Here is a 117,085-nt window from a genome sequence, read left to right on the forward strand (position 1 = left end):
ATAAGGGTCCAGTCCTGAAACCAACTTCAACTACATAACTACTGGGTTAACACTTCCGAGGTCCATCCTGTCTAATTTAGATGGGGAAGATCATCATGATACAATGGGAAGTTGATTGTGGCCATTGCATCTTGATCTTCCCTCTTGTCCAATATGAAACATGGTCACAGGCAGTTTAGAGCCTCCATAGTCTTTAAGAACTGGCCTATCCTTAAACAAATGGCTGTGTGAATTCCACAAATGCTGGTGAAGTACCCTCAGCTATGCCCAAATTTAATTGGGTATTCACCAGAGGATTGGTAATGTTTGCAGTCCAAATGCCAAAGTCACATGATATGTGGCAGCCATCCTAACACATTGGGTGCTATTTTATGAGCTTATTCGGACAAGGTTCATAAAATAGCGCCCAAAGCCAACAGAGAATTCCATTCTGCGAGCCTTGCCTGCCCGGATTCCAGGGCGGGCAAGGCGGTAAAATTCTGGCACTTGTTTGTATCCTATTTTTAAAGTAATTGACTGAAAGTTCATAACATGACATACGTGCCTGTTCTGGGCATGACCTTTGCTTTCCATGTATTGATGCACAAGAAACAAATGGCAAATAACTTAAGGAGTTTCTCTGTCATTGGGAATTATTGGGGTAGATTTTGAGCTTGCTTCCCAGGGATAACCCATAATGCAAATATGAGACTTTGGGGCCAATTATATCTGTAGTGCAGGCGTAAACGTGGAGGAAACAGACTGGGTGCCAGTTTTATATCTTGTCCACTGCTGCCCATCTTCTTTGGAAAGTTAAAATAGGCACTAGTGTTTAGTCTGGGCTCAGTAACACAAATGCAGACTAAGAGTTCTAAGTTTAAGTTCAGCACCATACAACAGAAATACATAATTCATTATTTTATACGGTTTACTGTTCATTCATCTGTCGTACAAAAATAGAACTCTTTGTTTGTTCAGAGCCTGAGTCTTGCTCTGCTTAGAGTGTACACTCAGCCCCTCTTTCCAATAGTATAGAATAATGTGATAGCATGTGATGAATTCCATAGGCTGACAGGCATGGTAACGACCCTTTGCTTTGACCCTGGTATCCCACTACCATTCACCCAGATGGTGAGCAAACAAAGGACCCCTCAATGCATGAATTAATTCACAAGCTGGGTGAAGAATCAACCGCCATACCAGAACAGGTAGGCCCAAAGCCCATGTGTTACTGGGGCTCAGGCCTCATATACATCAGACCAGCAAGTTGTAGATGCCAGTTGGGAGTCCACAGGCAGCTCCCAGTGAAGACCATTTAAATGTCAGGCCGATGCCAGTGTCACTAGTGGGTCTTGCAAGAGGGCAAGACCAAGATAGGACTGTGTCAGCAGGGAATGGGTGAGGAATGGCTCAAAGAGCCTGCATTTTAACGCAGTGCCAAGAAGGGAAGTCATGCGCCTCTCAGCTCCAGTTTCAGATCGGCATTTTTCTTCTGGTGGCAGCAATCGCTTTAAGAACCACAGCCGGAATTCTCTGGCCGACCACGCCGGTGGGATTCTCCAGTCCCGCCGGCAGTGCACTCCCGCCCATGGGTTTCCCATCGGCCTGGGGTGACGTCAACAGGAATTCCCATTGACAGCGGTGGGGCCAGAGAATCCCACCGCTAGCAAACAACACTCCACCTCCCGCTAGCGGGAAACACACGGTTGGGAGGCTGAAGGATCTCACCCCACTTCTTAACCCACTTGTAGACCTGGGCCTGAATTTTTGTGCAGACAGAGAGGGGCATCAGCCTAGCCAATATGGCTAGGACTTGCTGAGGCAGCAGGAAGTGCAGACAGAGTCAATGGATGGGAGGTTGGTTTGCGTGATGATTGGGCTACATTCACGACCTTTTGTAGTTTCTTGCGGTCTTGGACAGTGCAGGAGCCATACCAATCTGTGATACAACCAGAAAGAATGCTTTCTATGGTGCATCTGTAAAAGCTGGTGAGAGTCGTAGCTGCCATGCCAAATTTCCTTAGTCTTCTGAGGAAGTAGAAGTGTTGGTGGATAAACTCATTGGAATTGTCAAGCTCATTGGAACTGCCAAGGGAAACGCCAAGGGAACTGTCAAGGAAACTATCAAGGAGCTTACATGCAGGCAAGGCATTTAAATCTCCTGGCCTTTAAATATTTTTTAAAATGATCTACATGTGGTTAAAAAAGCAGTTCTTTCTATTTCATCTATTTGTCAGCATAAGCCTAAACTTTGTCTTTATAGAAACCATAGAAACCCTACAGTGCAGAAGGAGGCCATTCGGCCCATCGAGTCTGCACCGACCACAATCCCACCCAGGCCCTACCCCCACATATTTACCCGCTAATCTACACATCCCAGGACTCTAAGGGGCAATTTTTAACCTGGCCAATCAACCTAACCCGCACATCTTTGGACTGTGGGAGGAAACCGGAGCACCCGGAGGAAACCCACGCAGACACGAGGAGAATGTGCAAACTCCACACAGACAGTGACATGAGCTGGGAATCGAACCCAGGACCCTGGAGCTGTGAAGCAGCAGTGCTAACCACTGTGCTACCGTGCCGCCCAAGGCCTAGTAGGACTAGTATGACTGATTTCACAACCTATCGTTATCACAATGGGGTGTCTGCCAGTTCACAGTTTAATTGACATCTCCAAGTGTTTAACCAAATCTTTGAAGTGGGGTTATGAATACAAATGTTTGTTGTTATAAGGATTTAAGTGCTTGAAAGAATTTAAATGTAGTGAATTAGTTTTTATTAATGAGAGTCATTTTTAAAATAGTGAAGTGATGAATAGACACTTAGAACTTTATTTTTTTTCATCTCAGCATAAGTCCTGAATACTTCCCATGGTGTGAGTTGGCATGGGAAGAAGATGGTGTGTGGGGGCAAGGCTCAGCATGAGTTGGCAATAAGTTGGTATAGTGGCCATGGTGGTTAGTGCAGGGGCATAGGGGTGATGCAGGGCCATGTGGGTTGGTGGAGGGTTATATTTTGGCAGAGCAGGTATGAGGAACAAAGAGAGGTGAGTTGAGGGCATGAGGTGGTATGCGTTGGCATGAATGGGACATCTGGAGTGTGTGGGGTGAGAGGGAATGAGGGCTGTTTTTCATCTCATTTTTCTCACAGTTGCGGCAAAGGGCCGGATCACCGAGGCGAACCTTTCAGCCAGTTCTCCTCCACACCCGACAGTTTCCAAACTGGTTCAAGGGTCATCATGCCTAACTCCCATCACACACTCCCTCAGAACAAAAATTGGAGTGTCTAGGGCTGTTCTTTAGCAGGCAGTTTCACGGAGCCAGGAATTCTTCCGGCTCCCGAACCTGGAGCGAAAATCCAGGCCTAGGTTTTCCTGAACACAACCTGACTCGCTCTGGTTGAGTTCAGGTCAAACTAATTTGGGAGAGGAGGGTTCAATCTGGCATTAGGTCCCTGATGTACATATGTAACAGGGCCGAGTGCCTCATTTGATGCCTAAACCAACATGGCTGGTGACGCACATCTAGCTCAAATGTCTGTGTACACTCTGTGCACTGTATTAGATATGGCGGCACCTGGTTTACATCTGCAGAATGGGTGTGGTTCCATCAACTTTCTAGACTAGCATGTCCACTTCTGAGTGATATGAGTGATCCTGACCCAAGGAAATATTGGCTGCAAAGATCCCAAATATGGCAGGCGTTTGTTGCTGGGACTCGAATAACCGGAAGGGAGAATTTTCTGCTTTTGTATTCCTGGCATGGGAGCGCAAGCTCGGAAATCTTCCATGCGCTCATCTAGACAGGAACGTTTCCTTTGTGGGTCCCAGTGTGAGAGCTTTGTTCCTGGACCACCAAAGCAGAAAACCTCTCCCTTTGCTTGTAGCCTGATGCTGGGGTAACGGCAAACGCTCCCAGTGATCTAATGGCTGTTTATATAAGGATTCTAATTTCATTCTTGTATAAAAATGCATAAATGTTAGCTGAGGTTTTTTTCAAGGATTAAAATATGCACTGGTTGACAGTAAAACTCTATAAATGGCAATGTTGAAAGACCAACTCTTGAAGCAGTAAAGAGGAAAAATAAATTTTCACTTGAGAGAAATGTCTCCTTCATTGTGACAAAACATACGAGTTCAGTATACTTCCTTTTTATTTTTAGTAAAACATGTGGAGTTTGCATGTTCTCCCGTGTCTGCATAGGCTGTCAGACAGAAGGCAGAGAGTTGGGATAAAAGGTTCTTTCTCAGAATGGCAACCGGTGACAAGTGGTGTCCCGCAGGGTTCAGTGTTGGGGCCACAGCTGTTCTCTTTATATATTAACGATCTAGATGACGGGACTGGGAGCATTCTGGCCAAGTTTGCCGATGATACAAAGATAGGTGGAGGGGCAGGTAGTATTGAGGAGGTGGGGAGGCTGCAGAAAGATTTAGACAGTTTAGGAGAGTGGTCCAAGAAGTGGCTGATGAAATTCAACGTGGGCAAGTGCGAGGTCGTACACTTTGGAAAAAAGAATAGAGGCATGGACTATTTTCTAAACGGTGACAACATTCATAATGCTAAAGTGCAAAGGGACTTGGGAGTCCTAGTCCAGGATTCTCTAAAGGTAAACTTGCAGGTTGAGTCCGTAATTAGGAAAGCAAATGTAATGTTGTCATTTATCTCAAGAGGCTTGGAATACAAAAGCAGGGATGTACTTCTGAGGCTTTATAAAGCACTGGTTAGGCCCCATTTGGAGTACTGTGAGCAATTTTGGGCCCCACACCTCAGGAAGGACATACTGGCACTGGAGCGGGTCCAGCGGAGATTCACACGGATGATCCCAGGAATGGTAGGCCTGACATACGATGAACGTCTGAGGATCGTGGGATTATATTCATTGGAGTTTAGGAGGTTGAGGGGAGATCTGATAGAAACTTACAAGATAATGAACGGCTTAGATAGGATGGACGTAGGGAAGTTGTTTCCATTAACAGGGGAGACTAGGACGCGGGGGCACAGCCTTAGAATAAAAGGGAGTCACTTTAGAACAGAGATGAGGAGAAATTTCTTCAGCCAGAGAGTGGTGGGTCTGTGGAATTCATTGCCACAGAGGGCTGTGGAGGCCGAGACGTTGAGCGTCTTCAAGACAGAAATTGATAAATTCTTGATTTCTCGAGGAATTAAGGGCTATGGGGAGAGAGCGGGTAAATGGAGTTGAAATCAACCATGATTGAATGGTGGAGTGGACTCGATGGGCCGAATGGCCTTACTTCCGCTCCTATGTCTTATGGTCTTATGGTCTTATGGTTTCCTCCAAGTGCTCTGGTTTCCTCCCACAGTCCAAAGATGTGCGGATTAGGTCGATTGGCCATGCTAAAAAATTGACCCCCGTGTCAGGGAATTAGCAGGGTAAATATGTGGGGTTACGGGGATAGGGCCTGGGTGGGCTTGTGGTCGGTGCAGACATGATGGGCCAAATGGCCTCCTTCTGCACTGCAGTGATTCTATGATTCTATGAACAGGAGCAGGCAATTCAGCCCCTCAAACCATTCAATGAGATCAAGTCTGATCTTTGTCCTGTTTTAATAATGATATAAAAGCTTTTATTATTAAGATGTCAGTCCATCCACTTAGACTCGGCATTTAAAAAACATGCATACAGGAATATAAAGCTTGAAGACATCAGCAGTAGAACAGTGTGTGCTGTGTTCTGCTCACAGGTCAAATTGAAACTGAGACTGTATCGCATGACACACTTCTCTCTCAGTAATGGAATGCTGCAATCCCTTAAAGGCATATTGTAACAATCTGAACCTTTAACTTCATCCACCTGTCTTGGCTCCATTACCTTTTGTATCCTGGTGCAGCAAAATTCTATTGCTGTCAGCTTTAAAGATATTGATTAGTCTAAAATCTATTGCATTTTTTGTGGAAAAGAATTCCACATTTCTACCACCCTTTGTGTGACAATGTGTTTCATAACTAATCTTCTGTATTACCTGCCTCTGGTTTTACAATTCTGTCCCTTGATCCTAGACCAGGGGTCCCCAGACTGGGTTCCACGGAACCCCGGGCTTGCACAAGAGGCCTCCAGGTGTACCATGGAAGCCTTAGACTGCAGATCATCAACAGTCACAGGACATGCAAAAAGCATGCCTAACACTGTTGATTTCACCGTTTGCCATTCGGAATTCAAAGGAAAACAAAAATCAAATCAGCCAATCTCAGCCCAGCTTCTCTGAGAATTAACAAGTCAGCCTATCAGCAGCCAATTCTCAAGGATGCTGGGCTCTGATTGGACAATATAAATTTAAGAGTTGCTACGTTTCTGGGCAGAAAAGTGTGGCAAGCGGCTAACAGAGCAGCAGCAACATTAGAGGAGGAGGAGGAACATTGGGCGGCGGGGTTGGGGGGTGTGGGGGGTGGGGGACTCATAATTACACTGCCAGCTGCAGGGAACTGCCTCCTAAAGTGGGTACTATTTCCCGCAGTTAATACAAAGGAGCCATTGGGTGGCTTGGCCAGGAGTTAACGTGGGGGATCATGTAACTGGTGAATGTATTTGTGATGATGAGCCTTTCCCTAATTCCTAATATATGCATAGATGTAGCTGGAAAAGACATGTTTACATTGGATTTCTGTGTTCGCACCTATTTCGTGGCAAATAGGGGGCATTGACATTATGAGAATGTTTGGATTTCCCCAATGTTTTTGGTCAAAATCTTTGGGAAACCCTGGCCTAGACTCCCCGCCAGCAGAAAAAAGTTTCTACCCATCTTTTAAATTCCTTTTAAACTCCAAGAACAAAAGCCTAATAATAAGGATAATATAAATTTTAAATTAAAATAGTCCAAGTCGGTGAAAGAAAAGTGCAACCATGTGCAGTTTGCAATTTTCATCTGGAGTTGTGTGAGCTATGATATATCTCTCTCTCAACCTTTCCAGTAAGAAGTTTCACAACACCAGATTAAAGTCCAAAAGCTTTATTTCAAATCATGATCTTTCAGAGTGCTGCTCCTTCATCAGGGAGTGGAGAGTTGGGTTCACAAACACGGCTTATATAGACATAGACATAACTGCAAGATAATGGTTGGAATGCGAGTCTTTTCAGGTAATTAAGTCTTTACAGGTACAGACAATGCCTTGAAGGCCGCCTTGGAGAATGCAGTTGTGTCTTTGTCTATATATGCCGTTTTGGTGAAACCAACCTCTCCACTCATCTGATGAAGGAGCAGCGCTCTGAAAGCTCCTGATTCCAAATAAACCTGTTGGACTTTAACGTGGTGATGTTAGATTTCTTACTGTGCCCACCCCAGTCCAATGCCGGCATCTCCACATCATGTCAACCTTTCCACACACTGACAGTGCATAGGTCAGACTTTCGTCTGTTTCTGCAGCTACTTATTGGGGAGACGATGGTCTAGTGGTATTATTGCTGGATTATTAATCCAGAAACTCAGCTAATGTTCTGGAGACCTGGGTTCAAATCCCTGCCATGGCAGATGGTGGAATTTGAACCAATAAAAAATTAAGAATCTACTGATGACCATGAAACCATTATCAATTGTCGGAAAAACCCATCTGGTTCATTAATGTCCTTTAGGAAAGGAAATCTGCCGTCCTTACCTGGTCTGGCCTTCATGTGACTCCAGAGCCAAAGCAATGTGGTTGACTCTTAACTGCCCTCTGAACAAGAGCAACTAGGGATGGATAATAAATGCTGACCAGCCAGCAACGCCCATGTCCCACAAATGAATAAAAAATAAAAATTGTTCCTGGAACAGGTCCCTTGTCTGTTGCCAGGGGCTTATAGCTTGGAGGGCTTTATGCCACATCAAGCATAGCCACACACACACGCACACAGGCAAACTAAGGGGCAATTTATCATGGCCAATCCATCTAACTTGCATGTCTTTGGACTGTTGGAGGAAACTGGAGCACCCGGAGGAAACCTGCGCAGACGCAAGTATAACTTGCAAACGCCACACAGTCAGACATCCAAGGCTGGAATCAAACCCGGGTGCCTAGCGCTGTGAGGCAGCAGTGCTGTTCCACCGTGCCGCTCACCCTATGATATGCTAGTTATAAAAATGCAGAGGCATCTACTGCTCCAAATGTAACCTTTCCTACTCCTGGTTATCTTATAGCACATGTAGTAGAAATCTTTTGCTGCACCTATTTACCAAACAAGAAATGCAAGTTGTTTACTGAGCTTATTACAGTAAATAGTGGAGTTGTACAAAAATCATGACTCCATAGTTTATATTACTGATGAATAATATTAGTCTTAGTCATTTTGTCAAATCAATGTTTTGGGGTGTTTATTTTAATGTCCCATTTCAATTGCATTTTACTATAACTCTGAGTAAAACCTGAACATGAATTGCCAAAGTAAACATTAATGTCTGCTAAAAGTGTATGTGGTTTCTTGAGATCAGTCGTATAAACAAGACGTTAATTCATACATTGCAAGTGTCACAAGGTTATAGAAATAGTTCAATAATTTATGGACTGCATTTTAACCTCTTGTATAAAATGGGAAAGGTGAATGCTAGTAACTTCTTTCAGCCTTCATAAACACATTTTTACCATAATATCAGAACTCAGCGATAAATAATTAATGACAATGATCCAGGTTGTCTACATTCCGCATGATGTGGAGATGCCGGTGTTGGACTGGGGTGGGCACAGTAAGAAGTCTCACAACACCAGGTTAAAGTCCAATCGGTTTAGTTGGAATCACGAGCTTTCGAAGTGCTGCTCCTTAATCATTCATCAGGTGTGATGAAGGGGCAGTACTCCAAAAGCTCGTGATTCCAAACAAACCTGTTGGACTTTAACCTGGTGTTGTAAGACTTCTTATTATATTCCACATGGTTCTAGTTGTAATCCCATCAGAGTAGTGATGGCTGAGGGCTTCATTGTGATATTGGTAATGCGGCCACACAGAGCAATTCACTTCGTAGAATGACAGTCCGTAGAATTATAGAATCCCTTAGAGTGCAGAAAGGGGCCATTCAGCCCATCGAGTCTGCATCGATTCTCCAAAAGAGCATCTTCCCCAGGCCCACCCCACCCTATCCCCGTACATTTACCATCAATAATCCACCTAACCGACACATCTTTGGTAACTTAGGGGCAATTTAGCACAGCTAATCCACCTAGCCTGCGTATCTTTGGACTGCAGGAGGAAACCAGAGCACTCAGAGAAAACCCACGCCATAGGTGGGTTTTTAAAATCTAATTTTTCCTCCGTTTATCAGAATGTTATTAAGAATAGCTACATGGGTGAGGTGTCAAAGTGGCTACCAACACCCATGGAACTGTACTATAGAGTCATTCAATCGAACAGCACAGACACGGAATATCGACTGATCAACTCCGCACAGTACTTTTCTCTACATGAGCCACTTAGACGAATCACTGCTTGCTACCTATATCCTTTAATATTCCATTTTTCTAAGCTATGATCAAATTCCCTTTTAAAATAATTCATGGAGTCCACTTCAAAAAAGGCTTGTGGAAGAAAATTCCATATTCTAAATACCCGCCTCAGAGAGATGTTTTCTGTAACTTTCCTTTTTTTGTGGTTATCTTAATATGTATCCTCTTGTTAAGTACCGTACTGTAAATCGCTAATCGATCACTAGTCAAAGCCTTTCCCATTCTTGGAATTCTGTATCAGATCACCCCCTCCAGCTTTTCAGCACTACTGAAAAATTCCGAATTTCCTACATATTCCTTCAAAGTTGTAGCCTCGCAAGGGCAAGGTTTAAAGGAGATGTACAGGGAAGATTTTTTACACAGAGGGTGGTGGATGCCTAGAACTCATTGCCGGGAGAGGTAGTGGAAGCGGATACAATAGTGACTTTTAAGGGGAGTCTTGACAAATACATGAGTAGGATGGGAATAGAGGGATATGGTCCCCGGAAGGGTAGGGGGTTTTAGTTGAATCGGGTAGAATGGTCGGTGCAGGCTTGGAGGGCCGAAGGGTCTGTTCCTGTGCTGTAATTTTCTTTGTTCTTTGTTCTTATTCCTGTAAACATCCGAGTGAACCTGCACACACTTGTTCCCCCGCACTTTAACCGGTGCCCCACTAAAAATAAGCATTTTCACGAGATGCTGGGAAAGAAATAGGAGAGGATTCAGTTGGGGAGAAGGAAGCATGCAGAGTACTTCAAACAGCACCTATCACGTAAATCCCTTTTAAAAAAAGATGCCTAACGGGATCAAAGCAAAAATGTAACCAACGTGAGGGTTTGTAGAATAAAATTAACGCTGAACTATAATACCAGGGTATGGGCTTAGTTATTCTTGGAATCTGCCTGCAGGATCCTCAAGACCAGACATGACTGTTGGAAACCTGGCTGGTTGCGCTGCATTTGAAAGACATGAATTCACCACAATGTGTATGCTTAAATGGTGCATTTGGAACAAGATTTGTGACTTAAATTTGAAACAGAAAACTGACAGCCACAAGGAGCTGCTGAAGGAAAATAAAGTTTCTTCGGTTTGGCTGGAAAGCTGGTGACTGAAGTCAGGGTTCTCTATTAGAATGAGGCTGATTCTAGCTGACCGATGTACTATTCTGCCAGACACTCGCCAGCTCTTTGGAGACAGGCTGGACTGCGGCTGTGGCAGCAAAACAGCAGCAGAGGAAAGCCCAACATGTTCCAGGTATGAAGAAAGGCAGGGATGGAGCTGTCTGGCTGGACACCCACCAGAGGCCAATCAATTCAACTAATTGGCCTGTTGGCAACCTCTTTTACTGTGACTCCTGGATTTGACGGGTGTTGGAATGCCCCCCACTCCACCCAGGCCATGTGGCGAGACCAACACCCACATTTAAATTGTCTGTAGGTGACTTCTCAGGAGAGGGCGGGGAGAGGCTTCCTCATGATAATGCCTTGACCAATCAGAGTCAAGCCGCCTGGTTTGAATTTAAACATAAGCTTGGCAGTTAACTGTTTCCTGATGCATTCTCCATGGCAACCCCTCTACCAACCAGAGCCACTTACCAATCAGTCTGCACTCTCTCCTCATGCAATATACATTGTTGTTCCCTTTTTCTTGCGAATCTGTCCTGATGAGTGCAAGAAATAAAGATTTGACAGCATGTCTCTTTTATTCAGAAGGAGATTCATAAACTTGGTTTATCTTTTGTCAAGACTCGATGTTAAAAGGATTTGGTAGGGTAAATGTAGAGGCCTATTTCTTCTGACTGGGGAATCCAGAACAAGAGAGCTTTAATCTTTAAATAAGAAGTAGGCCACTCATGAGTGAAATCCAAAAGTGCAATTTCACACAAAGGGCAGTGAAAATGTGGAATTCTACACCACCCCAATTCCCACTATACCAACATTCCCCTCCCCCCAATTGGCTATTGATGCTGGAGCAATTGAGGGCTTCAAGATCAAGATTGACAGATTTTTATAATGGTATCTAGGGACATGGATCAACGGCAGATAAATCAGGGTGAGCCACAGATCAATCATGATCTAATTGAATAGTACAATAGTTTCCAGAGGCTAAATGTCAGTTAATGAAAATAGAGATGTGAATACCAAATCTTTGTTTCTCTACAATACTACAAATAGCATTCTACAATTTAGTTGAATCTGTAAGAGTCATTCACAAAACAATTGTTCAAAAGAAAGGTAAGTCTGCTTTAGGTAAAGTATTAAGCATGCTTGCTTTGGATTTTAAGGAGATTTCATTTTTGCATTAAAATTTTACGTCTCTATGTTTGAAGTAGTTTCAAAATTTTGTTACCTATAACACACAAGATAGAAACATTGAATCCTACAGTGCAGAAGGAGGCCATTTGGCCCATCGAGTCTGCACTGACCACAATCCCATCCAGGCCCTATCCCCATATACACACACACACACACACACACCAGAAATATAGGTAGTTAGGGGCCAACAACAAAAGGTAAAAGATTATCTGATTAACAACACTTAGATTGTCCTCGAGGCCCAGCCACTTAAACGTTAAAGCTGATTTGGGTTCATTATTTTCTTTGATGCTGTGGGAGGAAACCGGAGCACCCGGAGGAAACCCACACAGACACGGAGAGAATGTGCAAGCTCCACACAGACAGTGACCCAAGCTGGGTCCCTGTCGTTGTGAGGCAGCAGTGCTAACCACTTTTTACATTAATTAAGATAAATCTCTCCTCAACATTAGCCCTTGATTTCTATGCTTTGGTGACAAGCAGATATTGATCTTAATCAAGGCTTACTGGGCATTTTTCAGAATTTGTCATGAAGCTGCCAAGAGGCTATATCCCTTTATTTTTGAAAACTTGATTTTTCAACTTTCAACTGACTGGAAAGATTGCAATTTGACCTGAGACAGGGCAAACTGTTTAAAAATGCAAGGCTAAATCCAAAGTGAAGGTGAGAAACAAATAACTCACCCTCATGAAAATGTGAAGAGAGAGATATTTCCTATAATCCAGACACCCATCGAAACTCATAACTGTCTAAGGAAGAGACATTAAAAATGCAGGGTACTGGACATTGAAATGATGGTAGCCACAAACAGATTCACACAAAACCTCTTAGAAATGCACAACGGCTAAAGTGTTTCAAACCAAAGCTACCCAACCACTAGAGAGAGATGGCAAGTGACACAGGTGGCGTCAAGAAAATCGTCAGCAGAGGAAACAGGTTGCAGCCTGCTCTCTCTTTTAGAATAAGAGATTCACACAGATCAAGAAATCAACTCTACCAGAAACTTACCAGTGGACTGAGATCCAATAATAATTGCAACATCTTCTACGCCTGACTGCATTAAAGAAAATAATGAACCCAAATCAGCTTTAACGTTTAAATGGCTGGGCCTCGAGGACAATCTAAGTGTTGTTAATCAGATAATCTTTTACCTTTTGTTGGCCTCTAACTACTTATATTTCTGGTGTGTGTGTGCGTTTGTGTGCGTGTGTGTCTTTGTGTGTGTGTGTGCATGCATATGTGAGCATGTGTGTATGTGTGTATGTTTGTGTGCGTGTGTGTCTTTGTGTGTGTGCATGCATATGTGAGCATGTGTGTGTGTGTGTGTATGTTTGTGTGCGTGTGTGTCTTTGTGTGTGTGTGTGCATGCATATGTGAGCATGTGTGTATGTGAATGTGCATTTATGTGTATGCATATGTGTATGTATATGTGCGCGTGTGAGTGTGTGTGCATGTGCATGTGTGCACGCATGAGTGTATGCACATGTGTGTGTGTTTGTGTGTGTCCGTGCATGCATGTGCATACGTGTTTGTATGTGTGTGTGCACATGAGTGTGCACACATGTATGTGTGTGTGTGCATGTAGGCCAAATGATTGGCGTCACATTTTTATTATTTTTGTCGGGTTTAGGGGTTGATAAATTTGTTCTTTCTTTAACTTAAGGAAACCTTGTTTGATTGATTCATTATTGCTCACAACTTAAATAGTTACATACATTCTGATTTGGAGCTTGTGAAAAATAAACTTAAAGTTTGTTGTGACCAATTGAGGAGATTAAATAGAGAGGAGCCAGTTCACCCTTCTCACCTGGTCATAAAATGCTAAGAGCAAATGTTTCACAAAGTTCTTACACTCAGTTCCAAGCCAGAGTTTGAATGGTGTGTGCCAGTTATTTCTTGTCAATTCAAGAACTAGCCCTTACATCAGAGATTCAAAATCATTAAATATTCAAAAACAAAATTTGCAAGGAAGCTTATTCATCCTGATGTTCAAAGTGAAGGATTCTTTGAACAATTGCAATAATTAGGCAGATTAAATTTGTTAGTAAGGAGTTTGTATTTTATGGGGTGTTAAATCAAATGATAAGATAATACAGTGAGGGTGATCTTGAGCCTGTGTTAGCTGTGCGCTGGATCGTCGACATGGGTACAAAATCCAGAGAGAATCACTCGTCCCAGGAGCTGCTTGGATCTGTGGTGTCAGGAGGGCATGAGGATTGTCCGGTCTGGCCAACTGATTGCCCTGCCAGTGAAGGGAGATGGCCTGAGTGCATCACGGGGGATAACTGATGGGAGTAAGGTTACTCACGTAAAGCTTGAAACATGACAGCATATCTTGAGTTTTCTCACATTAACATCAGCTTGCAATTACATTCAAGTATCCCAAAGTGCTTGGCATAGGCAAAGCTAATCACAGAATGATTAAAAATTGGGACTGATGGCATGATCCAAGAGGTAAGGATTTTGAAGGAAAGGAGAGTGTAGCAAGAGGGAAGGGTTCAGGGGAAGGATTCCAGAACGGGGTCAGAGACACTTATAGCTTCTGAGGTCACAAGTGGAGTGGTGATTGCAAGATACACAAAGGAAGTTAGAGTTGGCAACCCAGCATTAGGCATTGTCTTTTCCTGATCTTTACAATAGAAACTGAGCATTGCCACAGAAATAGTAAATCTACCTATGGTGTACTCTGAAAAAGGAACTATATTTTCCACTGACCTTATGGGTCACAGTATTGTTTACTATGCTGGTTTGTACAACAGTGAGGAAAATAGGACAACCCAATCAATCTCCCAGTGCCAGTGCCTCCCAGGCCCTAGCGGCTTTTATGCAAGCCAGTGTTACAATTGTCCTTATTCTACAGAGCCTTTAGCTATAGTTTACAAATTGTTTTACAGTGTGAAGACTGTCTTACTGAATGTTATTTCAGGGAGACCATGAATAGGGTCATACATTGTCCAGAAACGGAAAGTGCTGGAAAAACTCAGCAGGTCTGACAGCATCTGTGGAGAGAGAATAGAGCCAATGTTTCGAGTCAGAGCTCCGACAGAGGGTCATCCTGACTCGAAGTATTACTAACAATGTATAATTGTCAATGCTGTATTCAATGAGCTTATAAAAGGACATTAATACATGTTGCATTTTGACATGTTAATGATTGAAAAACATATATGATCATATTGAAGTATATGTTTAATGTGATACCACCAATGTTTAAAAGACAGTTTTCGATCAGATGTTGCCAGACCTGCTTAGTTAATCTAACTTTTCCTGTTTTTATTTCGGATTTCCAGCATCCGCAGTATTTTGCTTTTCTTATGATGAATTATAGAGTTGGAGAGGAGGTGGGGTAGAATGGAAGGTCAGGGATAGGTCGGACCTAAGTCAAAATTGAAAAAATGTAATGGACAAAGACAAAGGGGTGTTGATGGTGGCATTAAGGACCGAGGAAGTGTTAATAGCGGCATAAAGGTAAGATAGCAGAATGTGTTAATAGGAGAACAAAGGTCAGCTGAAGAACAGGGGACATGTGGCCATGTGGGGGAGGGGTGAGATTGTATTGGGGCAAACCAAGGGAACCAAAAAACAAAAAAGGAGTCAAGATGCAGTGAAAAGTTCAGCTTAGACTGTTAACCCTCGGGTGGCTGGGGACCCTAGATCTGTGGTAGCTAAATTAGGAAGCATTTATATAGATAATGTCTGGGTGCGGGTTATATTGTGGCCATATCTGTACATGAGAAGCAAAAGCAGATGAAAGAAAATTAATTTACACTCCTGTGGTAGAGAAAACATTTTGTTACTTTATGGGTAAATTGCCAAGAGTGCCAAACAAGATTTGTATCTGACTATTTTGGGTAAATTTATCAAATAGTTTGTGATAGCTCAATTAATGCATGGTAATTTTCATCTGGTTGTCTTCTAACCATCCAAACAGCCATCTTGGCCACCCATCATTCCAAGCAATCTTGTTGCAAGGTGATTCGCAGTTGGTGGGTAAGTGGATCTAATTTGTATCTCTAGCTTGGGTGCCTTTTGTTTGTGTGATGTGGTGATGTGGTTTTACTGTAGCACTGTGATAGATCCAATGATAGACAGCAATGTCTGCATTTTCACAGTGGCTTGCATCCTATTCCCTGCTGCTCTGCATTTCACTCCCTGCCGGCCTATTCCTCGTCTACATCTGATAGTAATTGGGATAAAATTTAGCATCACGAGTAACCAAATTTTATGGATGCAGGAGCCAACTTCATTGCCCAATCTCTATGTGTCACACAAACATAAAACAAGTCTTTAAAGTATTAGTAGCATCCAACACCAATCAAAAATAAAAGGCAGCCACAATCAAAGTGCATTAACAATAACCAGATCTTTTTCAGTCCACAGAAAAATGAGTAATCAAACCTTGTACAGCTTCTTGGCGTTTTACCTTAGCAAGCAGTCATATGTTCTCAATCACGTAGCATAGTGGCTCATGCTGAAGATCAAACTACAGATTGTAGCCTATGGCATCTTGTAAAGTACCAACTCATGAAAGGAATTTTCCAGAATGTAGTTTGATTTGATTTGATTTGATTTATTATTGTCACGTGTATTACAGTGAAAAGTATTGGTTCTTGCGCTCTATACAGACAAAGCATACTGTACATAGGGAAGGAAAGGAGAGAGTGCAGAATGTAGTGTTACAATGATAGTTCAGGGTGTAGAGAAAGATCAACTTAATGCAAGGTAGGCCCTTTGAAAAGTCTGATGGCAGCAGGGTAGAGCTGTTCTTGAGTCGATTTGTATGTGTCCTCAGATTTTTGTACCTTTTTCCCAACAGAAGAATGTAGAAGAGAGTATGTCCGGGGTGCCAGGGGTCCTTAATTATTATATTAAATTATATTAAATATTAAAATGTCGCTTATTCCTGCCTGAACCAAAAAAGTGTTAGTATACATCGTTTAATTTCCTTGAAACCCTAACCCTAATTCAATGGGGAGCTTTAATTTGCATCTAATCATGTTATGCTTGACCTGGAAACAATTGAAGATTATGCTATTGTTAGGGTGCTGGACCGGAACCCCAAGTTACCTTAGGATGGAAACATTTTTCTATTTTGGCATTAATTTGAGGATAGGATGCTTCACTCCAGAAGTAATCCCACTGACAAATTGAGGATCTTTTATTTAATAATTTTATTTAATAACAGGTTAAATATAACTCCAACAAATGAAACAGTTTAACTATTAACATGGAAATGGAAACAACTTTAATTTCTAACCTATCGCTGTCCAAGTCCAAATATAATGTGGAGATGCCGGCTTTGGACTGGGGTGGGCACAGTAAGAAGTCTCACAACACCAGGTTAAAGTCCAACAGGTTTATTTGGTAGCACAAGCTTTCGGGGTGTCACTCCTTCCTCAGGTGAGTGAAGAGTTGTGTTCACAAACAGAGAGCATTCCAATCAATATCTTGTAAATTGAGTTTGTGTCTATGTCTGCCCTGTTAGCATACAGTTAGCAATCTGTTTGGAAAAGTTAAAGTAAATTAAAACCACAAGTGTCTCACATGCCTGGAAAGTGTTTATGATGAGGGAAACAAATAGCTAGTTGTTTTCTGCATCTGACACGAAGAGTTTTTAACTATTTGCTGATGGTATTATCACCAGGATTTGTTTAGATTGAGAACTGCAACATGTTGAAGTGTTTCCGTAATTGTGCAGCTGTTAGCTTCACACATGGAAGTGAATGGTTACTGTTCATGTTAAAATCTGGGGGGAGATTCTCTGAACCCGCTGTGCCTGGTGCAGTGTGCGCTGATGCTAGCGAATAGCGTGCAGGTCTAAAAATCAGTCTCGCCCCTGGCGCCAGTTTGTGATCAGCCCAGTCCCTTTCCAATGGCAAGAATCAGATTGCACGCGAGGTTGATTAACATGTGATTGACTGGATTTCAATATCATTAGGGAGCTTTTGCACGCATTCATTCCCCCCCTCCCGGCCACACGGGGGGGGGGCACGGAGGCCATGGAATACCCCAGGTGGCCGGGGCCATGGTTGGATGGTGCTCATCGGGCAGTGGCAACCTGGCAGTGCCCACCAGGCACACTGGCAGTGGCCAGCAGGCACCCCGGCAATGGCCACCAGGCATCCCAGCAGTACCATTTGGGCACCACCGGTGTGCTGGGACAGCACCAAGGGGTGGAACCTGGGTGAGGGCTATATTGACGGCGCTGTGTGGCGTGGCCATGCAGAGGTAGATCATGTCCGGGGTTGTGTTGGGGACTATGTTGGGGGGTCAGAGAGGGGGGGACCCATCGTGAGGGAGCCAAAGCCAGCGACCCATGTTGGGGTGGGGGAACAGGCCGCTGATGAGGGGGAGTCCCAACATCTGTGGGGGGGGTGGGGAGGGGGTCTCCCAGTGCACTGTGAGTTTGGGGCACCCCTGTAAAACAGGGTCTGAGCATTCTGAAGCTGGGCTCACTGGCGTGTTTAGGCCCTGCACCCCTCAATACAGTCTCCAAAGAAATGACTGAGTGTGGGACAGTTGCGGTGCAGAGCGATTGGCGCAGATCGCTCATGTTTCTTGCCATTATGACACTGATTCATGTTTTGGGGAAATTCCACCCTTGGGGCAGAATTTTCCCGTCCTGCCCGTGCAAGATTCGTAGCAGGCAGGACGCGGGCCATACAAAGGTCCGTTGACTTTGGGTAGGATTTTCACGTCTTAGGGCGAACGGGGCCGGAAGATCCTGCCCCAGATCTTATCCGTTTATTAGGATCACATGTTTGATGTGTAATAATTTTGTAACTTTATCTTCCTGTGAACACGATGATACATCTTGTAAGTGTTTACTTCTGGCACTGCAGTGTACAGCGCCATTGCTGGAATTTCCCAGGATTTAGATTACATTTCATGAGCGATGAATGTTGCTGAATGTCAGACTTTCAATGAAATGAGACACGATTTAATATGGTCTTTTATCTTTTTGGCAGACAACCACTCCAGAATGAAGTCCCCTTAACTGCTGTCAGGAAGAATGACCTCACATCCAATGTGGATGCTTTTCAGTGGCTGGCACCTTTGCTAACCTCACAATCTCATCACGCGTTACCTTACATTGCCATCTGTGCTGCCAAATATCTCAAACATGTCTCTGGGTACAAGATATAGCTTTGCATTTCTTTCCACCTGGTAGGTATACATTGTGGGCTCTACACGCAGCCCACTTAAACATTCCACAACCCCCTAAAACATGGTAAAATAAAGAACACTTCCATGGTTTCCATTAATAAGGAATACATTCCCAAATAAAATTTGAAGAGCAGAATACTTTTCAAAAAAGACTGAAATTCTCGCATAATGTACTTATATTTAAAAGGTTTATATGATTTCCCATTACTTTCCCTGTTTATTGCCTCATTTCACACACCATCTGACACACATTGGCAACAGTGTGTACCACCACAAGATGCACTGCAGCAACTCATCAGGGTTCCTTCAATAGCACCTTCCAAACCCACAATCTCTACCACCTAGACGGACAAGGGCAGCAGCCACATGGGAATGCCACACCGCTTGTAAGTTCCTCCGCAAACCAGACTCAATCCTGACTTAGAAATAAATATATCACTGTTCCTTCACTGTCTCTCTCTCTCATATTAACTCCCATGTTGCAAATGCATAGACCCCACCAGCCTCCTGCCGAACTTGGTGAGAAGTTATTAGCTGGTCTGCAAGATTTGAGCAGGAGGCTGTAACAGAAACCCCGAGGAATTGAACCTGATTACCGGTGAGTTGTCAGGAAGGGATTGGGTGATCTGAGCAAGGGGAAATGTAAGGTTCGCTTGAAGGATCTAAAGTAACACTCTTATTGCTTCTGGCCCACCCTACTGTGACAGTGGATGATTGTGAAATCGGTCATGCAACGATAATCCAGTAATGAAAACCCTCAGGCCTATGTCAACTCACAGAGTCATAGAAATCATAGAATCGACAGGATAGAAGGAGGCCATTTAAAGTTTATTTATTTATTAGTTACAAGTAGGCTTACATTCACACTGCAGTGAAGTTACTGTGAAAATCCCTTAGTTGCCACATTCCGGCACCTGTTCGGATACACTGAGGGAGAATTTAGCATGGGCAATTCACCTAACCTGCATATCTTTTGGACTGTGGAAGGAAACTGGAGCATCCGGAGGAAATCCATGCAGACACAGGAAAAATGTGCAAACTCCACATAGACAGTCACTCAAGCCGGGAATCGAACCTGGGTCCCTGGCGCTGTGAGCAAGCAGTGCTAACCACTGTGCCACTGTACTGTCCCTATTTGGCCCATCAAGTCTGCACCAACATCAATCCCACCCAGGTCCTATCCCTGCAACACAATATATTTACCCTCCTAATCATCCTGACATTAAGGGGCAATTTATCATGGCCAATCAACCTACCCCACAGATCTTTGGACTCTGGGAGGAAACCGGAGCACCTGGAGGAAACTCACATAGACACGGGGAGAACGTGCAAACTCTACGCAGACAGTGACCCAAACTGGGAATCGAATACGGGTCCTTGGCTCTGTGAGGCAGCAGTGCTAACCACTGTGCCACCGTGCTGCCCCAAAAATAGTGAAATAGCAAGCATTTTTTTCAACACTCCACTCCATTTGTTTAAAAATGTGAAAAGCAAGACGTTTAAAAACCTTGACAGCTTAACAACTCCCTTTGATAGTTGATTTTGACAGTTCCAATGAGTTTGACAGTTAATGAGTTTATGCACTTTTTATACACATCTATGTTTACTTTACAAAGGCCTTCCCCAAAGGACACCTGGCCTCCCCTAAAGGGGTCCCAGGACCATATCCAAAGGGATACCTTGGCTATTGAAAGAAACGCACAAAAGTTCAGACCTACTCTTATCACTACAGGTTTTACGCTCTTAGACTATCAATGCCTGACCTGAGTGGAGGCAACTGATGATTTAAATGGCCAGCTGCCTCCCTGATATGTATGGGCTTGAAAGGCAAACTGCCCCCATTCCCACCCCTGCAAAAATGGGAAGTGCTATGTTTTGGGACTGGGCTTATGATTTCTGAGATCATCTGCCATTTTCACCATGATGGAAAGGGCTTCCGTTGTGATGAAAGTCCAGGTTGCCACCTCACCAAGTTGAGACATTATTGATGAGGGGGTCATGTATTGGTGAAAGCTAGGCTGGAATGCTGGACACCTTTGGCCAGAAAAGCCTAAGTCTGGTCTTCTTGTGCTATAGGCACCGCCGTGGATGTATTTACATGCAGGGAAGAGATGCTTTCTATTACATCATTGTTCTAATCAGTTTGGGCTGCAGGTTTGAGCCTATGGTGATTCTATTCTACTTTTCTGTGATGGATTTGAGGTATTGGTTTTCTGAATGTATGTCCTCGTTTACAGTCTAAATGTTCCCCAAAATGGTTGAAAGTTCAGAGGAAGATCCAGGCCATCTTCTTCCATGTTGTCCAGGATGTATTCAATCAACCTGTCCCTCTCCTTCTGCATACTAAGTTCCTGATAGCAGGCCCAAGAGAGACCATTCCCAATACAACTAGGCTTTTGTAATAAGAACAGAAAATGTTGGAAAATCTCAGCAGGTCTGACAGCAGCTGTGGTGAGAATAGAGCCAACGTTTCGAGTCTGGATGACTCTTCATCAGGCTTTAGTAATAGCTGTTGCGGTTACAACTTGAACTCTTCGCAACCTGCTGAAACTCTGGTGGCACAGTGGTTAGCAGCGCTGCTTCGCAGTGCCAGGGACCTGGGTTCCAGCCTTGGGTGACAGTGTGGAGTTTGAACATTCCCTCCATGTCTGTGTGGGTTTCCTCCGGATGCTCCGGTTTCCTCCTACAGTCCAGGGATGTGCAGGTTAGGTGGATTGGCCATGCTAAATTGCCCCTAGTGTCCCAAAATGTGTAGGTTAGGAGGATTAGTGGGGTAAACTCATCAAATTGTACCTCATCATTCATCGTGACTATTATCGATTGCATTAGATTGGTTCATGTATCTTACCTTGTATCCACTTTGCACTCACCAACCTCCATTGGCTTTCCATTCTATTTCCATTTTAAAATCCATCAGTCTATTTTTCTCCCTTGTCTCTCTCCCTTGTTTCTGCTGCCTCCACCTTCCCAATCTGTACCCCCAGCCTGGTATCCTGGCTGCGGTTTTAAACTTTCATTCCTCCTGTCAGTCCACCATTCCATTGAAGGTGTAGCCTTCACCAGCTTGCCTCCAGAACACTCTCTCTCTCCCTAAACCTTTTCACCTTGCTATCTTTCATCAGACTTTCAAAAGCTCCCCCACCATTCCTAGGTTTACCTGATGCCACCTCGTAGTTCCTTCTCTGTCCATTCATTTATGAATGTCTGTGTGGAGTTTGCACACTCTCCTCGTGTCTGCGTGGGTTTCCTCCGGGTGCTCCAGTTTCCTCCCACAGTCCAAAGATGTGCGGGTTAGGTTGATTGGCCAGGTTAAAAATTGCCCCTTTGAGTCCTGGGATGCGTAGGTTAGAGGGATTAGCGGGTAAAATATGTGGGGGTAGGGCCTGGGTGGGATTGTGGTTGGTGCAGACTCGATGGGCCGAATGGCCTCCTTCTGCACTGTAGGGTTTCTATGATTTCTATGAAGCACCTTCACCAAAGTGTGAAATGTTGCAGCAATCCTGAGTTTGATTTTGAGACTAACCTCCAATGATTGTCCAAAGTTCCACCATTGGTGGACTCAGCCTAGCTCTCTGCAGATTCCCTGATATCCAGAAAGTAAATTTACCTCACTATCACACACAAGGAAGAAATAATACAACATTGCAGCTAATTTCAATTGAGAATATCCTGCCTCTTCAAAACAAAATTAAGAATCGTGCCTGTATCTGTATATAGACTGGAAATCACGTCACATTTGCAAAGATTTCCTTTGCAGTTGGGAGCACCAAATGCCTTAAATCTGCTCCTTACAGTCAACCATCAAACTCACCATCAGCTGCGAATGATAGTGGTGCACTAACACAAGCTCGGAACTTGGCAGATGCTTCCATGTGTGCCTGGCAAATAAAGCCATTGTCATTCTTTGAAATATAATAAATTGTTCCAGATGAATATTTGAAGATTGGCTTCAGGGCTAAACATCTGGATAATCAAAGGCTGAAGAGCGATCCAAATGTTTGGCTTTTCTCAAATTGGTTCAGTTCAGACATTACTGTGCAAATTAATGGAAAGGCTTTCACCCATGACTGTCCATGCGTTATAGGAACATTAAGAACATAGATAAACTTCAGTGCCTTAAGCCTATCGTGGTTATTCTACATTTTAATTCAATTTTTTTGACGTTTATCCATTTTCTTTAATATCCTGACTTCTCAAGGAAATATTTATCTCCCTTTTCGGCATCTCAATTGACTTTACATTTGTGGCATCTGAGGGCAGTGTGCTCTGCATTCTCCTCATCCTTTACAGGAAAAAGTTATTTCTCCATTTGGTTTGAACTGAATCAGACCCCTTGTATTTCATTACTCGACCCTGATCCACCCCTGAAAGCCACAACCAGTGTCAAGCTGGCTGAACCTCAACAGAGCCCTACAAATGACTTTTCACCCTCCCAACCCCATCCCACTTGTACAGTGTCAATTTTAAAATGGACTGGTAAAAGGGGGTGAAAACACAGGGAAATCGCCAGGAGAGTTAATCAGGTCCGATGCTTCAGTTAAATGCAGTGAGGAGCACTTTGGTCAGTTGGATCGGGGTCACAATAGGGTCACAGGAAGAAAATCCCAGCGGCCATTTTTTAGAGATAGATTCCGGGTGGGATTTTCCAGCCCTTCCTGCTAGCGAGATCTTCCGGTCTCAAAAAAGTCAACCTCTAGCCATAGGTTCCATGGTGGCGGGAGGGGCAAGCCATGGAAATTGCCATTGGCTTTGGTGGGACCAGAAGATCCCTCTGGCAGCCAATAGCAAGCTGCCTCCTCCATGGGAAAACCTGTCGGGTGGGGGTGGGGAGGGTGCGGTTGGTGGTGGGGGGCGGGTGGTGGTGGGGGGCTGAGGGGGTGGGGACACGAGCGGGGTGCTGTAAAACTCCGGCCAGCGTATTTTCAATTCAAAAACTACCCATTTTTCCATTAAGCAACATAACATTGTTCTCCCCGGTCCCTTCATGCATTCAGAATAGAGATATCACATTGCAATTGTGGGCGAGAAGCTCACAATCTGGAGTAAAACCCAGACTTGTCAAGTTTCTACTTCACAAAAGCAGGCTAAGGATCACTGAGAGAAAGATCTGGCAGCAACTGTGAAGAGGAAAAGTCAGAGTTAAAGCACAGAAAGCTGGGGGAGGAAGTCGGATCCAGTACTGTTTCCAAGACCTCAGTCCACCTCAGGAGCAGTACGGTGGCACAGTGGTTAGCACTGCTGCCTCACAGCGCCAGGGACCTGGGTTCGATTCCCGGCTTGGTTACTGTCTGTGCAGAGTCAGCACATTCTCCCCGTATCTGCGTGGGTTTCCTCCGGGTGCTTTGGTTTCCTCCCACAGTCTGGAAGACGTGCTGGTTAGGTGCATTGGCCATGCTAAATTCTTCCCCAGTGTACCCGAACAGGCGCTGGAGTGTAGCGACTAGGGGATTTTCACAGTGACTTCATTGCAGTGCTGATGTAAGCCTACTTGTGACAATAATAAAGAAATTTAAAACTTAAATAAACTTAAAATCCTGCTCCTGTCTGTTGTAGCTTCCATTACTTGATTTCTTCAGTTGGATGACAGATGAGTCTGTCATAATGAGGTCCAGGGATTTATACTGAACAGAACCTGACACCTCCTGGACAGGTTTGACAGTTGGAAAACTCCTTTACAGTTCCTTGACATCTGGACAGTTCCTTGACAGCTGGAAGCTCTTTGACAGCACAACAGTTCTGATGAGTTTCTACATTAAAAGGTATTTAATCATGTCCACATTTTACAACCCCAGAGAGTGCCTTACCTCTCAGAAAAGTGCCCTAGAACCCTATTCAAAGTGTTTCCAAATGCCTCCTGCAAGTTCAGATCTCCTCTTACCTGTTCTAATCTCCACACTCCAAATTCCACACCCCTGTCAATCCAGAATTCCTTTTCGGTGGAGGCAGCTGGTAATTTAAATGGTAAGATGCCTTTGTGGATCACGCATGCACAGACCCTGGTCCAACTCCTGTCCTACCACTGCCAAGATGGCAAATGTCAGGTTCAGGGGCTAGACTTAGCAATTGCAGCCATTTCCGCAATTTTCACCACAGCAGAGAGCCGCTCCATTGTGACAAAAATCTGGGCCGAGGTACTTCTTAGGTCGCCTCTCCAATTCAGCCTCTACTAATGTCTAATCCTCTCCCTTCAAGGGATCCTGCATCACATTTAACAATATTATTTTTACTCATATATTTGTATACACCCAAATAACTTGTTAGTTTAATATGTTTTCTGTGAAGTATCTGTGCCAATTTACATTGAACTGTTTATTTAGCCTCTCCTCCCCACTGTCTGTATTGCAAACTGCACATTTTCCCTGATGCTTTCAATTAGTTTATTTTGTATTTGCATGAGTACAAACACAACACAAGAAGTCTGGAAACAATGTGTATATTGACATTAGAAGAAAAATATTAATAATGGAAATCTGCAAAAGCCAAGGAAATGGAAGACATGCAGTGCGTCAATCAGCCCCTAAAAGACAAAGGTGTGGGTAAATTTTCCAGTCCTGTCCACCGCAGGAATCGTCATGGATGGGACAGACAATTTGACGGACCACTTGAAAGGTCTGTCAAATTTGGGCGGGAATTTCCAGTTACGGTTAAGTTTTGGATGTGGCCCTTCACCTGAATTATATTTCAGCCGCTGACAAGACTTGAGCTCAAAATGTTAATCAGTCATTTTCCTTTGAGATCCGAGACAAATTACTATGTATTTATGATGTAATGAGTTAATGCTTGAAAATAGTGCTGGCTAACCGGGGCTAGTGGTGTGGATTTGTGGGGTCAAACCTTGTGAACTCCAAAATAAATAATTGAGCATTGAGTCCGTTTTCAGGTCCTGACCTTGCACTGGCTTTCAGGCAGTCTGCCCAGGAGATATTCCAACAGGTAGCCACTTAAGGCCCAATCAGAGGGCCTACAGTCTTGCAAGCCATCTTGACGCACCTTCTGAAGAGGTTAGAATGCAATAAAGTAAATGGTGGTTACAGCTGCCAGCCCACGCCCAGTGGAAAGCAAGCCCCTCCAACAGATGGCCTGCAAACAGAGCAGTGGCCCACTGACAGCCACGGATCTGGTGGGAACAAAGAATTGGGGTGGGGGCATTAGGCGGGGGTACAGGCAGGTGAGTTTAGGGTGCCTCGCGTGCTCACCATCCCTGCCGCAGGCAAGCTGTCTCCAGACTACTGTCAGGCTTTAACAAAGTGGAAGGCCCGTCCAATCAGCCGACAGCTTGGCGCTGTTGCCAGGCAGGTCACCTGTGCTGGATATAATCATCCTCCTGGAAGATCGTCTGGAGGCAGGAACATGTCAGCCTGCTGACCTAACACTAAAAATCTGGATTTCCTCTCACCTTCAAGCCCACCCCTCAGGACCAAGAGGCCCAGGATAGATTTATTTCAATTAATGTTCACTGAAGGAATGAGAGTGTATAATTAATGGTTTTGCTTCAAGTGATTCTTTAAGTAACTCTCGACTGATAAGGGGATCAGGGATTATGGGGAAAAGGCAAGAGAATGGAGATGAGAAAAATGTCAGCCATGATTGAATGGCAGAGCAGACTCAATGGGCCAAGTGGCCTAATTCTGTTCCTATGTCTTATAGTCTTATGGTTTTATAATGGATTTCGCAAGGCATCTGACAAGGTACCTCATGAAAGATATGTTCTGAAAATTCAGGCATTAATGGGAATAAGGCCAGATAGAAACTTTTCCCCTGATTAGAGGGGTCAATAACCATGGGGCGTAGATTTAAGGTAAGGGGCAGAAGATTTAGAGCGGATTTGAGGAACATCTTTTTCACCCAGGGAGTGGTGGGAATCTGGAACTCACTGCCTGAAAGTGTGGTAGAGACGAGAACCCTCCCAACATTTAAGAAGCATTTAGATGAGTACTTGAAACGCCATAGCATAGAAGACTATGGAACAAATGCTGGAAAATGGGATTAAAATAGATAGGCATTTGGTGCCTGGCACAGACTGAAGGGCCTCTTTTTGTGACTAAAACTCTATGGGCGGAATTTTCCCGTCCCGCACACCACGGGAATGATAGTGGGCGGGACACTGACCATGCAAAGGTCCATTTACCTCGGGCGGGATTTTCCAACCTCGGGGCAAGCGCGGCTGGAAAATCCCAGTCTATGACTCGATGAGATCGTGAGGGGTGAGGTAAGGAAAGGAAGAAGGAAGAGGTTTTTTTGAATGGGTAATTATTTTGACTTTAAGAAAACTTCAGTTTTCTACTGATGAAATAAGAAATGTGATAATGATGTTAAGAACAACCAATCAAAGAGGATGACGGACTGTGAAACAGTGCTGGAAAACATAAGCATGAGGGTCGATAAATACTTCGGATTTGATTTGATTTGATTTATTATTGTCACATGTATTAGTATACAGTGAAAAATGTTGTTTCTTGTGCGGTATAAAGACAAAGCATACCGTATATAGAGAAGAGAAGGACAGGGTGCAGAATGTGGTATTACAGTCATAGCTAGGGTGTAGCAAAACATCAGCTTAATACGTAATATGCTGGGAGCACGGTAGCACAGTGGTTAGCACTGCTGCCTCACAGCGCCAGGGACCTGGGTTCGATTCCCGGCTCGGGTCACTGTCTGTGTGGAGTTTGCATATTCTCCCTGTGTCTGCGTGGGTTTCCTCCGGATGCTCCGATTTCTTCCCACAGTCCAAAGGTGTGTGGGTTAGGTTGATTGGTTATGTTAAATTGCCACTTAGTGTCAGTGGCACTAGCAGGGTAAATATGTGGGGCTATGGGGATAGGGGTTGGGTGGGATTGTGGTCGGTGCAGATTCGATAGGCTGAATGGCCTCCTTTGCACTGTAGGGATTCCATGATATAATAGGTCTATTCAAAAGTCTGATGGCAGCAGGTAAGAAGCTGTTCCTCAGTCAGTTGGTACGTGATCTCAGACTTTTGTATCTTTTTCCCAACGGAAGAAGGTGGAAGAGAGTATGTCCAGGGTGCGTGAAGTCCTTGATTATGCTGGCTGTTTTGCCGAGGCAACAGGAAGTGTAGACAAATTCAATGGATGGGAGACTGGTTTGCATGATTCATTGGGCTACGTTATTGACCTTTTGTAGTTCCTTGCGGTCTTGGACAGAGCAGGAGTCATACCAAGCTGTGATACTGCACTCAAGTGTCATCATAGATTCTGAGCTCAAGTCTCATGAGTGGAGTTTGAATCTTAACACCTCTGATTCAAAGTTGTGAGTGCGACCACTGAACCGAAACTGATAAAAAAGCTTCATTTGTTTTTGCTCAAGTTGTTCTTTCTAATTACAACCTCCCATTTCTGCTGTAATTCAGGATTTAATGTCCTTCATATAACTGGAACCCAGAAATCATGTTGTGACCTCACCACTATATTCCAGCTGTGATTTCAGCACTATATAGTACAAATTCACACCCACTTCCTTGTATTTATATTCAATGACTCTGTGGAATTATGGTTGTTTATTCACCAGTTCAGTGAAATCCCCATGGGTCGTATGGTTAAAGCTGTGGTCCAATAAAATGCTTATTCCACTGGCTTCCAAAATTGAGAGAAGTCATAAAAGGCCAACAAGTCAGATCTGGTAGCACAAATTTTATTCTCAATTCCTGGTATCACTGCAGATCACCTGCATGTTAGACAGGCAAACACATATTGAGAGTTAAAAAGAGGAGGGATTCACCAACGGGTATGATGTTGAACCAGAGGTAGTTATCTGCAATACACGCGCAAGAACATAGTAGTTGTATTTCTCCTGTTTCTTACTTTTCATAGAATCATTGAATCCCTCCAGTGCAGAAGCGGCCATTCAGCCCATCCAGTCTGCCCCAACTCTCTAAAGAGTATCTTACCCAGGCCCTCTCCCCCGCCCTATCCCTGTAACCCCACATATTTCCCCCAAACTACGTATCTACTGAGGAGCAATTTACCATGGCCAATCCACCTAACCTGCACATCTTTGAACTGTGGGAGGGAACCAAAGCACCCGGTGGAAACCCACGCAGACACAGGGGAACATGCAAACTCCGCACAGACAATAAACCAAGGCCGGAATTGAATGCAGGTGCCTGGCGCTGTGAGGCACACTGTGCCATCCTGCCGCTATTGTTGCTGCCCACTGGGTACCTGTTTTTTCTCTTTGCTTTATTTCTTTCTTGTAGATTTTTTTTTCATGCTCTCACTCTTATTCTCTACTCCATAAGAGTCTAAGGATTTAGAGAATTTGAATACAATTCAATCAAAACATAAGACGACTCAAATTTTGTCTTTTAATATGAAATTATATCAATAATATTTTCACTAATACACCAGGCTTGGTAACATACAGTCCTTTCCAGTTAGATTCATTTCATGCACACTCGCCGGAATTCTACCACACTGCTTGCCACGAAAGCTGGCGAGGGGCGGACAACGGAAATGTCCATTGACCTCAGGCGAGAATTTCCGGCCTTGCACAGGCGAGGTGTAAAATCCCGCCCAATATATTACATTAAACGGCTGAGCAAGAATAAAATAGAACATGTGGTGATGAATATTTTTACAGAGACGCATTTCGATATGGAACATTGGCCAGGATGCTATTCGTGTGGTCTCCTGGAAAATTAATCACAGGACACTCCAGGAATTAGCCGTGAAATTTACTGCAGTATCAAACATTGCTCTCCTCATTCTGTACTCCTTCCCTTGTCAACTTTTTTCTTCACTCAGTGGGCTTATGTTCAGATTCGCTGATGGTTAGCCAGATTCTCCGATCTCGCCTGCGACTGGGATCCTCCAGTCCCACTGTAACAAATGGAGATTTGGCTGAGCGCCAAATCCCGCTGGCAGCATTGGCAGGGCGTGCGAGAGAGGAAAATTCCGACTGGTGACTGTCGAAACACGTGAAGGAAGGAAGGAAGTCGGAAATGGGATGTACAAAATTACGTGCGTGATTAAACTAGCAGAGGACAAAGGCCCTGATCACCTCCGCGACTGATTAGGTTAGCAGTTTAAAAACTCTTCTCCCTTGGGCAGAAACTTGAAATAAAAGCAAAATACTGCAGCTGCTGGAAATTGGAAATTAGAACAGGAACTGCTGAACACACAGCGGGTCTGGCAGCATCTACTTCCAGGTTTGAAGAAGAGTCATATTCAGCTGGAAGCACGAAATCTGTTTCTCCATCCACAGATGATACCCGGCATGCTGAGATTCTTCCTGAAACTGGAAATGGTTGAGGGGAGTAGAAAAGAGGGTGACACACCCTAAAAAACAATGCACAGAGAAAAAGGAAAATAAACAGGAGATTTGAACGTGTGGAAAGGGGTGATTCTATTGAAGTATGACACTGGAACCCTCCTGCCGAGGTTTGATTGTACGCTGCTTGTAGATCGGGTGGTTATGTGGATTTTGGGATGACGCGGGTACAAAACGGCATCACGTTTTGGGAGATCGGGAGTTCTCCCGGAGTGCGGGCAGATAAATAGCGGGTGGAATTTTCCCGTCCCGCCTGCCACGTGAATCGTAGCAGGTGGGACACGGACCATGCAAAGGTACGTTGACCTCAGGTGGGAATTTGCACTCTTGGGGCGAGCGTGGCCAGAACCAGCATGTAAGAACTGCTCGGTAACTGTTAATAAACATCTACAGTTGTTAGGCACTGGTCGCCAGTTATTGTAACCCAATACTTCGACACTGCTGATTGCACCGTTACATTGAAACAAAGGCAAGGCAAGAAACGAGGACTAAGTCTGCCTATTCTTTCATCCAACAGATTTAACGTCATTTAACTGCAGTGACCGGGCTGCTTATTGCACCAAAGCCATTAATATTTTCCATCACTCCCGGGAAACTTTGTAGAAAGTCAATCTCTAATGTAAGATCCTCTCGCTCCCTGGACAGCAAAGAAACAGCAACACTTACACCATACGGAAATGTAGAGAAAGAGAGAGAGAAATGAGCAACTGCCAATAAATGGAAGGAGCAGATCTCAGGGAGACAGTGAAAAATATTTTTAAAGCTGGGAGGGAGCTGAGACATCTAGCAGGCAGGAAGCATGCGAAAGGGAGAATAAATGATTAAACTGAAATAATTTTCACAGTTGTAATAGATTTTCCATACATCTTCTGATTTATTTATAACCACAGAAAGAATAATGCATCATATAAAAGACTGTTTTTAATGTCCATAAATTCTCCACTGCTTCTCCACTCTCTGTCTGTAATTGAAGCTTACTTGAGTGACTGTGGGTGAGTGTCAGAAAGGAAAAGATAAAGCTGTGATGCTTTTTTTAAGGGGACCCAGGTTCGAATCCCGCCACAGCAGCTGATGGAATTTGAATTCAATAAAAAAAGTCTGAAATTAAGAATTTACTGATGACCATGAAACCATTGTCGATTGTCGGAAAAGCCCATCTAATGTCCTTTAGGGAAGGAAACCTGCCGTCCTTACCTGGTCTGGCCTACATGTGACTCCAGGGCCACAGCAATGTGGTTGACTCTCAACTGCCCTTTGAAATAATCTAGCAAGCCACTCAGTTTTAAGGGCAACTAGGGATGGGCAATAAATGCTGGCCCAGCCAGTGACTCCCATGTCCCACAAATGAATAAAAAAGACTAACACATGGCCTAAATTAAGTCAGCAGTTTTCCTCTATTATTCCATTATTGATTGTGTGTTCCCATTTTGGGTATGGCACCGATTATGAGTCAGTTGTAAAGAAAACATGGTTATACAGTACATGCCAGTGAGTAGGCACCATCTCAATGAGGGCATTTATTTGAAAGAAACATTTTCTTAGGCAGTAATTCATCCACTGTACATCGACAGTGTTTATCTTCTAACAGCTGGATAGAAGGAACTTTGTGCTTTCTAAGGGTGTTCCCATTAAGAGGTTTTCACCGTTAGAATGGAGATTAAAATGGAAAAAAGGTTAAATATGGCCCACTGACAATTTATAAACTACGAAGCTGTTTCCCATTAGTAACAATGACAAACTATCGTTTAATTTTTTTAAATATTTGGCGTGTGTACGTACTGTAGGATCGCAAAAAACATAAGGGGCCTGAGAAAGAACTGAGAGGTGAAAGGCCCATGTTGCATAAGGGCGAGTGTTATGTCTATTTATGTGTTGCTTCGTCCTTGTGGTCTATGACACCATGTTGTGCCCCCACAGACATTCCTTTGATGACCAGTGCAGGAAATATTATCTTCCTCATGTCTGAAAACTTTGCCAGTTATAATTGACCAACGCCAAAGGATCCAAACAAAGCAGAAGAAATGGGACTGTTGCTTACTGTCCTCCAGGCGGAGGCCCCCATTTCTGTCTCTCTCACTTCGTGACCAGTTGAATTTGAGACAATGCGGGTGATTTTCCAACCCTGTGCGCTCAGGCACAAATCACACTGGGGCCACATGGATTTGGAGAATTGCAGGCGGGGGGGGGGTGCCGAATGCTGGTGAGAACCCCCTTTGGGATTCTCCCAGCCCCTGCGCCCAGAAGTAATCTAGGTTCCCACCCAGTGAGGGTGGGAACCAGATTCGCATATTCATTTAAATATGGGGAGGTGATGGCCTAATGGTATTATCGCTTGACTATTAATCCAGAAATTCAACTAATGTTCTGGGGACCTGGGTTCGAATCCCGCCACCACAAATGGTGGAATTGGAATTCAATAAAAAAAATCTGGAATTAAGAATCTACTGATGACCATGAAACCTTTGTGATTGTTGGAAAAACCCATCTGGTTCACTAAATTCCTTTGGGGAAGGAAATCTGCCGTCCTTACCTGGCCTGGCCTACATGAGACTCCAGAGCCACAGCAATGTGGTTGAATCTCAACTGCCCTCAGGTAACTAGGGATGGACAATAAATGCTGGCCAACCAGCGACACCCATGTCCCACAAATAAATTGAAAAAAAGTCAGCTTCAAGTAGGCACCATCTCAATGAGGGCATTTATTTGAAAGAAGCATTTTCTTAGGCAGTAATTCATCCACAATACATCTCCGAGCCTCGGACACAGCGGGATCCAACACGAATCACGACTGGCGCATTGTGTGGCGCATGCTGGAAGCCACCAAAAGTATTCTGGCTGACATTTTTTAAGCTTTGCGCTTCCAAAGCACCAGGATCAGTGGAATCTATCCTTTAGGTCTCCTCACCTCCTTCCAAGAGCACCCAGTAGGGAATTCCCTTTCAGAAAACCATTGGTGCCACAAATGCTGCTGAGTGTTTTCAACGCCCTTCCAAATATTTGTCATTACCTAGAAACAAACTCTTTTCACAACGGCATAGAATCATAGAAATCTTACAGTGCACAAGGAGGCCATTCAGCCCATTGAGTCTGCACTGACCCTCCATCCAGGCCCACCAACCCATCCTTTCCTGTAACCCGTATAATGCATATAACCCATCTAACCTACACATCTTTTTGGAGACTAAGAGACAACTTACCGTGGCTAATCCATGTAACCTGCACACCTTTGGACATCTTTGCACCTTTTGCAAATAGTGTGCAGGCTAACACATTCTCCCCAAAACCCCACCAAATGAACCTGTAAATCAAATTGACCATTTGTTTGAGGCAGGTGCTTCTAACAATGCCACATTCTGCCCACTGAGAGAGAAGGGTGCCTTATTACATTAAGTGCCCGCGTCGGATTCCAGTTACAGGGAAGTACCCTTATGATAGCCTGAAAGCAAGAGATGGGTGCAACCAATGTCCAAGAATTATCATCGAACTCCATGACTGATTACAGTTACGATGATTGACATCAAGGAGGAAGTAAATTCACTGAGGCTGAAAATGCATGGTCAGGAAGGACAACGTGGCTTTAGAATATATGAAACAGGAAGTGGGAAGGTCTAAACAAGAATGGAAGGAACTGAAGAAACAGTTGAAAATTCCTCCAACCAGGAGTAAGTTGTTTCAAATCTTATCGAAGCTTGAGGTTCAATGAGCGAATAAATTGCTGGGTTTTACGGATGCCACCATCATAGGCATGATCATAGAATCATACAGTGCAGAAGGAGGCCATTCAGTGTCACAAGTAGGCTTACATTAACACTGCAATGAAGTTACTGTGAAAATTCCCAAGTCACCACACTCCGGCGCCTGTGCGGGTACACTGAGGGAGAATTTAGCATGACCAATGCACCTAACCAGCATGTCTTTTGGACTGTGGGAGGAAACCAGAGCACCCGGAGGAAACCCACGCAGACACAGGGAGAACGTGCAGACTCCACACAGACAGTGACCCAAGCCAGGAATCGAACCCGAGTCCCTGGCGCCATGAGGCGGCAGTGCTAACCACTGTGCCACTGACTTAACTGTCAGACAAGCTGGAAATTCTTCAAATAATTTTAGGAATTATCCTAAGGTGACTCAAAGCCATACTTTCTGTAAAAGGATTGCCTTTGCACACTATCAGGAGGGGAAGTATGGAGCTACACATGATGTTGGCCTTTATATTAGTGGAGGGATTTTCCAAATCAACTCTCATAATACAGGACAGGATGTTTGGTAAATGCAGCAGGATTAGGAGAAACAAGTGACTTTGGACCTTCCCTACCTGAAAAAGTTGATATTTTTACTTTCATGTGTACTCAATTCTCTCAGTTGTAATTGGACTGCAATAGTTCTCACTTCAAATGCAAGGAAGTATCTCATACTTTAACATTTCTTTCCCCACAAAAATTATTTATACAATTGTGTTACTGAAATAATTGTAACATCAGAGTGTTTCTGTAGTATAGTGGCTATTACGTCCATCTAACACACAAAAGGTCCTTGGTTTGAAATCATGGGCAGCACGTGGCACAGTGGTTAGCACTACTGCCTCACAGCGCCAGGGACCCGGGTTCAATTCCAGCCTCAGGTGACTGCTCGTGTGGAGTTTGCACATTCTCCTCGTGCCAGCGTGGGTTTCCTCCAGGTGCCCCAGTTTCCTCCCACAGTCCAAAGATGTGCAGCTGAAGGGATTGGCTATACTAAGTTGCCCATTAGTGTCCAGGGATGTGTTGGTTGGGTTGATTAGCCCTGGCTAATGTGCGGGGTTTTGGGGACAGGGCAGCGGAGAGGGCCTGGGTGGGATGATGTTCTGGGGAATCGGTGCAGACTCGATGAGCTAAATGGGCTCCTTCTGCACCATTAGGGATTCTGTGGTTCTAACTCTCAATAGATTTGACTGGGTGTAGGTAGATCAAGTCAGCTAGGTTTTTGTTATTTAAATCATCCCATAAAATTGTGTTTTATTAGCGAGAATGATTTATGATTATATGATACTTTTAACAGAATGAAACAACCTAAGGCACAACTCAGGAATGTCCATCAATATCTTATTATTAATATTATTCATAGGCATGATCATAGTATCATAGAATCTCACTTTACAGAAGGAGGCCATTCAGTCCATTGAATCTGCACTGACTACAATCACACCCAGGCCCTATCTCCATAACCCCCTGCATTTACCCGAGCTAATCCTCCCTGACACTTAAGGGACAAATTAGCATGACCAATCCACCAACTCACACATCCCTGGGCTGTGGAAGGAAACCGGAGCACCCGGAGGAAACCCACGCAGCCACGGGGAGAATGTGCAAACTCCTCTCAGACTGTGACCCGAGGCCGGAATTGAACCCGGGTCCCTGACGCTGTGAGGCAGCAGTGCTGACAACTGTGCCACCGTGCCGGCCATCATGTCAATTTTTTTTGATACCACTTCAACTGTGTTACAGGAAGAAATTGTGAAAGATAGTGACAGGGTTAATGTTTAGTTAAAAAAATTCATTTGGATTATTCTGGCACTTTTTTCTGTCCTCAGAAAGCCCTAGTGCACGGCCAAAATGTGAGATTCTGCCCACAAAGGTACATTCCTTCAAAGGACATTTTGACTTTAAATATAGTGTAGAAGTACGTCTGGAGTTCTTTTGTCAACAAGCACAGCATCTCCTTAATTGCAGTATTTGAGATATGAAGGCCTGTTAAGACATCTGTTTATATTTATGTCTAGTGCCTCAGGGATCTCATACAACTGTTTGTTCACTTCCCCAGCCTCCGCTTCCAGTCCTTGACCTATTTAATGATGATTGAACTCTGCCCATTCCCGTTGTATTTTACCTCCTCGAGTTGCCCCTCGCAGATGGGACTTTCCTTCTGTGTGAATGTATGTATACAAATCGTAGAGTCAGGCAGTGCAGAAGGAGGTGAAATTAAAAGGAAGTGGGCTGGGAAAGAATTCAAGCAGTCAGCTAGGTCACGTTGTTGTGAAGTTCAGCATTTTGACTCCTCGCCAATTGATCTGAGCCACAGTGGATCAATGTAGGCTTCATGCGGTCAAAATAGAGATGGGTGGACATAAGGCATTACAGTCTTTCAAAGTAAGACATGTCTCAGCTCCAGCTGCTACCTGGTGAGACTGGTAAGAGCCAGTGAGTGTTTAACATTACTGGGAAAGTGCTCTCAGTGCCTGAAAAGACCCATCCTCTTAACATATCATTGAAGGAGACATAATGGGTGGGATTTTACGGCCTCGGTCATCCCGAAACTATAAATTCCCGCCCGAGGTCAACGGACATTCCCATTGTCCGCCCTTTGCCCGTTCCGATTCCCGTGGGCAGCACGGTGGCACAGTGGTTAGCACTGCTGCCTCACAGCGCCAGGGACCTGGCTTCAATTCTGGCCTTGGGTCACTGTCTATGTGGAGTTTACACTTTCTCCCCGCATCTGTGCGGGTTTCCTCTAGGTTCTCCGGTTTCCTGCCACAGTTCAAAAGACGTGCGGGTTAGGTGGATTGGCCATGCTAAATTGACCCTAGTGTCATTAGCACGGTAAATATGTGAGGTTGCGGGAATAGGGCCTGGTGGGATTGTGGTCGGTGCAGGCTTGATGGGCTGAATGACCTGCTTCTGAACTGTAGGGAGTCTATGATTCTATGAATTAAGCCTGGATGGGATTGTGGTCGGTACAGACCCGCTGGGCCAAATGGCCTCCTTCTGTACTATAGGGCCTCTATGATTTTATGATATGACCAATGAGCAGGAAATGGAAACAACAAGAACATTTGCCTGCCATCCTCAATTGCTGCTATTTGACTTTCCTGGAATCCTGCCCCACTGTGGAGATGATATACGGTAGTTAGGAAAAATATTTATAATGAAAAAATAAATGAAATAAAGTTACTCATGGACAGTTTCACATTGCTCTTAATACTAAGTAGAGAGCTGGCACTGATCACCAAGAACGCCGATTTGAAAATGAGAATCAATTAAACTTGTATAATACAGTCATAAAAGGATGGTACACAGTTGTAACAAAATGCAAAGAATTGCATATCATACACTTATGGCTCCTTCTAATGAAGTGGCGCTATTCTATGTTTTAATGCTATGCACTCTGAGATTGAATTTCAAGCTATCTTGTTTATTTCCATCATCACACTGCCCTGAGTTCCTGGTCCCAATGGTGCTTGAACTCCAAATTGGTTCCTAAAAGGAAAGAGTGTTGACTGACGCTGGTCACAGGACGGCGTCCACAGAGGTTTGAAGCAAATCAGCTGTCTGCCAGGGAGAGGAAGCAGCTCATGGAATTTCATATCCCCACAAAACTTCCACTTCCAGGAACATTGTGGATTCTTCATTCTAACCACTGCCTCCATTAGTTCTTGCACAGATAGAAACTGTTTCATGGGCACTGGCTCATGAGAAAATGATAAGACAATCAGTTCATTATGTTAAAAAAACTCTGTAGATATGGTGTACTTGGATTTCCAAAAGGCATTGAAAAGGTGCCACACCAAAGGTTACTACACAAAATAAGAGCCCATGGCATGGTGGGGTGGGATGGGGGGGAGGGCGGGATGCGGGGAGGAGGGTTGGGGGAACATATTAGCATGGATAAAGAATTAGTTAGCTCGCAGAAAGTAGAGAATAGGGATAAATGGGTCATTTTCACATTGGCAAGTGGAGTGTCACAGGGACCAGTGCTGGCTCCTCAACTATTTGCAATCCACACCAATGACTTGGGTGAAAGGACTGAATGTATTGTTGTTCAATTTGCTGATGGTGCAAAGAAAGGGAGGTGGGTAAGTTCTGAGGAGGACATTAGAAGTCCGCAAAGGGATATAGAAACTTGAGTGAGTGGGCAAAAAATTGGCAGATGGAGCATAATGTGGGGAAGTGTGAACTTGTCCATTTTGGCAGGAAGAATAGAAAAGCAGCATAATATTTACATGGAGTGAGTTTGTAGAATTCTGAGATACATAGGGATTTGGGTATTCTGGTACATGAATCACAAGAAGTACAAGTACAACAAGTGATTAGGAAGGCAAATGAAATGTTGGTGTATATTACAAAGTAAATGCAATATAGAAGTCAGTTACAGTTTTACAGGGTCTTGGTGAGACAACATCTGGAGTACTGCATGACTTTGGTCTCCTTGCTTAATAAAGGATGTAATTGCATTTGAAGCAGTTCAGAGAAGGTTCACTTAACTGATTCCTGGGAGGAAGGGGCTGTCTTGCAAGGAAAGGTTGGATATGTCGGGCATGTATCCATTGTTGTTTAGAATCCCAGAGAATCACAGAATTGTTACGGCGCAGAAGGAGGCCATTTGGCCCATCGTGTCTGAACCTGCTCTCCAAATGAACATCACGACTTAATGAGATGTGATTTTATTGAAACATATAGGATCCTGAGAGGACTTGACAAGATGAATACTGAGAGGATGCTTCCCCTCATATTTAGCGATTCATGTACCAGGACACCCAGATCCCTCTACATCAGAGTCCTGCAATCTCTCTCCATGTAAACTTCTTCCTGCCAAAATAGACAAGTTTACATTCCCTTTTATGTAAGAGACCTTAACTAGAGGACATAGTTTAACAATAAGCCCTCTCTCACTTAAGATGGAGATGAGAAAGAAAGTTCTACTCTGGGAGAGTTGCTGGTCTGTGAAACTCTCTTCCCCAGACAGCAGTGGAGGATGGGTCATTAAGTACTTATTAAGCTCAGTTAGACAGACTCTTGATTGACCAGGGAGTCAGAGGTTACATGGAGTAGTCTGGAAAGTAGAGTCGAGTCCATGATCAGATCAGCCATGATGTTATCAAATGGTGGAGCAGGCTCAAAGGGCCGAAAGGCCTACTCCAGCTCCTAATTTGTATATTCATAAATATGTAAATGATAGGGGAAAGATGATTATTCCAGTTACTAGTCCAGTTTTCACTTGTATTAAATTGTGAGTCACTTATTTTAAACTTGCTATGATTACGCTCTTTACCACATTAAGAACCTTCCAATATTGGTAGGAAAATGGGGAATGATCTTATTGAATGGCGGAGCAGGTTCGAGGGGCCAAATGGCCTACTCCTGCTCCTAGTTCTTATGTTCTTATGATCTTAAGCTGTTGAAGAGAATGGATTTCCCAATGCTTCTTTACATTGAGAATCTGATATTCATCCGAAGACTACTTCCAAGCGGAATTGAGTGGATGAAATCTACAAGTCAACAGGGTGAGCTGAAATCTGTGATTAAAGCAATTAATATTGTCTTCTGGGCTCCGCGTGTCCAATTCTCACAGCAGATGTGATACGTTCTCACATGATATGATCACAACTGTACCTAAAGGAGCAGTGTACAGATGGAAATTGGCAGTTCTCAAGATGGATGGCATGCCTAGAGTATGCCTAGCGGCTAGAAATAAAGATGCTTCCCTCAGCTTACTTGTGAATGCGGACAGGATGAGGAGAGTTATTCCCAACCATTGGAGGAAGAAATTGTTGTGTATTGTGGTATTGACGCTAGGAAGCACAGAGGGTTAAAATTAATGGAGCTTTATTTACAAGGTATGTTCACTATCGGCTACTTCTTCACTCTGGCAGTTTCCCGTACACCATCACTTCTGGTAATGACATGCATATATTAATACAGTTCTTACTGCAGCTACTAAGACTCAATATAAATACAGAACAGAAACCTGCTGTTTTTACCAAAGCAGTGTGGTAGGAGGCAGCTCAGGAGATGAGTAGCAGGAACATTGGATGCAATGTAGGAAGTAGCTAAATGACTTAACCAGACTAGGAAAAGTGAGCAATCTGCAAATTCAACTGCATCCTGTGGTTTACACCCCCGTTCCCTTGCACCCTGTCTTTCCAAGCACACTCCATCACATCACTTCTCAAACCCACTCAACTTCCAACAGCACCAAGCCTTCACTTTCCATACACTTCATCACCTCCGTCCACTGTTACCACTCAGCCCAATCCTTATGCAATGTGACGCAACATCTCATCATCTCCCCGAATGTGCTGTACCTGTCAGGTAAATACCCAACATTCCCTCACTCAGGGTTTGTTTGTGTACCCCTCGTGCAGGGCAAGAATGCACAACAAAAGGAAGAGAAAGAGAAAAAGGTGGCACAGTGGCACAGGGACCCAGGTTTCATTCCGGCCTCGGGTCATTGTCTGTGTGGAGTTTGCATGTTCTCCTCATATCTGCGTTGGTTTCTTCCTGGTGTTCTGGTTTCCTCCCACTCTCCAAAGATGTGCAGGTTAGGTTGATTGGCCGTGATAAATTGCCCCTTAGTGTCAGGGGACTGGGAGGGTAAATATGTGGGGTTACGGGGATAGAACCCGGGTGGGATTGTTGTCAGTGCAGGCTTGATGGGCCAAATGGCCTCCTTCTGCACTGTTGATTCGATGATTCTCTGAAACAGGCATGTAGGTGGGCCACTACAAACAGCGCAGCTAGGATAACCTGGAGATAAATGCTTCATCTGCATCCCTCTCAACAGGAGATGAAGAAATAGGGTACCCATTAACAGCTGTGTCATAGAGTCATAGGGCAGGATTTTCCTGCCTGAGGTCAACAGTCCTTTGCATGGCCCATGTCCGGCCTGCTACGATTCCCATGGCAGGCGGGACGGGAAAATTCTATCCGTAGAGTCATACAGTGCACAAAAGTCCTTCGGCCCACCGAGTCTGCACTGACAATAACTACCACTAAAGTCATGCTAATCCCATTTTCCTGCACTTGTCCCATATCCTTGAATATTATGATATTTCAAGTGCTCATCCAAATATTTTTTAAAGGTTGTAAGGTTTTCAGCCTCTACTACATTCCCAACCAGTGCATTCCAGATTCCCACCACTTTCTCAGTGATTTATTTCTCAAATTCCCTCTAATTCTCCAGCCCCTTACCCTAAAATTATTCACCACTCGTGGTTGGTCTGTCAAAAAAGGGGAACAGCTGCTTCCTATTCAACCTGTCCAAACCCCTCATAAATTTATACACCTCAAACATGGCCCCCCTCAGCCTTCTTTGCTCTAGAGAATACAATTCAAGCCTATCCAGTCTCTCCTTATAGCTCAAATGCTCCATCCCAGGCAACATCTTGATGAATCTCCTCTGTACCCCCTCTAGTGCAAGTACATCCTTCCTCTAGTGAGGTGACCAGAGCTGCACATGGTACTCCAGCTGTGGCCTAACCAACGCTCTTTCACAATAACTTCATTGCAATGTTAATGTAAGCCTGCTTGTGACTAATAAATAAACTCTACTTTCCTTTACTTTGCTCTGTACAGCTCCAACATTACCTCCTCACTCTTATACTCTATGCCATGACTGATAAAAGCAAGTGACCCATATACCTTCTTAACTATCCTATTCACCTGCTCTGCCTCCTGAGTTATATTTATTTCTGGAACAGTTATGCTGACTTTCTTTTATGAACGACTGAAGAATGAGAAGACAGAGTTTGATGATTCCTTCTGAGGATGCACTGTCACAGGACTCACAGACACTGCCACAAGTTCTCAGACTTCAGTCGCGTACAATTGGGTTTATACCTGATAATTCGCATCTCAGGGTGATCAGCAGCAGACATAGGTAACGCCTCTTCTGACCCCCTTCTCTCCTGCACACCACTCCTTCCTATGCGACACCATCCTGTGCACCTCCTCATGTGTGCAGATTACACCACAGCACGTCACCTGTACCGTGGATGATGATAGCCTTCTTCTTCTGTTGTGCTGTCAAACACGGACATTTTAGAAGCTCCGCATTAACTGTAGTAATAAGTAAACATGCACCTACACTGATTAAAGCAGTGGTTCTCAGAGTGTGACCTGCAACGGTCCTTCAGGTTGTCCACAGGTTGGTCCAAATACGAATCATTAATGTGCAACATCATGGCCAAGGTCAATACACCACAACACGCCACCGTACCATGGATGATGAGAGCCTTCCTCTTCTGTCATGCCGTCAAACTCGGGCATTGCTACCCAGCAAGGCAGAATCCTCAACCCTATCACTCATGTGACATCACATAACCAGAACAGCTCCCACATGTTCAGCATGAGTCATCATCAGCATAAGCAACAATAATATCGTTTTATAAACAATGTTTATGTTCCTGTTAATTTTGTTTGATTAATACACATGCAAAACAAGTATTAATCTGTCAGAGGAGGATTATAGCACAAAAATAAATGTTTCAAATAGATGTTTGTTCCAATGGTATCATATTTTGAAAATCTCTGAGTTTTGGTGCAGGCATGAATTATTAATTTACTTATGACATTTAATTTTAAAAAAACACACATGAATTTATTACATTCCCGTTAATTCTAATGAGATTTGTTTAGTGGTGTGAGGTGAAAGCAGGAAGGATATGTCCAGTGGGTGGTCTGCTGTGGTCTTTTGACTCAGCTAAGTGGTCTGAGGATAACAAGGTTTGCAAACCACTGAAATAAAGCCCCAGCCTTGGCAAGAAAGTTAGTAGCAAGCACACAATTTTGTCTCCACTACACCAGGAAATGGACACGTTTGTGATTCCAAAAAAAATCGACATTTTAACAACCAACCCAGCCCCATCCAAGCTGTTCTTGGGGAGGGTTAAAGTTATCCACTGCTGGTCTCCAGATAATCTGCACTGTGCTTTCAGCCTTTGAATACGACAGCACAGAAAAACCCGAGCACAGCTCTATCCAGCAGGGAAGACAAGTACTTGACAACTTTCAGTTCAGTATCAGAGACTCGCAACCATCTGCGTCAGACATAAGTGCACTGGGGAGCATTTCATTGGCTCACAAGAGTTGCAATCTGAGCTGCAGCGAGCTTGAATGTCGCTGCTTTTCGAGGGCTTCACTGTAGCTCAGAGGCAGTATCACAATTTGAGGGGTATCTTGTAGTCGAGCGTCTTGTCAAATTAAAATTTTTTTGAAAATACAAGCTAAGTGCAGGCCAGCTGTTTCTGCGCAATGGTAACATCACTATGCCAATAGGCCTCACAACTGGGTCAGGACAGTAAGTTTACACAAGAGCTTACAATGTGCCTCTTCTCTCTGTCCTGGAGAACAGCCAGCCCGAAAACAGAACACATCTGTTAAGGTGAAAGTCGAGCTATATTCTGGGAAGAAAGGCTTAGTGCACTGGTATCTGTACAGACAAGGATGTCTCAAAGTTCGTATAAATAATGATTGGGCTCCATGGATCTGAATTGTCTCTTTTAAGGACTCTGTTGTTGTATCCCTTTGATGCTTTTCCAATCGTTTTTCAAACGCTCACACTGCTGCTTTCACCTTATTTTCTGCTGCCTTTCCTCTTCTTTCCATAGGGTTAACACAAGAGCGGGCAGAATGCAAACAGTTGAGTCAGTCATAGCACATTTTAACCTCATTACATAGACTACTAATTGTTGGATAAAATGTTGTTTTAAACAACTTAGGGTGGAATTGGCCCGCCCGAGTTAATATTAGCATCTGTTTGTTACTCTTGCTGGAACAGCTAATTTGGCATTAGCCCTACTTTCACTGGCATAATCATTCATTTCGCATCATTAGTCACAGGTTCTGTGCATTAGTAACAAGTAATAAATTGCTGAAGTAAGCTAATTAATAAAATCTGTGCCTGACGACTAGAACCCAACATTATTGGCATATTTTCCCCTTTGCTTCAGTTTCAACACATCTCAGTTGCATTAATAAGCAGCACATTCATAGACTTGCTAAATTCAGATCCATGGAGCCCAATCATTATATTCATAGACTTGCAAAGAGGATAACTGGGACTTTTGAGGCGAAAGTAAATGAATACTTAATTTATCCTTTGTCATACAATGTTGATACTTAGGCCGGAATTATAGTGTGCCGCCGCCACAGGAAATCGGTGCGGGCGAAGGCAGACATGGAGATGTCCGTTGACCTCGGGTGGGATTTTACGGTTTTGGGGGAAGCGAGGCCGTAAAATAGAATCCCTACAGTGCAGAAGCAGGCCATTCGACCCATCGAGTCTGCACCGACTACAATCCCGCTCAGTCCCTATTCCCGTAAACCCACATATTTACTCTGCTAACCCCCTGACACTAACTAGGGTCAATTTATCATGGCCAATCAACCTAACCTGCACATCTTTGGACTGTGGGAGGTGGGACCGGGGCACCCGGAGGAAACCCACGCAGACATGGGGAGAATGTGCAAACTCCACACAGACCTGAGGCCGGAATTGAACCCAGGTCCCTGGCGCTGTGAGGCAGCAATGCTAACGACTGTGCCACAATGCCGCCTTTAATCTCAGAACTGCTGCCTGTCTTGAGTTGAATGTGTTAATGCTTCCATTTCCAGAGCAATTTGGAACTCATTGCCACTTTAGGTTTTATAATTTTTAAATAATATATGTTTTTCCTAAAACTAGCTTTATATTGTATTGTCTAGTGTAGGTCATTAAAAAGGATTGTTGCTCCATTAATTATATGTAATTCTGTCAAAGATCCTGGCATGATTCGCTTCTTTTCTCTGGTCAGAAAGAACACAATGTATTCCCCTCCTGACATAAGGAGCATCAGTTAATTCCCTTATACACCAATGGATGACAGACTGGGAGATGGTGCCTGCTCTAGCCTGGAAATAACCCATCAGGAAATTCATGATCATGGTCACAGCTGTCCTTATGCTGTGCTGAAGTCTGAGAAAGGTGAGCACCTCCTTCTTACAATGTACACATTGCAGCTTAGCTGGAGGTAAAGAGAAATGCTGCCAGATGACCATGGGTGTATATTGCCTCCTGCTTAGGCCCTTTCTCCCCCTCCTCCACCACGCTCTGTGAGCGGCCTGTCCTCTAATGCACTACCTCTGCTCAATCTTTTTTAAAAATTCTTTCATGGGATGTGAGTGTTGCTGACAAGACTATCATTTATATCCACCTACAATTGTTCATGAGAAACTGGCGGTGTGAAGTCTTGAACACTGCAGCCTGTGTGGTGTCAGCATTCCCACAGCGCCATTTGGGAGGGAATTCCAGGATTTTGATCAAGTGACAGTGAAGGAACAATAAGAAGTCTCACAACACCAGGTTAAAGTTCATCAGGTTTATTTGGTAACACGAGCTTTTGGAGCACTGCTCCTTCATCACGCGAGTGGAAAGTTGGGTTCACAAACAGGGCATATATAGACACAGACTCAATCAGGATGGTGTGTGGTGCTTGAAGGAGAACTGGTGGGTGGTTTTGATACATCTACCGCCCTTGCTGGTGGAGATAACACATATGGAAGAGCATTTAAACACACACTTGAAGCACTAGTCTAGTGCTCTTTGATAACTGCCCTGTCCATCAGGAGAGATTCTCCTTCAGCACTGCAATAGGTGAGTAGTTTTGTGAGGGAGAACCAGACCAGTTAGGACTTTATAGAAATTTCTCGTATTATACTGACCAACATGGACATGAAACTTGAGCCAGCGTTTCGAGTCTTGATGACCCTTCATCAGAGCTCTGACAAAGGTTCATCTAGACTCAAAATGTTGGCTCTATTCTCTCTCCACAGATGCCGTTAGACCTGCTGAGATTTTCCAGCATTTTCTGTTTTTGTTTCAGATTCCAGCATCCGCAGTATCTTGCTTTTATCTATGGGCATGAAACCTTCTGGGGCCAGGGCTTTTTGGTCCATCATCCATCTTGTACTCTACACAGTTCCTTTTGCTGTCCGAGAGTGGCTTCTTAAAAACAGATGTCTCCAACCATGCTGCATTTTTCTCCTAGTACAGATCTTTAATTTGATCATTTTTATTGAACCAATCTTGGTAGTTTCTTTCTGTGTTCCCAGAACATCACTGGCAGCTTTCAGAACTGTCCTTTTTGAAGGTTGACTATGCCACTTCAACATGATCCCCTGAGTTTCATTCGGAGGACAGCTGTTCCTCAAGTCTGAAGCTGAATTGTTTGCAACACTCTACACACAATCCAGTTGCCACACATCTAGCTTTCTTGCGACTCTAGTGCATGTTGGTCTTCACAGCGCCAGGGACCCAGGTTCGATTCCCGGCTCGGGTCACTGTCTGTGCGGAGTTTGCACGTTCTCCCCGTCTCTGTGTGGTTTTCCTTCGGGTGCTCCAGTTTCCTCCCACAGTCCGAATGACATGATGGTTAGGTGCATTGGCCATACTAAATTCTCCCTCAGTGTACCCGAACAGGCGCCGGAGTGTGGGGACTAGGGGATTTTCACAGTAACTTCACTGCAGTGTTAATGTAAGCCTATTGTGAATAAACTTGTACTTTAATAAAATTCATCTTGGAGAAGATCATCCAGTTGTCTGTAGAAAACCCTGTTCCTCTCATAACTCTGCTGATAGTAACATCTATCATGTCGCTCTGCATGTTGATGACAAAGTCAATCTGATGCTAGTGTTGATATCTTGAGTGAATCCAAGTGTTTCTGTACTTTGTCTTCTGCCTGAAGATACTGTTGGTGATTAACACATTCCAGTGCGTGCAAAGGTTCAGCAGAAGTATTCCATTGTATTTCCCCAGGACACCATCCCAAGCTTGATTGTCAGCTCCTAGCCTTGCATTAAGGTCTCTCATCACAATGAGTTTGTCCTCCTGTGGAGTACATGCAATTTCTCTGTCCAAGTCACCATAGCCATGATGTGGAAATGCCGGCATTGGACTGGGGTGAGCACAGTAAGAAGTGTCACAACACCAGGTTAAAGTCCAACTGGTTTATTTGGAATCACGAGCTTTCGGAGCACTGTTCGTTCATCAGGTGAGTGGACCATTCCATTCACCAGATGAACGAGCAGCGCTCCGAAAGCTTGTGATTCCAAATAAACCTGTTGGACTTTAACTTCGTGTTGTGACACTTCTTACAGAAGTCACCGTAGAATTTGTCCTTAATATCCCCAGGACGGTCCATCGTTGGTGCGTATGCAGGGATGATTCATCCGTGCTTGTTGTTCACAAGAGGAAGCCGTAGAGTCATGAAGCGATCATTATGGAGAGCATCCAAATTATTTTCAATGTCAGACTTGATAGCAAAGCTGACACCTGTTTCTCACCTCTCACTCTTGGCCTTGCCTATCTGGAAGAATTTCTGCTGATAGCTCTGTTAGTGGTGTTTCCTCAGCTTAAAACAGCAATGTCAATATTGCTTCCTGATGGTTTCCTAGAATAGTTCTTCACTGGGGTCAGGAGCTGTCATATTTATTAAGTACTTTAAGATTTGTGCATTCCAAGAAGTTAAGTAGAATTCTTATTTCTTCTTCTTTTACTCCCTCCCGCAATATGTCTAGTGTGTGGATAAACACATAAAGGAGTGCAGCTCAGGATATTTCAAGGTGTGTGTGAATTGTTAGTGAGGTTTGCACACAAGAAGCACCCATGCCTGAGCCGGTTACAGTGGAGGTGGATATGTTTGGCCAGCTCCATGTCTCGATCTTACACATCTGTTCCTGTTGGCTTGGCAAGTCAAGACAACTGGAGATATGGATCAGCTGACCTGCAGCACCTTCTGTGGTCGGGAATGAACTTTACAGCTGTCCTCACAGCTATGCAGCCATGCTTTCAGTACAGTAAGGGAATATCATTTCCTTTGTTACGTCCATCAAAGCAGCTTTTATGCGCACTTGAGGAAGGATAGGGGAAATTGGCATTTTCACTCACCTACGGGCACCAGCCCACAGACCACCTTCACCTGGTTCAGCCTGCGGACCAATGCAATTACAACACACCTACCTGAAGCCACCAATGAGAGCTGGGTGAGTGTCAAAGACCAGGTGGGGTGTTAGCCGTCCAACTAGGAAATAGGATACAGCTGATTCCTGCAAAATAGGCTAACCTTGCCATACATCCCATGCACATTCTGGACAGGACATACTGGAGCAATTTGCACTCTCTCTGTTAGATAGATCCTAGTGTTATTACTCCACTGGACTATCTTGGCAAGAGGCTGGTGTAATCTGCCTTTAAGGGAAAGCAGGCGTGCAATTACTGAAAGGGAAGTGCGTCATGTGATGCTGTCTCAGTTTCACTTTGGTCTGTGAACAGAACACAGCAAACACAGCTCTGTCACTGGTGTCTTCAAGCTTAATACCCATGCATATCTGTTCTCATGTGGCTAATTTAAATAAATGAACCCACAATAGAGGTGGGGGGTTGAGGGGCGGGGGGTGGGGTGTGGGGGGGGGTGGGGTGGGGTGGGGGGGGGGGGGTGCGGAATCTTACCAAAAAGATTTTATGTGCCAAATGAGCTTGAAAATGGGAGATAAATGCACACCATAGCATACAAGGCTACGAACCAAGTGCTGGAATATGTGATTAGAATAGATAAGTGCTTGATGGCCAGTGCAGACACGATGGGCCAAAAGGTCTCTAGCTGTGCTCTATGACTCTATGAAGATAAGAAACATAGCCTTATACCTGCATGTGTGGTGAATCTAACTGGCTGAAGATTGGGATCTGTGATGCTCAGGGAACTCAGGGAGAGGTGATGATGGATCATCCACCCGGCACCTCTGGCTGAAGATGGTTGCAAAAGCTTGAGCCTTCTCTCTCTTACACAGCAGGCTAAAGGGTATGGTCGCTACAACATAGATGACTGAGGACAGGTGTTCCGACCTTGAAGTCAGAATCTCCGTGTGCATCAGCACATTCTGTCAGCCACATCAACTTGAAAGAACTCTGAAAACCTCAAAGCATTCCTACACAATCAGATAGAGGCAACACAAATCAATCGGTAACTATGACAACAATAACTTGTATCCCAAAGCTTCACAGGGATGTTAAAAAGCAGAATCTGTCACTGAACCGCATAAGGCAACACTGGGGCATGAGACAATACGAAGGCATAAGGCAACACTACGGCATAAGGCAATACTAGGGCATAAGGCAATACTAGGGCATAAGGCAACTCTAGGGCATAAGGCAATATTAGGGCATAAGGCAATACTAGGGCATAGGGCAACACTAGGGCACAAGGCAACACTAGGGCATAAGGCAACTCAAGGGCATAAGGCAATATTAGGGCATAAGGCAACACTAGAGCATAAGGCAACACTAGGGTTTAAGGCAACACTAAGGCATAAGGCAATACGAGGGCATAAGGCAACACTAGGGCATAAGGCAACACTAGGGCATAAGGCAATTCTAGGGCATAGGGCAACACTAGGGTTTAAGGCAACACTAAGGCAAAAGGCAATACGAGGGCAGATGGCAACACTGGGGCATAAGGCAACACTGGGGCATAAGGCAACACTAGGGCATAAGGCAACACTAGGGCATAAGGCAACACTAGGGCATAAGGCAACACTAGGGCATAAGGCAACACTGGGGCATAAGGCAACACTGGGGCATAAGGCAACACTGGGGCAGATGGCCAAAAATTTAGTTAAAGAATCAGGTTCTAAGGTGAACCTTGAAGAGAAAAATGAGGTAACAAGAGGAGAGGCTAAGGGAGAAAATTTCAGAGCTCAGAGCCTCAGCATCTGAAGGCACAGCCACCAATGGGAGTGGCTAATAATGGTTAGCAATGCTGCCTCACAATGCACATTCTCCCCGTGTCTGCATGGGTTTCCTCTGGATGCTCCAGTTTTCTCCCACAAGTCCGAAAGACCTGCTGGTTAGGTGCATTGGCCATGCTAAATTCTCCCTCAGTGTACCCGAACAGGCACCGACTAGGGGGTTTTCACAGCAACATCATTGCAGTGTTAATGTAAGTCTGCTCGTGACACTAATAAATAAACAATGGTAGAGAATGGAACAATAATTGTGCTGCATTGTGTATCATTGCCTGGGTGGTAAATGTGGCCAGTTGCTTTGTAACTACACCCATAAGAACTTCAGAAGCCACAGACCATACAAACACACTGTAGGATCCCTAATTCAGTCTTAAAGCTGGTGGCAATGTCTCGGCCAAGGATGCCTATGAAACCAACCTCGCGCAGACTGTCTGATCACACAGTGAAACCTGCAAGGATTTAAATCTTGTCTATCAGATGGGTAACGGAGAATGTTGTAGCCTCTCCTGGTTATGGGTGAAACCTAATAGGGTGGTGAGAGCATTTATTTGCTATTTAAACAGCGGCCCACTCGGTTGGTGAGAATTTGTGTTTCTTTTTTGCTTTGAAAACATGAGTCACTGTTCAGTGGATAAAGAGTACACAGGCAGAAACTGTGCATACAGCGTGTGTGTTTAAACGCTGCCCACACTCCACCAGGCCACCGCAGCATCATGTGGGGCTCAGTATCGTCTAGTGTTGCTCACGTTTATTTTTCTAATCCCAACAATTTCAACTTTTTATTCTTCACCATTACAACCCAGGCCTTCATGTGCCTCCTCCAGCCAGGAAGGTTGGTAAATAAACGTCAGCCACCACCATTGATTGCTGACACAGTGCTATTCCTTGTTTGACCAGGAAATTTCTCAGATTCAAGTCAGAGTAACTGAGCTTATCATATTTTTATTCCAACATTGCAAAGCATGAGTACGCTGCCACAAGACACCATCCAAGGTAAGACTACGTATTTGTTTTAATCCAGGATTCAGAGCTCTTTAACAAATATCTCTTTACCCAAGGGGGTGGCACAGTGGTTAGCACTGCTGCCTCACTGCGCCAGGGACCTGGGTTCGATTCCAGCCTTGGGTCGCTGTCTGTGTGGAGTTTGCGCGTTCTCCCCGTGTCTGCATGGGTTTCTTCCGGGTGCTCCGGTTTCCTCCCAGACTCCAAAGATGTGCGGGTTATGTTGCTTGGCCATGCTGAATTGCCCCTTAGTGTGCTGGGATGAGTGAGTTACGGGGATTGGTGGGATAAATACATGGGGTTACAGGAATAAGACGTGTTGCTCTGTAAGAGAGTCAGTGCTGACTCAATGGGCTGAATTGTAGGGATTCTATGAAATAGTTCTGAACTTAACTCTGTTTCTCTACCCACAGATGCTGCCGGTAGTTCCAACGCTTTCTGTTTTTTTTATTTCAGATTTCCAGCCTCTGCAGTATTTTGCTTTTAAATCACTCTCAGCCAATCACGGGTTTGCAGCAGATAATGTGGGCTTTCATCTCAATCCCCGGATTGGGGGAGTGCCAGATTATAGGATGTGCCAAAAATCACACAAGACCAATAAAATGAGGCCTCGAGTGCCTACTCTGGAAGTTCAATGAAGTGTTAAGAATCAGATGAAAGTAATTGAAACAAAGTAGACTCCTGATACATTGCACAAACCTCTCCCCTTCAAGTAACATCACCATTAGCAATATGCTGATTCTTCATCTAATTATGTTTGCATGCAAGGCTACTGATTGTCAGTAATTTCATAGAATCATAGAATCCTTACAACGCACAAGGAGGCCATTCGGCCCATCAAGCCTGCACCGACAACAATCCCACCCAGGACCTATCCCCGTAACCCCATGTATTTACCTGCCAGTTTCTCTGACGCTAAGGGGTAATTTAGCATGGCCAATCAATCTAACCCACATATCTTTGGAGTGTGGGAGGAAATTCATACAGACACGGGGTGAACGTGCAAACTCCACACAGGCATTCACCCAAGGCCAGGATTAAACCCAGGTGCTAACCACTGTGCCAGCGTGCCGGCCAAAACAATGGCACCCAACATGGGTGATCTGTTGCAGCACCGTGAGCTGTGATGATGAGCTATATAAATCCAAAAGATTTTTTACACTAACTTTAAAGGGTGTTGATTTTTTCACAGTGACCAAATTTGGTGACTGCACTGGAAAACCGATTATTTTTTTAAAATTCAAAGTAAATCCTCATCAATAGAAAAGAATAAGTAAGATCAGGTTGAGAAGAAGCAAGTTTTCCCCTCTCCTCCTGATTCCGAGGTCCAGGCGTTGAGATGGCAATGCAAGAATATTTAACACATGCGGAGATTCCCAGCTCCATTTATTTCAGGTCAGTGAGTTAGGCCTCGACACAAACTTAAGAACATAAGAACATAAGAACTAGGAGCAAGAGCAGGCCATCTGGCCTCTCAAGTCTGCTCTGCCATTTAATAAGATCATGGCTGATCTTTTCATGGACTCAGCTCCACTTACCCGCCCGCTCACCATAACCCTTAATTCCTTTACTGTGAAAAGATTTATCTACCCTTGCCTTAAAAACATTCTGCTGCTTCACTGGGCAGGGAATTTCACAGATTCACAACCGTTTGTGTGAAGAAGTTCCTCCTCAACTCAGTCCTAAATCTGTTCCCCCTTATTTTGAGGCCATGCCCCCTAGTTCTTGTCTCACCCGCCAGTGGAAACAACTTCTCTGCTTCTATCTTATCTATTCCCTTCATAATCTTATATGTTTCTATCAGATCTCCCCCTATTTTTCTGAATTCCAATAAGTATAATCTCAATCTACTCAGTCTTTCCTCATAAATAGGGGAGGTGATGGCCCAGTGATATTATCGCTAGACTATTAATCCAGAAACTCAGCTAATGTTCTGGGGACCCGGGTTCGAATCCCACCACGGCAGATGGTGGAATTTGCATTCAATTAAAAATATCTGGAATTAAGAATCTACTGATGACCATGAAACCATGTCGATTATCGGAAAAACCCATCTGGTTCACTAATGTCCTTCAGGGAAGGAAATCTGCCATCCTTACCTGGTCAGGCCTACATGTGACTCCATATCCACAGCAATGTGGTTGACTCTCAACTGCCCTCCAAGGGCAACTAGGGATGGGCAATAAATGCTGGCCAGCCTGCGACGCCCGTGTCCCACAAATGAATTTTTAAAAAATAAGCCAACCCTCTCAACTCCAGAATCAACCAAGTGAATCTCCTCTGCACCCCTTCCAGTGCCCCTCCAAACATTGGAGAGAAAAGAAGTTTGGACAGGCGAACATTCATGGTATGATTACAGGACCGTCTATGCGTGCAATACCTGTTAACCATTTTGAATGTATATTTTTCAGCTTTTAAAGGCTGAAGTTGCTGACAAAAATAATGGGGTAGATTTTATGAGTGGGTGGATTATTCACTCTTGTCCGAAAGATCCGTCAGCACAATGCTGACCATAGACTCTCAGAGGCTTTTTCCCAGGGTGGAAATGGCTGCTACAAGAGGACACACGTTTAAGGTGCTGGGGGGTAGGTACAGGGGAGATGTTAGGAGGAAGTTTTTCACACAGAGGGTGGTGGGCGAGTGGAATCGGCTGCCCTCAGTGATGGTGAAGGCAAACTCAATAGGGTCCTTTAAGAGACTCCTGGATGAGTACATGGCACTTAATAGGATGGAGGGTTATAGGTAGGTCTAAAAGGTAGGGATATGTTCGGCACAACTTGTGGGGCCGAAGGGCCTGTTTTGTGCTGTCGTTTTTCTATGTTTTTCTATGTTTCTAAGCCAACAATTGCCTTGGCGATAATATACTGGGAACAGCCTGACCTGATTTAAACTGGGGCTGCTGATCCCAACTAGGAAGAAGACCATACGATATAGGGATAGAATTAGGCCATTTGGCCCATCAAGCCTGCTCCGCCAGGAAGTCCCATCTTAAGAGTGTTGGAGGCCAATCTGATTGGCTGGCATCTTTGTAGACTCAGCAGCACTACTCAGGATTGAGTAGTGGCCATTGCTGGGACTACAAGCAACTCCCAGAGAAGGTAGTGTCATGGATTTCAGTTAAAACCAGGTATTTTGGTCAGGTCTTCCTGGCAGAAGCCAGTGAGTATGAGGGGGAGAGGTTTGCAGAGAGAAGTATGCTCTGGTGCCATTGCCTCTGATGGACACCAGTCTGTACAGAGAAAGCTGCCTGGTCGCCCACCTTGATTCTGCCCAGAAGAAGAAGAAAATTGTTTGGGCCAGTATTCTTGGGGGAGGCAATGGCCTTGTGGTATTATCGCTAGACTATTAACCCAGGCACTCAGCTAATGTTATGGGGACCTGGGTTCGAATCCCGCCATGGCAGCTGGTGGAATTTGCATTCAATGAAACATATTTGGAATTAAGAATCTACTGATGACCATGAAACAATTGTGGATTGTCGGAAAAACCCATCTGGTTCACTAATGTCCTTTAGGGAAGGAAATCTGCCGCCCTTTTCTGGTCAGGCCTACGTGTGACTCCAGAGACACAGCAATGTGGTTGATTCTCAATTGCCCTTGGGGTACTAGGGATGGGCAATAAATGTTTGCCAGCCAGCAACGCCCATGTCCCACAAATAAAAAAAAGTTACTTCCCCGTTTTACTGGTGCTCTATTTTAAAATATACAAGACCAGTTCAGACCAGTATTCTCATTTCCCCATTTTACTGTTTATTTTCACTTCAGGGGCCTTCCCCAGCCACGTGTTATAGCAGTGGTGATAGAAATAGGCTCTGAAGTGGGCATCAAATAGCCATTTAAGGGCCTCAGCAGGCCTAAGCGTGGGCACTTTACCCACCCACAGTAACATGGTGGTGGGCAGGAAGGTGATGGGAAGGTCACACATTGTATTTTACGCCTTCCCCCCTTCCCCCCGCCCTTCAAATATGCCAATGAGGCAGGGTCGAATAACTAAAAGGATTGGCCTATGCTATGCAGAAACTGCACTCAGATAAAAAAGTGGTAGATGTTCTGCTCCCAACCCTTTGACAAATGTTACACCACTAATGCTCAAATCAGCAATTAAGAAGCCCAGGGAGCAGTGAGTTCATAAGTTCATAAGTTCATAAGAGATAGGAGCAGAATTAGGCCAATCAGCCCATTGAGTCTGTTCCGCCGTTCGATCATGGCTGATATGCTCCTCATCCCCATTTTGCTGCCTTCTCCCCATAACCCTTCAACCCATTACCAATTAAAAATCTGTCTAACTTCTCCTTCAATTTATTCACTGTCCCTGCATCCACCACACTTTGGGGTAGCGAATTCCATAGATTCACAACCCTTTGGGAGAAGTAGCTTCTCCTCAACTCTGTTTTAAATTTGCTACAGTAAGAATTGCTACCCCTTATCCTAAGACTATGACCTCTCGTCCTAGAATGCCCCACAAGAGGAAGCATCCACTCCACATCTACTTTATCCATACATTTTATCATCTCGTATATCTCAATTTGATCTCCCCTCATTCTTTTAAATTTCAGGTAGTATAGGCCGAAACTTATTTGGACTTATTTCAAAATTCTCACCTTCTCTCCATCTGCTTTCCAGGTGTGAGAATACTCTGCCTGTGGTTGGCACTTGATGCCAAATCCGAGATGAGGAAATCATTGCTGGGAGTTTTCTATAGGCCGCCCAATAGTAACAGGAAGGTGGAGGAGCAGATAGGGAAATAGATCCTGGAGAGTTGCAATAATAGCAGAGTTGTTGTGATGGGAGACTTTAATTTCCCAAACATAGATTGAAATGTCCCTCGGGTAAGGGGATTGGATGGGGAGGAGTTCGTTAGGTGTATTCAGGAGGGTTTCCTGACACAGCATGTGGACAAGCCTACAAGAGGAGAGGCTGTACTTGATCTGATACTGACCAATGAACCTGGACAGGTGTCAGATCTCTCAGTGGGAGAGCATCTTGGGGATAGCGATCATAACTCTATCTCCTTTATGCTTGCATTGGAAAAAGAGAGGATTAGGCAAGCTAGGAAAGCGTTTATATGGAGTAAGGGGAAATATGAAGACATAAGGCAGCAAATTAGAGGAGTAAATTGGAAGGAGGTATTCTCGGGGAGATGTACTGAAGAGAGGTGGCAGTTTTTCAAGGAATGTCTGTCTAGGGTTCTACAGGACAACATTCCGAGCAGACGGGGAGGAGTTGGTAGGTTAAAGGAACCATGGTGCACAAAAGCTGTGCGGGACCTAGTCGAGAAGAAAAGGAAAGCATACAAAAGGTTCAGAGAGCTTTGCGAAGATAGGGATCGAGATGAGTATACGGCTTGTAGGAAGGGACAAAAGAAGGAAATTAGGAGAGCCAGAAGGGGTCACGAGAAGGCCTTGGCAGGTAGGATTAAGGAAAACCCTAAGGCGTTCTATAAATATGTGAAGAGTAAAAGGATGAGACGTGAAGGAATAGGGCCTATAAAAGGCGAAGGCGGGAAAATCTGTACGGAACCAGTAGAAATAGCAGAGGTGCTTAATGAGTATTTTGCCTCGGTTTTCACAGAGAAGAAGGACATGGGTGGATGTACTGTGGGCTTGCGGTAGACTGAAAAGATTGAGTATGTGAACTTTAACAAAGTGCTGGAATCTTTGAATGGCATCAAGATAGATAAGTCGCCGGGTCCGGATGGGATGTATCCCAGGTTACTGTGGGAGGCGAGGGAAGAGATTGCAGAGCCTCTGGCAATGATCTTTGCATCGTCGATGGAGACGGGGGAGGTGCCGGAGGATTGGAGGATTGCGGATGTGGTTCCTATTTTCAAGAAAGGGAATAGGGATAACCCAGGAAATTACCGACCGGTGAGTCTAACCTCAGTGGTTGGTAAGCTGATGGAGAAGATCCTGAGGGACAAGATTTATGAGCATTTAGAGAGGTTTAGTATGCTCAAGAATACTCAGCATGGCTTTGTCAAAGGCAGATTGTGCCTTACGATCCTGGTGGAGTTCTTCAAAAATGTGACTAAACACATTGATGAAGGGAAAGCAGTAGATGTGTGGTTTATATGGATTTTAGCAAGGCGTTCGATAAGGTCCCCCATGCAAGGCTTCTAGAAAAAGTGAGAGGGCATGGGATCCAAGGGGCTGCTGCCATGTGGATCCAGAACTGGCTTGCCCAAAGGAGGCAGAGAGTGGGTATAGATGGGTCTTTTTCTAAATGGAGGTCGGTCACCAGTGGTGTGCCCCAGGGATCTGTTCTGGGACTCTTGCTGTTTGTCATTTTCAGAAATGACCTGGATGAGGAAGTGGAGGGATGGGGTTGGTAAGTTTGCCGACAACATGAAGGTTGGTGGGGTTGTGGATAGTCTGGAGGGATGTCAGAAGTTATAGAGGGACATAGATAGAATGCAAGACTGGGCGGAGAAGTGGCAGATGGACTTCAACCCAGATAAATGCGTAGTGGTCCATTTTGGCAGGTCAAATGGGATGAAGGAATACAATATAAAGGGAAAGACTCTTAGTACTGTCGAGGATCAGAAGGACCTTGGGGTCCGGGTCCATAGGACTCCAAAATCGGCCCCGCAGGTGGAGGAGGTGGTTAAGAAGGCATATGGTGTGCTGGCCTTTATCAATCGAGGGATTGAGTTTAGGAGTCCGGGGATAATGATGCAGCTATATAAGACCCTCGTCAGACCCCACTTGGAGTACTGTGCTCAGTTCTGGTCGCCTCATTACAGGAAGGATGTGGAAAAGATTGAAAGGGTGCAGAGGAGATTTACAAGGATGTTGCCTGGATTGAGCGGCATGCCTTATGAGGATAGGCTGAGGGAGCTTGGTCTTTTCTCCTTGGAGAGACATAGGATGAGAGGAGACCTGATAGAGGTATATCAGATGTTGAGAGGCATAGATCGGGTGGACTCTCAGAGGCTTTTTCCCAGGGTGGAAATGGCTGCTACGAGAGGACACATGTTTAAGGTGCTGGGGGGTAGGTACAGGGGAAATGTTAGGGGGAAGTTTTTCACACAGAGGGTGGTGGATGAGTGGAATCGGCTGCCGTCAGTGATGGTGGAGGCAAACTCAATAGGGCCTTTTAAGAGACTCCTGGATGAGTACATGGGACATAATAGGATGGAGGGTTATAGGTAGGCCTAAAAGGTACGGATATGTTCGGCACAACTTCTGGGGCCGAAGGGCCTGTTTTGTGCTGTAGTTTTTCTATGTTTCTATCATCACTTGGAAAGCTTTGAGCCTGAGTTTGACCGATTCGGGCCACACTACATTGGGTACAACTACCAGCTTGTTAGGTATCACACGTATCGAATGACTTCTATTTCTTAGACCTTCTGAAACTCGTCTGAAACTTCTGGAGTTGGCAAAGAAAGTGACCGGCTCACCACAAGTTCAGACTTAAAGGGTTGAAGCAAATTGAGCTTCTGCTGTTGGAGTGACTAATGAGTAGACAATGCAAACTTTATCAAACGTCAAAAATGTAGCAGTAGTCTTTCCCAATTCCAGTCCTGGTTTTAATGTGACAATATGAGCCACATCATGTTATCTTGAGGCGGCAGCACTGAAGCATACAACTCAGACCAACAGCTCTATTCTCCACACAAACCTCCTTCCATCCCACATGAACATCTTCCCACCATTCTTAATTGTTTTACTCCATATTGTGAATAATATTTTGGGAAAACAAAATATGTTGTGGAAAAACCAAAATTATCAAATAATGTTGAAATCGCCATTCATTATTTTGTGGCTAAAATGATTTTGGGAGGTCCTAAATGGGACCCAAGACCTATTAGAGGCGGCACAGTGGCACAGTAGTTAGCACTGCTGCCTCACACTGCCAGGGACCTGAGTTCAATTCCAGCCTCATGTCTGTGTGGAGTTTGTACATTCTTCCCGTGTCTGCGTGGTTTTCCTCTGGGTGCTCCACTTTCCTCCCACAGTCCAAAGATGCGTGGGTTAGGTTGATTGGCCATGATAAATTGCCCCTTACTGTCAGGGGGATTAGCAGGTTAAGTACGTGGGGTTATAGGGATAGGGGCTGGGTGGGATTGTTGTCAGTGCAGGCTCGATGGGCAAAATGGCCTCCTTCTGCACTATAGGAATTCTATAGGTGGGATTTTATGACCTCACTCGTTCCGAAACCGTAAAATCCCACCCGAGGTCAACAGATCTTCCCATTGCCTGCCCCTCACCCGCTCCAATTCCCATGGCAAGCGGGGCGGTAAAATTCCAGCCTCTAATGCCATGACCAGCAGATTGGTCTGATTCAATTCAAATTCAAATTAAAACCAATGTATTTAAGCTAAATCTCTCACACTGAGAAAGTCTGCTCAACTATTCAACTCACCACTGAGATTAATTTTAAAAATCAGTTGAACTTTACACAGTCTGGCTTTGGATTTGCTTCCATTGAACCAGCTGAATTTAAGCAAATTTGTTTTTTTATAGTTGCTGTGTGGTTGCTCCCCTTGTGGGAGTGTCAAGGATGAGAGGGCCTAATCTTAGAATAAGGGGTCGCCCATTTAAAACAGAGATGAGGAGGAATTTCTTCTCCCAGAGGGTAGTGAATCTATGGAATTCTTTACTGCAGAGACCTGTACATATAGGCTAGGCCTATCGGCTACAATAACAGTTTGGTTTCAGAATTGATCACTGCACAAATGTTTTAAAAAGTTTATGTATTAGTGTCACAAGTAGGTTTATATTAATAACACTGCAATGAAGTTACTGTGAAAATCCCCGAGTCGCCTGTTCGGGAACACTGAGGGAGGATTTAGCATGGCCAATGCACCTAACCAGCACATCTTTCAGAGGAAACCAGAGCACACGAAGGAAACCTACGCAGACACAGGGAGAATGTGCAAACTCCACACAGACAGTGATCCAAGTCGGGAATTGAACCTAGGTCCCTGGCGCTGTGAGGCAGCTGTGCTAACCACTGTGCCACCGTGCCACCCTCATCAGGGAATTGAGAGGCTGCCTTGTGCTGGGTTCCAGGTCTCTGACTCACTTAAGTTATTCCATGTTGCTCTCAACCTAATATCTTCCAAATAGAAGTTAAAGCCCTCAAGCGGCTAATTGATCACCAAACTCCTCTCCATCCCAATGAAAGGAGCACCCTATGAAACTTGAGGCTGATGACTGCTGCCCTCCATGGAAATTGAACCCAGGTCCCTGGTGCTGTGAAGCAGCAGTGCTAACCACTGTGCTACCATGCCGCCCTTTTTATTACCCATTTATTACCCAGTCCTCATTATCCTTCGGAAGGTGGTGAGTCCTCTATTCGCAATGCTGCAGTTGTGTGATAAAAGTGCTATTAGCAAGTGTGGTAAACCACTGTTAGCTTATTGCCTGTGTGTGTGACATGCCTGGACATGCCCCTGTCGGTCCTGCCCGGGACTCCTCCCCCTCCCTGGTCCAGGTATAAAGGTGACTGCTCCCCACCCCCTGCCTCAGTCTCTGGACCAGTTCATCGGCATGGGTGTGCTCCAAGTCTTTTGCTAATAAAAGCCTATTTGTTCTTGCATACAAACTAGTCTTTGCTTTATTGATGGTGCTTCAGCGAGGGAGTTCAGGGATTATGACTCAGCGACAGTGAAGGAATGGTGTTAACCACTGTCCCAGCATAATGTTGATTGCATCAGAACTTTAGAAACCTGAGTAAGAAAATTAGGATGTGAGGAATATTTGCTTTTTGAGAATAAGTTCATTCTCAATATGTGGTGACTGCCTTGGTGAAACTTGATATATTGGAGTGACTTGCGAGAACACTGAGGAGAATAATAAAGAGTCGACCTGGTTAGCATGGGACATGATTCACATACAGGTCAAACCAGGTAAGGACAGCAGGTTCCTGAAGGACATTGCTAAACCAGTTTGGGGTTTGGAACAACCAATAGCCTCAAAGAGCTGAAATAAATCATAAAATTTAATTACTGGTTGAAGAAAAAAAATAAACATTCACTTCTGCCATTGACAATATAAATGATAATTTATTTCAAGTTTCTATGTTTGGTAAAAATGGTTACAAATACATTTGTTAAATAAGGAACATGCAGAAAATTTCCATTATTTATCCATTTGTTGTCCCAAGATAACAATAAAGTATTCAAATTCTTCCATAGAAAGTAATCGCACAAGTAATAACAGGTTGAGGTAGCATAGAGCCCAACACTAACCAGTATCCTTCAGAATAGAAACGTTGCAGACGCAAAGGTACGCTGCTTCTTGTTACTTTCATCTGTTAATTTATATAAAGCGTACTTCGTACAATTGTACTTCCAATTTGAATATTTTGATAAATTAAATGAGAGTTTAGTTCTTGCAGCATGTTCACGGACACAGTATGAATTGCTTAAAATATTTGCAATATACCAATTAAATCATAGCCTTTTTAAACTGTGGAAAAATGTAATCAATGTAATTGCAATAGGCTGACATATCTAAACTTCCTGATATATCTAAACTTCCTGATATATCTAAACTTCCTGATATATCTAAACTTCCTGATATATCTAAACTTCCTCCTTGAAGGATGGAGATTTCTAATTAAAGTGGTTCCTTTAATGAAACAATGGCAATCGCATCAGAAGAATCATAGAATTCCCACAGTGGAGAAGGAGGCCATTTGGCCCATCGCGCCTGCACCGCCAACAATCCCACCCAGGCCCTATCCCCATAACCCCATGGATTTACTCTGCTAATCTCCCTGACACTAAGGGGCAATTTACCATGGCCAATCCACCTAACCTGCACATCTTTGGACTGTGGGAGAAAACCGGAGCACCCGGAGGAAACCCACGCAGATACGGGGAGAAATGTGCAAATTCCACGCAGTCACCCGAAGCCAAAATCGAATGCGCTGTGAGACAGCAGCATTAACCACTGTGCCACCCAAATTGAATTGAAACAAGCCTTAACATAGGGCAGCGAAAAGGTACCGTCCACTAAGTTGCACTGAGGACAGATCCTGCAGCAATGCCAGAAGCATCAGAACATTTAATAGAGGAGGAAATAATGCAACAAATTTGGTGATAACTGCCAAATTCAATTGGGGAAGTGGTAAATTTATAGGTGAATAAACATATGCCCAGCGCCATGCTTAATATTGTCTCTCTTAGGACAGATATTGTTGATATTAGTGACTGCAGCGTGGTCCAAATGGTCGGCAGAATTATCCCTAAGTGGAAAAACTCAAGTTAAACAATGTTAGGAATGTATTATAATAAAACCAACTATGTTCTATAGAAAGATCATGTTGATCCGAAACATTAACTCTGTCTCTCCACAGATGCTGCAAGACCTGCTGTGTTTATACAGCATTTTCTGTTTTTATTTCAAATTTCTGCAGTATTTTGCTTTTATTAGTTAAGAATGTATTTTCTTGGCCCAAATTATTCTCTGGAATTGTGCACTTTCCTGAAGTACATTTGGGCTGCTTAGTCAAGGCTCCCGTTTTCTTGGGCAACAGGTACTGATAATGGAGGGTGGTTGTACCACAGTCACTGGGAGAGGAGGAAGTGTTGGCTGGTGCCTGGGAGTGGGGAATCATAGAATCCCTACAGTGCATAAGGAGGCCATTTGGCCCATTGAATCTGCACCGACCACAATCACACCGAGACCCTATTCCTGTCATCCTTCATAGTTATCCTGCTAATTCCCTGACACTTGAGTCAATTTAGCATGGCCAATCCACCTAACCTTTGGGAGGTAACCGGGGCACCCGGAGGGAACCCACGCAGACATGGGGAGAATGTGCAAACTCCTCACAGACAATGACCCGAGGCCGGAACCGAACCCAGGTCCCTGGCGCTGTGAGGCAGCTGTGCTTACCACTGTGCCACCATGCCGGCAGTCGGATGATTTGCAATCCTGGGATGTACCATACTTTTCCCCACATTCTCAGAGCGCTGGAGCCTTCCCTTTTTGCAAGATCATTCATACTTTTGCTCCTCCACTGCTGTTCTGTTGTAACCATTTATACTTCCTTCAGGACCAACGATTGTTTCACTATCTATTGCATCACCTTCCACCATCAACCCTTTTGTCATTTAATCACTCATGTCTCCATCCTACCCCTTCCCCCTGCCAACCCCAATTTCCCCCGGATCTCTGTTTGCTTACTCATTTCTAATATCATCCAGTTCTAATGAAAGGTCTCAATGTGAAATGCTAACTCTGTTTCTCTCTCCACAGATGCTGCCAGCATTGCTGAGTGTTTACCAGCATTCTCTGTTTTTATTTCAGATTTCCAGCATCTGCAGTATTTTAGTTGTGTTCTCATTCTATCGACTGTTTTGTACAAAGAGGGATGAGCTTCAGTGAGCCTTTCCTCAGCCTGGGCTTTTTTTTACGTATTCTTACAGCATAACTGGGCGTAACTCCCCCATTGCAAGTTTGGTGATGGGGAGATATTTAATCAGGTGGCAGGATGGCTGGTGCGGACCGTCCTTCCCCCCACCTTTCCACCTCCCTCCCATTTGGGCTATGGCGGAAGTTTTGAGGACAGTCATCCTGCCTCGCTACCAATAGACATCCATAAGTAGCGAATGAACTCCCATTTAAGGGCCTCATCTCACCACCGCAGGTATTAACCCAGCAGCGGACAGGGATTCACCATGTGGGAAGCATGACCAGCAAACCCCTACCAGGTTGCTTACGCCTCCCAGCGAGGGTCCCACATTCAAAGTCACTCAGTGCATGATTAAGGGACCAGGCATCGGAAAGGAGTGGGGGGCCCAGTGACAGTCACCCTATTTTCCCCTCTCCCCTCTCCTGCCATGACTCACCTCTGGCCAAGGATCCAGTGATGATTCACAGCCTCAAACAGGTGCCATAATGACAACAGCCATTGCCTCCCCAGTTGTGGCACCATTTAATAGAACTGCTGGCCTCTGATTGGCTGGCAGCGGCCATTCAATACAGCTGCTGGCCTCTGATTGACTGGCAGCTGCCACTCAATAGAACTGCTGGCCTCTGATTGGCTGGCAGCTGCCACTCAATAGAACTGCTGGCCTCTAATTGGCTGGCAGCTGCCACTCAATAGAGCTGCTGGCCACTGATTGGCTGGCAGCTGCCATTCATAGAATCATAGAATCCCTACAGTTCAGAAGGAGGCCATTTGGCCCATCCGGTCTGCACTGACAACAATTCCACCCAGTCCCTATCCCCTTAACCCTACATATTTACCCTGCAAATCCCCCTGACATTGAAGAGCAATTTAGCATAGCCAATCCACCTAACCCGCACACCTTTGGACTTTGGGAGGAAACAGGAGTACTTGGAAGAAACCCACACAGGCATGGGGGGGAACGTGCAAACTCCACACAGAGAGTCACCCGAGGCCAGAATCGAACCTAGGTCCTTGGTGCTGTGAGGCAGCAGCGCTAACCACTGTGGCACCATGCCGCTCCTCTGCTGGCCTCTGGTTGGTTGACAGCTGCCCTTTAATAGAACTGGTCTGATTGGCAGGCTGCTCTCCACCAGTTGGATTTTATTCCCTGGGACCTTCCCTAAAAGAGGAGACATGGAGCTCTTTATGGCTCTTCAGCTGAGAGCCAAGATCCCCATCACCTCCACTAGATTCTGCCCATCATGTACAAATGATGCAGGGCCTCACTTTTAAGTGCACTGCGAACTTAGACTTTGTCTGCTTAAACAGCATTAACAAACAAGTATCGGTAAATTTAAAAAACAAAGACATAGGGTCATTCTGAAAAGTATTTTCCAGCAATAATTTCTGGGTGAGTTCAACTTAAATCATCCGCTCAGCATCTACGAGCTAGCAGATGTGTAGATATCCAATATATTCAGAGTACCCCTTCATTTCACACTCAATCCATTAAAGATCATTCATTCAAAGTGTGGCTGGATTTTATTGGTGTGGGAATTTCAATAAATATTTGGAATTAGAACTAGAGGAATTATTATTAAATGGTCATAACTCTTCACACTTTAAACATGGCTTTTGTTTGGAAGTAAATCATGATGAGCTGTGGAAATTTAGTTTACATTAGCTTTAGGAAACATGGAGAAATTTCTGTCAAATTTTCTTCATATTTTAGAAGTTTTTTCCAAACTTTTGCAGGGAATTCTGGGAAGTAATCTGGCATGCAGTTAGAAAGGAAACCAGTTTTTAAAAGTTTCAAAGTTTATTTATTCATGTCACATGTAGGCTTACATTAACACTGCAATGTAATTACTGTGAAAATCCCCGAGGCGCCACACTCCAGCACCTGTTCAGGTACGCTGAGGGAGAATTTAGCATGGCCAATGTACCTAACCAACACGTCTTACAGACTGTGGGAGGAAACCGGAGCACCCGGAGGAAACCCACGCAGACACAGGGAGAACATGTAAACTCCACACAAACAGTGACCCAAACCGAGAATCGAAATCGGGTCCCTGGAGCTGTGAGGCAGCAGCGCTAACCACTGTGCCACCGTGCTGCCCAATTTCAACCAATTTCAAACTAATGCAATGTTATTTTTTAAAAGTTACAAAATAAATAAATGTATGTAAAATATTTCAGCTTATAGACCCTTTCTGCTTGTAGAAATCTATTTATCACATTGAATCACAGCTTAATATTTGAAAGCCGTGCACTGTTGTAACATTACATTGAATGTTTGCAGAGGCTTTGGTGATGGAGCATCTCAGGAACAGTTGAGCACCAAAATACAGTGTCCACAAAGTGATGGGTCATAGTTCCCACCATCGTGGCTCTGTGCAGATGCCCCACAGGTGGGTGAAAAACGAGAGGGAAAAAGCTCCTTATGTACTCCTGCGCACCTCACGCTTGTTGCAATTCAGCCAATGGTAACATGCTGTGAAGGTCAGCTGCCCAGCTGACCTGGTTGACAATGTAACCAATGGGCAACATGCTGTGGTGGTCAGCTGACCCGGTACAAATAGGAAGCAGAGGGGCACTTGTGGCCCAGGGCGTGGATTAAATGGTGATGCACTGAAGTTTCTTTATTAAAGTTTATTTATTAGTCGCAAGTAGGCTTACATTAACACTGCAATGAAATTAATATGAAAATCCTCTAGTCGCCACACTCCGGCGCCTGTTCGGGTACATTGAGGGAGAATTTAGCATGGTCAATGCACCTAACCAGCACGTCTTTTGGACGGTGGGAGGAAACCGGAGCACCCGGAGGAAACCCAAACAGACACAGGGAGAACGTGCAGACTCCACACAGACAGTCACCCTAGCCGGGAATCAAACCCGGGTCCCTGGCTAGCCAGTGCTAACCACTGTGCAACCACGCTGCCTCTAATAAATCTTTATGATGTTGTTGCTTTTTGTTTATTATTGCTTGCTACTGGAGAATCCTTACTGCCAGATGAACAACAGTGGCTATTCCAGAGCTGTTTTAGGTTCTTTGGCCAGAGTTGGTATACATCCCAGAGATTGAGAAGGGATTTTTTGTTTACGATGAGGGATTTACAGTGAGGAAAAAAATACTTTACAGCTCTCTGTCAGGTAGTAATGTACAGAGAGAACCATATCGAAAATGACTATGTTAGAAGGCTGTGCACAATGACAAGGATTTGATGAGATAAACATGGCAGAGGACATTATGTAACCAGATGTCCTAAACTCCTTTCCAAGCACAGTTTAGTTTTATAATATACACTGTTTCATTTTTGTTTAGCCTCGAGAGCTTTCTTTTCAGTTTGAATCTTCCGCTGTCACTGCAGCCAAGAAACATTTCCATCCAATTCCATCTCATGACAGGGAGAGGTTTAGAAATTCTCAACCAAGATTCGATAGGGTCAGCTGACAGATTTTACAATGAAATAATGTACTCTATTTTATAATGCATTAAAAAATAGCTCATGAGGGTTGTAAGTCTACATAATTTTATATATATTTATGAAAAAAATACACAAAGTAATGCCATAGCACAAATCAAAGTCGTTGAGCAGCTCCCCTCACCCCTGTTGCCCGACACAGCACAATAAATTATATTCAATGGTATCATCGGAATTTGCACATGCAAATATTAATTCTGGAAACATCTTCCAGATCTCTGATGGTTTACAGGTATGCAATGGAGAGAATTTTTTAAAATGAGAAAACTACACTGGTGAATCCAATGCACTATTTTTAAAATTCATTTCTGGGACATGGGCATCGCTGGCTGGCCAGCATTTATTGCCCATCCCTAGTTGCCCGAGGGTTGTTGAGTGTTAACCACATTGCTGTGGCTTTGGAGTCACATGTAAGCCAGGCCTGGTAAGGATGGCAGATTTCCTTCCCCAGAGGACATTAGTGAACCAGATGGGATTTTCCGACAATGGTTTCATGGTCATCAGTAGATTCTTAATTCCAGATATTTTTTATTGAATTCAAATTTCACCATCTGCCGTGGCAGGATTCAAACCCAGGTCCTCAGAACATTAGCTGAGTTTCTGGATTAATAGTCTAGCAATAATACCACTAGACCATCACCTCTCCAAATCGATCATTCATTTAATATGGATTATTCATTTAATATGTCTTATGCTTGTCACCACATTATCATTGTGTGTTTTCCCATGGATTACTGATCTGATGGAGGATTTGGTTTTACAATAACGTTCCTCCCAGCTCCCCCTCTCTCCTAACCTTCCAACCGTAACAATAGTTTTGGTAATGCACGTGAACTGAGTAAGGGTGTCAATTTCACATAATTCTTAGCAGGGGAAACGGTACGGTGGAGTCATGTGGTCTAAATAACTGGGCAAACTGCATCCAAAGGATAAGTAATAAATTTCTAACAAGCGCCGAGGGTAGTTCAATAAATTGGAAATTCTGACAGTATTGTTGTGAAAAGAATAGTTTCGCTTAGATAGTTCTGATGAAAGGTCACAGACCTATATACCGAATTTGATCACCTCGCCCGCCCCAGAATTGGGACAGGCGAGGCTCGCAGAATGGCATCCTCGGGCAGGATCTTACGAGCCTCGGGCGGGCGAGGCGGTGGAATTCCGGCAATAATGTTAACCCTTTGCTCTCTCCACAGATGTAGCCAAGCTTGCTGAGTTTTTCCAGCATTTTCTGCTTATATTTCAGATTTCCAGCATCTGCAGCATTTTGCTTTTATACGGTTTCACTTAAGGTTTGGTTTACCTTTCAATCAAGTTTATTTGTGGAATATTAGACAAACAAGGGTGCAATGTGGTCCTCAATTAATCTGAGGCAGTATTTACACAAGTGGCACAGCCACAAGACATTACAAACCCTAAGGTAATGAGGCATCACCTGTACATCTGTGTAACTCATTCCTTGCCCACTGTATTTTGTATAAAAGATACAAATTCCTTCCTCTGGTCTCAAGTCATGTACCATGGCTGTGATATTACAAGTGTAATATGACCTTGTGGTCGGCAAGCCCAAGACTGAGCCTGTGGACATCTGACGGGTTGGGACACATTCTGATATAAGTACGGATTGCAAGGATATAATTTCTGAGTTCAAAGAATGAGAATGGAGCTTACATACATTAGAATCTAACAGTTACATGATGCAATAACCTTTAACACAATTGGTTATCCAGATCATTCAAGCCAAATGCAATGCGAATAACTTCTGAGGTGAAACTCAGGCACCAAGTATCTTCAAAGGAAAAGTCACCATTGTTTTGCTTTGCAAATGGAACTAGCATTGCTAACATTTTAGCAGAATAACCTGGATGTCCAGTAATATTTACCAGCCTTCATACCCTGTGCACTTCCAGCCAAAGGAAAAGCTACCATGAAGTCCTGAAGGCTTTCCCTTTAACTGTTCTCCAGAACTTGTGTCACAATATGTACACACAGCCAATTTGCAGTGAAGTAAGCAAACATAAAAGAAACACACAACCCCTAATTCCAATAGATTGCACTGAAATATATATCAAACTAAGAGTAAATACTTAACTATATTAATATCGAGCCATTTAACTTATAGACTTACCAGCACTGCTGTAAATAACTATATTTCTGCCTTTAAACAAAATATTAAATTTATTATGTACAAAAATGATAGGAATGTTCAAACCAGAGTCCATTATTTTTGGCAGATGAGATGCAAGATATGTAGTCTGAGAGTATTGTTTAATTCTTCTTGTGATGAGGATGGTCACTATTATCAAGTGTGCACAGTTTCTGTTAATATTTCTTGTGTTCATGCTTCTTGCCCTTGGAAATCAGTCTGGCAAACCCAGAAGAGTTCTGTCACGATTAACTTCACATTCATGCCACAGCAAATATTCTGAAAGCTTTCCCATCAGGAGGATTTTTTATACTGGAAGAGAACAAACAACAGAGATGGTCAATGTCAAATTTATTTATTTATTAGTGTCACAAATAGGCTTGCATTAACACTGCAATGAAGTTACTGTGACAATTCCCTAGCCACCACACTCCAACGCCTGTTCAGGTACACTGAGGGAGAATTTAGCACGGCCAATGCATCTAACCAGCACGTCTTCCGGACATGTGGGAGGAAACCGGAGGAAACCCGCGCAGACACGGGAAGAACATGCAGACTCCGCACAGACAGTCACCCAAGCCAGGGATTGAACCCAGAACCCTGGCACTGCGAGGCAGCAGTGCTAACCACTGTGCCACCGTATTATAGCATCATGTGCATTGTCTCTATGGATGTGATATAGCACCTCAGTAACTTCACAGTGAAGTTGGAGTGAAGTCCCATTTATACACTTACAGGGAGTTTCCAACATAATTCCATGGAGGTGCAGGGAAAAAGTTCCAAAATAATTCACGGCCAAAAAAAATCAAAAGTTTATTTATTCCCATTAACTTCACACTATCTATTAGTCCATTTCATTTCTTTAACAAAGACAGCATGGGTTTGTTATGGGAAAACCATGTTCAACTGATTGAGTTATTTTGATGAAGCAACAGACAGGATTTTAAAATAATATTCATAATGGGATGAGGTTGTCACTGACAAGGCCAGCATTTATTACCCATCCCTAATTGCCCTTTCTCAACCCTTTGGCTTCTTGAATCCAACTGACTGTCTTGTAAGGCCAACTTAGAGGGCAGTGAAGAGTTGCATTGGATCTGGAGTCACATGTAGGCCAAACCAGATAAGGATTGCAGATTTTGTTCCCTAAAGGACGTCAGTGAACTAGCTGGGTTTTAATGACAACCCGATAGCTTCACGGTTACTGGTACTGAGACTAGCTTTTTATTCCACATTTATTTAATTAGCTGAATTTAAATCCTCATATCTCCAAAGCATTAATCCAGGTCTCTGGATTACTAACCGAATAACATAACCCCAATGCTACTGTACTCCCAAGGGGTGACAAAGTGCCACATAACAGGTTTGTCAGCATGATTAAAGCCCCTGGAATAAAAATGACAGTGGCAGAATACACTGAGTGACAAGAAACTGGGGCTGTTCTCCTTAAAGGAGTTAGGGAAGATGGAGAGGACATTTGAGAGAGATGTTCAAAATCAGGAGGGGTCTAGCTGGAGTAGATGAGGAGAAACTGTTTCCTTTGGCAGCAGGGTCAAGATCCATAGGACACTGATTTAATGTGATTGACAAAAAAAACAGGGATGACATGAGGAAACAAATCTTTCCGGTAACAATTGGTTAATATCTGGAAGGCACAGGCTGACTGCAATGGATGCGGATACAAACGTGGCTTTCAAAAAGGGAATTGGACAATTAATTCAAGAAACAAAAAAATTGCAAGGCGACGGGGAAAAGGTGGGGGAGCAGCATGGTGGCACAGTGGTTAGCACTGCTGCCTCACAGTACCAGGGACCTGGGTTCAATTCCCGGCTTGGCTCACTGCCTGTGTGAAGTTTGCACATTCTCCCCATCTCTGCAGAGAGATTTGGACAGGCTGAGTGAGTGGGCGAGGATATGGCAAATGGAGTATAACGTTGATAAATGCGAGGTTATACACTTTGGAGGAAATAATAACAAATGGGATTACTATCTCAATGGAAACAAATTAAAACATGCTACCGTGCAAAGGGACCTGGGGGTCCTTGTGCATGAGACGCAAAAGCCCAGTCTGCAGGTACAACAGGTGATCAAGAAGGCAAATGGGATGTTGGCCTATATCGCGAGGGAGATAGAATATAAAAGCAGGGATGTCTTGATGCAACTGTACAGGGCATTGGTGAGGCCGCAGCTGGAATACTGTGTGCAGTATTGGTCCCCTTATATGAGGAAGGATATATTGGCATTGGAGGTAGTGCAGAGAAGGTTCACCAGGTTGATACCGGAGATGAGGGGTTTGGATTATGAGGAGAGGCTGAGGAGATTGGGTTTGTACTCGTTGGAGTTTAGAAGGATGAGGGGGGATCTTATGGAGACTTATAAGATAATGCGGGGGCTGGATAGGGTGGAGGCAGAGAGATTCTTTCCACTTAGTAAGGAAGTTAAAACTAGAGGACACAGCCTCAAAATAAAGGGGGGTCGGTTTAAGACAGAGTTGAGGAGGAACTTCTTCTCCCAGAGGGTGGTGAATCTCTGGAATTCTCTGCCCACTGAGGTGGTGGAGGCTACCTCGCTGAATATGTTTAAAGCGCGGATGGATGGATTCCTGATCGGTAAGGGAATTAAGGGTTATGGGGATCAGGCGGGTAAGTGGTACTGATCCACGTCAGATCAGCCATGATCTTATTGAATGGTAGGGCAGGCTCGAGGGGCTAGATGGCCTACTCCTGCTCCTATTTCTTACGTTCTTATGTTCTTATGTCTGCGTGGGTTTCCTCCTTGTGCTCCGGTTTCCTCCCACAGTCCAAAGATGTGCGGGTTAGATGGATTGGCATGTTAAATTGCCTGTTAGTGTCAGGGGGACTAGCTAGGGTAAATGCATTGGGGATAGGGCCTGGGTGGGATTGTGGTCATGCAGACTCCTTCTGCACTGTAGGTATTCTATGATTCTAAGGTGAGTTGCTCCTGCAGGGAGCTAGCACAGACATGACTGGCCAAATGGTCTCCTTCAGGGCTGAAATCATTCTGTGTAAAGAATATTTCTCCTCAAATATTTCTTCTCACCTCAGCCTGCTTCAGCTGAGCAATGTAAACAGCCACCCACCATCACCTCTGGACAGTCAAACATGTAACAAGATGTAATGGACAATTTCTCTTCTTTCTATTCTGAAGGTTACCTTTCCGACTGAATTCCATTTTTGGAGATTCCTGTGTATCGGTTCTTCTTCTCCACAGGCTTCACATCTACGAGACCCCCAATGTGGTTCTTAATCACACCGGCGTGTACCGCTGTTCGACAGATACTGGATCTCTAGAAGAGCAGCAGAAAAAATGATTTGAATCCTTCAGTGCTTTGTACAGCTCAAATCTTGGCAAGATTTGCAGTTAGAAATTCTATCTATATATGGCAATGATAAAACAAGCTTTCGTAATAGAGTGCGGAAAGAAATGTTCTTGGTCGCATTTGCCTCTGATATATCCATCTAACTATTAAATGAGACAGGAAGACTTTTATTAGTTTTCATATAAAAGTAACGGTGTTCATTTTTGTTAACCTCATTTCCAGTTTTCTTTTTCTAGCATACTATTCTGCCATTTATCCTCTCAAATCAGTCTGCAGCCCAGTTTAGAAGGAAAGGCCACTGTTGTTCTTTGAAAACGTGGCTAGCAGAATGAGGGGGAGTAAAAGGAAACTGATTAAATCGAAAGGTGCCAGTTATCTGATCATTGACAAAAAGATTCAGATTGACATCGCGTCACTTGGTCATCTGTTTCCATCACCATTGAGCTGAAGTGATCAATGCTTTTACTGATTATTGATGGATTCTATTGTGCTAGACCTGGCTCAATCAATCTAAGCCATCCTTCCTAGACTGCTGCCATTTTCTCTTCAGACCATTGCAACAATTCTCCTGCTGCAAGTGCAAACAGCACAGCTTATAAAATTCTAACAGGGTTAGACAGGGTAGATTCAGAAAGAATGTTCCCGATGGTGGGGGAGTCCAGAACTAGGGGGGGTCATAGTTTGAGGATAAGGGGTAAACCTTTCAGGACTGAGGTGAGGAGAAATGTCTTCACCCAGAGAGTGGTGAATCTGTGGAATTCACTACCACAGAAAGTAGTTGAGGGCAAAACATTGTGTGATTTCAAGAAGAAATTAGATTTAACTCTTGGAGCGAAAGGGATCAAGGGATATGGGGAGAAGGGGGGGATCGAAGGGGGGGAAATCAGGATATTGAATTTGACGATCAGCCATGATCATAATGAATGGCAGAGCAGGCTGGAAGGGTCGAATGGCCTACTCCTGCTTCTAGTTTCTATGTAACTCATTCCTACAAAGCTCATCTCCAAACTCCATGGCCTGGGCCTCGGCTCCTGCCTCTGCGACTGGATCCTGAACTTCCTAACCCACAGACCACAATCAGTAAGGATAGGCAACAACACCTCCTCCATGATCATCCTCAACAGTGGTGCCCCACAAGGCTGTGTTCTCAGCTCCCTGCTATACTTCTTATACACCTATGATTGTGTGGCCAAATTCCCCACCAACTTGACTTTCAGGTTTGCTGACGACACCACCGTAGTGGGTCAGATCTCAAACAATGACAAGACAGAGTACAGGAATGAGATAGAGAATCTGGTGAACTGGTGCGGCAACAATAATCTCTCCCTCAATGTCAATAAAACAAAGGAGATTGTCATCGACTTCAGGAAGCATAAAGGAGAACATGCCCCTGTCTACGTCAAAGAGGATATAGTAGAAAGGGTCAAATTTTTAGGTGTCCAGATCACCAACAACTTATCCTGGTCCCCCCATGCCGACACTATAGTTAAGAAAGCCCACCAACACCTCTAATTTCTCAGAAGACTAAGGAAATTTGGCATGTCAGCTACGGACTCTCACCAACTTTTACAGATGCATCATTGAAAGCATTCTTTTTGGTTGTATCAAAGCTTGGTGTGGCTCCTGCTCTGCCCAAGACTGCAAGAAACTACAAAAGCTCGTGAATGTAGCCCAATCTATCATGCAAACCAGCCTCCCATCCATTGACTCTGTCTACACTTCCCACTGCCTTGGCAAAGCAAACAGCATAATTAAGAACACCACACACCCCCGACATTCTCTCTTCCATTTTCTTCCATCGGGAAATAGATACAAAAGTCTGAGGTCACGTACCAACCGACTCAAGAACAGCTTGTTCCTGCTGCCATCAGACTTTTGAATGGACCTACTTTGTATTAAATTGATCTTTCTCTACACCTACATTCTGCACTCTCCTTTCCTTCTCTATGAACGGTATGCTTTGTCTGTATAGCACACAAGAAACAATACTTTTCACTGTATGCTAATACATGTGACAATAATAAATCAACTCAAATCAAAACTCCCTCCCCAAAAATCAGTACTACATCCCAACTGACTCATGACACCATATGTGTACCATGCAATGTCAAGAACCACAAGAAAGAGCAAATGGCCAAATCAAAGGTACTAACATGGATTGACGATTGGCTGTCAGACAGAAGGCAGAGAGTTGGGATAAAAGGTTCTTTCTCAGAATGGCAACCGGTGACAAATGGTGTCCCGCAGGGTTCAGTGTTGGGGCCACAGCTGTTCTCTTTATATATTAACGATCTAGATGACGGGACTGGGGGCATTCTGGCCAAGTTTGCCGATGATACAAAGATAGGTGGAGGGGCAGGTAGTATTGAGGAGGTGGGGAGGCTGCAGAAAGATTTAGACAGTTTAGGAGAGTGGTCCAAGAAGTGGCTGATGAAATTCAACGTGGGCAAGTGCGAGGTCTTGCACTTTGGAAAAAAGAATAGAGGCATGGACTATTTTCTAAACGGTGACAAAATTCATAATGCTAAAGTGCAAAGGGACTTGGGAGTCCTAGTCCAGGATTCTCTAAAGGTAAACTTGCAGGTTGAGTCCGTAATTAAGAAAGCAAATGTAATGTTGTCATTTATCTCAAGAGGCTTGGAATACAAAAGCAGGGATGTACTTCTGAGGCTTTATAAGGCACTGGTTAGGCCCCATTTGGAGTACTGTGAGCAATTTTGGGCCCCACACCTCAGGAAGGACATACTGGCACTGGAGCAGGTCCAGCGGAGATTCACACGGATGATCCCAGGAATGGTAGGCCTGACATACGATGAACGTCTGAGGATCGTGGGATTATATTCATTGGAGTTTAGGAGGTTGAGGGGAGATCTAATAGAAACTTACAAGATAATGAACGGCTTAGATAGGATGGGCGTAGGGAAGTTGTTTCCATTAGCAGGGGAGACTAGGACGCGGGGGCACAGCCTTAGAATAAAAGGGAGTCACTTTAGAACAGAGATGAGGAGAAATTTCTTCAGCCAGAGAGTGGTAGGTCTGTGGAATTCATTGCCACAGAGGGCTGTGGAGGCCGAGACGTTGAGCGTCTTCAAGACAGAAATTGATAAATTCTTGATTTCTCGAGGAATTAAGGGCTATGGGGAGAGAGCGGGTAAATGGAGTTGAAATCAACCATGATTGAATGGTGGAGTGGACTCGATGGGCCGAATGGCCTTACTTCCGCTCCTATGTCTTATGGTCTTATGGTCTTAAATCTACTATTGCACAGCTCAAACCCTCAGCAGGTAGCTCCTTAAGACTGCACTACCAGGTTACCAGTTCAATTCATTTGTTTAAGCCTCCACTTGTGTATGAATATAATTGTTATACATCTGCAGTCCTTCTGCTGTATACAGCAAACAGTGTGAGTCCAGCTTGAGCTGACTAAGGTTGCTATTAATATACATCTAACCCATTTATATTATGCCTTCCATAAGATTCTTCCCAAAAATGAAACACAATCACAATTAATTTGTTGAAAGGTACTCGCTGTGTACATAACAGCTCACTGATCACACAAGGCAGGAGAAACCAATCACTCACAACTTTACTGTAAGATTGTGGGCTTGGAAATTAGAACTCTTAAAACATATTTTTCTACAAAATCCATAACTAAAGGCTAATCCTGATTTCATCTGATAATCCATAATTCTCCCTCGAAAAAACTGGGAATCCAGACTCTCTGCATTAGCTGATAAAATACCTGAACATGCAGCCAAGTATACATAGAGAAATTGGTTACAGACACATCTCAATTAATTAACCCACCAATAACTGGTAAGACGGACACTGTCGTGAGTCTAGGGAAATCTAGAACCCACCTTGCACCACCCTGACAGTGCCAACCTGTGCCAAGGAGCGGGACCCAGTGGGAGCCTCATGGGGGAGGTGGGCTTTATTCAGATTTGGTTGGGGGCTGGGAGCGGAGGGAGGAGCAGAGGATGCTAGCGATGGCCGTTGGGAGTGGAAGGAGGTGTTGGGGGGTGGGGGGATGCTGGCTTCAACTGTGGGGTTGGGGGGAAGGAGCCCATGTTCTGGGGTGGGGGGAGAAGTGCCGACTCCAATCAGGGGTGGGGAGCCTCTGGGGCCTCCATGGTGGGCTGGGGGGCAGCTTTATTCTTGTTATGATCGGGACACCCCGACCTCTGTGCAGTCAGGATTTGCAGGTGTGTTGGGGCCCCGTCACCCAACATGACGGAGTGAAACACGCCCCCTTGATTTATTTAGGCAGAGTGTTGTAAGATCTGGAGAGAAAACCGATCCAGAAAGCTCCAGGATAATTGTGCAGGATTTGAGGTCTCAGGAGTGGTGTGGGAGCATGTGAATCAAGTGAATGGTGCTAAGGTGAGATGTTGCCACAGAGCAGTGGGAGGCAGAGACCAGAGCCATTGAAAACAATGAGTTTAACTTTGTTAATCTGTGATAATACTGTGCTATTTTGATGTATTTTATGTTTAAGGTGGGGCTGCTGTAAGAGGCAGAAGCAGTGTTTTTTTTACAAGAATCAATTTGTTTGAGAAACATGCTGCAGATGCTAAGAATGCAGGCTAACAACTGATTTTATCTAGGAATGTGTTACTTTTTAGAGTCAATGGACCTTTTGTTTATTTACGTTCTCCTGGGATTTTAGACCAAGTATACAGAGACATGTGAATTTTTGATTAGGTTGATTGACAGGACAGAGTCATGTGATTAAGGAGAGGAGCTAAGCTTGCAGGAAAGCCCTGTTTCATTTTCATGTTAAAGTTTACGAGCAGTTGCTGTCTGGACCTGTTAGAAGAAACAGGTGTCTCTCTGTCTCTCTCTTTCCAGAGTGTTCTGAAAGCTCCAGAACTGTTAACCTAAGACAAGCAAGCATGCCTGTGTTTTGCTAACTAATTATAAAGAGGTGTTTACGTCTTTAAAGAAAATATTGCTTGATTGGAACTCAGTAATAGGTTAGCTGTTAAGAATTGTATCTTGTCATGTTTAAGTATTGTTCAATTGTTAAATGTTAAGCTAATTCATTTGTTATATTTAAACTGAGTTGTTAAATAAAATTTGGTTTAATATAGGTTCCCTGGTTTGTCACTAGAATCACACCTGGCGTGAAACAGCTTATCCTCACATTAATGCCAAAATAGAAACATTCTTGGGGTCTATAATATACCTTAGGGGTCCTGATCTGGTATCCTAACAAATAGGAAAACAGACCCGACAGGCTCCATTCCAGAATTCCGGATGAGGGAGAATTCTGGTTGGCAGCATGCTGGATAACAGAAGTGTTACTGTGTCACAGATTTACTGAACACGATAGAACATTCAAGTTTCCTAACTGTAAAATAATAAACAACATAGTCTTTGGTCAGTGTGACATAGGCCTCCTTGTACTGCAGTGAAAGAACTGGGCGTATCCTTTTAAAAAAAAATGTTATTACACTCAGGCTAGACAACATTAATGTCTCATTGTTCTTTTTCTATCTTGGGCACTGGTGAAGAAGCTGTACTCCATAGTTGGCAGTGCTCTATCTGTCAGCCTCGATTTATTGCCCCTGCGTATAACAAAGCTCTCTGGAGATGTGCAGGAATGCATTTACTCTAGTCATAGTCACACAATGTCTCCACACATTAGCAGGACCTGATCTGTTGAAGAGTCACAAGGATTTATCGAATCCAGGTCTTGCCCTTAAAAATTACATAAAGTTGGTACACTATAACAGATTGTACTTCAACTCAAACTCTTGGCTTAAGTATTTTGCAAAGGGCTGACCCTATGTAGTTTTTAATCTTCAACGGCAATGCTGCCTTAGCCTGGGATTTTTTAAATGATTTATATAAATGTTTCAGTAGATGCTTTTAGAGAGTTTTAGAGTGCCCAAAAGAATGACGTGCATGCAAGTGTAATTACTTTATTATTCATTTATAACACATTTGCTATTGTAGTTAATGAAGTTGATGAAGTTAATGGGTGGAACTTCCCGTCCCGCTCGTCACAGGAATCATAGCGGGCTGGACACGGATCATGCAAACGTCCATTGAGCTTTGCATGGTCCGCTTTGGGGTAAGCATGGCTGGAAAATCCCACCCAGTGTGTTTGCTCACCCTGAAGTCCAGAGAGAAAGATGGTTCAGTAGATAAAATGGAGCCTTACCCCGATTGTGAACAGCCAACACAAAAGTGATTTAGCAACAACAGACTTCCTTCTAAAACTTGCACTTGGAATTTTCCCAATTCTCCCCAAGATCATCCAGATTGTAGGTAAACATATCAACTGCTAATCTAAAAGGTCAAGCCTGCTAAACATGTCCCACCAGTGGACAGCAATTAACACATTTTAGGACTACTTCACCAAAACAGTGGAATATAATTCAGAGGAATGCACAATCAAACATACAATGCTCTTGTCAGACCACACTTTGAGCACTGTGGCCAGTACTGGCCACCGTGACACATGGAAGCCATTGGAGCACTGAAGACTGCAATGGGAAGCGCCACAAGGTTGATCTCTCATTTCATGAGTCTGAGTTATGGAGGAAGACTGGAGATACAATCTGGAGAGGAGATATTTAAAAGATGACCTTATAGAAGCACGTAAAATAGTGAATGGAATAGTTACTAATAAATCCAATAAGGAATCCAGAGTGTAGGAGAATGTGGAATTTGCTACCACAAGGAATTGTTGAGGCAAATTGCATAGATACATGATGGAAAGCTAGATAGGTTTCTGAAGGAGAAAGGAATAGACAATGATTCTGATAAGATGATATGAAGCAGGGTGGGAGAGGCTAGTGTAGAGTCTGAACACCAGCATAAATCAGCTGAACCAAATGGCCTGTCTGTCAGCTGTTGTTTCTATGTAATTCTCTTAGTAATAAAAACAAATCTGGAATTTAAATTTGGACAAGGCTACGCAGATTCACATTGATAAAATGTAAATTAGGAAAAGTTTCCACACACAGAGAATGGTGAATATAGAGAATAACTTTCTGACAGTTAAAATCCCTTGGAGCATTTGGATGATAAAAGGGGAGAACTTTAGGATCTGTCTAGAAGGATGAATTCAAAAGGCCATCCATAAGTGTGAGATGTTCTTATAATCAGCACAAAACTGAGTGAGATGATGAGTTAGTTCATCTAGCAGAACTTTACACCAAAAAGATGTTCATAAGAGGAACTAGTTATGAACATAAACATTATGTTTTCTCATTTATATGTACACCATGCACCAATGGGTAATCATGAAGACATCTAACTTGTGTACTGCAATAACACATCAGAATAGAAAAACCTGTCCATTAACAACACTATTCCAATTCACTTCCTGCATCTAATGGTGCACTAAGATCGACTTTTGTCTGTTTCCTTAGCTAGCAATTGCTAGAACAGGTCACTAGTCTGTCGTCAGGAGCTTATATCTTGAGGGACGTCACTCCACATCAAACATGGCTGACCAGGACTCTCTCCCACTCTTACCGCCAGCCATTGGCGTGTTTGGAAGGATTTGCAGATTGGCATTCTCAACCTGTTTGGTTGTGCCATGAGCACACCTTCCTTGGCCATCAAGTCCTGAGGTGGAACTCGAACCCAGAGCTTCTGGCTCACAGGTAAGAATGCTACGCACTATGCCACAAGACCTCCTTGTGCTTCAATTGGGAAGAAACAATTTTATTGTCATAGGCGGGTATGAGGTCCTTGTGCATGAGACGCAAAAACCCAGTCTGCAGGTGCAACAGGTGGTCAAGAAGGCAAATGGGATGTTGGCCTATATTGCAAGGGGGATAGAATATAAAAGCAGAGATGTCTTGCTGCATCTGTACAGGGCATTGGTGAGGCCGCAGCTGGAATACTATGTGCAGTATTGGTCCCCTTATTTGCGGAAGGATATATTGGCCCTGGAGGGAGTGCAGAGAAGGTTCACCAGGTTGATACCAGAGATGAGGGGTGTTGATTATGAGGAGAGACTGAGTAGATTGGGTTTGTACTCGTTGGAACTTAGAAGGCTGAGGGGGGATCTTATAGAGACCTATAAGATAATGAAGGGGCTGGATCGGGTAGAGGTGGAGAGATTCTTTCCACTTAGAAAGGAAGCTAGAACTAGAGGGCACAGCTTCAAAATAAAGGGGGGTCAGTTTAGGACAGAGTTGAGGAGGAACTTCTTCTCTCAGAGGGTGGAATTCTCTGCCCACTGAAGTGGTGGAGGCTACCTCGTTGAATATGTTTAAATCACGGATAGATGGATTCCTGATCGGTAAGGGAATTAGGGGTTATGGGGATCAGGCGGGTAAGTGGAACTGATCCACTTCAGATCAGCCATGATCTTATTGAATGGCGGGGCAGGCTCGAGGGGCTAGATGGCCTACTCCTGCTCCTATTTCTTATGTTCTTATGTTCTTATGTAAAACTACACAAGATATTCACAGGTAAACTCATCTTTAAAATGTAAGCATTATGCAGAACAAAACCGGAAAAAGTTCATCAGAAGAAACCACAAAAGTTGCTTTGTTAGGCAAATTAGAGTCTAAAATGTAATCTAGTGAATCAGATTAATGCAGGTTAATGTCCTTTTTAATCAAGCATCATTATTTCCGCACTGTTCCTTATCACAAGGCGAATGGTAGGTACAGACATTGACTGATCGCTATTCATACACACTAGCTCCAATTCTTTCTTCATCATTACTATGTTCTTTCTCCTTTATATCAATGCTTATCTTGGCTTAGTCTGTCCATGTGATACTTCTATTGCTTTTCCCCATTACTTCTTTTCCCTTCCAGTTACATTAACTTGCTTTTTGCCTGATAGTCAGACAATATACCCTTCCTCTCCCTTTCAGCTTGTAGCTGTGCCATCTGACATTGCACGTGGTTTTCCCTGGCAAACCACCGCTATTCAATATGTGCCCTACACACAGTAAATCATTCCTTTCGCCTCCTTCTATATCAGTAATGCATTCTGACACATAATTAGGCAATTCTGGCCAAGGCTGATCATTAGGTGGAACACAATGGATTAACTCTGGGAATGTCTATAGTTGTGTGTTTACAGTTGAGTCCCATGCCACCCCAGTTGCCCTCTTAAAGCAAAACTGACCCTGCTGAGAATATCAGGATGTGTGACTATTCATATGAATTCAGCCAATTATTTTATTAATATTCCTGGTTGTCTCACATGCAGTCAATATGACGGAACAGAGGCTAAAAGGGATATATGTCACTTTTGAACTAAAATGGACTCTGAATTCTAGGTTCTAACTTGACTGATTCTAAATTTAGAGCCATCAAAGAAGAATCCATAAAAATTGCTTAGTTAAGTAAATTAAAGAGTCTCAAATATAATCTAATCAATCAACTTTTACCATTAATGTTGCAAAAAGGAATTGTTAAAAACATCTGCTGGGGAGATTAAAGGAATTCAGATAAAAGTTCATTAAACTATTATTAAATCAAAGCATATTAGCATTCCTGCCTAAATAAATACTCATTGAATTCTGAATTTGTAACGTCCGTGATTAGACAGACATGACAAATTGGTGATTAAGAAGGCCTATGGGTATGCTTGCCTTCATCAGCCAGGGCATTGAGTACAAGAGTTGGCAAATCATGTTGCAGCTATATAAAACCTTGGTTAGGCCGCATTTGAAGTATTGCGTGCAGTTCTGGTCACCACACTATCAGAAGGACATGGAAGGTTTGGAGAGGGTGCAAAGAAGGTTCACCAGGATGTTGCTTGGTCTCGAGGGTGTTGGCTGTGAGGAGAGGGTGAATAAACTAGGATTGTTTTCACTGGAAAGACGGAGGCTGAGGGGAGACCTGATAGAGGGCTACAAAATTATGAGAGGCATAGACAGGGTGGAGAGTCAGAGGCTTTTTCCCCAGGGTGGAAGTGTCAATTACAAGGGGGCACAGGTTCAAGATGAGAGGGGGAAAGTTTAAGCAAGATGTGCGGGGGATGTTTTTCACGCAGAGTGGTGGGTGTCTGAATGCGCTGCCAGAGGAGGTGATGGAGGCAGGCACATTAGCAACATTTAAGAGGCATCTGGATGGGCACATGAGTAGGGAGGGAATAGAGGGATACAGACCGAGTAAGGGCAGAAGGTTTTTTATTTGTTTAGTTAGGGCGTCATGATCAGCACAGGCTTGAAGGGCCAAATGGCCTGTTTCTATGCTGTACTTTTCTTTGTTCTTTGTTTGTCTATTTCGACTCTGAAGGGCTTTAATGATAATCAGCCTGTTCTCTAACGAGTTTTCTCTGGCTTTGATCCTCATACAGTCCAGTGATGCAATTCCTGTAAGAGATCTTTAGCACAGACACTTCACATTATATGGAAGGAGACACTTATTGATTTGGATCATATAAATTGTATCAGTCTGTCAGTAATAGTTATCTAGTCTGTTGTGGATGCAGCTATTAATGAAAAATATATGTTTCATGGCTTCAATGTTTTTTTACTGTGAAATATGATGCTAGCAGCAAACGAGGAACAAAAGGATTTAGAAAACAGAACATCTGCTAGAATGAACCAGTACCAAAAACACAATTGGTCATCGCACAGGAAACAAAACTGAGAAAGTGAATAAAGTAACCGCAACGGAAAGCTCCTTCACTGGCTTTCTCTTTTCTGGTTGCTGTTATCCAGCTTTTAGAAACACTGTTCTGACATTAATGAAAGCACAGTACAGAATGAAAAACAGAATACTCTGTGAACCTTCCGGAGAGGTGAACAAATGTTCTTTTCTCATGGGATGTTACATTGGATTAGCGTCAGACATTGTGAGCACAAGCTGCACAACCCATCCCACAAAAGTGGCTTCTACACTCCATGCTACTGCTTGATCCAAGCACTTACACTTCTAGATAATGTGTAACAACGGCATCAAGTAAAATATACTTACATCAGAATAAATCTTGTTGCCGATGACCCGCGCCCAAAAGGGAAACTCTTCCAAACAGTTCGGTGGGCAGTTAATTCTAAGGATCAAATAAATTAGTCTGTAACTTGGGAAATGCACAATAAAACATTATTATCGGAGTTACGCAGAGATTAATCAATACAATCTTACAGCTACAATGACATAAAAATTCTTCCATTTAAATACAGGTGCGCAGTTTCAAATCCGGTTTTTACCAAGAGCTTAACGAGTGGAAAGATGCGGCACGGTGGCACACTGGTTAGCACTGCTGCCTCACAGCAGTCACAGAATTGATCAGGACGGCCTCAACTGGGATCTTGGGTTCATGTCACACTATCTGTAACTCCCACAACTTGCCTGGACTTGCAAAGTCTCACTGGCTGTCCTGTCTGGAGACAATACACATCTCTTTAACCTGTGCTAATGCTCTCTCCACTCACATTGTCTGTACCTTTAAGACTTGATTAGCTGTAAATACTCGCATTCCAATCATTATTCATTATTCTGTAAATTGAGTTTGTGTCTTTATATGCCCTGTTTGTGAACAGAACTCCCACTCGCCTGACGAAGGAGCAGCGCTCCGAAAGCTAGTGGCGTTTGCTACCAAATAAACCTGTTGGACTTTAACCTGGTGTTGTTAGACTCCTTACTGTGCCTCACAGCACCAGGGACCAGGGTTCGATTCCCGGCTTGGGTCACTGTCTGTGTGGAGTTTGCACGTTCTGCCCATGTCTGCGTAGGTTTCCTCCGGGTGCTCCGGTTTCCTCCCAGAGTCCGAAAGACATAGTGCTTAGGTGGATTGGTCATGCTAAATTCTCCCTCTACCCGAACAGGCGCCAGAGTGTGGCGATTAGGGGATTTTCACAGTAACTTAATTACAGTGTTAATGTGAGCCTACTTGTGACACTAATAAATAAACTTTAGGTGACACAGAAGAAACAACAGCAAGTGACAGGTGGAAACGAGGTCAAGATAAAGTAAATTACATTAAGGAGTTGTAAAAGGGTTCATGCCTGTTTAACTTTGTATTAAGCTTCAGCTTTATCCTTGTGGTTTAGCTTCACAGTAACACGGTGAAGCAAAGTATAACTGAGTGATTAATATTACTTTCTTGCATTGATCTGGCACCCTTAGGGTTCTTGATTAATGGAAACACAATGGATGTCCAGCCTTTTAGTGAAAGATTAGTCGAGGCGAGCCAAACTTTGATAAAATAGATATGTTTTGGAATTCTTTGAAAGAGGAAGAAGTGGAGTGAGCAGGGATCCAGGGAAGGAGTTCCGAAGATTGAGATTGTGGAGCACCATCACCAAATGTAAGACAAAGGGATAGAGACACAAACAAAAAAAGGAATCAGTCCATTGAAGAGTGTAGGATGGGCAGCATGGTGGCACAGAGGTTAGCACGGCTACCTCACAGCACCAGGGGCCCAGGTTCAATTCGGACCTGGGTGACTGCGTGGAGTTTGCACATTCTCCCCGTGTCTGCATGGGTTTCTTCCGGGTGCTCTAATTTGCTCCCACAGTCCAAAGATGTGCAGGTTAGAGGGATTAATGGAGTAAATATGTGGGGTTACAGGGATTTGATTTGACTTACTATTGTCACATTTATTGGTATACAGTGAAAAATATTGTTTCTTGTGCACTCTACAGACAAAGCATACCATACATAGGGAAGGAAAGGAGAGAGTGGAGAATGTAGTGTTACAGTCATAGCTAGGGTGCAGAGAAAGATCAGTTTAATGTGAGGTAGGTCCATTCAAGAGACTAATGGCAGCTGGGAAGAAGCTGTTTTTGAGTCAGTTGGTACGTGATCTCAGACTTTTGTATCTTTTTCCCAATGGAAGGAGGTGGAAGAGAGAATGTCCGGGGTGCGTGGGGTCCTTGATTATGCTGGCTATTTTTCCGAGGCAGCGGGAAGTGTAAACAGAGTCAATGGATGGGAGGCTGGTTTGAGTGATGGACTGGGCTCCACTCATGACCCAATGATGTTTTGCATAATATTTCTCCATAATAATCTGCAATGTTTATCTGAATTGTTGGAGAAGAATGACAGATAGGCATTGTACCTGTCTTACCTGGGACAATGAGTGACTGGTTTGCTGAATGGACACAGTTCAGCCACCGTTGCATAGCAGTCAACTGTCTGAGCTGGTAAAACAAGATCATATAATTACGTTCAGTACAACGACACCACTCAAAGTGAAAGTAATACGCAATAAACTAAAACTTCTTGAACCATATGAAAATTTGAAGAAATGAACTTACTAGTCACTGCGGATACACTGAATCCATTTGCTGACTTGAACTTGCTGTAAATAAAATCATATGAATTAAATTGCAGATCAGTGATGGACTTTGAATGACAATCATCATCATCCCTAATGTCATGATTTCTACCCCTCAATTAATCAGCTATCATGTACCATATTGGAACACAACCAAAAATCAAACTGTGGAATCCAGTTTTGACTACTATAGCCTGAATTTTGCCTTCTTGGCCAATGAAGTGTTATTGCCAAGAAAATCGCAGTTGGCTAATACCAAACAGATTAATTGCACACACATGTAAGCTATCTTCATATCTTCCTCTGAGAGTGATTGCGAGTGAGTGAATGAGCGAGAGAAAAGGGCTTGTAAACCTGCAACAAAAGGGTCCCTAAGCCAGGCACCCTTGGCTTATTGATATTTGCCAGTTTTATTAGCCTTTATAATTAGTGATTAATCAACTCAGTGGCCACATGCCTAGAGGGGCTCTATATAATTACTTGAAATTTCCATGGAGGTCTCCAGCTGGAGGTCAGCACAATTGCCCAAAAAGCAGTGTTAAATGGCTAAAAACAACCATTGATCCAGCTTTTCCAGAGCTCTGGCCAATCTCCTGATAACTTTATGGCAAGAGATGGTGAGTTCCTCCGTTTAGTGCCATGTTGCACCACAGTTTTTTTTTCTCATAACTCAGGTTGATGAGAACTAGATCAAGGCGCACGCACTTTTATCGTTCCAGTCTAGACTGCATACATTGCCATCCAATAAATTAATATACTGTGTAAAGCAATTACATAAAAGTCACTGCACAAAGACTGGTCATTCAATTCACCATTTCTATGTTGGTGTTTATCCTCCTGGGCTTACAAAATCTCACTAACTGTCCTGTCTGGAGACAATACACATCTCTCTAACCTGTGCTTAACGCTCTCTCCACTCACATTGTCTGTACCTTTGAGACTTGATTACCTGTAAAGACTCGCATTCCAACCATTATTTTGTAAATTGAGTTTGTGTCTTTACATGCCCTGTTTGTGAACAGAACTCCCACTCACCTGACGAAGGGGCAGCAAGCGCTCCGAAAGCTAGTGGATTTTGCTACCAAATAAACCTGTTGGACCTTAACCTGGTGTTGTGAGACTTCTTACTGTGTTTATCCTCTACACAGTAGCAATAATCATTTTATTTTAGAATTGTAATTTTAGTCTTTAGTTTCATGAAGATTAAAAAGCCCAGCTAACCCCGGTTGATTTATACATAACTGTTAAGAATTTTGCCGCAGCATCAAAATTAAATCAGTAAAGACTCGAATACTTCTACCCATATATTGGAAGCTCTTACCTCAGAGACTGGACACCATTTCGAGAAGATTTGACAAAAAATGGGATCTTTCCCTTTCGAGTCATATCCACCAGCCCACCTTCTTCATTACTGATAATCCCTTGGTGCATTGCAGCCCGGCAAATGCTGGATTGCTATTAATAGACAAGAGAAATGTTTTGTCCATCTGCCGCACTGCCAGCCAAAATACCAGAAAAACAATAGGCCACTAAAAGTCCAAGATGGTTCCAATAAACTCCACTGGAAACCCGATGGAATGCTACAAACCCAGCCAGGACTCTCAGATTCTCCAGAATGGTCTAATCGGAACACAGCCACTGCCTGTCCTTAAATGGTCATCATGGAAGATGGGAACACCAGCCAATAAGTGTTCCCACACCATCACCTTCTGATGGGAGGCTGCATTATGTCCGACCCCCCTGCAGAAGTGGGGTCCGCCTGGAGTTCCAGGCCTGAGTTGAGGAACAACTCAATTTTTCAAACAGACATTTAAAAGTAGTTCTATGACGAGGAAGGATGTAGGGTTGGGGTGGCAGCCAAGATTTCTGTGTCTCTTAGGAACTCCAGGGGTATGGAGATTGGCATCATCAGCAACCCCCCACCACACCAAGCTGATTCCACATGCCACCTTCATTGAATGTGGAGCAAGAAAATAGTACCTCAGGTGCTCCTTATCTCCCCCCCCCCCCCCAACCCCCACTTCCCCCTCTCCCCCACTTCCCACCAAAGGCCTGCATCTCCTGGCCCTATCTATAACCCTTGGTGAGGTCAGCCGACAGGAGTAGCCACATCCCAGAAACCTTTGTGGATCGTCAAGGGAATGATAAGCTGAGAGGCGTTCGAGCTCTTACCGTTTCATAATAAAGTGTTCCAATTACTTTAGCCTTTGAGAATCCGCAATTCCTTGGGCACTTATACCTAAACAACAACAAGAACTCTATTAGTCAATATTTCTGCGCTTGCTGCTTAACACCTGAACATCAGCAGGTCACAGAGCATTTTGAAGATAAATTTTAACAAGCAAATTGATCAAAATAAATGTTTAAAACATTTACTCATATTAAGTGCTCTCACTGCCAGTTTAAAAGTATGTTTTTTTCTGGCCTTCATTGCTGCTATATGTCGAACCATTAACATAATGGATCAAATGTCAAGTTTTGACATTCAGCTCTGCAGTACCTTTAATGGCAACACCACTACTGCCAATTTTCTTTTCAAAGGCTTAGTACCAACGTAACAAAAGCAGAACTGTCACAACATTGTGGGAAAACACTAGATATGTTGAACTCGTGTTATACAGCCAGATATAAACTTGAAAACTTCTGAAATAAGAACAGTAAATGCTGGAAAAAAGACTCAGCATGTCTGCTGGCATTTATGTGTCAGTGCACTGGAAATACAAGAATATTAGACACAAATACAGATGTAGGAATCAACAACGATACCTGTTGCACGGTGTCCCTTTGCATTTATCTCTCATTTTACTTTCACACTTGATGATTTGAGCTGGAAAATTGGAAGACAGTCACGTGTTATTCAAACAATCCAAAAGCAGAGTAATTTAAGTCAAATCGAAAAGGAAACAGTGAGCATATGAACATTGAGATGCGATGGTAAATCTATGTAAAATCTTAGTAAAACCATAATTGTTGAATTGTGTTTTGGACTTATCACGAAAGATGCTGAGGCAATCGAGAGAGTACAACACATAATCATAGAAACATAGAAGGTTGAAGCAGGAGGAGGCCTTCGAGCCTACTCCACCATTCATCACGATCGTCCAACAATAGCCTAATCCTGCTTTCTCCCCATGACTTTTGATCCCGTTCGTCCCAAGTGCTATATCCAGCTGCTGTTTTGAATACATTCAATGTTTTGGCATCAACTACTTCCTGTGGTAATGAATTCCACAGGCTCGCCACTCTATGGGTGAAGAAATGTCTCCTCATCTCCATCCTAAATGATCTACCCTGTATCCTCAGATTGTGACCCCTGGTTCTGGAAACCCCCACCATCAGGAACATCCTCCTGCATCTACCCTGTCTAGTCCTGAGAATGCCTAGTCTGAGAAAACACAAATAGAAAGAAAGATTAGAAAAATCGCGGCAGTTTTCATTAAGAGAGATTATAGATGATTTTATAAAGGTGTTTGAAATTATGAACAGATGAGGACGGATACATAAAAATATGTCTTTAGTTCAGTTGCAAGGTCTAAATTAAGGGGACATGGATAGAAGATGAAATCACAGAATAGGTACAGCACAAAAGGAGACCATTCAACCCGTCTTGTCTGCTCTTTCTCTCCAGGAGCGATTCACTTAGTGACGTTCCCCAACTTCAATGGGGTGAGAAGGCAATTGAGTCGAGTGAGTTGGAATTAAATGTTGACAGAAAAGACTGGCTGAACAATAGACCACCTTCATAGAAAAAGTACTGCAGCCAATGTCAAGATATGTTTCCTTGAAAGGGATAGGTAGGAAAATAAATCTAGAGCACACTGGATGACGAGAGAGCTGGAGGTGAAGATGAAAAGGAAGATGAGTGAGGACAATAGATGTCAGTAGAAAATACAATGGACAATCAGGCTGAATACAAAAGAACCAGGCAAGAAGTGAAAAAACTAATAAGAAAAGCAAGGAGAGAGCATGAAAAGAGACAGGCAGCAAACATAAAAGGCAACCCAACATCTTCTATAAGCATATAAATAATAAAAAGATGGTAAGAGAAAGAGTAGGGCCGACAGGGGATAAAACGGGGACTTGCACGTGGAGGTGGGAGAAAAGCGGAGGTATTAAATGAATATATTTAATTTATCTTGAGATGCTATCAAGGCCATGATGAGAGAGGAGGTAACGGGTACACTAGAAAAATTTACAATTGAGAAGGAGTAGGTGTTAGAACGGCTATCTTTATTTAAAATTGATAGGGTACCAGGACCACATGAGATGCATCCAAAACTACTGAGGGAAGTGAGAGTGAAAGTTGAAGAGGTGCTAGTGATAATTGTCCAGTCTTCCTTATGCACAGGGGTGGTGCCAGAGGACCGGAGAATTGTGAATGTTATCAACCATTGTTCAAAGAGGGGTGCAAGATAGACCAATCAGTTTGAATTCTGGATAATTCTGGAAACTATTTCAGGACAAAATCAATAGTCACTTAAACAAGTGCAGAATAATTAAGGAAAGCCAGGATAGATTAATTAATGGAAAATCATGTTTAATTTGCTGGAGTTTTTGAGTTTAGTGTAGTTTATTTATTAGTGTAGGCTTACATTAACACTGCAATAAAGCTACTGTGAAAATCCCCTAGTCGCCACACTCCAGCACCTGTTCAAGAACACTGAGGGAGAATTTAGCATGGCCAATGCACCTAACCAGCACTTTCGGACTGTGGGAGGAAACCGGAGCACTCGGAGGAAGCTCACGCAGATACGGGGGGAGAACGTGCAGACTCCGCACAGACAGTGACCCAAGCCGGGAATCAAATCTGGGTCCCTGGCATTGTGAGGCAGCAATGCTAACCCACTGTGCCACCAGGGGGAGGTGATAACTGAGAAGGTTAAGGACAATGCTATTGATGTGGTATATATGGATTTTCAAAGGCATTTGATACAGTGCCATACAACAGATTTGTGAGCAAAATTCTAGCTCATGGAATAAAAGGGAAAGTAGGCATCTGGATAAGAAATTCGCTGTGTGACAGGAAACAGGCAGTAGTGAAAAAGTGTCATTTTTCAGGTTGGAGGAAGGGTTGTTGTGGAGTTCCCCAGGGGTCAGTGCTAGGATCCTTGCTCTTCCTGATATATATTAATGACCTGTGGGGGGAATTCCCCAACCGTTCACATTGGCGGAATTCTCTGGTCCGTCTGGCAGTGCACCCTTTCTCGTGGGTTTTGCAGTGGTGTGGGGTGGCATCAATGGGAAATCCCATTGTCAGCGGCAGGACCAGAGACTCCCACCACCACGAAAAGCCCACCACCCCCCACCGCCGAGAAACAAGCAGCTGGGAGGCCAGAGAATTCCCCTTGTGTGGTTCAGAGCATGATTTCAAAATTTGCAGATGTTATAAAGATTGGAAATATTGTCAACTGTGATGAGGATAGTCTCAAACTTCAGAAGGACATAGACATGTTGGGCAGACAAGTGGCAGATGAAGTTCAACGTAGATAGGTGTGAAGTGATTCATTTTGGTAGGAAGAATATGGAGAGGAAATATAAAATAAAGGGAGAAACTCTAAAGTACAGGAACAGAGGGACCTCCGTGTATATGTATGTAAGTCATCATATGACTTCATTTTGATGTCCTCTGGGTTCTCAATTTTTTAACTAATGGTAAGAGTTTTTCCTTATCTACCCTGTCCAGACCCCTTATGATTTCGAACACTGCTATCAAATCTCTTAACCATCTCTAGAAGGAGAACAAGGAGAACACTCCCAACTTCTCCAACCTACCCACATGACTAAACTGAAATAAGAGATTTAGGACAGAGAGCAAGAGAAAATGCTTCTCCACAGTTAGAATTAACTCCTGGCATCATTACTAATGGGAGCAGAGTCCATGTCAATATTTAAGAATAAATAAGGTAAGTGGTTGACTGGGAATAAACAGATATGTGAACATGGTGGGCACATGAATTTGGGACTACTGCTCACATGGAAGATAAGCACGTGCCAAGATCAATCATGCTGATAAGATCGTGGCCAGAATATCCCAGTCATTCAGCGGGATTTTTCGGTCCCGCTGCAGTGAACAGAGATTCTCTGTCCTTGCTTGCAACGGCATCGGGGTGTGAATAGCTGAAAAATTACAGCCAATGTGTTTTATTTTAGGAATAACATGGAACAAAACCCATTCTGAAAAATGCAGCGGCCCACTGAGAGAAATTAGAATCACAGAATTCCTACGTGCAGAAGGAGGCCATTCGGCCTTTCAAGTTTGCACCGACTCTCCGACAGAGCACTTTTATCAAGGCCCTATCCCCGTAATCCCATATATTTCCCACCCCGCCCCCCCACCCCACCCCCACTGCCCCGCCAACCTACACATCATAGGATAACACTAAGGGCCAATTTAGCATGGCTAATCCACCTAACCTGCACATCTTTGGAGCGTGGGAGTAAACCAGAGCACCTGGAGGAAACCCACGCAGACATAGGGAGAATGTAAAAACTCCACACACACACACACACACACACACACAGTCACCCAAGGCCGGGTCATTGATGTTGTGAGGCAGCAGTGTTAACTACTGTGCTACCGTGCCGCCCATAAAATTCGACCTGTCTTCCTATGGGCGCTGTTTGATTGATTCAGTCAATCTGAAAAGAGGCTGCTTATAAGGACAACATAGGCAATTTTTAACTCGCACAACCAGCTGGAGTAAACTGCTCACCCATTACAGCATGAAATCAACAGAATAAAAAGTGGGCAGCTTACACTCATGGGCGGGAAATGAAAAGTTTGTTTGTACTATTTCCAATTTGTTACTGCCCCACTCACATCGATAAATGATGCAGTTCGATCAGGCAAACCATCAGGGTGCTGCTGATTGCTGAACCTTGCAACATGTACAGCTGCTGGCTGAGGTGGCATCTTCAGCTTAAGACTGAAGGATATAATTATGGCGCATTTTGTGCACTGTCAGATGGGAAGGCAATTTGTAAACAAAAAGCCTCTCTCAAGGCACTCCATCTGTTTTGGCTGCAGGCAGTAGGAGTGTGAAGGGAGCACTGTCTTTCATTACATTAACCAAATTATATGTTTTGCTTTGTGCAACTAACTGAACCTCACATAAATTATTATATTTGACCAAAATAAGCATTTTGTTCCATAGCATTCTTTTTCTTTTGATCTGTAAACAAATCCACTGTGAGCATTCTAAAGTGTACTTTTACTGTACAATATATTACATTAATGCACACAAAATTCCACATAATCCCATCTTTTATATAGCAAATAAAATATATTTAGATTGAAAATATCTTTAAGAACAGTAGTTTGCTTCTGAACAGGCTAAAAAATATAATTAAACAAATTTATACAATAATTATGCTAACCCAAATGTTAACCTTAAAGAAGCTCTGTCTATTTTAATATCAGGAAAATATGTAAAACCTAGTCAAATGTCTCTGTTATTTGTTATGGATCTTGTTGCGTTCTGCACTGTGCAGAGAAGGGTGGTGTTATGTCAGGTTTTTTCCTAGGTTCACTTGCAACATTCTGTAGTTGAACCACCCTACACACTGAGTAGCTGTTGTCTAGTCAGGGAAAGGGAGATAGATGATGGGTTTAAAGTTTATTTATTAGTCACAAGTAAGACTTTCACAGTAACGTCATTGCAGTGTTAATGTTAGTCATAAGTAAGACTTACATTAACACTTCAATGAAGTTACTGTGAAATTCCCCTAGTTGCCACAGTCCAGCGCCTGTTTGGGTCAATACACCTAACCAGCACATCTTTCAGAATGTGGGAAGAAACTGGAGCACCCAGAGGAAACCCACACAGAGAGAACATGCAAACTCCACACAGACAGTGACCCAAGTCTGGAATTGAACTCTGGACCCTGACACTGTGAAGCAGCAGTGCTAACCACTGTACCACCATGCCGCCAGGCTGAAGAGGCAGGCACAGTCTTATTCTGAGCAGTCTGGGACTCATCAAGCCATCACATTCAAAGCCAAGTTCCCTGTTTTCAACAGTGAGCAAAGTAAGTGAATCTATTCCACCCAGCAATGCCAATGGATTCCAGCCAGTCTAATACTCTCTGCAGAACTCCCTGCTTCTGCTTGAAAGCATGGCATTATTTGAATTACACAACGCCTAAACTGACCTGTCCCCAGACCAGGGGTTCCCAAACTGCAGGTCGCCACCCTCAGTGGCGGTCACAGAGATGACGTTTGAGGTCACAAGCTTCCCCCTCATCTGAGATATGGAGAGGAGACTCTGGTGGGACAGATCTGGATTCATTGGCAGCTTGGTGCCAATCAACAAGGAGCAGCTGGTGAATCCAAGACACTCTTTATCCTCAGAAAACACTTTTAGCAGCGAGTGCCAAAGAAGCCCAGGATGTCTGGGCACCAGCCTGGTGCAGGCAGAAGAGGAAATCATAGAAATGAGAAGCAGGAGTAGGCCATTTGACCCTTCAAACCTACTCTGCCATTCATTTTGATCATGGCTGATCATCGAATTCAATATCTGATCTCCCTTCCCCCCATATTCCTTGATCCCTTCAGCCCTTTTGAGCTATATCTAATTTCTTCTTGAAATCACACAATGTTTTGGCCTCAACTATGTTCTGTGGCAGTGAATTCCACACATTCACCACTCTCTGGGTGAAGAAATTTCTCCTCACCTCAGTTCTAAAAGGTTTACCCCTTATCCTCAAACTATGACGTCGAGTTCTGGACTCCCCCACCATAGGAAACGTTCTTGATGAACCTACCCTGCCTAATCCTGTTAGAATTTAATAAGTTTCTATGAGATCCCCTCTCACTCTTCTAAACTCCAGTGAATATAATCCTAACCGACTTAGTCTCTCCTCATATGACAGACCTGCCATCTCAGCAGTCAGCCTAGTAAAGTGTGTGGGAAAAGCCAAGATGTCATGGTCCCTCACATAGGGGACAAAGAGTCTGGTTACAGTATGCCTGTGTTTGGTGGGGTTTGTGTGAGTGTGTGTGTGAGGAGGCGCAGAGAGGGGCTAATTAATGTGTGGGGAGAGGGGCTGATGATTACTGTATGTGGGGGGGGGGGGGAGAGGCTGATTACTGTGTGTGGGGGGAGGGGTGATTACTATGTGGGGGAGAGGGGCCGATTACTGTGTGTGGGGGTGGGGGGAGGGGCTGATTACTGTGTGTGAGGAGGGGAGGGGCCGATTACTGTGTGTGGGGGTGGGGGAGAGGGGCTGATTAATGTGTGTGGGGGTGGGGAAAGGGGCTGATTACTGTGTGTGGGGGTGGGGGAGAGGGGCTGATTACTGTGTGTGTGGGGGGGGAGAGGGGCTGATTACTGTGTGTGGGGGTGGGGGAGAGGGGCTGATTACTGTGTGTGAGGAGGGGAGGGGCCGATTACTGTGTGTGGGGGTGGGGGAGAGGGGCTGATTAATGTGTGTGGGGGTGGGGAAAGGGGCTGATTACTGTGTGTGGGGGTGGGGAAAGGGGCTGATTACTGTGTGTGGGGGAGAGGGGCTGATTAATGTGTGTGGGGGTGGGGAAAGGGGCTGATTACTGTGTGTGGGGGTGGGGGAGAGGGGTTGATTACCGTGTGTGTGGGGGGGGAGAGGGGCTGATTACTGTGTGTGGGGGTGGGGAAAGGGGCTGATTAGTGTCTGTCGGGGGGTGAAGGAAGAGGATCTGATTACTATTTTTTTCCTAATGATTCTTTAAATGTACTTGATATCTCCCCAAGGTTGGAGGTGCTGTGATGAAGCTGGGTTCATCTCTTCTTTTGTACAATCTGTTTTACGGAGAATTTATATTTGTTACATCCATAAGCAGTGTTTTTTAAAGTTTCCTCGTGTTAGATCAGCTTCCCCGGAGATTCACTAAGCAACCACTACTGCTAAGTCGAAATGCTGAGCATAAAGGTATAATGCTTTATTAGATTTTAAGTTTCAGGGCATAATCTGACTCAATACTTAGCAACTGCACTCCACAAATGTCAGAAAGATATAAGAAAATTAACAAAGGCATCGCATTTCATGCAAAGTAAACGATTCAAGGGTACATCCAGAAGATCCACGCTAGATTTGTTCTTTATTACAGGTGATCATGATTCTCATGGTGGTTGCGAGAGTCACAAAGGTATTTCGCTTACAAGACAGGAGAATTACAGAATAGCCTCTGCCAAGAAAGGTGTTGATGCAAGGAACAGATCCAGTAGTGTTAACATGCACGACTGATAACCAAAGAACAGGTAACACAGATAGCCGACAAATAACATTGTGAAGCATGACCAAAAATAAGGAAAGGTTGGAGCAGTGAGGTTACATAAATAGCATAAGCAATGGAGATGACAGACGATGGACCGGTAGGTATTCCGGGTGGCGTTGAAAGAGGCCAAAAGAATGGGCTTGAAGTGTTACATGAAGCTTCAACATTGTTCCAGTTTCATTCATTTTTACTGCTGCAACTATGCCAAAAGGCCTGTGCACCCAAAAGCCTGAGTAACTGTATTTGCAAATGATTAAACCTACACAGCATCTCTCTAATCAGCGTAACCTGGATTGGGGTGGGGGTGGGGGGGAGGAGGGGGGAGGTCACAGAAGGAAAATAAAGAGGAACTTAGGAGAATGGCTAGGACTAGTAACAGGTACTGCATATAGGCATCAACTCATTGCCCGCGCATAACAAGATAATAAGAAAGTAAATAAAGGTAACTAAAGCATCAGGGTGGCAAGATGGTTTGCACTGCTGCCTCACAGCGCCAGGGTCCTGGGGTCAATTCCGGCCTTGAGTGACTGCCTGTGTGGAGTTTATTTCACAGTAACTTCATTGCAGTGTAATGTAAGCCTTACTTGTGATTAATAAATATACTTTAACTTTACTGCACGTTCTCCCCGTGTCTGCGTGGGTTTCCTCCGGGTGCTCCGGTTTCCTCCCACAGTCCAAAGATGTGGAGGTTAGGTGGATTGGCCAGGTTAAATTGCCCCTTAGTGTCCAAAGATGTGTAGGTTAGAGGGATGGGCCGTGGTAAATGTATGGGGTTACAGGATAGGGTGGGGGAAAGGGCCTAGGTAAGATGCTCTGTCGGAGAGTCGGTGCAGACCCGATGGGCCGAATGGTTTCTTCTGCACTGTAGAGATTCTATGATTCATTGGAGCAGCAGATGAGATGGAGATTATTCAACTTATTGTTATTAAGCTTAGAACTTATTCAGGATAAAATTAATTAAAAGACTACACTCACTTTTGTTCAGTTCAAAGAGCCATAACGTACAGCTTGAGTGAATGGTTGCTCTTAAATCAGATTCAAAAAAGGGTTTTAAATGACATAGGGGACAATTGGGTCCTTTTTATAACAAATAAGTATTATAAGACCCAAATTGATGTAAAACTAGGTGGGTGTAGAACCATTTATCCTGCCGGGAAAGCTTGTATCCAAATCATTGATGGAACTGGATGGAGACAGTCAGTGGCGGATATCGAAGCTGATTGGGAATACCTACACTGCAGAAGGAATGATACATGTTTAAAGTGGAGAATTCCTGTTGAATCCGAATCATCCAAAATCACCGGTAAGAGGGGAATGGGGAGTGTGGAAACCACCTCAAGTTGCTGTATAGAGGATAGAATGGGCTGTCCTAACTCTCATGTGCATCAGCACATTGCCAGCTTGTGGTTTGACTATCGATGAAGGGTCCCCCTATCTGTACTGACAACGTTAAGAAATTAGGCCCAAATCGAAGAATATTCAGAACCGGGAAAACATTACTAATACCCAGTCACACTTTCAGTAGTGGTACGGCCACTTGCCTAGATCACGGGCTAATCAACTGAAGTCTCAAAAATAAATGGTGCTTGTGTAGGCCCATAATGCAGCTGAAATTCAAGTTAACACGACTCTCCAAACAAAGGCAATGGTTAGATTTGGACACTCAATAACCGCACTATCGCCGAGTCTTCAATCTATCCTGGATGAATAGCATCTCCCAGAAGTATTCACTGAATGCTAACAAACAACAAGGCATCACCCATCCTAAAGATCTTGTATTGCTGATAGGTAGATATAAACAGCATCCATTGATCCGAATCATGGTCGGAGGTTCACCTTAGGAGTTATGATAGAAATTTTAACCATTTTGCTTTGTCTGGTTAAGCAGATAGCTGAGACACAGGAAGAATCTCATGGGGACTACTGCTTTAGTAAGTAGTCATGCTATTAGTATAGTGGGGCTCTGGAGTAGAATTATTCTTACGACAGGTACTCAGGGACTGAGAGCTGAAATGAAGATGGTTGAACCTTTGGGAAGGATGCTAGAATTAAAAGGTGGAAAATGTTGGCAATGAATGGTTTTCTGAATGAGTTATAGAATCCTACAACACAGAATTAATCTTTATGCTTATGCATTGATGGGTACCATTTAGCCCCACTTCCCTGCTTTCTCCCCGTACCCCTACAAATTTTTCTTTTCTATTCAGTTTCTCCCGATTTATTCCAATTAAGACCCTTAATAAATTTGAGCACCGCTATTAAGTCTCCCCTTAACCTTCTCTGTTCTAAGGAGAACAATCCCGGCTTCTCTGGTCTCTCCACTTGGCTGAAGTCCCTCATCCCTTGTATAATTCGGATAACTTTCCTCTTCATTCTCTCCAAGGCTTTGACATCCTTCCCAAAGACTGTGATGTCCAGAATTAAACCTAATACTCCAGCTGGGGATATACCAATGATTTATTAAAGTTTAGTATACTATCCTTGTCCTCTCTGCCACTACATCTAAAGTCCAAGGATCCTGTTATTTTTTTTAACAAACTTTTTGATTTAGGCATGATGGAAACATGGTAGAAAATATTGAGTATTGTTATATAATAAGGGTTAGAAAGCATTAAGTGTCCATCACAATGAGACAGTAAAGAGTTCTGCATGTTTTGGAGGTGGTGTAGGGGGACATATGGGGAAGAGGGAATGGAATAAAGGACAAAAGAGCAAACACTAACTACAATAGAAGGTAGAAATATGAAACTAGAACTAGATAAGACTGACATAGGCAAAGGAGAAGAACTACCATTACCCGATGCTAATGAATAATTATATTGGGGTTTCTGTTCTAACCATAAGTATAAGGTGTTTTCAGGAAGCTATGAGTTCCCTATCCCAAGGACCTTTGCAACCATGTGCATAGAGTGTGCAGATCATTGGTTCTACGTATGCGCTTACAACCATCTCTCACTGCCCTGAGGGGGATTCCATTTGTAATTAAATGGACCGCCCACACAAATGCTTTATTGCTACATTACTATTAGCCCACTTTCAGCTTCTCAATCTAATTTGCACTTATGCCTTGCAACAAAGACCAATCTTCACTTGCGCTCCTGAGACACTGGAGAGCTGTGCAAGAATTTCTTTTTTCAAAGCGGCACATTAAACTCCTGATGCTTTCTGTAGCATTTAAGTGAAGGATGCATAAAGCTGAAATTCATCCTTACTCATGTACTCCAGGCTGTTAGGTTCCTCCTTTGGCTGTGGCTGTGGTTGTGGTTGAGGTTTTGGTTGGGAATGTGGCACTGTCCATGGGATTAATGCATCTGTGTTGATCTGGGGAGGCTCCACCTCATTGGTTTGCTCGTGCTCTGGCGTTCTCATTGCAATGTCTAAGGATAAATGTGGAAACAAAATTAAATAACGTTTTGCACACCCTGGGCCCAGAACTTTAATTCAGATGCAGTGAATCAAGATATATTTTCTCTGTTTATTTTCGTGTGTTTTTTTCCCCGTTTCCACCCCATTTATTTTCACACTCTTTTCAGCAGAAGGAAGGCTCAATGTGTGAACTGTAGACAGTCCTGAACTTGCACACCAATAATAGACCTCACCTTCAACAATAGAGGTCGCCATTTTTGCAAAGCATAATGAATTGTCAATTTGATTCCCCCCACGCCCCTCACAAAGATTGGAAGATCCCTCTGTTAAAAGGCTACTTGTGAAATATGCACAAGTATTAGCAAGTAGATTTGTACATTAGACACTCGCTCAACCACTGATCTTTGTTAAATAGGTACCTTAGCTTCTGTGCCCTGTGACACATGCATGAACACAGACATACATACATCATGGCCAGAATTCTCTGATCTCGTACGCCCCACCACTGCTGCCAGCGAGGATGGAGAACTTGGCACTCAGCCAAATCACCATTCACTGCAGCAGGACTGGAGAATCCCAGTTGCGAGTGAGGTTGGAGAATTCCAGCCTATGTCTAAATATGAATGGACATCTTGAAAATGCTTGAGTGCTTTTAGTGGCAAAAATATCAGGAACCCCCACCCCACCCCTCTGGGCATGTTTCTGGTGGGATTGGCACATAAAATATGACAGGTGGGTACCTCACCGTCTTCCCACCCACCCAGCCGATCCATATGATAGTGGATAAGGCATCCCCCCCTCAGCTCTTAGGCCTATTGAGGCTCTTAGCAGCCCAATTGAGGTGGCAATTAAAGACCTAATGTTACCTCCACTGCCATAATACATTGAACATTGGATTGTGGAAGGTCAACAAGAGTGGAAAGGCCGTTCTTTTGGTAAAAGGGCAGGAAGGAAGGGATGGCACATCCCCCACCACGGGGGGATGCCCCCATCACCCATGGACATCTCCATTGGAAATTCCCCCACACCGACACTGCTCCCTGAAAATGCCCCTGCTGGGGGGGCAGTGTCAGGGGGAGTGCAAGGGTTCCACCAAGGCATGACCCTCTCCCCCCTGGGGACCAACTTACCTGTGCGTCCCCAGCGGGTTCGTCAGGTCCCCGCTTGTCAAAATCCCGCTGACGTGACATCACATCAGTGGAGGGGGAGGGGGTATTATCTAATGTGGGGAGGGGGTGGTAATAGAGCGGGGGAAGCTCACTAATGATATTATAATGTATATTAATGGGGTTCTCCACCTCTCATTGCGGGAACCCCACTGCATCATTGGTGGGTTGCGGGGATCATTGGAACAGGAAATCCTAATTGTGTAAAAGCTGTTTGGAAATTCCCCTTGGATTCTCTGAAAATAGGGGCAGAAAATACACCTCCTCCCCCAATATCTAGCTCAATCTAACCTAATTTAGCTTTACATATCAAAAAGTAAAATGTGTACGGAAATGGATATCTCCAGTTAGGCGACAGTGAGGTGACAGTAGACTTCAACCCTCGAGTTTTCTCTCGACCTGAGCCATAGGTTTGGACAGGGGTGCACAGCACTGCCCTGAATGGAGTGGAGTGACAGGAGGCTCTTCAAATCACAGGAGGCCTTATGTCAAACCTCGATCCTGACCGCACCCACTTCCAGCAGTGGTCTTTGTACAGCAGTTTGCATCAGGAATGTTGACCACATTTCACCCCCCCCCCCCACTCCCCCCTCACCCCCCCACCCCCCTCACCCCACCCCCCTCACCCCACCCCTCCCCACCCCCCACCACCTCCATAAAAGACAATTTCAGTGGCCCCATTGATAAATAAAGATACATCAGACAAGTCTACATAAAGTGAGGATTAGGCCTGAGACTTCCTTTTTCCAAATTCGATCACAGAATCCCGACAGAGGAGAAGGAAGCCATTTGGTATATCAAGTCTGCACTGACAACAATCCCACTAAGACCCTATCCCCGTAACCCCACTAATCTCCCTGACACTAAGGGGCAATTTAGCATGGCCAATCAACCTAACCTGCACATCTTGGGACCGTGGGAGGAAACCGGAGCACCCGGAGGAAACCCACACAGAGACACAGGGAGAATGTGCAAACTCCACACAGACAGTGACCCAAGGCCGGAATTGAACCCAGGTCCCTGGCGCTGTGAGGCAGCAGCGCTAACCACTCTGCCACCGTGCCGCCCTGTATTTTGTGAAATCTGCATGTCACCTTATCTGTCCCCAGTATAGCTCACTATCCTCTCCATTCTGCTCAGAAGTTTAAGTTTGTGTCAAGTCAGCTGTTGAAAAAGAACCTGGCAGCTCAAAGTGAAAGGTTGTGTTGAGAAAACAAGTGGCCATTCATCACAGGAGTGGATTATGCAAGCCAAAATCAACTGGATTAAGAATTTAAAATCAGTCGACAGAAAATTATATTAATTTAACCTGAGCAGTGAGACATTGAAATCTTTTACTTGTAACAAACAGAAAAATAAATTGTAAACCACATAATGTGATTTTAACTGAACAAATTTTTTTTTCCTGATGGCCATATTTTTATTTAAACTGAGGTAAATTTTAAACTCCCTTTAGTAAACTAGACATTGTGCAGCCAATGCAAAACTGCTGCGCTGCCTGTTCCAATGTTACAAAAACAACATTTCTAAGAAATATAACATTGCAATAAACTAATTGTTGGAAAGTTCAATTCAATTAAATTTAAATTGAAAGCGGAAATAAATAATGATTACAACTAATTATAATTCCGATTAATGCTATTTTTAATACAAGTTCCCCTCCAAGCCACTCACTATCCTGAGTTGGAAATATATCGCCGTTCCTTCACAGTCGCTGGGTCAAAATCCTGGAATTCCCTCCCTAACGGCATTGTGGGTCAACCCACAGCACGTGGACTGCAGCGATTCAAGAAGGCAGCTCACCACCACCTTCTCAGGGGCAACTAGGGATGGGTAATAAACACTGGCCAGCCAGCGATGCCCTTGTCCCACAAATGAATTAATAAAAAAATTTTCATTCAGTCTTTTTTTGCATAAATGATATATAGAATATTCCATTCAAAGACCCCAGTTTTTTGTCTACATTTCCCTTGCTGGTGCAAATCTGTCCTATTCTCCTTTGATTATGCTTCCCATTTATTATTCCTCTGAAGTGGCCAATGTTCAATCCCCATTTCTCATTCTGAACTTTAGATCTTTATTCTCATATCCTCACTGAAGGCTTTAAGTCAATTGCAAGTTCTTCATCTTATGGACTTTACCTGTCTCCATTGCTCACATTTCAGATTATTTCAACCCAAGCCTTTCCTTCCACCTTAGAATCATAGAATCATACAGCGCAGAAGAGGTCCTTTGGCCCATCGACACCTCACCGACACATTAGAAACACCTGAACTCCCACCTAATCCCATCTGCCAGCACTTGGCCCATAGCCCTGAATGTTATGATGTACCAAGTGCTCATCCAGATACTTTCTAAAGATGTGAGGTAACTCACCCCCACCACCCTCTCAGGCAGCGCATCCCAGACCAGACCATCACCACCCTCTGGCTAAAAAGGTTTTTCCTCACATCCCTCCAAACCTCCTGCCCCTCACCTTGAACCTATATCCCCTCACGACAGACCCTTCAACTAAGGGGAACAGCTGCTCTCTATCCACTCTGTCCATGTCTCTCATAATCTTGGACACCGCGATCAGGTCGCCCCTCAGTCTTCTCTGCTCCAACAAAAACAACCCAAGCCTACACAACTTCTCTTCATAACTTAAATATTCCATCCCGGGCAGCATCCCGGTGAATCTCCTCTGCACCCCTTCCAGTGCAATCACAACCTTCCCATCATGTGGCGACCAGAACTGCAGACACTACTCCAGCTATGACCTCCCCAAAGTTCTATACAACTCCAGCATAACTTCCCTGCTTTTGTAATCTTCTCCCAAATGAGTGTGAGCATCACATTCCACCTTCACTCTCGTCACCTGAAGGACGCCATTAACTGAGACCTTGGGCGCGATCTTACCGCCCATTCACGCCACGCTCCCGCTGCAGCAAGGTCAGAGAATTTGACGGCCAAATTCAGTGAACAGTAGTAAACAGTGGTAAGATTCTGGCCCTTATGTTACTGTTTGCAGCCACAGAGATCGCCCAACTATACTAGTGACCCAGGTTGTATTGGTGATGCAAAATGTTGGGTAAAATATAAGTGAACACTCATCCATTTTCAAACAAGCTGCGTTTCTTGTTAAGTAAACCTTAGGATTATTTTAGGATGTTAAAAGTTTTTTGCTGATCCATTTTATTGGGCACAGAACAATAGATTTATATACCTTTGTAGCAGAGATTGTTCTTGCAGCCTCCACCATAGCTGGGTGGACATTCTGAGCATGGTCGACCATGTTTATAAGGAGCTTCTCCAATCCAATTCCCCCTGGTTAGTTAAAAACAGAAAATAATTCAGATAAATCTAAATACAGTTCGGACGAAATAATCTAAAATGAAGTTTTCTAATGAAGCTGTGTGTCTTTGCTTCTCGAATGAAGGAATTAATAGTTAGCCAAATGTCGGTTCCAAATTTGTGTACAACCCCGAGCAAGAACAGTCATCATCATGTAATATAAAGCAATGCTCCAGCACTCCTTCACTCACAGTAATAAACATAAGGACTACACAACCTGCTATTTCTCATTGCTTACAACCCCGACAGAGAAATGGTTCAAAGTTATAAGTGAGAGACGTTCTCATGCATTACCAGCAAATCTGTTTGCCAGGCTTGTTCAAGCAAAAGAAAAAGTCCATGTCTAAACAAAAAGCCAAGGTAGCTACACTCAACTCAAAAGGTCATAGTCTTAGGATAAGGGGTAGCAAATTTAAAACAGAGTTGAGGAGAAACGACTTCTCCCAAAGGGTTGTGAATCTGTGGAATTCGCTACCCCAAAGTGCGGTGGATGCTGGGACAGTGAGTAAATTTAAGGCGGAGTTGGACAGATTTTTAATTGGTAATGGGTTGAAGGGTTATGGGGAGAAGGCAGGAAAATGGGGATGAGAAGCATATCAGCCATGATCGAATGGCAGAGCAGATTCGATGGGCCGAATGGCCTAATTCTGCTCCTATGTCTTATGAACTTATGAAAACAAATACTTTCCCCCCAAAGGGTTTTCTTCTCACTACTCCTGAAGACAGTGACTCATGCTGGGTTATCATTCCCGGTCAGCAGCCCTCTCGTATTTTGCCCAAATGGCCATTGACTATATCAACACAACCAATGACAGTGTTATTCAGCCATGCAAAGTTACACACCCAAGTCCAATCTGGAATTCCCCGATGTATGCATTTGCAAAATTTCTCGCAACATCACGGCATGCACCAGTTGGGCCAAAGGGCCCATTTCCATGCTGTGTTGCTCTATGACTCTATGAAGGAATCCCTGACTGGTTTTCAGTTTCCTAACATGAGGTGCTGAAGCCAATGTTGGCACTCCCTCCACCACTGTGAGTCTATCTACTGGCAGCACGGTGACAAAGTGTTTAGCACTGTTGCCACACAGCAGTAGGGACCTGAGTTCAATTTCGGCTTTGGGTCACTGTCTGTGTGGAGTTTGCACATACTCCCCGTGTCTGCGTGGGTTTCCTCCAGGTGCTCTGGTTTCCTCCCATGGTCCAAAGATGTGCGGGTGGTTTGGCCATGCTAAATTGCCCTTTAGTGTTAGAGGGACTAGCTAGGGTAAATGTGTAGGGTTATGAGGATAGGGCCTGGGTGGGATTGTTGTCGGTGCAGGCTTGGTGGGCCAAATGGCCACTTTCTGCACTGTAGGGATTCTATGATTCTATACCACATGGACTAGAGCGGTTGTAGAGGGCAGCTCACCACCACCTCTTCATGGGCAATTAGGGATGTGCAACAAATGCTGGCCTTGCTAGCGACACTCAAATCACGGGAATGAACAGAAGAAGTACTTCATCATCAGGATTCAAATAAAGTAATGGGTTTACCTTCTCACATCTATTTCTTTGAGCAGGTCAGTGAAGCATTGTGTGTGACTTAATATATGCACACATCATGGAGAACAAATCAAAATGTTACTTGCCAATAGCTCGACAGATTCAAGAATTCTATCTTACATCTCCATTCATCGACTAAATGGCAATAAATCTAAATAAATGATACGATGATCAGTAACTTACTTTGGTGAGTAATTGCATACTAAATAGACTGCGTTCTCCCAGATTTCTCCCCATACATTCATCCTCGCGCAGACATTAACAGCACAGCCAACTCTGTTTGTAGTTGCCCACACCAACTGAAAATAAATACAAAATGAATGTTAAACAAAGAATGGGGCTTTAAGAACATCTTGCGCGCAGAACATAGCTTACTGCTAACCAAGTGAAAATAAGCACTGCCGACTTTATAGTTTTGGTTTGAAAAAGGAGAGGCAACTTAGTTGGCCATCTTTACTCATTCAAGACAAACATTAGATTTTTCACAGATTGCAAAATAAGCAACATTGCATAATTGCTTTTAAGGGATGATTATAGGAGGAAATGAGATTGAGGGTGAGTGAGAGTGCACAGTACTTGCACAGGCTGAAGAAAGGCTAAAGTCTGAATTATTCTTTGATACGGGGCCAAGTTGGAAGATAACTGAATGGTTAACGGTCAGATCTGGGAGTGAGTGGGCTGCAGCTGTTGTCTGCAGATGTTCGGGATAGTGGATCGTTGAAATACTGAGGCAGATGAGCTGGTGGGTTGCCCATCCTTCATTGAGACATGAATCAAGATGAAGCTCACGGCAAGGTACAACATGCTTTACAAGACACAAACATATCAATGTTTATTGAGTTGAAACATCATCTCAGTACTGTCCAAACCTGCTTTTTTTTAAATTAAGGACAAAGGACTCGGGGCAAACTTAGCTTCCTTCGGGCAGCACGGTGGCACAGTGGTTAGCACTGCTGCCTCACAATGCCAGGGACCCGGATTTGATTCCCGGCTTGGGTCACTGTTTGTGTGGAGTTTGCACATTCTCCCTGTGTCTGCGTGGGTTTCCCCCGGGTGCTCTGATTTCCTCCCACAGTCGAAAGATGCACGGGTTAGGTTGATTGGCCATGCTAAATTGCCCCTTAGTGTCAGGGGGATTAGTAGGGTAAATATGTAGGGCTATGGGGATAGGGCCTGGGTGGGATTATGGTTGGTGCAGACTCGATGGGCCAAATGACCTCCTTCTGCACTGTAGGGATTCTATGATTCTATGAAATCTGAAACTCTCAAAACAATTTTCCTGCCCAAAGGGAGACTGCAGGATATCCAGAAAACAAATCATTTTAAGATTTAGAACCCAGTTCTATAGGAAACTGCTCCTGTGAAATTTACTGCGATTCACAGCAAACACCAAGCCCACGTTCTTTGGCGCAGGATTGCTTCTAAAGATTTGAGGCAGGTTTCATCTCACAATGGAATATTGTGGTAATTAGAGCATTGGTCACGTTCTAATGACAGTTGTTTATCCATTATTGGCGCTAAAGTAATGGTCTAAAAAAACACTTTAACTAGACTGCAGTCTGGACACAGCACCAAGCGAGGGGTTGTTAATGTGTTTCTCTTACAACCTGGAGCAGACAGCTAGTGCCAGCTGGACAGAATTTCAGTATCTCCTCCACAATGTCTGGTGGCCTGTGTCCCACTTTGTGCTATGTTCCCTAAACTGATAATATTTAATCCACATAGTGCTGCTTGAATTTGCGGATCACTTTCTTTGCCACAAACATCTCAAATCGGTGATTGATATTCATTAATATTTGTGCCACAAAGAAGTTAGAGTATAATATGCAATACATACAGCAAGCACACACATTCACCAGCATCTGTAAGTTGATCAAACTTTTAGTTGATTTTATTAGTGTCACAAGTAGGCTTGCATTAACACTGCAAGGAAGTTTCTGTGAAAACCCCCAAGTCGCCACACTCCGGCACCTGTTCGGGTACACTGAGGGGAATTTAGCACGGCCAATGCACCTAACCAGCGTGTCTCCAAACACTCCAAAGATGTGCGGGTTACGTGGAGTGGCCATGTTAAATTGTCCCTTAGTGTCATGGGGTTTAGCAGGGTAAATACATGGGGTTGTGGGGATGGGGCCTAGGTGGCCTCCATCCGCACTGTAGGGTTTCTATGATTCTATGAGAACATCACTCTGGGAGGAAACTGGAGCACCCGGAGGAAACCCACGCAGACATGGGGAGAACGTGCAGCCTCCACACAGACAATGACCCAAGACGGGAATTAAACCTGGGTCCCTGGCGCTGTGAGGCAGCAGTGCTAACCACGCTGCCTAAGCTTCATATTCATATGAAGCAATTTTTAAAAGCGGCATCTCGGCCTTTTGGCTAAGATGCAAATGAGATCAAGCCTTGGAGGAGGAAACCTCCCCCTCCTCCAATCAGCTTGGCTCATGTAGATCAGGCCCAAGACAGGTGTGAAGGCCCTGTCTTGTCAGCTTGGATCGGAAATGTCTCAACTTGTTGAGACTCTGAATTGGACTTGATTTGATTGAATTGGAAAAGTATGAAAGAAAAAAAAACGATAGACAGCCCATTGTCCACAGACACTAGCATGGTTAAAAATAATATTCCCTGAGTAATACCATAAGACCATAAGACCATAAGACATAGGAGCGGAAATAAGGCCATTCGGCCCATCGAGTCCACTCCACCATTCAATCATGGTTGATTTCAACTCCATTTACCCGCTCTCTCCCCATAGCCCTTAATTCCTCGAGAATAAGGCTCCCTGAGAACATTAAAACCTTCACAATATCTGTAGTTAATACTGCAACTAGCAAACTGAAGCAGTGCAAGACTGTCTCATCAATGTGATCCCATGCCACCAGTCTGATTTAGGTCCAAATTATACGGTATTGTTGAAAAGTCAAAACTGTTTTGCTTTATAATTGCTCGACTAATCATTGCTAACACCTTTGTCACAGGCAGTTCCACATCTCTCCTGAAATATTTTCCTTGCTCATTTATCCACTGCAATGCAAACATAGCAACAAAGGTTAAAATTCAACTGCCTCACAGCGCCAGGGACCCGGGTTCAATTCCGGCCTTGGGTGACTGTCTGTGTAGAGTCTGCACGTTCTCCCCGTATCTGCGTGGGTTTCTTCCGGGTGCTCCGGTTTCCTCCCACAGTCCAAAGATGTGCAGGTTGGATTGACCATTCTAAATTCTCCCTTAGTATCCCAAGGTGTGTAGATTAGATGGATTAGCCATGGGAAATTTGTGGGGTTATGGGGATAGGGCGGGGGAGAGAGCCTGGGTAAGATATTCTGGCCGGAATTTTACCGGCACGCCCGCCCCCGGAATCAGAGGTTCAGAGAACGGCATTCTCCATTGGCCTTGGGTGGGATCGTATGAACCTCGGGCGGACTTGCCAGTGAAATTCCGCCCTCTATCAAAGAATTGGTGCAGACTCGGTGGGCCAAATGGCCTCTTCTGCACTGTAACGATTCTATGATTCTAATGAATCATATGTTTGTCAGAACTGATGTAATTCATAAATGTTCCCAACCAGAGTACACAAACATTTTGCTCTTCACAATAACCACTTGGCCACTGTGTTTGTTTTTTAGTTTGTGCATGTGTTTCGAAATGCGATTTAATTCTTAGGCATTTAACTTACTTGTGTGTAGTGAGTGCACATTGCACCGGAACATCTCTCGGGGCACCAGGGATTACATTCATGTTCATATGGGTAGGTGTAATCTTTCACTTCATCATACCATGCTTGCACATGGGAAGCTGGAGAACGATATCTGAAAGAACAGAAGCAGTAATCTGTCACAGCCAATTCTCACAAATCATATTACTGCTGAATCAGATAGAAAATGTACCTATTTAACCCAACACAAACATCTTAAAATTAAAACAACATTTTAAAAAATGGGAGCCAGAATAGACTACACATTGAACAAGCTCCTCTGTCTAAAGATATGCAGGTTAGGTGAATTGGTCATGATAAGTTCTCCCTCAGTGTACCCGAACAAGCACCGGAGTGTGGAGACTAGGGGAATTTCACAGTAACTCCATTGCAGTGTTAATGTAGGCCTACTGATGACACTAATAAATAAACTTTAAACAATAGGATCATGGTTTGTCTGAACTTAGCCTCAGTCCGCTTAGCTGCCCGCTCTACGCAACTCCCGTGGAGCTCACAAATCTGTCTATCTCGGCTTCAAATATATTCAATGACTCTGGCAGAATTGATTTTGATGCTGCTCTACTTAGGGAGTCAAAATGGGGCGGGGGGGGGGGGGGGGTGAGGGGGGTGAGGAGGGGCGGGGGTGCTGATGGTGGGGGCGATGGCCTACTGGTATTATCGCTAGACTATTAATCCAGAAATTCAGCTAATGTTCTGGGGACCCAGGTTCATAAACCCGCCACGGCAGATGGTGGAATTTGAATTCAATAGGAAAAAAATCTGGAATTAAGAATCTACTGATGACCATGAAACCATTGTCAGGAAAATCCAAATGGTTCACTAATGTCCTTTAGGGAAGGAGATCTGCTGTCCTTACTTGGTCTGGCCTACATGTGACTCCAGAGCCACAGTGATTTGGTTGACTCTCAACTGCCCTCTGAACAAGGGCAACTAGGGATGGGCAATAAATGCTGGCCAGCCAGCGACGCCCATGTCCCATGGATGAATAAAAAAGAAAATAAAGCATTCAAGTGAAACAGAACAAAATTCAGTCCCCTTTTCAAAGTCTTAAATCATCTCCTTAATTTTATAAAACAATATTTTTGATGTTATGTTATGCAGTTAAGTAGCAAATCTGGCAGCAATTTTGGATGCAGGTTGGACCCAAAGAACTGGGAAGCAAAACTGCTAATTCCAGTGCTGGTGGCACTTCAGGGTTGATTACAGAGTAGGAACTTTTGCATAGAGAGCTTCCATTATAAGAGAGAGCATTTATGCATCCACCTAAAAATAAGATTTTTAATATATTATTAGCTGGTCACATGTAGCGTTACAAAGTAACAGAATATGTTCACTTTCTTCTCTGTCTCTGCTACTCATTATTTTTTCTACTTAATCTGAGAACATGGGCATTTATTGGCCATTCCCTATTGCCTCGAATTATCTCCAGCAGTTTGATACAGAGGGCAGTAACGATGTTGGTGTGGGAGTGGAGTCATTACAGGCAGAACCAGGGAAAGGTGACAGGGAACTTTCCTAAAGGACATTAATGAACCAGATGGACTTTTATGACTTATAGCAATAGCAGCGTTTTTAACGATTCTGTTAAACATTCAAAATCTGAACTACTATAGTGGGATTTGAATCATAGAATCCCTACAATGCAGAAGGAGGCCATTTGGCCCATCGAGTCTGTACTGACAACAAGGCCCTATCCCCATATCTTCACCCCGCTAATCCCTCCAACCTACGCATCCTGGGACCCTAAGGGGCAATTTAGCTTGGCCAATCAACTTAACCCACGCATCTTTAGAGTGTGGGAGGAAACCAGAGCACCCAGAGGAAACCCACGGAGACACGGGGAGAACATACAAACTCCACACAGACAGTCACCCAAGCAGGGAATCGAACCTGGGTCCCTGGAGCTTTGAGGCAGCAGTGCTAACCACTGTGCCACCGTGCCATCCTTAATCGCTCCATTACTAGTCCAGTAACTTAACCACTACAGTACAAATAGCTCACCTAATGCTTTTTGCTGTCTAGTCCACTCTCATTTTATTTTTCCACTTCTCTGACTCTAAATCGCTGCTTCTCTTTCATTTCTCATTTCCTTTTGAATGGGTGGTAGCTAATGGTGTGTCATTTTAAACCACCAATAGGAGCTACCTGTGGGCTGGGGTTTAGGGGGGAAATTGTGCTCCTCAGCAGCTCCCTTCACATTCCCCCTCTCCAATCATTCATCCTTGCCCCTTCCCTTGTGTTTCCACTGTGGCTCCTCCACTATCCACTATCTCTTCCCCTTCCTACCACCATCAAGCTCTCATCTTGCTCCTTTGAACTTACCATTGTATATGGAAAGTCCTCATGTATATTTCCATCCCCCTTGCCCACCCCCCTGTGAATCAGTTCATCATTAACCCTCCATCCAATCCATCCCCGCTTTAATCCCCAGGCAGACAGCCAGAAGTCAAAGATCTCCTTCTTCACCTTGCCAGTTTCCTTCAAAATAGCTTTATTTGTGAGCGGTGTGGTGGCACAGTGGTTAGCACTGCTGCCTCACAGCGCCAGGGACCCGGGTTCAATTCCCGGCTTGGGTCACTGTCTGTGTGGAGTTTGCACGTTCTCCCCATGTCTGTGTGGGAGTGCTCTGGTTTCCTCCCACAGTCTGAAAGATGTGCTGATTAGGTGCATTAACCTGAACAGGCACCAGAATGTGGTGACTAGGGGAATTTCACAGTATCTTCATTACAGTGTTAATATAAGCCTTATTTGTGACTAATTAATTAACTTTAACTTTGTTTTGAAAATTCAACTTTCTTGAATTTGCACCTCTCTCTGACTGTGTTAATAGTTACAAACGAGTGTAAGCAATTTGCAACTGTTTTTTCCAATGTCTAAATGTACTCCTCTTCCAGGCACCGTGCCCTAACAGGGAACTGGCATTAATGTGACTTCCATTGGATTGATCCATCAGTAGGCTTGACAAAGTACTGCAATACTTTGCTATTGCCTTCAGCAGTATGGCTGACCAGGAAACTCACCTGATCTTACCATCTCCCATTAGGTAGATTGGAAGGATTCACAGGCTGATAATCAACCTGTTTGGCCATATGTGAACAGACCTTCCATGGCCACCCACTGAGACTTGGACCCAGAGCATCTCACCCAGAGTTAAGGACACTATCACTGCACCACACAACCTCCTTTCTGAGGAGGTATATTGCAATTATTCCAACTATCTCACATAACCCACTCCCCTTAAAAAAATCCAAAATAAAATTCACCTCGATAAAATGTCGAAATTTGTCATCTGGCTTTTCAAAAGTGTTTGAAAAAAAAGTGCTTGGAGCTGAGGGAAAATATAGGATCAATCCATCTGCCAATGCAGAACATTCTGAGTAATTGAGCATTCTTAGATTGCAAAAAATTCAAATTCAGTGCAGCATCAAATCTCTGGGTAAAAATACCCAATCCAATCTGAAACTTCTGTGAGAGCTTTGAGTTTTCCAATTAAAAACTTGAACTGCAGCACAAAGGGAACAATGCGATGGATAATTTTACTGGTTAAAATACATTTTTTTTAACATTTAAAAAATCTTTATTTAGACAATAACATTTTTAATTAAAGAGTGAGAGGCAATTTTTCGCTTGAAAATTACTCAGAAGACGTTTTGAACACTTTGCAAAAGCAAAGCCACCAGCTGGTCAGATGATGCAATAGCAATTAATTGGCTGTGTCTGTCGGAACCCACCATGGTAAGATGTTCACACAAAAGTGTGACGACATGTAATATTTTGTAGAAAATGTGGGCGGTATAAGAGTTTTGAAAAAAAGTTTTATAGTTAAGTAGCAAAGAATTATGGCAATTTAGAATGCGGGCCGGTGGAATTATCGGATGAGGATCTGGAGATTTAAAACTGAGATGCAACTGTGCCACCACTGGTGGATGGGTTTAACTACAGGATCACAAGTTTAATTCTGTCCTTTTCATTATGAATGCAAAAGCAAAAATGCATTATGGAAAAAGTTGACAACATAGTTTGATGGCATATATACTGATATAGCATTTTTAATATAATGTAAATCAACCATTGGATCATAACCTTTTTCCATGCAAGGATTCGTTGGATCACCCTAATTGGACAAGAGAGGAATTTCTTTATTGCCCCAAGTTTAATCATTCGTTTTTGCTTCCCCCCAGGAGATCAGGTGATTTTGGGTGGGATGGAGAGTGTCGGGTGATGTGATGTGATTGATGCACAAGGTACACACTAGTGTTAGACAAGCACGATGCTATATCCAAATGATTGAATCTTCTATTGCAAGGTCCTGTACTTGTTTCAAATTGACCCATGCAAGCCGTGTTGTAACCGCAGTTCTGAAATAATGTAATACAGTGCGTCCGTGTAAGACACCTACCTTCCCCAGTGCACTGCCAGGTTCTGACCTATTGACTTGAGCAGTTGGGAAGGCCCATGATCCCATACGCATTGCTGGGCCCAGCTTTCGGCAGAACGTTCCAATTCATTATCCCATTCCTACAAAACATAAGACCATACATTGAATAATGGCCATTCATTCAGTGGCTGGAGCATCAACTACAATTAAACCATTCTTTATAATAGACCCATCATTAAATTTTATTATAGACACCTACATTTACTGTTCATTCATTCCCACATAACATTTCAGTTTAGTGCAGTAATAATGAATAAGAACCATCTGAATTAAAACACAGAGTGATAAAGTTACTAATTTAGATTCTTGGATCCCCTCTAATGTTTGCTTTAACGATCTCATTATATTCATTTCGTTTTGGATCTTTTTTTATTCATTCGGGGGATGTGGGTGTCACTGGCTGACCAGCATTTATTTTCCTCCCTAGTTGCCCTTGAGAAGGTGGTGGTGAGCTGCTTTCTTCAATTGCTGCAATCCCTGGGGTGTGGGTACACCCACAGTGCTGTTAGGGAGGGAGTTCCAGGATGACCCTGCAACAGTGAAGGAATGGTAAAATATTTCCAAGTCAGGATGGTGAGTGACTTGGAGGGAAACTCCAGGAGGTGGTAGTCCCAGGTATCTGCTGCTCTTCTCCTTCCAGATAGTAATGGTCATGGGTTTGGAAGGTGCTGTCCCAGGAATCTTGGTGAGTTCCTGCAGTGAATCTTGTAGATGGTACACACAGTTACCACCATTCGTTGGTGGTGGAGGGATTGAATGTTTATGGAAGGGGTAGCAATCAAGTGGGGCTGCATTGTCCTGAATGGAGTCGAGCTTCTTGAATGTTGTTGGAGCTGTACTCATCCAGGCAAGTGGAGAGTATTCCATTACACTCCTGACTTGAGCCTTCCAAATGGTGGACAGGCTTTGGGGAGTCAGGAGGTGAGTTACTCATCACAGGATTCTTAGCCTTTGATCTGCTCTGGTAGCCACAATACTTATATGGCTAATCCAGCTCAGTTTCTGGTCAATGGTAACACCCAGAATGTTGATAGTGGGGGATTCAGCAATGGTAATGCCAATAAGTGATGGTTAGATCCTGTCTAGTTGGAGATTGTATCCTGGCACATGTGAGGCACAAATGTTACTTGCCACTTCTCTGCCAAGCTTTAAACCCCAGTTATAAGAATTTTAGGAATATATTTTGCTGGGAAGGAAAGGATAAATAAAAGAGGTTGGCTGTATTGACCAAATATTGAATATTAAAATGTCTAGTTTTCTCAGTTGATAGTTCTGAAAAGAACGCATTAGTTAAATACTCTTCCCTGCTCTTTCATTCATTGCCCACTCCTACTTTATTTATGTGGGCTATAACTTTGCTTTAACGGTGCCCACAGTCTACTAGAAAGAGGCACAATGGAAAAATGAGTCTTGAGCAGAATGGAATTCACGAGCAAACATTGAAAAGGTGTCATAAAACGGAGATTCAATGGATTTCTCTTGCAGCAGCCAATAAAAAGTGATTTCTTCATACTTTCCCCATGTTTACTCTGCAGGGTTTACTTCACGAGAAAGTTTCACTGCCATCTGGACTAATCAAACACAAGTAACTCATGCTTCCATCAATATACATGGAGAGGAGGAAGTCATGCTTCCCCCTCCCCCAATGTGAGAGCTTCAAGGACAGGCCAAGTGAGGCAGTAGTGTTGAAGCCTAGTCCAACTATGGATGGACCACCCCACAGGATAGGCATCCTGGGCAGGAATGCATGAGGTGCCCCCTTGTGTTTTCTGGAATGAATGATAAATCACACAGGGCAGCATGGTGGCAGAGTGGTTAGCTCTGCTGCCTCACAGCACCGGGGACCGGATTCGATTCCCGGCTTAGGTCACTGTCTGTGCAGAGTCTGCACATTCTCCCCGTGTCTAGGTGGGTTTCCTCCCACAGTCCGAAAGATGTGCTGGTTAGGTGCATTGGCCATGCTAAATTCTCCCTCAGTGTGTCCGAACAGGCGCTAGAGTGTAGCAACTAGGGGATTTTCACAGTAACTTCACTGCAGTGTTAATATAAGCCTACCTGTGACACTAATAAATAAACTTTAAACTAAATTGAAATAGCAAAAAAAGGTATTTCAAGTAGCAATTACACAATGTACAGTAACACTTTCCTGCCCTAAGTTATTGTCTCTCTCACACAGACACACTGGGAACCTCAAAAATGCCTTTTTTCCCCCAACTAAATCTGAAAGGACAGAATGAACAAAAACCGAGTGAAACTTCCCACTTGCAGATGTATCTGAAGTGTTTGATTTTGAGTGTCCTTCTCTGGGATGGTCAGATGTATCACATCTACTCACCATGTGTTCCATGTTCGAGCATGATGGGTAGACCTCTCCCCTCAGATGGTTGTGAAGGTGTAAAATCTCGTCCTTGTCGATCTGGGGGATGGCCCTTTTGTGCCTGGAATGAACGTAATTGAGCAATCTTTCGAAATGCGAGGCATTGGGCATCATCCGGCAGCACGATTCTTGTGCCAAGGCCATTACTGCCACGAGCAGGAAGCAGGGGAGGAAAGGGCTCATGTCTGAGAAAAAAGGGGTGGTGGGTTCACCAAATCAGCACACCACGGACTGGGAATGATCTGGAATAAAGATAAGAAGAGGTCACCTGTCGATAAAATAACTGGACCAGAGAGGCAAACACTATCTGTCAGCACTGATGTTGAAAAAACAGTTACACATCAGTCTGGCCTGGACCAGCTGAAAGATTCACGGTGCATTATTCAGATGGAGCAAAGAGGAGTTTATTTAGCACAGCGACAAATGCTGCACTGGACATTCGACAGGAAGGGTGGAAGCTACAGCTTGCTGACCTGCATCAGAAGGAAGGGGGCACATGCAACCACATCATAAAACAAAGCCAATTCCCCCCCAACCCGATGGAAGATTACTTTATAAAATCTGGTGTTTTCCAATCTCCGCTCGCCTCCCGTCTATCACCCGAATGAATGGTTCCAATCGATTTGGTCTTCCCGCCTCCCTGGAATCCGATTGGGACTTGGAAGTGGAAAGTTGTCCCTGAGTTGGTTCAGAAAGGGGGTTTTCGCAGTAACTTCACTGCAGTGTTAATGCAAGCCTATCTGTGACACTAATAAATAAAGTTCAAAACTTTAAAACCAGGAGTTGGGGGGAGAGAGATCACCGGCTATTGAACCCAAGGCATTAAAGCACTTCTCTGTCCCAGAATATTTCAGTAACTAGCCCTGTGCCCGGGATGTCTGCTTTCATTTTGGAGGAAAATAAAGAAAAGTTTGGTGAGTTTATGCAAACAATAGATCTTACAATCAATCATTCAACCCTCTTTTACTCACTTTGCACCGTGTGGAAAGATGAGAGAGAGAGAAGGAAAGTTCCAGTTTCCTGCACCCTCGGAATGTGGCTCCAAAAACTCCTCACTTTGACACAGAAAGTACCGCAGATCAAAGGCAATTTCAAGCGCTCGCTGCTTTATTCTGGATGTCTGTTTCCCGGCTGGGCTGTGGATCTCGGATTGATGGCGAGTCTCTCCCTCTCCGCAGAAATCGATTGCTGAATTTATATATTTGTGCTGGGAACGAGGGGGGGGGGGGGTAAAAAAAAACCCAGGCTGGTCACATCCTGTAAAATTAGGTTGTTGGCTCCGGAATGGGCTGTGACGCTACAGTGAGAGAAATGACGAGGTTAGTTCGTGGACCCTGGTGCAGAATCTCCTAACAGCCGGAACATCTTGTCACTTGAGTCTAGGCTTGTGTATGTGTGTGTTTCATGCCATTCACTCACTCACTCACTAGTTTTACTGATGCTGCTTACAAGTTTGCCAAATTCGCGCCTTTCCACTTTCCCAGCCAGACTATGGGACAGTCGCAAGGGCTCTCCACTTCAATCCATCTCACTGAGTTTGGGTATGAAACAAGGGTTTGCCCGGGCAAGCAGTAACTCTCTCCTGATCCATCCCCCCTGTGCCTTGCCGTTCAAACATTTTCAAACCCTATCAAATGGAAATCGGGAGCACTTCCCCTCCCCTAACATCCAGCATTG

General features: G+C 44.0%; 1 protein-coding gene across 2 annotated transcripts; it reads right to left on the reverse strand.

Annotated features, from left to right (window-relative positions):
- Window positions 1-60,678: 60,678 nt before the first annotated feature.
- Window positions 60,679-116,881, reverse strand: LOC144492510 (cysteine-rich secretory protein LCCL domain-containing 2-like). Of its 2 annotated transcripts, none has more exons than XM_078210604.1 (15): window positions 116,405-116,881; window positions 115,367-115,671; window positions 112,993-113,111; window positions 108,555-108,687; window positions 105,062-105,177; window positions 103,207-103,307; window positions 98,682-98,846; window positions 87,984-88,044; window positions 87,390-87,456; window positions 86,539-86,672; window positions 85,198-85,241; window positions 85,008-85,080; window positions 82,913-82,988; window positions 71,836-71,969; window positions 60,679-68,974 (listed from the first exon to the last, which is right to left on the reverse strand). In XM_078210604.1, exons 2-15 carry the CDS (start codon window positions 115,589-115,591, stop codon window positions 68,923-68,925), a joined length of 1,500 nt encoding a protein of 499 aa, XP_078066730.1. In that variant the 5' UTR covers window positions 115,592-115,671; window positions 116,405-116,881; the 3' UTR covers window positions 60,679-68,922. The 2 variants fall into 2 exon arrangements, with proteins under 2 accessions (XP_078066730.1, XP_078066729.1); XM_078210603.1 differs by having other exon boundaries at window positions 115,367-115,650; window positions 116,380-116,881.
- Between the last annotated feature and the right edge of the window lie 204 nt (window positions 116,882-117,085).

The sequence above is a fragment of the Mustelus asterias genome, chromosome 4 (genome assembly GCF_964213995.1).
Source record: "Mustelus asterias chromosome 4, sMusAst1.hap1.1, whole genome shotgun sequence".
In the NCBI taxonomy this organism is placed as follows: Eukaryota; Metazoa; Chordata; class Chondrichthyes; order Carcharhiniformes; family Triakidae; genus Mustelus; species Mustelus asterias.

What these genes read in the sequence shown, in the direction of transcription:
- LOC144492510 (XM_078210604.1), bottom strand. Translation starts at nt 115,591, where the DNA reads ATGAGCCCTTTCCTCCCCTGCTTCCTGCTCGTGGCAGTAATGGCCTTG. An exon ending in GAACACTTTATTATGAAACG is followed by an intron (nt 86,673 to 87,389) that starts GTAAGAGCTCGA and finishes GTCTATTAATAG; the next exon opens with CAATCCAGCATTTGCCGGGC. An exon ending in CAGTGTATCCGCAGTGACTA is followed by an intron (nt 85,081 to 85,197) that starts GTAAGTTCATTT and finishes TTGTTTTACCAG; the next exon opens with CTCAGACAGTTGACTGCTAT.